Consider the following 113,208-nt stretch of genomic DNA (forward strand, 5'->3'; position numbering starts at 1 on the left):
GAAAGCCACCTTGTCGCTTGATATTATGGCCACTATAACACCAGTGGAGTGACACAAGGTGTGCAGAGCCAAAAAAAAAATCCTGCTAAACCTGACCAAATGGCTACATTAGCTCCCTTCCTCTATGTCTTTCTTGCTTCTCTGTCCATCCTTATCTCATCCCTCAGGTCAAGAACAAACAGAGGTGATGCTTAAAACAAGAGAGGAGGGAAAGGCAGTGTGGACGAGTGATTTAGAGGGATCGTGAAATGAGCAGTGCAGTCTGTAATAGAGAGAGGGGAAGGCCAGAACATGAGAAAAGGAAAGAGAGCCTTTGGAGCGAACTGTAATCCAATAACAGTAAAAGTGACGCTGACCATAAAAACTCCAGAGAGGTTATGTGGGGACTCAGCCAGATATATAGAGCATGTCCAGTTGGCAGAGGAGGATGATGGGACAGAAAAGGGAAAGAGAGAGAGAGAGCGGAGGAGAGGACAACAGGTTTGTTCATTTGTTAATCCCCTAAAGCCCCTCTACCTAGGATCTGTTCATCCCAATCTTTCGCTCCAGTAGAAAGTCTCCTCCACCCACTACACTGTGATAAGATTTCCCCGGAGAGAGTCAGATGGTACCCCTCCACCCCCTCCTCTCTTCACCTCCTTTATCTGTATCAACCCTCCTCTCTGTCACTCGGCGAGTCCCCGTTCTTCTCTTCCTCTCTTGCCATCGTATCAGTCATTCCCACGGCGCTGGTGTGTGAAGAGCACTGGGGGGAAAAAAAACCTCCACCGAGGGGCCTCTTAAGTATTCAAGGTCACTGCTTGACAAAGCGTATGCTGCAGCGTGTGGAGTGTTTCACAAGGCATGTGATGTTTTGTAATATTTGATGTGCTTCCCTGCAAATCTGATACTGTGTTCTCACACGCTCGTCTGTGTGTGTGTGTGAACAGTTTGCAAAACAGGATGACCTGTGGATAGGGTGTGTCTCAGCAATGAAAGTGTTTGCGCTCTTTTAGGTTTTCTGTTCCAACATCGTCGTCTCTCTTTCCTAAGAATGACTTGACTCATAATGGGTTTAGTTGTGGTTCATCAAACTGGCACGTTATCACATTTATCTGATGTCTAGTGAAAAACCTTCTATCTCCAAAACGATGACTCTACAGGAAGGAAACTGTCTTCAGTTTGATAGCTGCATAATATCGTGAGAGCTTAGTAGTCTCTCAGACCCAAAGATTAGAACGTGTTTCTCAACCATTGAGGGGATAGTTGTCATTTAACTGAAATTAGAACGTGAGGTGTCCTGACAGCTGAATGGCTGGCTTCCCTCCAGCTAGGGACCTTCACTGCATGTCATACCCCACAAGTCTCTCCCCTTGTTTCCTGTCTCCCTCTATACTCCCCGAAATCGAATAAAGGCAAAAATGCCCAATGAAATAATCTTTTAAATAAATAAATAAACAAACAAATAAAAAGGAACATGAAAACTTGTAAGTTCAGTTTTCAGCCCACTGCAACAATGTGAATTTTAATCTGCTCTGCTTCAGGCTTAACCTGCAACTCAGAGACAATATTTACTCAGCAACACGGAAGCCAAATATAATATGATGCAATAAAAGTAACTATCTATCACAAGTGATGGAAGTAAAAGAAGACTCACTCACACTTATGTCGACACACATTGTGATTGACAGTGATGTACGGTCTGCGGCCATCAGCCAAGCTAACATTGATCAGCACTGGCTGCCAGCGCACCACCGAATCAATCATGTCCATTGATCCAACGCCATAGGAAGAATGTGTGTGTAAATTGGGGGGGAATGTTTGTTGTTGCGTGCTATAAAGAATATGATATTACTGTAAGGTTAAAATTAGAGGAAAGTCGATACTGATTTACAAGGTTGTGAGGCTCAGGGAGTGTAAGCAAAGGGGAAAAAAAGAGGATGTTCTCCTCTTACTCAATAAAACAGCATGAGCTGTACAAGGCCTTCAGCGTGAAAGATACTTTTTTAGAACGTGAGCAGAGCAAGGCTAAGCAGAAGTCTCTGTACAGGACATAGGCTGCATTCACTTTTTGTACAAGTGCATTAGCAATGATAATAATACATTTATCATAATGTCAGTGAGCCCTGCACATGAAGTGCCTCAGTCTGCAAAGTTATAAAAAATATTTAATTAAATATAACCAACATCACTTACTCACATATTTATTACCACAAGAGAAAAGTGCCTCTGCCTTCATCAGTACTCATCTCATCTTGGTTTGTTTGTGGTCAGGGTCTTAAGAAAAATGCAGGTTTACTTCACATGTCCCTCTGTCCTTCGATCATCAGATCACAGGCAGGGGGACGGGTGTAAACCAACAGCTCCTCAATGGATCTGTCACCAATCCAAATCATTTCAGATCTGCTGCTTCTCAGAAGAGGCGATGAATGAGAGGGGAGGGGTTAGACATCCCAACAAACATGCCAGATGACAAACACTAAAAAACGAATGTGAAGATTTTATTGGAATCACTGGGAAAAAAAAGTTTTGTGCACTGTGGCTGGAGATTGAGAATACTGATCATCTTGCCTCCCACAGTGGAACCGAGATCAGACGAGATAAAGAGGAAGGAGAGAGCAAAAAGGAGTTGGAGAAAGAGAGAGTGGGAGAGACATGGCCCCAAGACCTGTGTTTTTTTTTTTTTTTTGAGACTCTCCCTCAGTATTTCTCTCCATTTCTGAAGCGTCGGCCTCAGAAGAGCTGAAGATGTTTGACACAGATGCGGTGATAAAAGGCAGGCGAATAAGGAGAAATTAATGTTACAGTGGGTGGGATGAGAGAGAGAGAGAGAGAGAGAGAGAGAGAGAGAGAGAGAGAGAGAGAGAGAGAGGGATGGAGTGAGTGCCAGAGGGAGAGAGAGGAGAAAGAGAGAGGGAGTAGGGGGAAGAAAATACAAATGATGGCATGCTGGTGGAATGGAGCATACTCCTGCTCTTCTTATTTATCTCAGGGAGGAGAGGAGACGAAAGCTTTGTATCCCAGTATCACACTGGGACTGAAACATAAAAATCAGATGGAGGGAAAAGTAGAAGGGGTGGTGGGCAAAAATCACCAGGCCCCCCTCCCTCAACAAGAAAAAGAAAAAGAAAATTGGAAAATGAAGATCCTGCCTTCATGGTTTAAGAACAATGTCCTGCATTCTTTCTCTGAACCACAAAACTGCAAGGCACTTACCCTTTTGCATACACAAAAGGATATATGCACACACACACATGCACACACACAAAGGCATTTGCACACACCTTTTCCAGAACACATAAATGCAGGCGTCTTCACACACATGTTCATGCACATAGGTGCACAGACATGGATCTTTTCTTTAACAACAACCAAAAAAAGGCACATTACACATGAAAGGATGTGGGGAGGGAGAGGGCGCAGGGCGGCTGTTCAGAGTGTGTGTCTTTTTATCAGGTGAAGGAGAAGCAGGGAGGGGCGGAGGGGTTGGGGGTGCGGTGGTGTAAGATTTATCTGCTGCCGTCGGAAAACTTTGACCCCGGAGTTGTAAATCTGTCAAAGGAGTCTAGCCAGCTCAACAGGAAACACGAAGAGGAAAAGAGGGGTGTGGGGGTGGGCGAGGGGGATGTTTTTGACGGAGGGGGGGCTTAACCATTTCAAAAGAGGCACTTTTCAGTGTTGAGGAGTAGGGTGGTGGTGGGGGAGGTGGGGGTGGTGGGACGGTGTCACAGCCATGTTTACAATCCTGAAACTGATCCCTCACAGCCGGCGAATCTCCCTCCAGTTTTGCCCCCCCACCCCGTCACTCCCCCACCCTTAAAAAAAAAAAATTAAACTCTTTACACAAACAGAAACTATGCAGGAAATTACTGTTTTGATAAATGTTTCAAATGTCTGTTTGTACTTGTAGCATACGTCGTTTGAGATGCAGCTGTCCGTGATGACGTTGAGCTGGTTTCCCGTTTTAGTGAAACGCCGGTGGAATTCAGCCCCAGAAGTATTAAGACTGTGTCTCCACAAATATTCACAAAGAATAAAAATGCATTTCTGTTTCTTTCTGTTTGGTTTCAACTGTCTGAAACTGCTGTGAAAGCGCAAAACAAGCTTTTTTAAAACACTGATGCAAGATGATCATCGCTCTTAGACTTGGTCAGCTACTTTTGTGAAAGAGCAACTAAGATGTCAGTTTTCTGTCAGCAACAACTTTCTCTTTGATCTCTCATTGTGAGCTTCAGTGCGACCGATCACACAATCCCAGTGCAGTTATTGACATGCAGCTCAGACAGTCTTGAGTATAAAATGGTTATTTGATTGAGGGTCTCAATGCAAGTTCAGAGGAAAACCTATTGGTGGTGGACTGACTGACTGACAGAGTGACACTGCCATCCCATGAGAACCATGCAGTTAAAAATACAAATCAGAGTATTCATTCAAAAACACTCTTTTCCCCTTCTAGTTGATGACACACTCCTTTTCAGTGTGGACAGCAAGGATCAAAAATATGATACCTCTGATTATCTGACATGTAAATGGCATTTTCAGACTTAGCAAAATCACTGTGGACATTACACCACTGAGACGATGGTCGGTTGACAACGAAAGGGACATGTTATTAAAGAAAAAAGGTGTGACAATGTTGCATATTAAGTATGTGGTTTAGAGCTATAGGCTAATATTCACCTGACTCAAGATAAAGTTCGTGTTGCCCAATATTTACATTCTACCAGACACTTTTGTTTTTTTGCAGGATGTGCAGCAGACCTTCATTTCCTTGATCTATGCTGAGTTAGCAGTGTACAGACATGACACCTTTACCTACTCTGTAGCAAACACAAACAACGGCGCAGGAAAGGATTGATTAAGATAATGTTGCACTGAAGCACAGTATCACTGCAACCGACCAATGTGCTGCCCCACAAGAGCCTGTTTTACTATGTCTCTTGTCTCTTTTTATACAACCAAACTCAACATTCACTAATACTAACAGTGACGGTCAGGTGTTTGAATCCACATCCGGTACATTATCAAAAGGCTCACTCGACCCAACATCTTTTCACCGGAATAAGTGTGACTGCTCCGTCCTTTCCTTGTCCTGTCCTGCGTGCCCGCTCTGTGCCAGCGGGGCAAGGCAATTGGACACACTTTATGGCGACTGAAAGCGTCTATTACTCAGCCCTGGGAAACCCCAACACCTTGGCACAGGGTGGCACGCTGTCACAGGCTGCCCTGGGAACAGCTCAATTAGCCACCTGGCCACTGTCTTCCCCATCACAAGACTGAGATTCTCAGCCCCATGGGCAGAGGTGCAATGGATCAAGAGAATGGGCTGTTTGTTTGGCAGCCAGCTGCACATATAGGCTTAAGGGAACGCCTTCCTTAGTGTTTTTTTCCCTAATCATCCATTAATGTCTCCATGACAGGAGCTGCTGGTAGAGGGAATGAGATCATCCAACAGCTATTGTTCACCACTACCAGCCCACACCTTCGCATTGCATCAGTTTAACCCAGATCCCAAGAGAAAACAGTGAGAGACAATGAGAAGGATGAGCTACTGTGTCAACAAGTTCATTCACAAATTACTATGAGAGTTTTGAAGCTACAGTGTGAATGTGTAGGAGCATATCTGGACTGCACGTAAACAAAGCCGTGAAAGCGCAGTGAATGAAACCCCATGAGCATGCAAGGCGTGTTTTTGTTGTTGATTTGACTGACTGGTTATATGCTAACATGCAGAGTGTGAGAAGACGCATGGGGCTCAGTCTATTCCTGCATATGCGAGAGTGCATATATATAGTAGGTGTGTAGGTGACAAAGAAAGAGGCGAAACAGGGGCATAGTCAGTCAGTGCCCCAGACAGACAGCAAACACGTGCATACATACAGCCACTCCCATGCGCGTGAACACACACACACACAAACACTCACACACACTTCTCACATTACTGTGGGTGAGGGATTTTTTTCATGCTTTCGTTGAGTGAAAGAGAGAAAGAGAGGTGTGAAGCCTCAGTCACGCAATGCCGCTCTGTTCAGCTCACTGTGTGTGTGTGTGTGTGCGTGTGTGTGTGTGTGTTTTGGGTGCTATGGCACCAATCGTATGCCAGTTTAGGTACGTATGTTGTGGTTAGATATAGTGAGTGCATCTCTGCATTCAAAGGTTACAATCTGACGTTGAGAGACCTGCACACAGGAAGTCATAGTTCCTGACACCGCCCTTAAATGCTCAAAAACAAATTCACACCTATATATATATATGTGTGTATAAAAAAAGAATCTCTTACAAAATGCATTCCTTTACTACAATGGACCCAAGGGACAACCTCACTAACAAACTGGCTCACTGGACTGCCACATCTGAAGCTTGGTGGCAGCAGTTTTCTATACTTATGCGAGACCGCCTGCAGGCACATGTGTTGCCATGGGGGGAGGCACAGAGGGCATTAGAGGCCACGTTTGGGGAACTTGTTGTGGTAACAGATACATGTGTGGTTTCATAGAAGGGGAAGTGAAAGCTGAGGGCCGCAGCTGTTCATGTCTAGAAGGCCTCATCTATGCTAACAATATGAGAAAGGAAGTGAAGAGCAGAAATTGCCCTTGTGCCACAGTTATCTGAGCGGTACAATCTGTCGTGCATGTGAGTCTAACTGTGTATATTCTCAGTGTCTGTCCCAAGCAAGACACCACAGTCAAATTTCTGTTTTTCTGCCCTTTTCCTCCTTTTCCTTCCTTGGTCGCTGCCAGTGAGATAGACACAGCAAACAAAAGCTGAAAAGTTGAAATCAGATTCAGGAATCTAGTGTAGAAAGCCGTCAGCTTACTAAAACTGAAGTGACTCATTCTGGTTTTGCATGCCAACAAAGTCATCTCCTTCAACTAGAAAAGGTCAAAGTAACACCACATAGAAATTGGTACCCTGAAACCCCATAGCTAGGCCATTTCCTCCATCAGGCTATGTCTCATTCATACCCACAAAGGTTTTAGATTTTAAAAGGTCACGCTAACTAGAAGTTATTTGCTTCTCTGAGGACTTCTGGAGTGACACACAATCATGGTTTTCACACAAAACTGATGAATGAAACTTTTCGTTTTTAGAATAAGAAAATACCAGGTAGGTAGGTTCCCATTTTTAATACGTTACTGAAACATATTTGCAGCTGGAATAGTCTACCCACCTACCACCACCTCCTACACTCACTAATTTACATATTATATCTTATTTAGTGTGTACAAAAACTAGTAAAAACCTGTAAAAAAAAAAAAACAGTGTAAGAATTTACAGTTTTAAGAACTACATGGCTCTGGTTTGGACCTACAGAGACAGCTGAGGGGTCAGTGAGGGAAAAAAAGAGCCATGTATAAAACTGTACTCCCGGTTTACAAATCTGTGTGCACGGTTTATAAACTGTGCTCTCTGATATGTAATCTGTGGGCACAGGTTTTGCAGTCCATGCCCACAGACTTCCATGTGTATGGATTTTTTCTACTTCTTTCTTCAGGTTTTGGGGTGAAAATACAAAATTACACAGTGAAAGCTGTGAAACGTCCAGCGCAAAACACAATATAACATTAAATCTACCTTTAAATCTAAGATAAACTGGGCTTACTTGGCGAATGCTCCTTTCCTTGTTTTCTGAAGAAAGAAGTTGTTTGCATATCTGTGCTCACGGTTTACAAATCTGTGGACACGGATTGCAAATCTGTGGGCACAGATTGTTACACATGGCTCTCAGGGGGGCTCCATAGCGACTAGGTGCCAGATAGCCAGCTGCTTTTTACCAGCAAAGAAGTAAGTACAACATGCTAATTACTGAGATTTAGAATGAGAATAGAAAATGTCAAACTTTTCTTTCAAATGCTATTTTGCCATCAGAATTAAGGTTGCACCTGTTATCCTTGATTCACGAAGCCATGAAGTGCTAAAATGCTAAAAGTATAACCAGACAATCTTAGTCATTGCAGCTTCAAAACACATGAATCCAAAACAAAACTTTAACAAATGAAAACATTACCATTACCAGTGTGAAATAAGTATAATTTTTACCTCCTTTTTATTTTTCAAATTAACTAAAGCAATGGAATTTGGTATAAAAAATAATTCAACAAGAAGATAACCCTGCTTTGCTGGAAAAATGAGTGTATGTACAGCACTTTCCTCTCCCTAAGCTATTGTTGAGGTGCTCTTGAGCAAGACACGTTATCAGCTGGCCCAGTGGAGCACGTCTTTGGCTCATATAAGACTGTACTTGTACTGTGGCCTCTCCCAGGTGTTGAGGTGTGGGGGTGTAGAGCAAGTAAAAAAAAAAAAAAAACAAACTTCTCCTAGCATGCTTACATTTTTAAAAATAAGGACAAAATAGTTGAGAGAAGTGGAGGTGAAGGTTGTTTTTGGCCTGAACCCAAATACCCCCACACTTCTCCTCCCCATGTTCCCCCCTTACCCATCTCACAGACTCCCACTCTAAGCCCTGAGCTCCAGTATGAAATCAACATTGGGCCTGCAGGAAATGAGAGATCTCCACAGGAGATAGAGGAGGGAGGGAAGGAGGAGGAGGAGACAAAAGAAAAACAGCAGAAAGAACCATAGATTTGACTTTTGGCATCCAAATGTCCACTCTCCATGTCATGGCCCTGCTCCTTTTTCCTTTATCCCCTCCTTTCCTTGTCTCTCCGTCTCTCTGTCTCAGTCCCCGTGAACATCTGCTTGCTGTGTGTGTTCGTGCATGCAGCTGTGTCTGTGTCTATATAGTGAGCTCGAAGGGCTCGCCTTATGAAAGGCTCCGGGCTTGTTGTTCTTTCCTGGCACAGTAATTCGCTGGCTAAGCCAAGAAAGTGGACAAGCAGCGAGCTATTTCAGCAGGGCCTTGTTTTTGTTGTTCCACGCTCAACGACAACATGACCTCATGTGACCCCTTCCCAGCTACTCGCGGCTAGAACACGGCGAAGTGTTCAAGGTGTGGGAGGCAAATCACGGTGCAACCACGCAGTGCACCAGAAACCACCACAGATGAGTCCGTGCTTTGCCCGTAATGTTTAACTTGAAAACCCTGTGATTCAACACGAGAGGCCACTTTAAGAGACGCTGTCTCAAACGCACTGCGCAGGGCCAAGGGGGTATTTTGACTTTCAACATGTACACACAAGTGTGCATATAAATGTGTCTTTGTATAGCGAGGCAGATAAGCAAGACAGACACACACACTCACACACTCATGCACACAAAGGGGTGGAGTAGCAATGAGGGGCTCAGTTAATGGCTTTTAAATTTCCACTGAGTGAGTGACTTACAACTGTGGAGGAGCACAGCTGTTCCTGATTTGGGGAACAAAGAGGGGGGAACGGCAGCGATCTGAGAGACTGGACTGGGCTGCTCTCATTTAATGGGCTAAAATCTCCCAGGAATGACACAGATGTGTGTGTGTGTGTGTGTGTGTGTGTGTGTGTGTGTGTGTGTGTGTGTGTCTCCACGCTTGCCTGTAAGTATCTGTGGTCATCCTTCATGTACTTACTTTGCTGTGCAAAGTCCCTTTTGTGCATAAACTGTGTGTGCCTGTTGGTGCATGTGTGTACTTGTGCGTAGGAGGCTGGGAGGGCAACAGGATCCGTCTGCGTCTACAGCCATAGATTACAGCCACAGAGCGAGCGAGAGCAGAGTTACGGCTTTACAGGGCTGAGCAATAGTGAAGGTCAACTCATTTGGGAATAAAATGGAGTTGGAGAGGAGGGGGAGAGAGGGAGAGGAGGCTCAGATGCGTGAGATTTAATGCAGGGAGAGAGGAAGGGAGATGAAGAGAGAGAGAAAAACAGAGAGGAGATTAAGGCCAGAGCTCATCTAAGCATGTCAATAAGAGTTGAAAAATCTAGCGTCAGCCAGGTGGAAAAAATCCAACTTTCTTTGATCAAAGACTTTCCATCTCAGGCAGACAACAACCTAGCACGTTTGAACGCAGCCTAGCTTGAAAACTCCACGCTTCTTTATGTCAAACTTTTTATAGTGGCGTTCCATCCCTTGAAATACTGCTTCCTGACCCCCTCCCCCCACGCCCCCACTCCACCCACCCACACACACACACGCACGCACACATGCATACACTCCCCTTCTCCCCTCCGAGTTGCGCTTTGTTTCCTGCCGCTGGTGAACGCAGCCCTTTTCCTCGGAGGCCCCCGTGCTGCACTGCAGCCTTGTAAAACATAACAGGTCAGCGTCACATGACTGAGGTCTAGGACACTGAAGGCTGGGGCCGGCCCTCTGCCGTGCCGAGCAAGAGTTGGGTGTCAAAGTACACATGGGTGGGGCAGCGCAGAGGGAAAAGGACGTGGACTGACGGAGTGAACAGCAGAAATATGGAGAGGAGGGAAAGAAAAAAGAAAGAGAGAGAAAGAAAGTAAGAGAGGCAGGAATGAATGTTAGCAGTAAACCAATAATTCTCCTGAGAAGCTGAAACCACTAAAAGAATATTATTTCCATCCATCCCTGGTTCCCCAAAGAACACCTTTCTCAGCTCTCATCTATCACCTCCTCCCAAAAACAGTAACTTCTTTTTTTCTCACCTCAGGTCTGAGATGCTCAGTCACCCATAGACTGATGTAGACATGAATGAGCCTCCTCACCCTCCCCTTTCCTCTTTCTCACCCCCCCTGTTTCACTGAGTGATTGGAGCTGACATACATATGGAGCACACTCATCCTGGTAGCACTCAAACGGGGGGTGGAAATACATGCGCACACAAATGCATAGATGCACAGGCATGTACATACGGGCCTATCAGTCTCCGTGTACATGCTTTCACACACTATCTGCATACACAGTAAATCTATTCAGGCTGTATATAATGTCATGAATTCCCTCTCCAGGTTCAGTTTCAGTGGTTTCTGTACATGTACGTAAGGACCTATTTTCTTTCTGTTCCTGTCATTTTGGTTTCTTTTACTTCCTTTAATTTTAGTCTCTTGTCTCGTCTTGTGTGTCTTCTACCCAGTCTCCCTCGCTCTCTTGTTGTTGCACTAAGCACTTGGAGTGCGTCCCCCGAGGTCTCCAGCTTTACAGGAAGCCTGTCACACTAATAGATTTCACCTTCTCTCATTTTCTCTTTGGCTGTCATTCCCTCTCTCACCCTCTTTCTCATCTGCTGCCCATTACGGACACAAGTGTCTGCTCACCACAAGCTACTGTAGCTGAGTGTACTGAGGGAGTTAAAGATTTGGAGTGAGGTGGCACATGTGTCCATGTAAAATTGAAAACTTTTTAAAATTAAGCTCAAATTACATGTCATCTCATGTCAGATATTACTGAATGGCCCAATCACAGTTGTTGCAGGCGTGGAGTCACAGTGTAGGAAACGCGGCTATGCCACACCTGCGAGTCGATTCCATCGAGAAATATAAACTGGCCTTTAGCCGCAGCTGTGCTTTGAGCTACATGCTAGCAGGTTCAACATGAACACTAACAAGCTGATGTTAATGTCTACTGGTGGAAAATGTAGTTCAACACAGTGTCTGTTTTGTGCTTAGAAGCAATATAGCAAATTTCAGTTTCAGCAAATCGACTGCAATGTAATACAACATCTGGCGAGGTGAAGAGCCTGCTGGGATTTATCAGCTTATGACAAAAATATTAACGTGTCAGAATTGTTGTATTATTATATCAGCAGTACATGTTGTTGCAGGTATTAATGCTTTGTTGTCTTTGTGCAGTCAATCCATCGTGTTCATGGAATCAAGTGCTCCGGTGTCCTGTCAACATAAAAGCTTATATCTCTGCATCTATATCGTCCTTTATTGAAAATCTGTCTTACCCTGTCTGTTTAAAGTATGCAGGAGTTTGTCAGAACGCAGCCCGTCTGTGTCTCTGTTTGACAGCCTGACTTTGTGCATCTCTCCTGACTTGTGTATTGCAGTGTCCTCTGGAATCTACCTACAACAACCTCACCTATCCCTCTTCCTCCTCCCCCTCCTCCTCCTCCTCGCCCCTCGCTCCGTCTTGCTCATCCCACATGTCACATCACATCTCCCAGACAGCCTCAGGAAAAGGGCAGAGGCCTTATGAATTGATGTGGGTCTCTTACAGGAGCATGGCTAGGACAAGGACAGGCACACACACAGGCACAGACACACACTCTCACACACACACATATATGTATAAAGGTGAACCATGAGGGTGAAATGACGCTGTGTACACATACTGTCCTTCACCTGTCACCTGCTTTCATCTGCAGCCTGGTTGTGCAGTCTCTGAACTCAGTGTCCGCGTACAAAATATTTGTTTATTCATGAACATGTTAAATTCATGCAAACATACACAGAATGATGTCTTTGTCTTTGTCACACTTACTGTGACAGAGCTATGGCAACAATGCAGCGTTACACCACATCATGCCCCAGTAGTTTTGAAAGGGAGGCTCTCTCTGCCGCCCCACTAAACACCCCAGCAACAAGCTGGGCAATGATGACACCTATTGGTGCCTGGGAGACCTGCAGTGGGAGCTGCTGCAGAGAATATATATGAGATGAATAACCAGCGATATTGAGTGCATTCATCATCCAGTGACAGTAAATTCACAGTAGAAAATTGACATTAGCTCATAAACATCTATCACAGGACTGTGTGTTCGGCAACACACATCTGAGTGTGGAATGTGCGACAGATGATTCAGATGCGATGAAGCAGGAGGGGGCTGCGTTATGATATTTTCTGTGTTTTATATTAGAGATCCACTGTTTTCACACACACTTTCTCTATGCCCCTTCCCTCCATCATCTGCTTTCCCATGGTGCTTCTCTGTGGCTCCCGTTACTCCTGATTTATTCTTGTTCCCTGCAGCCTGCATGCAGTGTTTTATATGTCCAGTTAAGCAATTCTCTCCTCTAATTGGTTAATGGACGGCAGAGGGGTTTGGTGTAAAGGGAAATCCCAGGAGCCTCTGAGGCCTGCTTCATGCCCACTGGACTGGAAGGGAGCCAAAATGTAGTCTCCACCAGCCCCCCACCCCCTACCATGCCTCTACTGGACTGGAGAAGATCCAAGATGGATGCCTCTGGGGCTGTGCTGCCGTGAAACTTACACTATTGTAGATGAAATCTGGAAGAGACTCGTTTTGTATCCACCAGTGCTCGATTTTTATAAATCAAAAGTGACTGATGCTGGAACAAATTCACATCACATGATGTTACTGCCTACCTTTGAACTACTTTAAAAACCAAACATGACTTAATAATCTGTGACTGGGATAAAGAAATCATTTTACATCAACGATCCATCAGAACCTGAACTATTTTGTGACATCGAAAAAAATAAAAAAAATAAAAAAAATAAAATTCCAAGACAGGAATTGTAGCATCATATCAAGCTGCCAGTCCTGCTCAGCGCTTTGGAAAAATGCTTTGTGGAAAAATGGAGCGATTTTTTTTTGAGATGGTGTCTTGAAGCTCAGTGATCCACAATGCTTCTGCAGCTGTCTCCCTGAGGATAGAGAAACACAGAATGGAGAGCTGGAGGAGGAGGAGAAGGGGGAGAAAAAGTGCACGTAAGCCCACAGAGAAGAGGAGGAGAGGTGAGAGGGGAGAGTGATGCAGAAAGAAAATACAAACAGGGTGTTCAGGCTTAATATAGATTCTTCTCTATGAAAGGTCAAAGTGGTGAAAGGAGGGAGTAACGCTGCCCCGTCTGAGGCTTTAATCTCCTTTCCTTCTCCTTCTGTCTGCCATCTTTACTGTCAACAGAGGTGGAGGAAGTTCTCCGATCTTTACTTAAGTAAAGGGTCAACAGTGTGAAAATACTTTGTTACAAGTCCTGCTTCGAAAACCCTACTTAAGTAACAGTATGTTCGTGTTTGCAGAAATTATCAAAAGTAAAAGTGCTCATTCTGCAGAAAAGTGTGCCCTGTGACTAAAAATGATTAAAGATTATATTGTTAGTAAATACTGATCAATACTTCAGTTATTTTCCAGATTAGGATTTTACAGTCCACATACAGTCTTAAAAAAACAAAATGCACAGCTACAGATTGAACTACCCTATTGTGTATAAGATAAACTTGAAATTCTTTCCACCTCAACCAGCTACAACAGTAAAATGCTAAATACTGGTAATAATTCAATAACATCATATATATATATAATAGTATAAAAGTCAAAGGAGCTGTTTTTTCTGAATTATCTGTACTTTACTTTTGATCCTTCAGGTACATTTAGCTGATGATACTTTCATACTTTTGCTTAAGTGACACTTTAGATGGAGGACATTTACTTGTAATATAGTTTTTCAACATTTGTCCACTTTTACTGAAGTAAAGAATCTGAATAATTCATCTTATACTGGTTTGGAATAATACTAAACTTTTCCCCAGATATACAGATCATCCACAGTTTGAACTATACAAGTCCTATATGAATGTTCAATAATACAAGAAAACATAGAGTTATGAGAAAAATTTGGTCTGAAGATGCAGAAAAAGTGCAAACATTAACTTCTGTATTTTACACCTTAAATGTGCCGACTGCAGGAGCTTGTCTACAGTGGGCTACAGTACATCTTGGACCTGAATGAGCAAATAGGGAGGGATTTTGACTTATATCTGTCCTTTTCTCAGTATGTTGTGCTGCTTGTTAATAAGTATTGTAAAAAAATTCGCTCAGAAAAACTAACTCAGCTCAAGTGAAACAGAAATGTCCTTGAGCAAGGCACTGAAAACTCAAACGCTTCAGTGGAGCAGCTTAGCGGCCAGAGATTGGGCTTTTATCCAGCAGCACCCAGGCGTGAAAATGTGTAATGGTATAAATATGAAGCAAGGTGTTGAATGACGGGTCAGCTTTCACCAGATACTGCAGCTGAAGGTTAAAGGAAAGGTGTCCTCCTCGTTCTTTGACGTCAGGACGTTGAGATGGGACGATAGTGTGGCATTTAAATTTCTCCTTGTCCTATCAGCTTGAACTCGCCAGCTGCAGAGGAACAGAGGTCAGGGTTCAAACCGTGACAATCGCAAATGTCAAATGACTCGTCCCCTGCTGCGACTGTCACCTTGGTTCATCATTTAGGAAGCCAACCAACCAGCAGGAAGATTAAAGACATTGAAATTGAAAGAAAGACAGTAAGGAAGACTGAGAAGGCAAAGTAGTGAAAAAGACGTAGTCTCGAGAGACTGGGCGGATGAACATACGAAAAGCAGCGTTGCATAATGGGCTATTGCATAATATGTCCCATTTGATACCACGTCACTCACTGATGCACATTAGGACCCCACGTAATGCTGCTGGTGAGCAGGCAAACAGGGGGAAGGTTTTTCTGGGTGAGGTGAAATGAAGGGGGAGGGAGAACATGGAGAGCTTACGGTTCTGTCTCTGAGCAGAAGACGTGGTATGGACAGGAAGTAGACAGCCAATGGGGTGGGGGCGCGGCAGAGTGGGAAGCGAGTGGGGGATGGGGAAGTGGGTGGATGGGTGGGTAGGGGGGGGAGTGATGGTGGCTGTGACGGGTGGAGTTGGTGTGTGTGGCAGTGGGTGGGCGAGAGCGCGGTCGGTACTGGTATTTCTACCCTGTCACATCGTGTTAGTGTGCAGCCGAGCACGACTGCTGAGCACACCACTCTGGACAGCTCTGCACACACAGGGTGAACCACACACACACACACACACACACACACACATACACATACACACACACACACACACACACACACACACACATATACACACATAGGTTTAAATTCACAAGGACACACAGTACCTACACTTCAGTGCACACGCACAATTTGTAATCTCCCACGAGGACCACAAGGACATCCAAAACAAGTGAGCACCGATGGAGGTTTGACAGAAACCAGGGGAGAGTGCTCAACCTCCCAACTTTACTTCCATCCATCCATTCATTTATCCATCATTACAGCACTCTATCCATCCCATCAGCCATTTGTGGGTACAGCCATCACAGAGGAATATTTATGCCCTTCACCATTTCTCAGAAAAATGTGCACACTGGACGGAAATAATGATTGTGAAAGTAGAAATCAGAGCCAAATGAAATCTGTCTGTCCTGAAACATTGTGTATGCATGCTGGGAAAATATTGCAACCTGATGTTCTTGGTTCAGCGCTTCAGCAACACACAGGCAAAGTCTTGTTTTGGAAAGAAGCACTTCAAACCCAGATGTGCAGACTTCACAAAGCTACAAATGAACCATAACAATTTACTTTTACCGCCGTCAAACACATTGCCGCACTGGGCAATGAGAACAGCCAAGACGCATCATCCTCATCAGACAAAGTTATTGTGTCAGCGGGGGCAGAGCAGTCAGCCTATCCATTTTCTGGTCACTATATGCAACATGGCTTTGTGGCCATGAGCCCAAAGGCTTTTACACAATATTTTCCTTGAGAAAAAAAAAAAAGAGAGAGAAAACGAAGGGGGAGAGAAGGGAGAGGAAGTGAGTTCAGATGACGGTGCAACCATTCACATTGCAGCTCCCCCTCAGGCAGGAAAAACAGGAAGAAGTGAAGAAAGCAGATGGAGATGGGAGAAAGGAATAAGCGGAATAGAGGAGGCTGCAAGAATATTTCACTGTAAATGCTGCATTCACACAGTGCAGCCTGTGGCAAGGGAAAGAGAAGGGGTGGGGGGTGTGGGGAAAGGGTACAGATGCATGGCTAAGGAGGTTAAAGGAGATGGAGTAGCGAGGTGTGATGCGCAGTGACCCGAGCTCTTCGGTGACGCCATAAACTTGGAGTCATGCTTGAGCGGCTTTGAGGGAAGACAGGGATATAAGCTGTCCTTGGCCACCGGGCTCTGCGGCCGGCTGCGCGACAGGCCAGAGGTCAGAAAGTACACACACAGAGATGCATATGGCACCATCAGCACTGTGGATGGTCACAGAGGATTAGCCTCTGCAGAGGTGCACTTCTGTTCACGTACAAAACATCGATACAAGTTCAGAAATTTTAAGATGGCCCCCGGCTCTTGGGATGATTCACCTCTTTGGTCTAGACTGAGACATCTCAACGCCTGTTAAATGGTTTGCTATGAAATTTTGTACAAACATTCATGGCTCGCAGAGGATGAATCCTACCAACTTCGAAGTTTTCACAAACATGTACTATGTAGATAGATTGGCACAAAATTTGCCCACATGATGAAACTCACTGACTCTGGCTATCCCCTGACTTTTCCTCCAGCACCACCACAAAGTTGATATTTATTGTTTAAAGAGAAATGTCTTGATTTCTGTTGGAAGCATTGCCATGAAAATAGGCACTGAAAGGCATTCAGGGTGATCTATTCACTTGTGCACACATTAGCTGTCAGAAATTGTAAAAAAAAAAAAAAACACAACAGAGCCCCCCTGCAGAGTGGGGCAGAAACCAGGGGTGAGTTGGGACCTACTCCTAATTTTTCCCTAGGCCCCCTAGTGGGTTAATCTGGCCTTGACTAAAAGTAAATACACCATCACATCAAAGCACAAGGCCAGAGGTTTGTAGGTACAAGGAAGTAGATGTTGACATCTGATAGCCAGCACGTATTCATGTTTGGAAAGCGAAGCAGAATGAAGGGTAACACAGCGTGGACCAGAGCTCAAATTCAACAGATTTTTTTGTAATGCTTTATTTTACATGTCCTGTAGTTTCCTGTTAATTTCCTAGAAAGAAGCTGATATGTATACTCCAATATCTTGGGACGGTTTCTATGAAAGACTATGTAATGTGTTACTAATTGTAAGGAAAATGGAAACAGTTTTCAATTGGCACACTTCTAAATCAATGATAGCATGACCTTCTTCTGCCAAATTCAGTGTAAAATTTGGTTTAAAGGTTATAGCACTGTCATACCGCAGCCGGTCAGCTGATGTGTAAATGTAAAACGTGTCTTGTATTACTTGAGTCACTTTTTCCATGAACAGTTTAGAAATTCTTTCAAGGAAACTCGTCAGGAAATCAACAGCAGCTTTTTAACTGAACTGTATCATTTGGTTTTGTGTTTTGTTTTTTATCTCAAGTAAATGAGTTGGTTCTTACCACGTGTTTTTCCTGTCAATCACAAATTAAGAAGTTATTTCCGCAAAGCCGTCTTTCAAATTACTGAGAAATGATAGCAGATGTTAAAATAAAGTGTCGTCTTTTTTCTCGTCTTCCTAAAATATGTTGTGTTTATCCTTGACTTCGAGAGAGCGGACCCGACGTTATTGGGTCACAAGTTACCAAAAACTCAGGCCTGTAAACAAGCGGCCTGATTTTCTTAGAACTGGGCACAGTGTCGTAAATAAACCAAATCAAAGGGTAATGCAACAGAGTGAGCTGTTAATGCTGTTTGTTTGGAGCAAAGGAAGCAAACTGCAAGAGTTGAGGATGTTTCTCGGAAAAAGAGAGCGTCTTGTCAAGTGTTGTCCCCACATGACTTAGCAGAAAGTGAGATGTTCAGAGACACCCCACGTGAAGCTGTCAGTCAGATAGGTGTGTATTGACAGAGCCTCCGTGGAGCAGGCCGGGGACACAGATGGAGCACAGGTAGCACCCGAAGTGTCTCATTGAAGGTGAAGGAAGAATGGAAGGAGGTAGAGAGGGAGCTGGGGGGGTGGAGTGGGACTGGAGGGGGGGTGGGGGTGAATCCAGAGAAAGATGTTATCACTTCCATCTCCTCCTCCTCCGTGTTGGTGTGAAGGGAGTCGCTGAAAACAGATGACCTACTTTTTCTTTGAGACAGACTCCAGCAGCGAGGCCTCCCCGGATTCAGAAAAGACAGTGAAGAATGGAGAGGCACTGAAAAAAAAAGAAGAAAAGAAAAAGAGAGAGAGAGAGACACACAGGCAGACTTCCAGTTTGACAAGGCAGACATGAAAAGGTAGAGACGCAGGCATACAAAAGGAAACAGGGAAAGTTTTGACGGTAATCCTCTTCGACTCTTCTTTCCTTCCCTCTCGGGCGGTTATATAAAACACATCTAGAATTCTGTTCTATGCACATCAAAGAGCCTGCACCGCTATGCAATCTGCATATATGATGTGTCCAGGGAACAGCAGGAGGGGTGTGTGTATGAATGTGTGTGTGTGTGTGTGTGTTTCTGGGAGGAATTTTTGAGTTAAAAATAAGCTTCTTTGGAGAGTATTTAGATGACTTTGTGTTTAGATGAGCCACTTGGATGTGTGACTGCTGAAGTCTTCAAAGAGATAATCACATTTTCCTCATCGGAGACTGCGAAATACAGAAGCGCTCATTAAAAACAAAAGAAGCAGTTAATGCAGTTTACACGGGGCCGTGAGCTTTTTCAAGGTGGAATGGCTGAGTGAGACATTATGTTGTTTCAATATACATGAATTAGCGGTTCCGGTGTCATGAAGTTGTCTCAAGGAAAAAAGAGAAGAAAAAAAAATCCACTCTCGCAGTAATGACTTGGGATTGTGGAGGCTGTCAAAGGAATAATGTGGCTGCAAATGAAGTCATCAGAGCTTCATAATAATTCAAGCCAGCATCGTTTCCTGTCCCACTGCCGCCACCTACTGTTGACAAAATGCACTTCCATGCAGGATTTATTGCTAAGGTGTGGCTGAATGCTGTCATGAAAGCACTTTGGCAAGTAAAGTAAGTTCATTCGTGGCATTTTATGTGTATTTTCACTCGATTTTGTGCTGTATTTTCATGTGTGGTGCAGGCACTATGATGGCTTATTCAGCTGCTGGTGCATCAAAGCCTCTCATTTGCTTTTAGAAAATAATTTGTCAAATTAATATTCAGGCTTTTAATTATCAAATGTCAAAACAGTTCCACACAGATGTGATTATGAAAAATAGCAGAAAGTAGTAACCAGCAAATTCCACTGACAGATTCCCTTCAGACATGTTTTAAGACACATGAAAATATAACTGATGATTTGGATCTGACATGGTTAACCACAGAAAAAGTTCAATTAGCAAGTTAAAAATATTTACTTTTTCTCATTCATTGAAAAATCCAGAATCTATGTATATACAGATGTTAGAAATAATAAGGCTTTAGTTGCTGGAAACAATATGTCTCCTGCTTCACTGAAAAGCCTGTCCTCAGTTTATGTGCAATGGAGGCTTCAAGTTTTCACAACAGACTTAGGAAAGTTGCATCAACAACATATCCAAAACAACAACATATCCAAAACAACAACATAACCAGCTGTGTTGTCATGTTCGTACATACGTGTTCCTGTTAAACTGAAATTAAAGGTGAGCAAAGAAAAAAACTTCTCCCTCTTCCAGTAACAAACTCTGTACATGCCCCATGTACTTGGGGCAAAAGGCTCGAGCGTAAAAGTAAAACTGAAAGCTAAATACTGCCTGTTGTTGATTTCTCAATATATTTTGATTGTGGATTAAACTGGAAGAATGTGAACTGGAGAGTAGAGAAGTTAAATGACTCAGTGTACCTGATTAATGTAGACAGCTGGATTATGGTTTGTTTCTTTTTTAGCTGACAAATCACAAGCTGTTTTAGTCATTTGTACTTGATCATCAAACATTTTAAAAAATGGGTCCTTATCCTCTGAAGCCCTTTTCCAGAAGATATGTGATCACAGGGGCTGATCTGAGGTCAAGCAAAAGATAGTTCTTTTTTCTTTTTTTAAAAACTATTAATCAAGCCATTAAATACAGCCTTTGGTAAATCAGTGAGCAAATGCTCAGTGCCTTAATAAAGAATCTTATGTATTTCCCTGTCACACTAGCTGAAGCCACTTAGAGAACCAGTTTAAGGTTTTTGTTTCATTTCATGTTTTCAGCCCTTGTGTGAAGCCAAGTTAGCCGGCTGCTGGCTGTAGCTTCATAACTGAGCGCACACACATGAAAGTGCTATTAATCCTCTCATCCAACTTTGGCAGGAAAGCAAACAAGCATTTTTTTCCCCCCTCAAAGAGCCAAACAATGTCTTTAAAGGCAAAATGCACAAATAAATGAGGTTCAGAAAGTGTTTCCCACTCTCAGACTCCACTGTCCAAAACCACTGGAACAACACAATGTTTACTAAACGCTGTTTCTTCCGTTACAGAGGGTGCGGTACAGGGATCTACAATCAGATCTCTGTCAAAAAAAGAAGCGGCCATTGTTAAACAGTTTATCAAGTGCAATCCAGAGGCTTTTCCCTCCTGAACTGTTTATGATCTGTAATGAGTCACGGCTACCAAACAAGACAACAATGTCTTGCAATCATCCATCTTATCTTCAGTCTTTTTTCACATAACTGTCCTCCGAGCACTTCCTTATCGCCCGTCTTATCTAACTCCTTGACTGATTAATAGTGAAATGATCATGAAATGAAAAAGCATGCAGGAATTACAAATATGTACATTTTTTTAAAAAAAGCATCAAAGCTGTTTCACACCATGAGCATCTTACTGCTCACATTTTTGCTACCGTTGTGTTTGTGCCCGATGCTGGAGACTCTCCTGCCAGTGCTACTCCTCAGCGATCCTCGCTTCAGCTTTGCACCACTGGACCTGCCCTCTGAAACTGTGTGTAGTTCTACTCTCTCCTCCACTTTGGCCCCCTCTTGCTCAAAGTTGTGGAGGTTTTGGCAGACGCAGGAGCGCTCCGAGGGGGAGGGCTCCTGGCGTGTGCAAAGCCACTTCTTGGACTGGTAGAGAAGCTCTACACAACTGGAAATGGCTGATATCACCCCCACAATGAAGTAGAAGCAGAGGAAGATTGTTTTCTCCGCAGGGCGGGAGGTGAAACAGTCCACTGTGTAGGGGCAAGGAAAGCGGCTACAGGGGAACTGGGCCTCCACCTTAAAGCCGTATAGCAACCACTGGCCCACTAGATAGCCAATTTCTGCCACTACTCGGAAGGCCACGTTGACAATGTAGAGCCTCTTCAAACTGAGGTCCTCTCTGTAGTCCTGGCCGCTCATTTGGCAGAGTTTGGAGCGGTTGTTCCTCTTGTTATGATGGTGCATGACGTACATGAAGAAAATCAGAGAAGGTGTGCCAATGAGGACGATGTGAAACACCCAGAATCTGTACTGGGAGATAGGGAAGGCCATGTCGTAGCACACCTGTTTGCAGCCCGGCTGGAGGGTGTTGCAGGCAAACTCCTCTTGCTCATCATCGAACAAGTCGCTGGCAACTGTTCCCAGGATCAGTATCCTAAACACAAGCATGAGTAAGAGCCAGAAACGGCCAAGCATCGGCGAGTGGACCTGGAGGTTATCCAAGAGTCCTCCGAGGAAGCCCCATTCACCCATGATTGCAGCGCGGTCTCAGGTACGGCTTCTTGGAAGTCTGGAGATTTATCCACCTCCTCCTTCAGTCAGAGCAAATTCTGTCTGTGGCTCAAAAAAGAAACTGATATGTAGATTATCTCCAGTTCATGACTCATAGTGAGACTGAACACAAGAAACTGACGGTCAAAGGTTGGCTCAGGGCTTCTGTGTCTGAACTGGTGATGGGGTTCACATTCCTGAAAGAAAAGATTAAACACGATTACACCAACTCCAATAGCTGCAATATCAACCAAGTCATAAAATAACTGGCCTATTCTAAGAGAAACAAGTTAAAATCCCACTATGGGATTTTTCAAAAAAATAAATTAATTATAGGTACAAGTTATTTAGGACCTTTCCTGCCAAAAATAAGCTTAATACTGGTTATTCTCTCCATATTTTAACTTCTTTTCAAGGTTTCAGTATTTATGAACACTCTCAATCTGCTACAAGCTGCTACTTGCAGAGGAGCACCGACTGGTTGAGTTACTTGTCTGTCCAAAACATCACCCAGATGCATTTCCCCTTTTTCTTTTTACACATGCCAATGACAACAAGATAATGAAACGGGTTCAACCTACAGTGTTTTATGTACCTTTATGTAGAGAGACAGAAAACCTAACCCCTCTGATAAGCCTTAAAGATCCTGTTTTGGGCTCTTCATTTGTCTTCTGCCGCTCAGGTATGTCCTTACATAAAGAAAGACTTGAATGAATTAAAAACAGGGAAAAAAACAAAACAAAAGATGTGTCTAGTCAAAGCGTTATGCTCGCGTCAATTCCAACTTGTATTCCTCTGACTCGCTTTCCAAATGGCCCGTGATTTGGGTTTGCCGGCGCTTATAATTGAGAGGGCGGCAACAGTTAAGGAAATTCCTGTCACATCCTAATCTGCGACCATCTAGAGTCCCGACAGAAGTCATGTTTATGCAAGAAAAAGGCTGATTCTTGATGAGCATTTCAAAGAGCTTCCTAAATGGCAGGAAGGATCTGTTCTGAGCTGTACCGGCAGTTTCCCTGGTCACAAAGGATAACATGAGAACATGCAGCATTACTCAAGCACCCCTCTCTCTGATTCATGAAGTGCTACTTCATTCAACAAAGAAACACTAGCAATCTTTTCTTGAACTGAGCATAAATCCTGGTTTTAAGCTCAGGATTTGTTCTTTTTCTAAGCAGTAAAATTGTTGTGACCGTTTCCCAGTGGAAGCAATCACCTGTGAATAAAAACCAAAGTCTTACAAACATAGTTAGTCTATAGCTTCTGATGTGAACATAAAAGTTACTTACCTGTTCCACAGCATACCTGCCCGATGTGGGGCTGATGCTCCTCCCTGCCCTTAAACATGGCACTTGAATACATGAGTGTACAGACAGATAAAAATCACTGACATATTTCACCAGATGCTTACCTTGCGTGCAGCTCATGAATATTACAAGACACTGTCCTGTCAGTACAAACAGTAAAAAAACAGCTTTATTTTTCAACATTTAAAATGAACAACCATTGAAATATTTACAGGACAAGACAAAACATTACAAAACAGGAAATTTCAACAAACGGGTAATTTTAAGGGTTAAAACTTAACCTGCTCACAGGCATAACTGGGTCCAAACACCTGACCTCTGCTCTCTTTTCTCTCTTCAATAAATCTGATTATTTTTAGGCCATAGAAACAGCAGGTCTGAGGTCCATTTAAGCCACAAGTGCAACCGCAACCATGCTTCAAGTGATAAAAGTGAAGACAATTTATTAACAAGGCACAAGCTATATGTATAACTTACTTTAAAACCTGTCTTTAATACAAAATCTAAAAAAAAAAAAGACCACATAGACTGATTTAAAGACTAAAATTTAAAAGTCTTCATCTGAGTCGGAGACCAGGTTGTAGGTCACAGGTTTACGGGCACGTGAGGGCTTGTCCCGTGGTGCCACAGCTACTGGACCTGCTGCTTCCTGGTCTGAAACCTCAAAGCTGACATCCTCTTCCCATTTCTTAGTTTTCTACACAGAGGAAAAAAAGTGTTAATAGTGACTTATGACACTTGCACTAATGCATAAATTAAAGGGTATGAGGCCTCTAAAGATCTTCCTGAAATCAGAATTCAGTGTGAAAACCGACCTTGCTGCCTGCAGTTGATTTGGCCTTGATGCGTGACATGAGGTTGTCTGAGCTGCAGTCGGAGTCGTCGCTGACAGCCTGTTTGCGTTTGAGAACGGGCTTCGCCTTCGTTACTGCGGGTTTAACTTCAGCTTCTGAGTCGCTGGAATCAAACGAAGGGACCTTCTTGGCAGCGGTGTTGGATGAAGGTTTGGGCTTAGAGAGAGCATCCAGGATGGACGGCTGCTTCACATCTAAGAGGAATTAACAGGCAAAACAAACCACACTAAATATGCAGATTAGGGAAGGATGCATTTATACATTTAAACCATCATGTACCTGAAGTGTCTAACGCACGTGTGCTTACAAGAGATGTAATTTAAATGTAACAGTTATAATTGTCACTTCTTTACTGGTTTCCTCGTAAGGTTCAGCACGCGTGTTTAAATACCTGCAGCCTTCTTCCTGGGTGCAGCTGGTTTCTTGGCAGCAGTGGCTTTCTTGGGCGCAGCCTCTTTGGTTTTACGTTGAACCGGAGCTTTGGACGCAGGCATCTGATCGTCCGACTGAGCTGCAAAGTTCCACAAAGAGCAAATGATTAAATCTTGATTACTGATTAAAGTCCAGTCAACCTACCTGAAGGTCCTTACATGGTTGACCCCGTGAAAATACTTACAGCTCGACTTGGTTTCGGCTCGTTTTACTGCTGATTTGCTCTTAGTCACTTTCTTCCTGCACAGAAATGATGAAATGTGAGGTTAATTGATTGAAAACACCTTGATGTGAAGGAAGCTTTATTCATCAAGTCTACTGTCTCGTACTCACGCAGGTTCTGGGGCTTTGGGGGGCGGGGCTGGAGAGTCCTCGGCGCTGTCAGCCGTGGCGCTGGGCTCAGAGGCAACGCTGGTGTCGCCATCGCTGATGACAGCTTTCCGTTTTGGAGCTTGCTTCTTCCCCCAGTCATCAAATTCATCTTCACTGTCGGACATGCTGTGCTTCACCACACCTTAAGAAATACAAAACAGTTTGGGGTGATTTAGCAAATCTGACATGTATGGCATGTTTTTTTTTTTTTTCTTTCAACAAAGATTAGAACGAGAAGTTTGTTTTAGCAGAGCCCTCGTCCAAATAATGGAAGACTCATTAAGCAGCTGTTGTAAAAATCAGTTGGGAGTAAACTGCGATAAGAAGAGCTAATTAGCCTCAGGAAATGCCTTCTATCAGTGTTTTAATTTAAAATCCCCCAAACATTTCTGGAGTGATTACATCTTGTCTCATGGTCTGGGTAAGGGAAGTGCTTAGAACACTAATCTGATAAGTATTCAGTGATAACAGTGGTCAGGGTCATCTAAGAAGATTCACCTTTAGTTTTGCGTTCAACTTGCTCTCTCGGGTCTGCCACTTCTTCTGTCTCCATTTCGCTGCCGGACAGAATGTCAGACTCGTCGTCCGACCAGGGGTTCTTCTTGGGCTTTTTGGCAACAGGCTTGAACTGAAGAGTGGTCTGCTTGCCCGTCTTTGACGCTGCTGGAGAGAATGTATGTTTCTTAGTCATTTTTAATAAAAATTTTATTGTCTTCCTACACAAAATCCCAAGTTTGGCTTTCTAAATACACCACGGGCTGTAGAAAAAGACAAGTTTGCAGATGATGTATTTTTACAGTGCTGTTACTAAATATTACAAACCAGCCATTTATCACTGTTTACATGACACTATATTTATTGATATAACATGTCTTTAAAGGCATATGCTCCGTGTTCACTTCTGTACTACAGACTGAACTCAATAATGGAATGTTTCCAGCTGTTATTAGAGCAGTCTACCTCACCTTTTTCCTTTGTCTGGGTTTGAGTTTTCTTGCCAAGTCGTGCAGCCAAGCCAAGCTCCTCACTTGGCTCTGCGCTATCTGCATCTTCTCCAAACTCCATCTTTATCACGACATTTTCACTCTGCAAGTACAGAAATAAGCTCAAGCTAAACTTTAACTTTGATTTGGGGATTGTGTTGTAGCAGAAAGGCTCAAGATGCAGACATATGACTTTACAAAATACAAAACAAGCTTTGTTTCTGACAGTTGGGATAATTGTAACCCCAACAAACAAATTAATAATGTACAAGATATAAAAACTACATTTGAAAAGACATACCTTGATCTTCTTTCCTTTCTTGCCCTCTCCTTTCTTAAGATCGGCTTTCTTGTTAGCTTCAGCCTTCATGGTGCTGGTAATGCGTGGAACGACGCGGCGACCCTGGGGCGTGGGCAGAGTCTCCTGCTTCACCTTCATCACTTTGCTTTTTCCAGTCCCCTTTGCAGAGGGCATGGCGGCATTCTCCTTCTCCTTTGCCTCAACGCGCTGAACACAAGAGGGAACAAGTGTGCAGATGAATGTAACCAGTGTTTTCCAGAGGCTTGGATCAACACTCAGAATGCACGAATGCTCCTGTGAGAATCTGACTGTTAATCAGGGACATTATACTGCTAATCCTTCTCTAAAACTATGGTGGACATAATGTGTCTGACCATATGTGACTGACAACGTGCAGTAATGACTGTATAGAGAAAACAAGTGTAGGAAGATAAAGAGTCAATACCACCAGTTCTTCTGAGAAAGCAGCAAGGTCTTCCTTCCACAGGTCTGATGGACTCTTCTTCTTCAGGGTGTTTAGCTCTGTCAACTATGGAACAGGAGACAGATTTCAAAAATGGACATATATTTAGGTGAAATAGACCAATTTAAAATTTGACATTTTAAGCATCAGTAAGGTTACAGCATAGCTGAACATCACACCTTAGCATCCCTCTGTTTGCACAGCTCCTCCTTCTTCTCTTTGGTCAAGAACCACATGGGCATGCTCAGCAGGTAGTTGTAGTCCGGCCCACTGGTGTCCTCCTTCTCTGCTCCTTCCTCTGCCTCTTCCTCCTCCATCTCCTCCTCATTCTAAAATCAAGAACACAAATATATAATGTTATTTCCTCAGGTGGATGCTGACTATTTAACATTCTTCACTGCTGTAGCTGAGAGCCATTGGAATCAAAGTGTCTCACCTTCTCTTGAGCCTCTTTCCAAGCCTTGACTGGGTCGGAGTCATAGCCCATCTGCTGCAGCATGCGGATCAGTTCCTTCTTTGGTTTGTTCTCTACAAGTACATGAACAATATAAAAGGTCAGAGGAAATCAGAGGATCTCCCAAATGACCATTTAATCTGACAAAAACTTGCGCTACAACTATAACTTACTTTTAGTGGGCAGGAATGCAAATATACACACTATTTATATTTCTTGTTTGTATGTCTTTCAAATGAAATTGCAGCAGTGCGTGCTTTAAAACAAAAACTGTAACAAGCTACTGACCAATGACCAAGGTGCCCTGGATCTTCTCCAGGATGAAGCGGGCCTGGTTGGTGAGTTTAGCGCTCTCTGCCCCCAGCATGCCGGTCAACCAGTCCTTTCTCAGCACGTAGTACTTCATCCTCAACTCAAAGAAGTCCTTGAGAATATCCTGCACAGACTCATACTTCTTCAGGCTGCCCACATGGTCAAACAGAACCTAAAAAAATAAATAAACAAAAAATAAGGCTCTGGAGGATTTGGAAAGAGGTGAAGCTTTTCAGGAATGTATGAGTCTTCATGGCAAGGTCCAGTAAGACTCATCCTCTGTTGTGGGATTATTACACGTGAGCATATATGTGGCAGCCATTACCATAGAATTGCAGGTGAGGGGACTCTGCAGTTTGAAGACTTTATGGAGGCCAGCAGCTTCAGCCTCCCTCAGCTTCTCGGCTGTCATCTTGACCACAAAGCGCACGGTGGTGTCGGTGTGGTAGTCCTTGTAGTCTGTGATCAGAGGAGGGACCTTCTCTGTGCCATTCAACATTGGCTCCAGCACGTTCTCCTTGTAGCTCTAGACCACAGCGAGTAACATCAAACGACACATAGAAGTCATTAAAATTAAAACATTTTGAATACAACCCCAAAGAAGAAGGATAAAGTTTTAGCCACTAACCTGTGTCCAAGTTTTGACAGGCAATTCAGAGATCTCGATGGTGGTGGAATCAATGATGGCGATCTCTCCGCTGTTCATGAACTGGTTGTCCATCACCTGGTCAATTGTGCCTCTGAAGCCTTTGAAGTTTGGAAGCTATGGGAGAAAAAAAAAACCCCAAATCACCATCATCATCTGTTTTGTACAACAGATACAAATTTCAGGAAGCAACAAGAGCCATTTCCTGTCCTCACCATGGGCAGAGGTTCCTCGCCGTTGAGCATACGGTGGATGTTGCTGATGATCTCTCGTATGTCATAGTTTGGGATCCTGCTGGCCCAGCCTGTGCCAATACCTTCGGCGCCATTCACCAGCACAGTGGGGATGATGGGCATGTACCACTCCGGTTCTACGCGCTGATTGTCGTCATAGTTGTACTTGAGCAGGTTGTCATCCACTTGTGGGAAAACAAGGCGGGCCAGAGGACTGGAAGGACAGAAAGGTGGAGGATTTTTTTGAGTGAATCATTGACTAGGTTATCCATGAAATGAATATTCCTAAACTTGTTAAATGTGTGCAGCAGGCCTGTAACTTCAGAATATTTTGTAGATTGCAAGGAGGGTGCTGACCTGAGCATGGTGAAGATGTATCGAGGGCTGGCAGAGTCCTTGCCGCCGTGCAGCCTGGTTCCAAACTGACCCAGAGGCTGCAGCAGGTTCAAGTTGTTGCTTCCCACAAAGTTCTGGGCCAAACCAATGATGGTCATCATCAGAGACACCTGTAAATTAAGTTGAGGAGATTAAATCATCAGTATCATCAAAACTGCTAAATATATATGCATGAAGAGTCAGTGTAATATAAATCTGCCCTGAGGAGCTGGTTGGCATTTATTATACTCCAAATAAAAACATTAATTTAACTAGATCAAATAAATATAAAAGTTAGAAGCAAACAGTAACCAAGCTAACAAAAACAAACTGCCATTTTTCTGCACATAAGAACAAAACAAGTAGTAAACAACAGTAATTTAACATTAAACTAACTGAGAAACCAGTTCATTCAAGTGTCAAAGGTCATCCCACCTCTCCATGGTGGTAGGCTGACATCTCAGCCACTGAACCAGCCAACTGGGCCACCTTCACCTCCCGCTTGTCATTTCTCTTGAAGCAACAGAACAACACTTTCCTCTGGCCAGGCTTTAGACCTGTCATACACACAAATGCAGACAAGCATTAGAGCACTCTCTCAGTGTTTCTTATGGTTTAAAATGTCGTTCTTGGTGGTCATAAACATTTCACGCACCATCCACCAGGCAGGGAATTGACCTCTCATTGTCAGAGTTGGAGAAAAGTACCAGCTCCTTGTTGACAAAGTCATTGTAGGAGAGGGACTTGGTGGATTGACCGTACAGATACTCCTGTGAAAAGACAGCAAAAGACAAAGTGAAACTTAACAGAAATCGGCAATAAAGGACATAATGTCCATCGATAGTTGTCTTTAGTCTTTACCTCAGGCAGGTTGTGCTCCCTGCGCTGGCGCCTGTTGATCATGAAGTTGGTCAGCCACTCTTTCCGCTCCTCCACTTTCTTCTTGCTAAAGGCCTGGCAAAAAGAAAAGAGGAAGCAAGAATAAAATATTTACCTTCTCACTACTAATTATATCCAAGTCAGAGATTTGAGATAACTTACAATGTATCCTGTAATGGGTTTTTAAGGTACACTACAAGCTCTGAAAAGTTTAAATTAAAATTTAATGTGATCCTCCCCGGGATGTAAAAACACTTTCGCTGTGGAATGAGCCAAACAGATGTGTCACATCTTACAAGGGTGATAGCTTCATCGTCTTCAGGTCCAGAGTACTTGAATGGGATACGGTGTCTCTGCATATCAGAGAAGTACTCCTTGGCTTCCTGCGACGTGCTGGTTCCCAAACCTGTGCGCACAAAGTCCACAAAGGAAGAGAGCCTATTAGATAAAGAATTATCATGACACACAAGACTATAACCGTGACATCTGTCAGGTATGAAGGCTTGCTTACTTGTCTGTTTTACTACCACACAGGGGTTTGTAACAAACCTTTGTAGTATTTGACTTTCCAAGATTTGTGGTTGGGCTGGCTCTCCTTCCATGCATTGAATTCAGGGATACTGTAGAAAGACAGCTGAGTTTTCTTGTTAGATGCCTGAAGGGAGGGGGGAAAAAAAGAAGTCTGTAATCACATCATGCCTTCAAACATCTTGTCATTTTGACGTTTTACACATTCACAATAAAAAAATATGGAACAAAACCAAAGACCAGCTCATGTTCCAGACTTTCGTCACCAGATGGCAGTCTTGTTGCAAATTCAAGCAGACTACATTTTGGATTATCAGGGCTGGAAATCAGTTTCCATTCACATTTTTCTAGCAGAGTTCCACATAATTTTCTAACACTGAACAATTTTTAAGGCAACTAAAAGAACGCACAGAATCCTGTGAGAGTACGTACCTTGATGATGGGGGTGATGAACTCTTCCAGGAAGTTATGGCGCAGCAACGACGGCCAGTTATGGTGGATGAAGTTGATCAGCAAGCCCTTGATGTGGGAGCCATCTTGATCCTGTCACGGTGACAGGAACACAGTAGAGTGCAGTCATATTAATGTAAAGTAATAAGAAAAGCTATAGAAAAATACAACTTGAACTTATAGCTCCTACAGCGGCTGTGAACAACAGACATGTCACATATCACTACATGCTGAAAACACACCTGATCAGTCATGATCATGATCTTGCCATAACGCAGAGTCTTGAGTGACTCTGGGTCACTGTAGTTCTTCTTGTACTGAAGACCGAGGATCTTAATGATGTTGTTTATCTCAGCATTCTCCATAATCTGAGAGGGAAGAGCAAACAATTCAGGATTAAACAGTAATATGTTATAAATAAATGTCTCATTCAAATGATCATACTAAATATGGTTTTCTTTTATTGAAGTTACTATGTTAGTGTCCCATGACACCATTTATGAGTCTCTATGCATCTGTTAAAAAAACAGGTGGCTACAATCTAATAACAGTGAGGGAAAATCTGTTGGGTGTAACCTGTTTGTGTGAGGCCTCCCGGACGTTGAGCATTTTTCCTCTGAGAGGGAAGACGCCATATCGGTCCCTGCCGACAACTCCCAGCCCAGACACAGCCAGTGTCTTGGCTGAGTCTCCCTCAGTGAGGATCAGTGTGCAGCCGATGGAGTTCTTCCCACCTGTGAGTAAGTGTGGATGTTTACATCACAGGACGTTGGCTGCTCACTTGCCTTTAATATTAGCCAGACTGTGTTTAAATAGGAGAAAACGAGCTTAGCACGCAGTACCTGCATCATTGGCATCATCCAGTTTAGGCACCCCTTTGATTTTTGTGTGTTTGACAGCTGAGCATTTCTTGTTGAGCTGGGACTGAGCCTTGAACTTCACCCAGTTCATGATACTCTCCACAATCCCACAGGATGTGGCCTATGGAACAGAACAGAAAATGAAGAGCAATCAGTAAAATCTGAATTAGACCTCTGTGGTTAAGAATGAAATGCCAGTGGTTCTTATTAGCACCTGCTTAATGAACTTTTCACTGAGAGAACAGGTGGACCCAAAGCTCTTCTGCTGCAGTGTCATGTTCTCTTTGGTCTGAGAGTCAAAGGTGGGGTTCTCAACCAGGCAACTGACAAACAGCCACATGTGGTTCTTCACCTGAATGGAGAGAGGGAGTGAAGCATACTCAGTTCTGTTTTGTTAACAGAATATGTGAAATATTTTCAACATCGCTACTCAGTTTTGCTCCAGCAATTATGATAATGCAATCAATAAATTCCAGCTTTATTTAAAAAATCTGTGAGTTTACATTTACGATGACTGTACCTGGAAAGGCTTGACCGCCACCCCAGCTTTGTTCTTCTTCTTCACCACTTCAATAAGCTTCCCGACCACCTGGTCAGCCACATAGTCAATGTGCCTCCCTCCCTGGGGTCCAGAGGACAAACATAAGATCCCACTTGCAGAATAAATGTCATAAGTCTTAATCACAGTGACACAAAGTGGCTGGGAGAGTAGCCAAACTTGTACTTAGCTGCCAAAGGAACCTGGTCTAGTTGTTCAGTCAGCCTTAAAATGCTTCATAGCTGCTCTAAAATGTAAATTTAAATAGGGCTGACAAAATAAGATAAAATTAAAATAGGCGTTCAGGATTCCAAAAGACTACTTTAAAAAATTCAATTATGGATTTGGCACGGAGGTCACAACCCCCAGTTATTCATAAATTGCTCTGGTACACACACATATATATATAATATCCAATAAATCCATTACAGAGTAGCTAATACACAAGACATTACCTTGGTTGTGGCAATACTGTTGACAAAGCTGACTTGCTGGAAACCTTTCTCACTCATGGTAAGGCAGACCTCCCAGCGGTCGTTGACAATCTCATGGACCACTTTGAGGGTATCACCAAGCTCATCCACCTTGTCCTTCACATACATGTCCACATAGCTACGGAAACCCGTAATCTGGAAAACAAGAGCGGCCGTCTTAGTCTTAGTCAAGATTTAAGCCATACAGGGAGGTAATAATGGTATAAAGACTTTCGTGATTATTGTTACATGTGTCATTTGAAATCCCTCCTACAATAAAGCGATGTAAAAGTTGAAGATGTAAACCAAAAAAAAAAAAATTAAAAAAAGCTTTGAGAAATGCCAAAATAATTTATAGTAGCCTAAATGCAAAGGGAAAAAAAACATTCTCAGAGTCTCTAATATTTAAAATGGTTCATTTTTTAAAACATTTCTCAGCTGAAGACAGATAAGCAGAACATGAGACACAGAAGAGTGAAGCAGTACGTTAACTTACTGGCAGCTTCTTGCCATTGAAGAACACGCGGACACCCTTTGTGGATCCAGCAATGTCGTAGGCCCTCCTGGTCATCAGGGCCACTGTGTCTTTGTCCAAGATGCTCATCTTAAACTTGGGTAGATCCGGCCTGAAGGTGATGCAGGTGTATTCCTCTCCATCAAAGGGTTTGATGCTAGCCTCCCCTGCCCTGCCCATGTTGTCACACCAAGTCTGTGGAAATCATGGACATACCATAAAATGACATTTTTCCTCTACAGGTTTAGGTGAAAAGAAAAGAGCAAATGTAGTTTGGTCTCCTTCTCACCTGCTTGAAGACCTTCTTTGACTCTTTACAGGCTGTCTCTACGGTGAACTTTGTGCTAAAGATATTGCAAAGCTTAGCACCATATCCATTACGTCCACCTAAAGAACAGGCATTGGTGCAAAGATGTGGGTTAGGTTAGGGTTAAGGATCTACTGATAAACACCAAACCTGTCTATATCAAGTTTTCACAAAACCCTATATACGGCTTTATAGTACATTTCTGCTAACTACCTGGGTCTTATGCTCATAGTTTTTCCAACCTTCCATTATACTAAAATATATTTTTAATATAGATCAGTAATTTATTAAGGAGTCTATATAATTATTAATTAATTGATTATAAATGATTGTAACAGACATTTTGACATTTTTCACTCACAAATAAATATTTCAGATATTAAACACAAGACTTGTTTAAAACATGTCTGACCATTAAACTGCGCATGCTGCTCACACTGTTACTCTGTTGCAGATGGTCAAAGCAAAAAAAATAAAATCCACATATACTCAAACATTTGCTCAAACATATACTTTTCATTAAAGAACATCAATCATATGTTGTAGGGGCACTGTAATCAAAACAAATATGTCTACATAATTCCTCAGTTTCTCTCACCAGTGACTTTCTTTTCGTCATCATCGTAGTTACTGGAGGTGAGGAGCTGTCCGAAGATGAGAGCGGGCACATAGACCTTCTCCACCTTGTGCTCCACCACAGGAATACCCTTCCCATTATTCCATACACTGATGGTGTTGTTTTCACTACAAAAGAAAAACATACACACACATTTCATTATGTTCTCCTGTGATACCAAAGAAGGCTGCTGATTTTGATATTTGACAGCTTAGAAGCCAAGGAACACTGTGGTAGGATTATAGGATACACTGAGCTCTTAACTGGCTGTACAGTATAATATATTACTTACACATCAATGTTGACTTTGATGCAGTTCATGCTCTTATCCCTCTGCTTATTGTCAGCTGCATTTACTGTAGGGGGAATTTAAAAACAATGTTTAATTATAGTAGGCCTTTCATGAGATGGCAAACATTTTGTCTGGTTAGATTGTCCACCATCTAAAATTATGAGAGCCGATTACTCACCAAGGATCTCATCAAAAATCTTGTAAAGCCCAGGCACAAATGTCACATCGCGGCAGTTCAGTCCAGCATCCTCATCATACACCCACATTTGCTAGGGAAAGAAGTCAACTAGTGACTACACAGACCACACACAAATTCTTTACTCTCCCAATCGACATCCTGCAACTTTGCAGTGGGGACAGATTTCTTCAGAAAATGTCTTTAAAAAAAGTCCACCCTCACATCATCCCCTGTGAGATTTACTGGAGGACTTAAAAAAAATCAATAAAGGTTAGTTAGACAAACTACCCATTCAAAAGACACAGGCATTACTGTGTGACTGCTTACTTGGGTGACAGGCTCAACGGAGCCTATGTAGGAGTCCGGTCGAAGTAAAATGTGCTCCAACTGCGTCTTCTTCTGATAGATCCTCTCTACCGACAGCCGCTTTGGATCTTTCTTCGTCTTTTCCACCGGCTTGTTTTCAAAGAAGGTCTGCTGCAAATGACACAGGGTCCTCTTTTATGTGAAATTGCTTGAATTGCAGTCAAGATAGAAGAAGGGTTTCTTTGTGTTACAGGTAACCTCCATCCAGTGACTAACGATCTCTGCAATGCCATTTGCTCAAACAGCCTCAAACTGTTGTTTTAATGTAGTCAAAAAATAATAATAAATAAATAAAATCTCTGGCTATTTGGCGACACGAGTATGGGACAACACGTTTCAGTGCAGTTGTAGATGTTGGCCATCCTCACATTTGATGTTTTGCCATGTGTCTGCGAGGGGATTTCTAATTTACTGAGAGGGACATATCAAGAATTGTCTTCTTTACCGTTGCATTTTGCATGTCAATTTTTTTTCTTTTTTGCATCTTAAATATCGTTGAGGACAACTACACGTTGATAGTTAACCGTTACTAAGAACTTCCTCTGTAGCTCACTCTAGAAATAACTGTTAGCTTGTTTCACAGTAAGTTAGCAGCGAATACGAATATCGAAATGACCTTAAAATTACCTTGAGCGGGTCAGCCATTCTTCTTATATTTTCCGCAGAACCTTGGTGCTTACAATAACTTCAACACTGGGTTTACAACTAACTCCTAACAACAGCCACCGCCTGCCTGCCTGGGTGCACTAGGACGTCGATGGGTGAATTAAGACTCCAGTTTGAAAATTCAAACCTTAGAGGAAACCTCTCGCGCCAACTATATCGACCAATAAAGCGAAGGGCCTTGTGACTTTTCTGTCCAATGAGGAACCGTCTCCTTTTTCCTCAAGTAAATAAACCAATCACCGACAGGACAAGAGGCATGAGCCCGCCCACGTTGTGTCTGGCGGCCAATCAACTATATAGATATAGATATATATATATATAGAAATACAGAGCTGTTTAAAGTGAAATGTGTTTAAAGATGGACCTACTTGTTTGTAGTTTATCATTCTTTAAAAGAAAAAAACAACTGTCCATTCAGTTCCGAATTGGTAATAACTTGCCAGTGCGGAAATAAACATTACATTTTGTAAAACTTTCATTACTGAATTGATTGACTTGTTTTTATTTGTTATGGTTCAGACATGTCTAACTTCATATAGACTTGTTCATGAACTACAATAAATACACCAACACTGACAAATGTGAGCTGAAACAATATCGTTGGTCTGCCAACAGGAAATGTCTAACAAAAATTAATCAAGATTAACCTTTTTCAAATAACAGCCACTATCATTACCTGCATAGGTCTTTATATAAATGCACAGCTAACACATAGAATATATTTTGTTTATAGTGTGGTCATTGAGTATATGAACAGTAATATGTTTTTATTGTTTTAGCTGTACTGCAGCACACTTAAAACAAAGTCTGTGGGATAAAAGTGCTGACTCTGGGCTTTAAAGGTGTTTGGAGATGAATATTGGGCGAGCAGTGTCAGAATCATTGTCCATTTACCCTGGGGGGTTATGTATAAAAGGGACTTCAATTTCCACACAGTATATATTGATTTGAACACCATTAAATCTGAGAGTCAGCACTATACTGTATGTACTCTACATACATATGAAGCGGCATGGCTTAGAAGGTACATTCATTGGAAAAACACACACTTTAAGCTTTTCAAGATGAAACTAACTCAGGTTCGGCCTCATCAAATTATTGACTACACTCTGCCTCAAATGGTAATTAAAAACACAAAGTCAATTGGACATATATTTTTTTAATATTCTCCAGATTTCACCATAAATACAGTCTTTCTTCCAAGTTATGACATTTACTGGTTTATGACAGATGAGATAGAGAGACAGATCTTAACAATCCACAGAGCGATCCTTCACTTGTTGTCTGGAGCAACATACAGAACAGCTCAAAGAGAGTACTGATGTATGATACAAGGTATGACTTTGAGCTTGGACCAAATATTAATAATCTATCGTCTGTTCTAAGGTCTGTCCGTACAATTTCCTTCTGTTCCATAATAAAATTGTAAATGTCTAATACGGTTGGTTACCAACTCATCGGCCTGTCTTTCTTGATAGCATATCATACAAGCTACTGGACTGCACTTTTTCAGCTTTCTCATATCTATTCTTTGAAGTCTAATATGCAAGCTGTATAATCCTGCAGGATTTACAGTGATCAGAGAAACTGTGATATTCGTGGCTGAATAATCCACTCTGGATTCATAGAGCTAAGAGATGCAATATTCAACACCTGTGCATATTTGATCTTGTTTTCATCTAGTCTTGAAGCTGCACCTGCAAAGTCAGCAAATATGGTAACACATTTCCGAAAATGTCAAGTGTTCATCTAGGTAATACCCAAGGTGTTTGTATCAGCAGTAGTACAGCAGGTGGCAGCTGCTTGTCACTCACAGAAGAAAATAAGCACTGGAGATTTTTCAAAGATGTTCATTAACAAGGACAAATTAGGCTCCAAATGCACACCTTTTGATTCACAAGAAAGTTACTTAAAGTAGTCACTGATACAGTGCAAGATACATATTTATAGAACTCAAAGTATGTTTTAAAATCTCTTACAGAACCAAACTGATGTGCAAGCTCACCACTGCTGAGATCCAGGTGCAGTTGGCTCAGTTGTAACAAAGCTGGCCAGAGATTCTGTCCTGGTTGTTGTGTCTGCGTTGTCTCTTTCCCACTTCATACTCTTGAACAGGCACTTTTCCTCCAAACTGGGAAGAAAAAGGGGAAGAAGCACACAGATTTTCTCAATATTTCCTTATGATTGTACCAGTGTATGTACCTGTTGGTCCTTTGGTGTACAAACCATCACTGTTCGTTTAAATGTACAAACACACAAAAATTGTCTTGTCAGATTAGGTTCTGTGATGTTTTCTGGGGGTGCAGAGTTCCCTTTTTCCCAGTGTTCCATTATAATTCTGCTTCATTTATCAACCCCCCACCCCCCACCCTCATTTCCTCCAATCTCTCTGTCACACATGCACACACATTGTACATGATAGCTGCCTAAAAGCTATCTCATGGTTAATGGGTTTATCTACCCAGAAGTGTGTCATTGTAGTTGACTGATAGTCCTCAGCTGATGTGTTTTTACAGCTATCTATCATCATGCAGAGCTTTGCTTCGTGTCTTACAGTTGTGCTCAGATGAAGTAAGTGTTTCAGAAGAGCACAATTTAAGAAAGCACTACAGAGAAACGACAGAAGATTTTATTCAATACTCAGCAAACATGGGCCTTTACATCTCTGGTCCTGTGGCTATCAGTCAGTGGAAATGCAGTAACTTGATTTATCTATTCTGCCATTCTTATCTGTCTTCCTCTGCTATGTTGCCCACTTATCTGACCTTGGCATGATAATAATAGGGCTGAAGAGCTTGAGCTGTATTCCAGGATGTAGTGAACTGTATGTACACAAATACACCCACAACTGCACACATGAATGAAGGTGAAACACACATTTGATTTTGAGGCCGGAAAGAATCATATATTTCTGTTGAGCATTACAAAAAAACTGCCTGCATCCTTTTTTCATGCAGAAAACACAGACAAATAAGAATGGTACTGATCTTCTCTAATTCTCAGTTAGAAAAGAAATAACAATATTTCCCTACACTATTCCATTAATGTTTCCATAATGGACAAATTAAGTAGTTTACCAAACCTATATTATGTTTGCATTTTGCATTTTAGAGATGTAGGAGACCTTACACTGACATCTGATACTTTTTTTTTCCTAAAGTGAATTATAAAAGAAATAAAAAGAGAATACAGTTTTGTTCGCAAAAGTGCCATTTCTATTCTAACCATGTAAAACACTCACACACAGACTTTCTCTTATCTAGTACTAGTGGGCAGTTTGAAAAAGGGAATACTAAGTACTTAGAATCCAAAAATAGTCACCCATCTGAAAGTGTTGAGAAACGTTAGCAAAGTAGATGGACACCAGTGCTCTCAGTGCCACCTGCTTTCCTGTTTATTTATTGATGGCTCTGTGTTTTCTGAGGCCTGATGCAGCTTGACTGTTGGGAAAGTGGGGAGGAGAGAGAAACTTGATGTGTCATAGATCTGTTGATAGCTGTCTAAAGGGGCTGTTTGGTGCAGCTTGATGCCCTGTGTCATACAAGGATAGAGCTGATTTACAGATATTAGGGTGACAGGTCCAACTGAGTACTTGACAGGTGTGTCAGAGCTTGTTGTTGGAGAGAGCTTGAGTTGTATAAAATATATGCTGGTTGACAGTCTACTGTGATTGTCAACATGCATCATTTTCTTCATTTTGGCTTTCCACCCACTTAAAAACACCAAAGATAAGCCAAAGACATATCGACTCACGATCAGAGCTGTGTGTAGTGTGGGACAGTGAAAACATCTTAAAAGAACAGTTTAACATTTTGAGAAATACCCCTATTTTTTTTTTTTAATTTATTTTTACTTAATGAAAGTTAGATGAGAAAATCAATACCACTCTCCTAATTGTCTGCCGAATATGAAGTTACCTCCTAGAAAGAGGTAGCTTAACTTAGCTCAAAAACTAGAGGGACACAGTTAGCTTAGCTCTGTTGAAAGGGGAAAAATATATACAGTTTTATATCCAAAAATACATGGATATCCAGATTTAATATACATTTTTTTATGATTGAGCTTTACAGGTGGTGGCAGGCAGATAGTTTCAGCTTTTGACAAAGCCACTTGCTGTTTCCACCTGTTTACAGTCCTTGTGCTAAGTTAAGCCAACTGTCTGTAGCTTCATATGTCTCATACAGACACAAAAGTGTCATCTTCCTAACACTACTGCACTACTTTGATTGGCCAAATGTGCCATCTTTAGCCTTCAGTGCCAATATGTTAAAAATGTCCCTTGAAAAAAGCCAGTGTTAGACTTGGAAATGTGAGTCCCCCCTGGAGTTTGCTCAATCATGAGTTTGCTTAAGTGAATTCGCTTGAGTTCATCTCAATGTTTCGGAGTAATTATTTCCTGGCAAAGACTAGTCCTAACAGGAAGTGGAGCATGAGGAGCTTAATGTGCATACTGATATGAACACTCGTCTAGAATGAAATAATGATGAAAAAGGGAAACTTCTGAAAATGAAATTACAGCTTCATGTTCTCTGCCAGTATTTAGCTCAGGCAATTTCTAGGCATGTGACAGAAGAAATGACTGGGAGCAAGCTGTTTAAGGTGGAAAAGCAAATCTCAGTAGCTCACGCTGTGCTGAATGTGTGCGGATGCTCACGGGAAAAATATAAATGATTAGAGTAACCTAGATGACAAATAAAACACACTGGTAATATTCTTCAAGATGTGACTCATAAATATTTCATACCACAACCTTTGCTGACATCCCAGCAGTGTTTAGGAAGTAAAGATCTAGAGTAAACCTCTAACATTTGCAGCACTGAAAGACAGTTTGTATCCACTCACTTTTCTTTTTGGTCCATATTTTGACCATCACATTTCCAGCAGTGTCCTTGGAGGCCCATAACATGACCTTTAAGGTGAACACCCCACCCTGGCTGTCATTGTGAATATGTCGGAGAGACACAATAAAGGCCTAAGAATTATTAATTACTTTTAAAGGGCACTGGAAAACAGTTTCACCACCTCTATCCTGTGTTGGCAGGAACTGCAGACGACTATAACAACTTAACATTTAAAATGCTGTACTTCACAATCAAGTGAGGCCACTTTGCTGATTGTTCACACTTGCTGTAAGAAATGTTGCCACAAGGTGTTTCATAAAAATAATAGCTGTAAATAGAACACTGTATATTCACACTATGCACAGTAAGTACTTTATTTTCACTTTTTAAAAACAGTTTGTCTTTAGCAAGGTCACATCTAATATGGATTCAACAAAAAAAGTAGATTGGATTAACTAGCTTCATGAGCTGGTAGAGTGAAATACAGTGACCTGAATAGTACTGACTGAGACAGAAGATGATGTATGCATAAATTGTTCCTGTGCACGTTTCAGTCAGGCTCAGACATCATTAGGTTCCCTATTAGTCTGGTCCTACCTTAGTTATTATTCCATGACCCCCTTAAATTCCTCTCATGACCCCTTTTAGGGTCCCAACCCCTAGGTTGGCAACCACTTCCCTAAAACATATTAAAATTTGCTTAGCTGCATTTTTTTGGAAACACCTCCAGTGAATTGTGAGCCACAAATAACACAAGCCATTTGGAACGAGCCGGTGGAGCATGAAGCCATTCATAATCTGCTTCAAGGCTTGCGGTTGGAAGCTTTTGACAACACTCAGTCAGCCATAGTTCTGCCAGTGGGGAATTCAACAAGGATCAATGAATGTCTACAACACTTTCATATTACTAATCCAGTGTTTTCTTAATTTCAGTGATATCGGACTTCAAAGACAAGGCTCCTCACAAGGAAGATGAGGTGAGGTGATTCCCCATGTTACTGGCGGTAAGAGGAAAATTCTTTTAATACACCTTTCTCACAGCTTTTGATTAAAAGGTTCAAGACAGGCAAGGAAATAAATAAATAAAGCAGGGTAATGTTGTATTCACAAAGACAAGGCAGGACTTTGATCTTGCTCAGGGATGAGGAGTAAGCTGGGAGCCAGAGACAGAGTGTGTGTGTGTTTTTGTGTGCTTAAGTATATACGTATTCATGTACGTGTGTTTGTGTGCGCAAGACGAAGTAAGGTAGAAAATGCGAATGAAAGGGAGAGATCTCATTAATATGAGTCCTTTTGTTCCGCTGCAACTCGGAGCACACAGAGAATGCTAGTGGCAAATCATTTCCACTCGGCTGAGGTGACATTGTACAAACTTTGGTACGAGTATTTCCTCAGCAAAATTCCCACTCGGAACTTCGGCTTCATGGATTAATGTTAGTTTGTAGGTGCCTTGCAGCACCTGCACATGTATAAAGGTAACAGAGAGGACGTGCAGTGCTGCTTTGCAATACTTGACACACTGCAGAGAAATAAATCAAGGAGGATAAAAAAAGAAAGTTTGATCCACTTGAAAGTGGACTAATGCTTGGTTGATAGTGCATACATCGCTCCATCTAGCTGCCAACCACACTGGAGCATTTGAAGTAATCAGATAAAGCTTGAGAAGACTGACTCCCAGTGCACTCTCCTCTGTTGATGAGGAAAGTAATCCCATTTTCTGCTGTTTCACTGTCATATACTCCTCCACCTATCTGATCTCCTTCTAATTGACAAGAGCAGCCCCACAACCTCAGGGCTGTAAAAGCAGTGGATACAGAAGCAACACTGAACACCATGTTTCAAACATTGATCAAACAGCTAATGCAGTCAGGGCTGGATTAAACCAACAGCGGTCCCTTGGGCAGAAACCGTGGACCCCTATTGAGCCCCTCCTCACACCTGCTCCCTCAGTCCATTTTGCCTGAAACCCCAGAAACCAATCAGCATTCGTATATTGGAATACTATCTTGTCCCATGTTTGCCGTAGGTTAGTTTGTGAAAATTTGACTCATCTCAAATTTGTTTAAGAATATGTCAGCTTAATATTAACTCAGATATTAAAGGTTTTAACACTAGGGCTGACACGGGGCCAGTCTATAAGATTAGGTAAAACTGCAGGAAGAATCTATAAGGGCTCTTTCATTTCAGTTTTTATTGACTTTTAGTGGTATAAAAAATAGTGACATGAGACACAATCAAATTGCCACAAAGGAATTGTCAACAAGTGGGATCTTAAGGGCCCTGGGGGTCTGGGGTCGCACGATCTGGTCCCTGTTACCTGCTAATCTTGCTCTGCATGCAGTGCTTACAGTTTATACTGTCCAAAACCAGAGACAAAGAATTTTACTTTTAGGGAGATTATACAGGGACACAAGAAAATTAAATTAGAGAACAGTAATATTTCACTCTAACTAGCCACAATAGGCAGTCTAAGATAGGAAAAAGAAAGAAAGAGAAAGAAAGAAAGAAAGAAAGAAGAGAGACAGACTCACAGCTGCAGTTAATCATACACAGTCTGCCTTTCTGGAGCACCAGAGAGGGAGTTTGGGTGCAGTATCCCACTTTATTGATTTTAATTCCATTAATACCTTATGACTGGCTGCTTGGCAGACTCTCCCAGGCCAGTACCCATGCACGTCTGTTTTCATAGTGGATTTGACTGGGCTCCCTTATCGGCTGGCAGCAGGCAGGAAAAGGACCTGGAGACAGCCAACGATCCACCGCCCTGGCAGCCAGGCTGCATGTCTGAAACAACAAGCTTCAGATCAAACACGATTAATGTAGGCTGCTTCAACCCAACTGTTCCATGTATCAGCATTGCACTGTGTATGAGATCACTCCTGTGTGTGTGTGTGTGTGTGTCTGTGTGTGTGTGTGTGTGTGTGTGTCTGTGTGTGTGTGTGAGAGAGAGAGAGAGAGAGAGAGAGAGAGAGAGAGGGTGTGGGTATGTGAGGGAGGGGCACTCCTTACTTTACTGGCACCTGCTGCATGCACATCAAATCCACTTCACTCACAGCAATCAACACATGCATATGAATGAATGCAATCAATCGCAGCATTACATATTTGCAATAATGCATTTGCAACACTGAGATGCTTCTAGTGTATCCAGCCATTAACGCTTTCCCCCTGTGCGTAAATGCATTGCGCACCATGTGTCTGCCATTTTAAACTTTGCATTCACATCATTATTATTATTATTATTTTTGGTCAAATCCAGGATTTGAGCAAGTGAGATACCGCCATCAGTGACAGTCTGCCTGCGCCCTTGCCAATTCGCGCTGGCTCCACCAATGTTGCCTAGTTTTCTGGTTGCGTGGAAACTAAAAAGGCTGCGCTGAGCGAGCCCTGAACTGTAGGAGCATTTCCAGTGGCGCGTTGTGGTTGCCAGAGCACAAGTTTAACGAGCTGCAAGAGGACCTGATGGACGCGAACCAAAATATTGACCGAATCGCTTGCTGGAGAGAGCTCTGATCCGCTGGAGCACTTTATTATGGGCTCTTGCTGAGAAACACATCATGAAAAGGAGAGGAAAAGACGCAAAGACGTGAGTGTGTCTCTGTGTGTGTTACTGATCAAAACGAATACGTTTTCTTTGTGGTATTGCATGCATCTACTCATTTTTAATCCACAAAAGAGCGACTGTTTTCCGGTATTAATGGGGGTTTCTAAATGTGAGTGGTGCTCAAAACAAGTTCTGGATGATGCCTGACTAAAACAGGATGAAACACAAACTTAACAAGGGTATCAGTTCCCACTGGGCATCGTCTTGTTCATTTTGAATGATGCTTGTTGCATATGTGTAGAATTTTTATTCCAGCAGGAAATGATATTTAACCCTCTGTTAGGCTTTAATTTAGCATCTTAAATGTGCTCAGATTGTGTTGTTGATTGGGATGATTTAAAGTTTGAAAGTAACTGGATCAGTACTCGAGAGGAAACTCAAGTTTATGCTGAGGATATGAATGTTATTTGCATTAATCTTTAAGAGATCTTTGCATGATTACAATGACTAAATCAAACATTTGTAATCTCTAATATACATTAAATACCATTATTATTATTACTATCAAAAGAGCTGACTGCTTTTTGGTAACAGCATGCTTCTGTATATTGTTCCCTAGCTAAACTCAAGATTATTCTGCGGGTTGGGCTGGGTGGGAATGGGATCTCAAGGTACCATGGAAATCTGCCAAGCACAGTGTTTTGCTCCAAGGAACAAAAACAGCATCTCTAGTAATTGAGATTGACACTGAGTAAAGGGATCGGGAGAGGACGATGGAGCTAAAAGCTCTGAAATATGATTACAGTTGCATTAAAAGTCTGTGCTTCAAGTTAAAGACATCAAGGATGTTTTATTTTCCTGTTTCCCTTTCTGTCATCCACACCTTCCATTGATAATTGGAAACCAGCAGCTTATTTACCGTTCATGCTTTGCTTTCAGCTGTGATGTGATGCCGTGGAAAGGTCAGATTCATACATGAAAAACACTAACATAGTAATATATTGAAGCAGTGTTGCATTTTAATGCCTCCGGTGTTTGGGTTTGAAGTCCAAATTACTGTTCCTCATATAATTTGTGCCAGGAGACTTCCGTATTCACTGACTGCAGTGAATTTATAAAGTGAGAGACTGACATTTGGCTGCTCGAGTGCTGCATTTATTGTGTAAATTAAAAACAGGAGAGTTATTTATCACAGAAGTAGCCAATGACTTTAGGAACACTGACGAAGACCTCACCTGATTTAGTGGCTATTATTTGTTGCATCTACACTATATGGCTGTGAGAGGAGTTATATTTGTTATAAGGATATTGTCCATTAGTAAAATGACTCTTTTTGGCCAGTGATGTCCTTGAGAAGCATATTTTGAATGGAAAACAGTTTTGGAAAATCTGATGTGGAATTACACTGGTGCCCCACCCAGATACTCATTAGGTTTACATACTCTCTTATGTGTTTATCTCACCCACAGGCAACACTTGTTTCCTTCCTCTCCCCTTTATTCTTTCACTGCCAGCTGTCTTAATCAGTTGTCCCTGTGACTTCCTAACGTTATATCTCATTAGTGTCACACACGATTCTCCGTGTTGTAATGTCACCCCTCTCCTTAAAACCTCTTGATATCGTTCTTTCTCTCACAACCCTGTGTTTGTGCGTCCAATTCCTCTTCTTGCCCACGTTTTCTCCTCCTCCGTCACCAGCCTTCTGCGTCTGCTCCCCCATTATCTCTCACCAAAATACCAGGCTGGCATGCTGTGTGACATGAAAAGTACAGCCTTTACAGGAACATAGTATTACCGATTCAGCTGAGGCAAGACCTTTTATTTCCTTCGGTGTTAAGCTGCATCTGTCATGCTGTTTTACTTTCTCATACACCCTGCTGACACTGTGCGCAGAAGGAAGTCCTTTGGAAGTTTCTTTGCCTGGCCTTGATGAGGATAAACATCCCATGTCTGAGAGAGGCAAACTACAGCAGTCAGATCTTAATAACAAAGGCTTCGTCTGTGCTTTGCTCTTGTGGATCAGCCTCCACCTCCCCCCCAATGGCTCATTATTGGGGTTGTCTGGCAGGCATCTCTTAAACCAGCATAACACAATGAGTGTTATTAGCTGTAGACAAATCATCTGTCCCCCTCACACACATACACACACACCACTATTGCCACTACACTCTGTCCTCTACCCCCCAACGTCATGTGATACTTAGAGGTACTTAGAGATCGATTTCATTTTTTAATCTTGGTAAGCGGATCTTGCCCAGTCTCCAGCCATTTTGAAGAAATTAAGAAGTCTGGTTGAACTCCACGGTTCCTTTTTGTCTCAAAGAAGACAGGCCATCACATTGTCTCTTTTGTTGGCCTTGGCACTGTTTATAGCATTAACATTTACCCCAACAAAAGGATTGGGTGGCCAACACTGATGCTACACTGACTTAAGGAGTTTTTCCTTAAGAGGATTAGTAACAGGATATGAGGTAGCCCTGATCAGCTATTAATGAAGTGTGTTAGGGTGGGTAGACCTGCCATTTTCAAAGGCTTGAAATATAAAGAGTAATTTACAGGATGCACAGACAAGCTTTTACCTCTGTGTTACTCAAATGTTTGAGTAAATGACCTTATGGACTGGCAACTGCACAGTTTGAGAGACGCAAACCTAAGAAAGTTATAATGGCAGCTGCAGTTATAGGAAGAACTGGAAACATGACATATACAACTCCATTAAAAATATTGTTGGTTTTATTTCTCGTTCAGAACATTTTGTTCTGTATGGTGTCACATCACTATGTTAATGCCACTCTCTGTGTACTGAAATAGCCTTGCACTGCAGGGATGTCAATTATAAAAGAGGCACAGTGACACCAAAGGATTTTCTTAGCTTGTTTATTGTGCTGGAGTGAAGGGAATGTTTGATCCTTAGACTTTCTTGGAAATACAACAGAAGTGGAGTTGTTTCTGGCCACCGACATGCTGAAATGAGCATGCAGCATTCCTGCTGCCTCCTCACTGCAATTAGACAAGCTGCTGTACCCCCCATTTCTAAGTTAAATAACAATATGGCCTCCAAAGAACATTGTTAACTAACCATGTTATCTGTGGCAAAAGTGCTTCACAGTACAATTTCTTATTCTCTCTTTTTCAAAGGGTAGTCTTCCCACTACTGCTAATGTCACTTTCTGTTGTTTTTATGTTATAGGCTCAACAGCTACTGTGGAGGTTGATGTGGACTTCACCCCATGCACCCAGGTGGTCCTTCCTGGAGCATGTCCATGTCCCACAATGTCTTTACTTGCAGACTGGCTACTGCGCCACTCAGTGGTCATGTGTTTGCTGCTGCACAGTCTGGTGCTAATGACCTTCTGCTTCCACCATGCTGCCACCAGTTGCTCCAAGAGCTGCTACTGCTCTGAGAGTGAGAGCAACGGTAAAACGGTGCGCTGTAGCAATTTGCAACTTACGGAGATCCCCCAAGACATCCCCAATGACACAAGACGCATCTACCTGGACTTCAACCTCTTCACTACAGTCCCAACAAATGCCTTTGCAGGTTTGCCCCATCTGGTTGAACTGGATCTATCACACAATGAATTAAGCCAGCTAGAACCAGGGGCGTTCCGAGGACTGGGCTCCTCGCTACAGTTCCTGGACCTTTCTTTTAACAAGCTAGTTAACTTCAACCCTGAGGCCTTCGAGGGCCTGCGGGCTCGCGCCAATCTAACAAACAATCCATGGCACTGTGACTGCAACTTACAGATGGCCATGCCTCGTGTGGATCTGGAGCCTGCGTCACTGACAGGCATTGTGTGCCAGACTTCAGATCCCGAGGAAATAGGAGTTCAAGGACTTGCCTTTCTTTTAGCACCAGACATAGACCTATGTGTCGTGATGAAGAGGACTACAGACGTGGCCATGCTGGTCGTCATGTTTGGCTGGTTCACCATGGTCATCTCCTACCTGGTCTACTATGTCAGGGCTAACCAGGAGGATGCCCGCAGACACCTGGAGTATCTCAAGTCGTTGCCCAGCAGACAGGGCAAGTCAGAGGAGTCTTCTACGATTAGTACTGTGGTATAGGGTTGATGGAGCTACACACTGGGACCTGAAGTTGTAATCTACACCTAACAGAATGGAGCTACAACCTGCTTATCCACAGTCATCCTCAGTCTCAGACAGTTTTGCCCAGTTGTTGTCACAGAGTCAAGGTGGGCAGCTAGACATATTCCTGTGCAAGAAAACCAGGCCGATGCAACCTAGCCCAGATGAATAATTCATCTTCCAGCAGCCCATTAGGAGTTTTTGTTGGCTGAGTTGATGGTCTAGCCTGCGCGCAAACGGAGTAAAAGCAGCTGCGTGTTTTTGGTGAACTCCAAATAAGGGATACAAATGGGATTTATCCAGTGGTGCATGCACCTTGATGCACCTCTTTCACACACAGACAATTCAGGAGGCAACGACAAACAGCAATATGAACAGCGGGTAAAGAAAACACTCCAATGAGGAACTTTGTGTACCGTTTTAAAATCCTTACAGTATTGACCAGTATATAACAAGTAAAATTACGTTTTCCATTTAAATTGTTGTTTTGAGTTTCTTTTTCTTACTGACTTCACTTAATTGTATCGCAGAAAAATGAAAAAAATACAAACAATATTTAGAATCTGGATCGTGGCAAATGCATGTTCATCTCACTGTGCTGATGTATCAGATCATTGTGTGACGAAGGAATTATGTTGTTCTGCGATGTTTTTGATAGTAGCTACACACCGATGAGAGCAACTCCAAGCCCCTACAAGCTGTCTCTGTGTGTTAAGAGTATTTGACAGGAAAGCCCTGCTAGCTCACCCTCATAACCAGCAGAATCCCTAAATGATTTATGTAACACGGCAACACTCTACACTGCACATGAAGAAACTATCCTGTACTTTTAATTTGCCATATTCCTGATGTTCATGTCATCCCATTAAAAGTGGGAGTCTATATAAAATTCTGTATATCAAATGCAATGCACTGACATAGAATCCAACAGGTTTGTGAGGAGGAAACAAAACAAAACTCATGGTCATCCAAGGGTGATAGAAGATAAGGGACCTGTTATCTACCTGATGGAAGCAAACTTTACATTGGCACTATATTTAATGCCTTACTGATACCAACTCTGAAATTACTCCTTGGCATAATATGTAAATGTTGACATGCCAATCTTTTGTCACAAGCCAGTAACCCAGTACCAGATATCATCTGATAGTCAGAGAAGAAGCAGATAATTAGAGGTTACTGCAGTTCAATTGTCATTCGATAAAAAGAGAGAGGGGGAGAGAGACTTCTAATCAAAACGGGGACAAGTTTTTCATATTCTGGTAGGAAAAGCCCTTTGGCAAACACTCATTAATCCCACCTCTTCACCCAGAGTAATTAAAAGAACACAGAGGAATCCTTCATGATCATACCTGGCTTTCTAGAGAGAGCCTCTGTCTCTGTGCTGTTTTTCAGTCTCTCTCATGTCTTTAATAAGCGCCCAAGGTGCCTCTGGGAGCCATATTGTCTGATGCAGTCACTCCCATGGGTTTTCCAAATAACATTTATGGGGCCATGACCTGCTGGTCCATTTAAAATAGCTTCCAGAGATGTGAATCTCCGATTTCACCAGACCGTGGCAAAGAGGAAGATGAATCTGTGTCTCTTCTGATGAAATCATCAATACAAGCTGAGACTACAAAAAGAGAAATGTATTTCAGCGGAGACGTAATTTAATCCACACCAGACTGTGCTCTAAGATGTGCGCTTGTCTTTTCCACAGAGCAAGGTAAGAATAGCCCAGTGCAGTCTTGAATAATGAAATTTGATGTTTAAGATGTGGGGAATGGTTTGTCAACAAGGGTTTCCCTCTGTCAGACACACAAATGCCTCTAGAGCAGAGCAACACCATTTAATGATTTATGATATCCATAAAAAAACACTTGAGCAGAAAGTCTGGGAATGCACCCATCATCTAGTGTGACCCATTTCTTGAGGAGAAATTAAGGGGGAATGCCACAGGGGATCAGCTGCCCTTCGCTCTGCTGCCTGTCTTACCCTTGCTCGGGAAAAGCACTTTCCAAATGTCCTTTGGCTGCTCAGTGAGGGACCAGAGGACTCTCAGTGGCAGCCAAAGTCAGTTCCACCTCATCCTCAAACTGCCTCTTTCCTAAAGGCAGCACTCAGTCTTTAAAGGAATGGTTTGACATTAAATGAGATTACCAGTCTCAAAGTTTTTATGATCAATATGTAGCTGAGGCAAATAGCCAGTTAACTAACCTTAGCATAAAAACTGGAAATGAGGAAACAGCTAGTTTGGCTCTATTGAAAGACAGCAAGACCTACCAGCACCTCTGAGGCTAAAGGACCAGTAACTTTGATTAAGCTGCATAAAAACCTGAGGTGTGAAAGCTCAGCTAGCTGTAACTTCATAGTTAGTGTACAGACATGAGACTGGTATCAATGAAAAATCATTCAGCTCTAAGCAAAAAATGCAGATCTCCCAAAATATGGAACTACTTGAGGAAAACATAAGTAAAGGAGAATCTGAGCTTTCACTATGCCCCTTAATTATTTTTTAACCTCTTTTGCTAAAAGTACAAATTCAGAAGTGGTTGTTTGTGCAAGACATGCTCTTCATGTGTAACTTTTTTTGGTTAGTCATTCCTGCTTAACAGTTTCCATGCTTCATAGTGTCTATTAACAGGCCCAGTTTGTTTTACAGAAAACAATGATATTGATCTTGACAGCATTAATCTTAAGGAAGCCATGGTACAGCCTCCTGTGACGAGCAGGAGGTTCAACAGTCCTGAAAAATAGATGGTAAGCCTCTCTCTCTGACATTTCCTGCCACACACACACACACACACACACACACACACACACACACACACACACACACACACACACACACACACACACACACACACACACACACACATATACACAGCTCCCAGATAACAGAGTCTCACGGTGGCTTTGAAACCAGCCACTGTTAAAGGGGGCCTCACGACTACAGGAGATAAACATAAAACTAGTAACAAACATGTGTGTGTCTCTGTATTTCTTTCAGCTAATGTATGTGAGTGTGCGCATTCTTTTGTTCACCTGTGTGTACTACAGGTGTGTGTGCATGCCGCGAGTGAGGGTTCTGGTAATGTAACACCTCTGTTCCCCAGCACACATAAATGTCGCTGAGGTTAATTTAAATTTCAGGCCAGCTCAGCTTGCCCTGCCTGCTACCTTAGACACGTTACACTGGTGTGAGCATTACAACTGCTGGGTAATGGGACACAAAGTGGGGGATAAGGTGACGCATCCAATCCCACAGAGCGCGGCCCTCTTTGGGATTGGGTTGCAGGTGAAAATGTTTCCAAGCTCGGAGATCACATGGGGTCTCCCAGCAAGAGCCTGTGTGGACACCTCTCGGTTTCCTTTTATAGCTTAAAAAGGTAAGTGACACCTAAGACGCTGTGTCTGAGGAGAATAGTGAGAACATCCTTTAGGTGGGTGTCTATATTCTGAGATATAGTCTTCTTTTTTTTTTTAGTGTCCTCCAGGGGGTGATCCAGAGACGAAAGACGGGGAGAAGGGGAGAAAACACTGTCACGGTCCCAGGCTCTATTTATGTTACACAGCTCCCCCTGTTGTAGTAAGTATGTAGCCTAAGTGTGATGAAAAGAAATGCGTTGATGTTTTTACATAAGATACAAGATTAACGTTTAGTCAATTTGTACATAGTAGTCAATATGTGAATATCAGAAATGTACATCAGCAAAAACATCCGGTATAGGCTAGAGGCATACAGAAGCAAAAACACACAGCGTTAGCATCAAACAGTAGTGTGTCATCCTGAGGGCTGAAAACATGATTAAAATCAAACTTGAACATGTAAGAATAATATCAACTGAAATATTAAAGGTAAAATTGACACAGAACATCAATTTTAGGTCCAATTAGATAACAATTCAGAAACCCATACCATCATCAAGGGTTCTTAACATTTCCGTTTTAGTGGTACAATAAAATTGCAGATAAGCAAATTATCACACCAACAATCTGAGGCCTTTCGGTCCCTGACAGTGTGGGGGCTCCAGGGCAGCTGCCCACTGCCCGCTGTGTTGGTAATCCAACCTGGGTTCAACATGCTAATCTACAAAAAAGTATATTCACTGAGCATGAAGAAGGAGCAGAGGAGCAGGACGAGATTACACATCACCTTAAATTGGCATTACTACACAGTAAGTGTCATATTATAATGTAATGTCAAAATGTCACACACCAATGTAAAAATGGTTGCTTAATCAGCTATTACACTGTAAATAGATGTTACAATTGTACAACAGTACAGGAGGTGAATAGTCTACTAATGTGAAAGAACTGAAATGTGATTATTGACAGACTTAGTGAACATTATATACAAGAAGGTATATGTATGTGTAACTGTTGCACAGTATCTGGATGTGTATATACAAAATTGCCATGTGATTAGAGTTTCCTACTAACCAGTATGATATAAATTCAATGTAGGTCAACACTCTTTGTGGATACACTCTCAGGGAGCTATATATATATAGATAGATAGATGGATGGATGGATGGATAGATAGATAGATAGATAGATAGATAGATAGATCTCTAAAACAGTATAAAAACAGTATAAAACTTCAAACTTCAAAAGATGAAATACAGGAGGTATACTGACAAGTGAAATTAAACTGATGACACCTTGTATCTGAGTCAGATTTTTTTGGAATGAAAAGTTATGTTTCATTATATTTATTGTGAAATCATTTCCCGAGCAACGTCATTCCTTTCTAAACATCCTTCCTCTGAGGAAGTCCTTAGTTAATTTCACCCAGAACACAGATACTCCTGACTGGGCCCAGTACATTCCAGTTAAAACACATTTTGCAATTACTGGAACAGCTCAGCATTACACTCTCACTCTGTGTGAAATCTCATGACACAATCGGTCATTAAAACCTGGTTTCAAATTAGATCTAATCTAGACGTCCTGGTGGATTAGTGGTATCAGTTTTACCTTGTTTTTGGATCTGACCCAAGAACACCAATCCATGATATCTCAAACTTTCCTGATTTTGCAAGAAGAGGAAAAACATTCTAATAAGCGGTTTTTGATATAGTTTGGTGGAAATCAATCAGTACAATTCAGTGTCAAGTGGGAACGCTTAAGGCATTTCAGAAGGCAAATGGTTTTGTTCACAGATATTGATGTTCTTCATGAATACTAATGCTTCAGTTTATTTCTTATTTTATCTTTTTTAGTTTAAAATATTAAAAGGCATTTACTTATTGCTAAGATATTGCAGTTGAATAATATTTATATGTTAAAAGCAGAAAGCATTTGATAACCTATTTGACCATTCGAAGTCCTAAGACCCAAGATTAATCCTAAAACCTTTCTTTTACTTAACATGTAGATAGATATAGATACTCTCCTTGCCTGCCATCTTAAAATCAATCACAAGCTCTTACATCCCTCCAACTTGACCTGTGGGTCCATGTTTTAAATGTGTGTTGAAGAGACAAGCATTGTTCATCCCTGCAGAACCTTATTTTAAATTCCTATTTACCGTGAGGCTTTCACAGACCACAGATATACTAAATTTAATGGTATTCATGTATCACATATCATTTCACTTGCTGCAATGGCAGCAGTGTAGCAAGGAGATACAAAGGTGACACTGTGTTATACAGTATATCAAATAAACCAAGTGGTTGGTTTCCAATTGGGTCACTGACGGGGCCATAGAGCGAGGCCTCAGCAGTGAATAATGCCCTCCTTTCATGTGGAGGATTGATTGGAGATCAGACCAGTGTGGATTTCAGGGATCAGATTTGACAGCTTCACTTCACAGTCTATCGAGCATGGCCAGATGTAACTTAGCTACTCTGACTGATCAAGGTGCCTCGTGTCAGAGCATGAAGCAAACCGATCTATGACAATGAAGGCATGTGAGTGACCTATGAGGTGATTACATAGTGTACCATAAAGGTATATGTTTGGAACTTACACTTTTGAAGTGAAGATTTAATCGGTAATTTGAAGTAAGATAATAGGTAGTTTGAAAGTTTGGGAAATGCGCATTTTCACTTTCTTGCCAAGAGATAACTTGCTTATTAGCGAGCCTTTGTGGCGCTGGTAGGCAGATTTTGACAGGCAAGCTGTTTCCCCATGTTTTCAGTCTTTATGCTAAACTAAGTTAAACTCAGATATTTAACAGGCAGATATATGAATGGTATCAATCTTTTAATTTAAGTCTAGACAAGGAAGTGAGAGCTGTTTTTCCTTGCATTTCAAATTTGAGATTTTATGAATCCATTGCACAGCTTTACTGCACAGCTGAGGTTTAGTTTGTAAAACCTAAGATTCCACCAGATGGCAGTCTCTGGTTGTTCTCTTTTCACTGCCCAAAACGACGATACAGCGATACAGCTCTGGTGAGCTCACCATCCCTGAATCAGCTGGCACCTGCACAGATCAACGACGCTCCAGGTAAGACAAAAGTCTGATCTTCCTAACAGCTGCAACAAATCAATCTTTAAGAATCAATCTAAATGTTATAATAATTTTATTTTATTTTTTTTTTCAGTAGGCTGGTGTGTGTGTTCAAGAACAGTTATTGGCAATTGTTTGTTCTCCCATTTCATCATTCATCACAAATATTTCTGTCTCATACATGTAGCTATACATAAGACTCGAATCTGTTAGTGAAAATGCAAAAACTGCAAGTCATTCTCCACTGCAGAGTCACAATGGCCCAAAACCACTCAAGATGATGCAGATCATAAGAAAGGAAAGGACCCCCCAGAAAGAAAGAAAAAAAAAAAAAAAACCCTGGATTTCAAAAAGCATTTCTATTGAAGCCTTCTAGAACTTTCAATTTCAATTTCAATTCCTTTTCTCTACAAATCTTTATGTATGACTTTGAAACAGTTTTGTACAACTCGGCAGACTCATACTTAAAGTCCTAATGTATTACATCAATGTAAAAATTCAGTAATGAAGGAATTTTAATTCTCAAAATGAAATTCTTGAATTTTGTTACGCTGGAGGCTCAAGCTGAAAAACAGGAAAGAGTACATAGAATTATACAGTTAAAGCTACTTTACACCCTTTACTTTCAATTTTCTCTTGTCTTTTTATCAGTCTGATGTGTTCATACTTACTCACCTGTTTCACTCATATCTATATTTTTAATTAATTTTAATAAGGTCATCTTTGCTTTACTATTATTATATTGAGATCCAAACTGTTAAGTGAATGAACAGAAAATGAAAAATTCAATATTAAATCAGTATTCCTTCTTTAGCAATTCTTTAATTTGGAGAGTAAATTGGGTTTCTAAAAATAAAAAATTTAGTGGATGACCAAATTATGGAAATCCCTTCCTCCTGGTGTATATATATATATGGCTGTAAACCATGGATAGTGTTGAACTGAGGTCAATACCTTAAGACATTCTCCAACAGAGGCCATGAACATTCTGATTGGTGAGTAGTGAGGTCATGCTCATATACTGCTCTCTTCCCCCTGCTGATCACCAGCAGAGACAGAGAGAGGGAGACTCAATAGGAGAAGCTGCAAGGAAACACTGAGGTGCTGTTGAGGATGCAACATTTTGAATCAGGGGACAGCTTTAAGGAACAGATTAGTGCATTTATGAGAAGTTCACATCTGCTGCTGTATTTAAGCCTGCTATGTTTAACTGCTAAAGTCACTTTTGTCTTATGTTTCACATGACTATTCTCAACTAATGCAGCTATTTAAGCCTTGAAGCTGGGCAAGGGCCAGTGCTGCAGCACAGCAGAGGGAGGGGGGTCAGCTGGGGAGAGACCCAGCTTTGTTCTGCCTGTTGTTCCTCCTCTGCCACACACGCGTTGTGCTGGACGTATAAAGAGGGATTGTTTCCATGCCTCGGCTCTAACGTTTTGATCGGTCTCCTCCCGCAGTGCTCGCTATTCCCTGCTTCATGGCTGCCGTCGCCCGCAGCGCGCCTCTGCCGGAGGGGAGCGCACTTGTTGAGGACCCGCAGTTTCAGGAGATGGTACGGAGGAGCCGCAGCTTAACACAAAAGATCCTGCTCTCCATTCCCGACACCCACAGATCCTGCATCCACACAGAGGTGAGGCTGAATGTGCTCAAGGCGTTAATGCGTGATTTAACTGTGGGTCTAAAATGGATGAGCCCATAAAAGGAGTTACTGCATGACTGAGCCCGTTTCCAGCGCTGTGCTTCTGTTACTGGTCTCAAAGGCTGTTTGATCTTAAAAGTGTCTGTTTATTCCTAACTCATCAGCTGTGCAGCCATCACTGTACTTTACACATTTGAAAAGTTATCAATAAATGTTATTAATTGTTATCAGTCAGCAACTAGCACTGGTTATAGTACTGCTGGAAGCCCTTGTTCACTGTTTGAGTTTAAGCAGTAATGAAACCAGTGAACTGCTAAAACAGGGACAGGACAGTCTATGCACTCTTTTCCCTTTCACACTAAGAACTGTACCTAAATGCAGTTCTGAGATACTTGTACTCACTTTACTAGATTCTGTCCATTTTATGCCACTTTATACAAGCACTCAAGTAACTTAATTATACAAGGCCTATAATGAAAATCATATCACTGACATTCTTCTATTCATGATACTTGAAGTGCATTTAGCAGACAGTACTTGTGCCACCGTTTTTTTTTTTCCTTCATGACGGACGTAGCATTTTTCAAGTAAACAGGCTTTTCCTGTTGAATGCCAAGCTGTAATCTATCCATAACATGTCCATGTTATTTCTCCACTACAGGCTCTACAGCTGAATTCCTCAGATAATACAAAGTTTGAGATAATGGCTTCCAACATCGGCATCCCCTCTGCTCCTGTACTCAGACCTGTGTCAGAAAACTTCTCTTTGGTAAGTATTTTCCAAGAGAGGAAGAATTCTTTGAATGAGAAAACAACAAACAAACAGAGTGACACCATGTAACACAATGACCAACTTGCTGGGTTTCTTTTCTTTTAGAAAACCTGTCTGACACAGATGTCTGAGGGTCTTCAGCTGCACCGGGCCTTACTGAGCTCCGTCTCTGAGCGGCTGTCAAACAAAAACAAAGTTATTGAGCTGATGGCTGACATCAGAGACCTCACCATTCAGATCACTAAGGTAGGAGAATGCCTCTAAATCACTGTCTTCAATAATATTTGGCTTTTTTTAAAAAATCTTTTAGCACCTTTGTAATGCCCTTTCCTGTGCCTTACAGATGCTGAAAATGGTCCAGAGAGAGGCGGTGGTGCAGCCGTCCCCGACCCCTGTTGCTTTACGTCTGCCAGGGGAATATGAGGTTCAGGTGGCAGCACACCTGATTCTGGTCCAGCTCCAGGCTTTTGGGCAGGACACGGTCCGTTGCCTCAGGAGTCTGGACTGCAGCAAAGAAGAGGAGACAGAAAGCTGACCAATAAGTGCCAGACTCTAAATGCTTTTGGCTTATGTCCAAAATGTAACTTATCCTGCCATTTTTTTAATGGCATTTATTTATCTGTTGAGTGTTTATTTATTATTATTTTTTAAATCTATGTATTTATATATTTATTTACAAAATTGGACTATGGTATATTTATTGAGGGAATTTATTTATTGATAACAAGCTTTGTATTCCTCAGCCCTCTTTTTGTTAACTGTTACTGTGGCAACTTGTTTTAACGCAGGCCTGCTGACTTCCACTAAAAGTACTTCACTGTATTTGCATGACATAACAACTCTCAGACAAAATAAACGTGTGTGTACATTATTTAACAACCCAAAAAGTTTTGCTTACAGATGGGTTTGCTTACAGAGTTTAGTAACAATAATGTATAAGAGAACTCTAAGTTTAGAGACACTATTGAAGTTCATTTTAGGTGGGTGGGCGCACATTTATGAGGTAATATTTTCTGTTTCTGTTAAATAAAACGAATTATTTTTAGATGAAACTTATTTTTCAATCTGTTTGCATTTCCTGATGTTTCAATAAAACAAACAAACCCATTTTTCTCATTCCTTATAATTTGTTCCTCACTGTCAGTGACTATCAATACTGACGCCTCAGGCTCTGGATAATGCTGACGCTTGCTGCCTCATCAATGAAATCATATTTGAAATTACAGTAAAGTCAGTATTGTAATAGTAATAGTGAAGTGCAACTAAAAGTGAAATAGATGAATGTGTGTCACTATTTCTGCCACACTGCCAGACAGATTTCCTTGAGGAAGTGTTGCAAGCGGTGGTGGTTGGGTGCCTGATGACCACGAGCTTTTGTCAGTCAGAGGATGGTCCGCATTCCCTTGTACGTACTGTCATGTGATGGCGTTGCTACCATGTGACCAATCAAGTGACTCACGGTTTGTGATCACAGTAACACTGAATCTCATGTTACTGTAACTTCCAGATGTGATGCAATCATAATATGACCTGACACCTAACCACACGATAAATAAAACTTGTGTTGAGTAAGAAACAGAGGATCTTCATTATGGGGTTTTACTCTAAATCTTATTTACACATTTCATCAAGTATGAAAAGGAACATTAAAAAAAACAAAAAAAAAACAAAATAGTAGCAAAACAACGTTTACAGATATATGATCATAGACAATTTTCCAACAAAGAAAATCCTTTTAAATGGATGATGCTGCCCAATACAGAACATCTAAATATGTTTTGTTTTTACCCCTCTGCTGTACTTTACCCACGGAAACAGTACTGGGCCAACAGGATGTTAATTTAGTACTGATGTAAATTTAAATCCACAGTTGGATTACAAGGCAGATATGGCTTTGGCAGCTACTCTCCTCCCCAGCGGCAGAGTCAGGTCTGTGATGGCCAGGACAACTTTAGGTTTGGCCAGAGCAGGCAGCTTCACCAGCTCAGAAACCTGGATGCACAAAAAGACCAATAACCATTATTTTTCAGCTTTAGTGTGTCTGAAGAAACATTTTAATCGGCATCACGTTGCTCAAGGCATGACGAAATCTTGTCATGCTTCATTAGAGGGGATGTTTTGACCCCTGACCTGCTTTTGAGATATCTTGGTTCTCTGTGAGGGCACTATTTAATTAAATTATGGTTAAAAACAACAACATTCAAACACTTATTTTTCACTACTAGAAACTGAAGTGGATGATAACCAATCCAAGTAATATTCCAGTTACCTATCTAGCTAGTGTTTTATTTTTTATTGTACTTGGCATCTCCTTCTCCTTCAAACTGAGCTTGTGTGTCCTGATCAACAAAACTTACTTCATATTCCTGCTGAGCTTCATAGTTACAGGCTCCCACAAGTCTTTTACTCATACAAATAAGCTGAACAACTCAAACACTTATATATTCAAGTCTGTTTTACAAGTGTTCAGCTTGTTCTCTTCACCTGAATAAACACAGCACCCATCATGACCCTTGGATACTCTCTCACTCTTAGATTTATCACTTTTCACCAAAGCACTAGATCCTAAAAAATGTTTTTACAACCAGTAGAACAGACACTAAATTTTAGGAGGAGGTCCAAACCCTTCCCAACAATGTCTGATGAAACAGCCACTCCTTTTCCTCCCTCCCTCGCTCCACCCATTTACCTCTCCCTCCCAGCTCATAACTCACCATTGTAAAAGGCATGAACTGCAGGATGCTCCCCCGACTTCCCTGCTCCAGGCACTCAACGCACTCCTCCATAAAGCTCTGAACAAACTGGGTGTGAGGTCCGGCCATCTTGGAGCCCAGGATGGATGAAATGAGGAGGAAAAGGTTGGCTGGGGAGAAGAGAACAGGTGGCATGCGTTGTCATGATTGAAGTAATGGCACACATTTCACATGTCACTTTCCTGAGGTGATAGATCTTTTTTTTTTTTTTTCAAAATTTAATTAAATTCAGGGGAAAAAAAAACACAACAAAGTGTCTTAGAAAGGTGTTGGGTAACAACAAGGTTCCCACATACAGTCAACAAGCCTATCCTGACCATTTCCACCAATTTTGTGTTTTGATTGTGTTATCTAACACAGCGGTCCAAAACCTCCTGACCTGTAGGTGATTAACTGGATTTGCAGAATTTGAGATCTGATGACTGTGAAGGACACAGCATATGATTCACATCATTTTATTCATTCATTCACTGACCCCTTGTGCCTTGTATGGAAGCATCTGCATTCATGTTTACCCAGTCATTTATTCTCCTTTGTCACATTCCTACTTGTCTTATTTATTCTTAAAGATAATATCAAGGCAGGCATACAGAACAGCAAGATGATGGTTCGATTCTCTGTGCAAGATGCACACGAAAGGACAGTGTGTGTGTGTCTCACCCAGGACTCGGTTCAGAGGGTCCCTCATGTTGACAGTGTGGAGCTGGGAGGCTGAGAGGGAACTGCTCATAGATCGGTCTCCTATGATATAACACGTGACATCAGAAACAGTGGAAGAATTGTTTTGTTTTCATTTTATGTGGTTATTTGAGGGGGAAAAAAAACATACACAAAAACAGAACATCAACAGGGAAGTCCAAGTTATCTGCTCTGTGTTAGCAGTTGTCATGTAATCTTAACAGTTGTGAAAGTCTAAAAGGCTTCCTTCCAACGATTTCTTACATAATCTTCTGTTGTTCCTAAAATAACCTTGTCAGACACATTTCAACTTCTTTTTAAGATATAGGACAGATTTGTCTGTTTATATAGTCAAAACAAAAACCAAATTCCCATTACACCAAGAGTAAGAGCAATTTTCTTCACTTTAATATGATGGCATACTGGTTTATTCGGTGGGAAAGGTGAAGCTCATTGGCTAAAAAAATGTTCTTAGGTAGTTTCAATCTGAATTATACCAAGAAAAGTAGCTCATGAACCTTTTTACCCCCGAGTCATGCAACACACTGATTTCTGACGCCCTCTGTGGGGATTTCTCTACGTAGGTGAACCTAAAACTGAAAAAAATGAAAAATTCCAAAGCTTGAGCAGCGCTCAAGTTAGAACTTGCTGACAGGCAAGATGCTCAGCAGATAACTTATGTTTTTATGCTTTCCTGGTTTGGCTGAAAGTGCTTACAAGAAGCAACTTGCCGGTAATGGGACCTTAGAAAGTCTATTTGCTTTTGAAAACCATCTGGCATTTGTATAATCCCCAGCTCAGACTGACAGATTAATGTCTTGAAAGGTCACAGGTTTCATAACACAACTGTTTATTAAAAACCAGACATTAATAGACTGACCTGGACTGGAAAGGGCCACGGGCTCATCCTCATTGGAGCTGAGCAGTCGCATGAGTTTAGATGGTTGAGTGTCATCCAAGGGAAAGAGGCTGTTGTAGTCCTGTGGCCAGTAATATATTTTTTTTAAGACTACAGTGTATTAAAGATCATTAAAATAACACTGCTTGTGTTCTCATGCTGAAAAAAGTATATTTATAAGTAACACAATAAGCGTATGACTGTTTCACCTCAATATCTTCTCGCTGCCTTTTGCGTTGACGAGCTGAGAACGGGCCTTTGTGGTGAGAGGAGAAAGAGCTGAGTGCACACCACACAGACAGCCTGAGGAGTCATCAAGAGAGCAATGTCAACACCAGATCCCAAAGAACCCAAACCACTGAGACCATCAACATCAAAGTATTAAACCTGTCTCACTTGGCCAATGCCTTTCCAGGTGGGTCCGCCAGGCTGTTCCAGTGGGCGGAGTCTGTAAGCAGGTTGGGCAGTATGGTACCCAGCAGGGTGAGGGTGATCTGCTGAGTGTCCAGACAGAAGATGCTGTAGAGTAACTCCACCACCCGATTTGCCCACTCTTGTCGAGTCTCTTTCAGCAGCTCCTGAAATGAGGTGCAGTGCTCTGGTTACACGCCTCAGTTATTATCCAGCTGTTTTCTCTTTTCATGTGTTTTTCATATCATATATATGCAAAGAAAATTGATCAGTGTGTGAGCAAAAGACACAGAAGAAGAAAACTGCTTCCCGGCTGGCTAATGTGGATGTAAACAATACAGCTTTCACAATATTCAAAAACAAATGGGCTTAGCAAATATTTCATAGGGAAATAAAAGCATTCAACACGCAATGCTTTTTGGTGGGAAACACTTAATATAACCATAACTGAATCAGCTTACAACAGAACCCCACCAGCGTACTTTCAAATAAACGAGTAAAGACTGCGTACATAGGGTATAAAAAGATGAAGCTGAGCAGCAGGGTGCTTGGTAATACACAAAATTAATTCCCAAACATCCAAGTTCAAGCTTACACTCACTGCAGAGTGAGTGTAAGCTGGGAAAAAACTAAGAATCATAGCATATTCCTAATAAGGTTATTCTAACACAGTCACTGTGCTGACACACACTGACCCATGACTGGTGAGAAACAGAATTCTCTGTAAATACTAGTTGAATGTTGGTCAGGCAGAGGAAGACATCTGAAGATGTCACCTGGGGCTGATGCAAACTGGGATCTGCAATTGTTTTTTGATCTTGTGCAGACCAAGAATAATCAAGAAAATAACAGGCAGATGACCTGATAATGAAAGTAATGCAGCCTGTAAATATAGCCCAAGCTGTTAATGTTGATCTGTAAGCTCTCAGCACCTTTACTTTATCCTCCTACCTTGACCAAATTGTTAGTGAACCAGAAAACCCCTCCCATGTTGAGAAGACTCTCAAACAAATGAAGGGCCCTGCTGTCCACCCAGCCTTTGCGCAGCACCGCCTGGAACTGCTTGCTGAGGGCTTTGTGGATGGGTTCTTTGGCTGGCAGCAGGTTGCGGTAAGGAATCGGCTCCTGGCCCTCCATTGGGGAGCGCAGAGTCGCGCCCGTTTGTTGGAAGACGTCAGCACACATGTGCTCCATGATGGAACTCATAATGATCACACTGGTGTGGGGAGAGGAATAATTGTTAATCCACGTAATAATGATCTGTGAATGAGGCTGATTAAGCACACTGTCATCTGCATCTTATCATGGGCTATAAAGGTATATTAGCCCATGTAAGGGTGTAGGTGTGTGATTCAGTGTTTTGTACCGTTCAATGTAAAACTGCAGAGTGTTCTCCCCATACAGTGGAGTCACAAGTTGCCTTATCATAGTCTGGGGTTTCTCCCTCTCGTCCCTCCCCAGCATCCTGACGTGGGCCACCAGCCACGCCACCGCACAAATGGCCATGCTGCAAACCTTGCCCTTGATGTTATCAGTGATTTTCTTTACTCGGATGAGAGCAGAATGAGAAATGAGGATGAGAAAAAAGAGGAAGGAAGGAGAGGATTCTGACTAAAATGGCATCCTTCTGCATTGCGTAATTCAAGTAAAGTTTGAATGGAATAAGGAAGAAATGAGTAGTCGGATACATCTATCGGACTTTGGGACGTCATTACTTTTGCAACGCTTTGGTTTCCACAGAATATGTCATGCTCACTTGAGTAATGAGTCAAACTACAAAAGTAGAGCAAAGAAAATTCTTAGATCTGTAATGTGTAATGGGAAGGGAGGTTACCGGTACTGGATGAGCAGTCAGGAAATATCAAGAATATTTTCCAGTCACAGGAGGGCAAATTAAAAAAAAAGAAGAAGGAAAGAAATATTGGACAGACCTGTACAGCCTCCACAGACAGCACACCATTCTCCCACGCATTCAGAACTTCCAAGATGGCTGCTGGAGTGCTGAGGCAAATTTCGTGCCACTTGACCTGACTGTCACGACAGAGAGATGTCAGAGGAAATTCCTTCTTCAGAGTGTGACTTGGCATGTTGAAGAAAATTCCATGACATAAACATAACCAAAATAAAAATATAAACAACATTTTAAGTCTCAGTTTCAAAACATAACTGTGAAAGCTATGCATTTCTCTCACAGTTGTTGTTACTGCATGGTAATTAAATTTAAATTAAAGCGTTCAGTGACTTCAAGAGTATGTCTGTCTGATGCGTTCATGTACTGGTAGGACATCTGAAACACACAGTCAAAAGCCAAGCAGAGCTTAATGTACAGTATTTGTCAGCTATTAGATCTTCACCCATGAAGACATATTTTATATCATAACCTTGTTTTTTTACGACAGTATATTGTCTTTTATTTTTTGTGTACACACCAGCCTCCACTTATGGGTGCCAAAATTTATTAATGTATTTTTGACAAATACATTAAAAAACATTTATACGTGCTTTTTATATGTGCTTGCAAAACTACATTATAATGTGTTATAATACACTTTAATATAATAAAATGTATTGGAAATAAGATTAATGTGCAACTCACACTAGTTTCATCTCTGAGGAATTGTTCAGCAGGGTCACCAGGCTCTCCACTTTGCCAGGCTCTGGTCTGAAGCAAGGGTGGTCTGGGTTCAGAGTCTTGCCCTCTTCAGGCATACAAGTCTGCAGCCATGTTTCAAAGAACGGTGTCTCCCCTGAAGGACTTGGGTCTGACAAGATCACCTGGAAAGGGGAAGCAAGGGGCAGCCGTGTACTGTGTGAATAAAGTCAGGCTTTTTGAACAACATGGACAGATGAAAGAGTTATTCAATCTATAATATTCTGTCCAGCAGTAATACATAACCCTCTCTGGACATCTTGTGGCCTTACACTGAAAGAGCAGGCTGATTTGCCGTGAAGACCACTCTACCCTTGATCATCAGTTGTGATCATGAATTGCCATAAACTAACCTCTGAACCGTATGTCTGCACCACATGGCAGAGCATGAGGAAGGAGATATCGAAGAGCAGGGCTCGAACTGACGCAGACTTGGCTGAGAGAGAGAGAGAGAGAGAGAGAGAGAGAGAGAGAGAGAGAGAGAGAGAGAGAGAGAGAGAGAGAGAGAGAGAGAGAGAGAAGAGGGAAAAATTCTCAGTGTTAGCATCTCATTGAAGAAACGATATGTCAGAGAAGCAAGAAAATCCCACATTGGAACATGTCACTCTTGTTTTTGAACTTACATCCTTCGCCGCTGATGTGCTTGGGAAACTCATTAAGCCTAGAACAAAAGAAAAAAAAAAGATATAATAAGATTGAAACATCCTTTTAAAAATCTTAGGCCAACTGGAGTTTCCCAACGGGGCAAACACAGCTGCATTAATAATCGTCCAAGCTCTCAAATATGGCTGTAAATTGGCATTATATCATCTGTGATCTTAGTGACTGAGGGGACAATTTGTCTTAACCTCCAACTCCACGCTGCATTTACTCACTTAATGAACTTCCGGGCAAAGGATTTGAGTTTCCCAGTGGCTGCTGCTGCTGCCAGGAGGAGATCCAGGCTCTTCCCTGACAACATGTGTCCCAGGACCCCTAGAAGGCCCTCAGGGGACTTAGAGTGGTCTGCATCTACCGTCTAATGAACAAGAAGGAAAGAGTTATGATTACTTGTTCTTTTAGCAAAGGTATAGTCTGAACACTGCTCAGTAGTATGAACAGACTATAAATTACCAACTCTACATTGACTCTACCTTAAGGATATTGGTGACAGTGGGTTCAGCTCTGAGGATAAGACCTGGGTTTGGCTGGATGTTTGCATTTTCTGCTGTCTTTAGCCTTGGGGCGAACTCCCTGTCCTCGGTCCTGAATCAAATGTGCAAGGGGAGAGGGACAGGAAGGCAGGAGCAGAAGAGAGAAAGAGAGAGAGAGAGAAAAAGAGACAGAGTGGTGGGGTTGGGGGATATGGTATGAGTGATATGGTCTGAATAATAGAATAGAATTTCAACCATGATCAATTTAACAAAAAGAGTTCACAAAATAAAGCAAAAAAACCCCAAAACAAAACAGAAAACAAGGTTTTCTGAAGGACTTCATTCTTCATACAGTTCTCTCCGCGAAATGTTCTGCATCATATACATTCCTTCCCAGACTGGAACTCATACCGTTTTGCAGTGAGGCTGGCTGTATTTGAATCTGACAGCAGACCAAGCTTGTTACACTCCTGTAGGAGCATGCCCAGGCAGTCGCAGCTATGTGAAGAAAAATGATAAAGAAAGTGTTGTAAATGTCATGGTGCTGGCTAATCAGGCATATAGGTTTCTGTGTAACCTTAACAAGTATTACAGTGATATTACAGATAGTAAGGATGCTTGTGACAAGATTCTGAAGCACTTACTTGCATCTCTGATCAGCTTTGTCCAGCAGTGGGGTGAGCTTAAGTAAGTACTGAAATGCAACATTTACGTCCTCCATAAAGTCCTGAAAAACATGTTTGCCATGTTTAAAAAGTGGCAGTGAAAAAGCATACGTTATAATTTAAACACACAACAATAGTTACTGTTGTGTTTGACTATATCTGCTTGGCAAACACTAAATGCCCATGATTGTATCAGTATGTTTATTTGTTAGAAAAACATCAGTGACTAAACTGTTTTACCTGTCCTTTATCACCTTGAGGATATTTCTTTAGTCGGAGTAAAACTTGTGGGATCTAGAACACAGAAACAAGAAATTTAAGTGTGGCTGAGTTCCCTCTGGTGGTGCCAATATTCTGACAGTGTCACCTCTAGCTCACAGAGGCAATACATAATCACATATTGGATGTAAATCAGTTGACCTGATTTTACAGTGCACACTAAACTGATTACTGCATGCAGCAGTAAACTACAGTTAACCAAAAACAGAATCAAGTTAAGACTGTTAAGTGGAAACAATATATGGACAAATATAATCAACGCTGAGACAAAGCAAAAATAAAAGGCAGAGAAATGAAGATGAAAAGCGGACAGAGGGCCCAGTCCTCGTCTCTGAAACAGATCTCACCTTCAGGAACGTGAAGGCAGTCCATTTGAGCTCTTCTGTGCCCTCTGGTGATTCAATGAGGCCAGTGAAGCAAGCTTTCCAGATCTCCAGGACAAAAAGAGGAGCAGGAATTCGCTGAGGAGGACAAACAATTTGAGGAGACCACCACTGATAAAGTGAAATATATGGAGCAACTGATTGCACCTTTTCATCTGGCGAGTACAATACAGAAACTCTGCAAGTGTACACTGTACATTAAAACTTTATGTGAAGTAGTTTTGGTGACATGCTGTGAAAACACATACAAGTGAAAATTTAGTAGGTTAAATTTAATTTCTGCAAATTTTACATCAAAATTACAGGTGTACAAGGTAACATAATATGTAAAAAATATAGCAGACAGACAAATTACTGTTTAGCCTTCATGTTAAATTAATTTCTAGGTATCAAAACCACTTTTCAAGCACTTTCCATTCTTGGCTCTACCAATTTGATCTGCTTTCTTAACAAGTTGTCTATGACAGACTTAACTTTACATTTCTCAGCATCTAAATGTTCACCTGCATTCTCTTAATCATCATCAGCTGCTCCACCAGTGGCTGTGTCTCCCCTGTCAAATTCATGGTCCCTTCCAACATGATGAACGCGTGGATGGATGGGAAAGAGGCATGGACCGGAGGGTCACACTGCACTGACAGCATCAGGGGAATGCTGATGAAAGAAAGAAGAGTTAGAATGAGGAAGACTGATGGTTATGGTCTTTGAAGCAGCGTCATGCCAAAGTTATATGGACTCATGTATTCACTAATCAGTAATGAGATGGGAGTCTTTACCCTTTCACTAGTGACAAGGTCTCCTCCAGTTTAGTCCTCAGTGTCTGGTTAGGTACGCTGCTGAGGCCATCTGTCACTTTCAGCATTGCTTGCTCTACACTGCTCCAGGATCCTGTGAAGAAATAGCAGCAGTTTACTGTTAGCTTTGGCAGGGAAAGAATCACCATCGTATTGGTAGCAAAAATTAACATTTACGCCCTAATGCTTTTTGCACAACTGTATTTATGCGCCTGCAGGAACACACACAAAATCCACACCTTGTTCTTCTAGCCGGGCAATGTGGACCAGGGCTCGGTTCTTGGTACTGTTCATCAGACTGTGGAGCCTCTCCTGGCAGGCTCTGAGACTGGCCTCTGTGCTGGCTGATGGGCCCAGTTCTCTCAGCCTCTCACAGTACCAGGCACAGCCCTGCAGCAGCCACACCACCACTCCCAGCAGGGCCCGACACAGCCCGATGCATTCCTCTGCTTTCCCGTGACAACTTCAGAATGAGATATGAGAGGAAGTCAGTTATAATGTGAAAGACGAATGAGAACAAATTTGCAGCTTTTCTGAATTATTAACAAAAAATATTTGAAGAAAATGTAAAAGATCAAGAGTGGTTAGTCTAGTTTAAGGTTAAGAACACTAAAAAACATTTTTTTTTTAAAATACACTACTTAAAAACAATACAAAGTGACTGGTGGCTGATCTCTAGCACTGATCAGACATCTAGGAAAATCAACAGAAATGGGAATTCAGTTGGGAGTCAGTTTTCCAAACAAGCCCAAAGTACAACCTTTTCATTTTAAAATAAATTCTAATAACTGCATAACCAATTTGATGTGTGTATTAACAATTAATATGCACAGTTAATATGCTAAAAAGCACATTTTTTAATTATGAAATGTCCTAAAATCATACGATTAACATTTTTGCAACTGAAACAGGTGAAGTTCTGTATTTTGGAATGATTTTGATTTAACTGTTTTGCTAGTGTAACATCGATATTAGTAGGTGCATATCACCAAGATGCAAAACACAGATTTCACAGTTGGCTACAGAGTTAAATTTGGAATGTGGGTGTTATTAAGTGTGGAAGATGTATGAGACTGATAAGATGATACACAACTGGTATTTTACATACCTGAGACGATGGCAGAACATATCCATGATCTCCAACAGGGACTTCACACACAGTTCCCGAGAAAAATCTTCAAACTAGCAAAAAAGAAGACATGTAAAATGAAAATCTTTTGTATGTTATAGTAAAATGCGTGCTGCCAAAATTTTCATCAAACATAAATTACCTTGCTTATGGCTGTAAGCACACTAGAATAAGACACCATCTAGGGAGAAAGAGAATAAGGTTAACAACTTGCAAAATAATATAATTTGATTAACATTACTGCTACGTTACACCATTTTTGGGGGGCTTACCTGGGAACTTATAGCATATTTGAGGTAAGACAGTATAAGGGGATTAGGAGAGGGACCAATCATCGCCTGCTCCATCAGGGCCTCTGGAATACACAAACAGCATTTAGAACCACCTGACCAACCAGCCTGACATTATGTCAAATGATAAGCATGATATCTGTTTTCTTTCTGCTAACCTGCAAGGTTGAGGTAGTCCCATGTTGCTCCCTTTGGAAAGTTTTTCTTGATATTAATAGCCCACTGGTAATCGCTCCAACGCTCCTTCCATGCCTGCAGGATGGCTTGCTTCAGATTGACCACCTTCATCCTGCTAGGAATGACCACGCATATGTAAATAAAAATAATACCAAACTTCCAAGGCACAGTCATTAAAGCTACACCGTGGTAACTTTTATATGCTTTTATATACCACTCATTTTAGCTTTCTTAGCGTTATTCGTTAGCTCTTGGGTCGGCTGACGTTAGCCGTTAGCTGCCGATGCCATTCACTAACGGATTTAGAAAAAAAAGTTGCCTCTCCGGCTGCAAAACACACAAATGCCGCAGTAAATGAGACAAACCATAATCACACTGTGTTACTACAAAGTCTGATACTTACTTAAATTCTTCAGTTTTTTCAAAACATTAACAATATTTGTTTGTAGCTCCTCCGCTTCACAATGAAAGGTACGTCATTGTTGATTTAAAAGACGTAAGCGTTCATTGGTTAATCTTGGAACGTGTGAGTATTCCTTCCGCTGATTGGTTAGAGAGGGGACCAACCGCTCAATGCTCAGTGGAGGCGTGATAACTCAATGGCATCACGAGATGTCGCACTTAACAAAGTTAAGAGTCAGAGCTCGGCAGGTCATGAGAAGTCAGGGAGAAAGGCAAGTCAAAACATATCCTGCTTTGAACCCAGTGGTTTTTGACCCAAACACCAAACTAACTGGAGATGTACTTACAAATTATTTGCTGTAAAGTCTGGCAATAGCCAAGCTCAGCCAACATTTAGCGTTAATAGACGATAAGGGGTTTGCTTTGCTGAGAAAACGCATTGCAACAGCTACCTAGCTGGCTCACTATAGACAAAACATATAGCCTATATGGTCGGGTCTAGTAATTAGCAAATACATGAGTTATTTCAAATGTATTGTTTCAGTGGCAACCGTGAAATGTTTTGTTGTCTTATGTAACCGCCCCATTCAGTTGTGTAATTCACTGCCTCACTGCAGTTTATTCTTTGTGTCAGCTCAGTCTTTTCAACAGGTTCTTTTGTGTCTATTATGTCACACCTTAGAGGTATAAAAGCAAAAAAATCACATTTGTCTTGAAAGCAGTCAAGACCCTCGCTATATCAGACAATCAATTAGAAACAGAGCCCAATGCGTGAGAGTAAATCCAATGCACAGTTTGTGACTGGTTTCTTTATTGAGAGGTTAAAAACTGTGGTTTATTTGTGTAAAAATTAACCTAGATATGTAAAACAGAAGGCCCCACACACCACAGCTAGTTTAAAGCAGCACTGAAGGTGTTTTTAATGACTGATTTTAAACATCAGCTCAAGCATGGTGTGCAGAGTTTTTCTAGCTGTCTAATTTCCACCTTTGCTCTCAGTCCTTCATCATATTAAAAGGGATACTGTTCTCCATATCAAAACCACCTAGCTACCCCTGCGAGTGAGGTCCCGTACGGAGTCTGCGGCAACAAAGACCCTCATTCTGCCTGACACTGGAGACGTTGTCCTGGCTAGAGCGAGGTCTGTGTCCTGGGACAGAGCAATGCCAGCCAGCAAAAGATGATCCATGCATCCTGGCATAGTCTAGGTAGACTGGGGTTGGAGGGGTGATGAGGGTGTGTGTGTGTGTGTGTGTGTGTGTGTGTGTGTGTGTGTGTGTGTGTGTGTGTGTGTGTGTGTGTGTGTGTGTGTGTGGGGGTATTTGGGGAGAAGGATCCCATCCCTGTTGCTTTATACTGAGAGCTGCATTAGAGAAGGGTGCTGACAGATTTGAGTCTACCCCTGGGGAGACCAGAGAGACTGTAGTCGCAGCTCTGTGTCTGTTCTCATGACTTCACTGCTGGGACAGACCCAGTTTTGCTGACTCTTATTTTTCTTCCGTGTGACCGTGTGATTTGCTTAAGTTTGAAGCTGTTGACTTGTCCCAGTACAACTGACCTCACGGGCATTTGGTTTGTGGTTCTTAAAGTCCCCCCCAAAATTCCTCAGTGTGAATAATTTAATTAAAGCCCACTTTGTGTAGAAATACTTAACCAGCAGTTGTCGGGACTTCATCCAGAAGGAAGACACTGTTCACAACATGTTATGTTGATTTTTATGGTTGTTATTTTGAAGGAGATCAGTTTATCTGTTGCTCAAGTGGAACTTTAAAGGGACTTTGGCAGCACAAAACACGTCTGAGCTCCACTGTAATGGGCTGAACAGCAGCTGACATCTTCAAACCTCAGCAAAAAAACACAGAAAACTATGTGAATTGTATTTATTGTATTTTTGCATAAACTATGTGTCAAATCCATGGGGGGGAAAGTGGTAACAAACTCACAAAACTGTGGATCGCTTACACAGAGAGGAGGAAGAGGATAATCAAAACCTCTTTGAAATAATAGAACCAATATTTCATAGCTTGTGCCTCTGAGCTGTTGTAGAACTATGGATCTGTTACAGTACGGTTATTTAGTTTTTTTTCCTAACCAACTCCACTGTCTTCCTCTTACTTTCTCTTTTTGTCTAAAACATACAGAGGGCCTTTGGGGCACACAGAGGTAATTACCAAGGGTTGAGAGCCAGGAAATGAGAGTGGCCCCTTCATGTCCCCTCAGGTTGTCCGTAACTGAGAAAAGATAAGGCACATGATGTGTCGCCATGTTTCATGCTGCACACCGCCCCTCTCTCAGGTTAGAGCTCCAAATTGCAGCCTTGTCAGGGGAGGACACAGTCAGTGGTGGAGCTGCTGATTATTAAAATAATAGAGATGAACAAACAATAAAAGGAGAGGCATAAACGTGTGTTTGCAAACAACTCATGTCACAGCTATAGTGAGCAACGTTGGTTGCAACAGATATCAGCTATATGTGGAGGATTTCAACATTTCTGACTTTGGTGACCTCCAGTGGTAATGCACACCAACACATATGGTCCTGTTTTAATAGCTGAAGCACATGGACCAGTTCTAAGCCATATGCGTAACTAGTGATATGTTTGATGCTTGCTTAATTTATTTTATCAGTCGTGTTTGCAACTCTGTGCATGTCAATATGTCAAAATGCCTCTTCGGTGACGTAATGTACAGAGATCTAATTAGGTGGGTACCTAATTAGTACAGCTCTCAAAATTTAGTCGTCAGCCTTTCTGATAGGGTTTTAGCTCTGTCATTTGTAATTGATTCTCATCATCAGGAAGAGACATTGATAGTCTGAGTTTTGGATGGCCAAGAACAAAAGACCATTTTCACAGCATATGCTTTGACTTTGTAGAAAAAGTTTGACATTGAAGGAAAAGCACAGGTGTTAGTTATGTCTTACTGTGAATGATGAAAATGTCGTCAGTGGAGGGTACCCCTCTGTGTTTTTAAAAATCCTGTGTGCATTTACAGTTTTTTGATGTGTACTTGGACAGCCAGTGGGCAACACCAGTGGGCTCTTGGCTTATTATACAAGACGACAAGCGTGGGTAGTTGGACAGGGCTGTCGTGTCTCTTCCATTTGGGCAACAGACTACAAAACATGTCTCAGTCATTGGATAAATTCCCATCACACTTGAGGACCTCAGAGGAATCAGTTTGTACTTTCTGTCAACTCAGCAGCGTTTTCATTTTCAGGTTTCTAACTCAGGCCTGTGCGTTGGCAAGCATTCTGCTGTGAAGTGTCTCTTAAAAAAAACACAGATAGTCTGTATCTCTTTATAGAATAAATTAATTTATAATTCAGTGTGTACCGATCTCCTAGTACAGCACTATGTATGTGTTAATTCTGAATTCTATTAATACTCCCTTGTTTGAAATGTTTGCACCAGTCTTTAGTTTCTTGCATCATTTGTCATATACATTTAATAACAATGGAGTTCTTAATCTGATTACTTCAGCTAAATAAAATATTTAACTTGTAGATAGATAGATGGATAGTATTGCATTCATTTTATTTGATTTAAATTTAATAGAATTCATACTATATTGTTCATTGGTAACATAATGGCTTATATGTTCATTTATATAAATTCCTTTGTAGTGGATAATATTCTCAAGGCAGAATAGGCATAGTTATAATAACAGAGACCTCAGAGCTCCAGTAAGTATCTTTGATTGAGTGATACTATCACAGGAACTAACAGGGAGTACTTTCACCGGTGAAAGTGTTAGCCACAGATCCACATGCGGCTTGACACTGATGAGCTTTATATAGCCCCTTCAACACGATTTCCCCTCATTTTACTGTCATCAAGCGTCCAGGCTACAGGGGAGTTTGCTCCAGCATTAATTATAACTAGTCTATATGGGCTGGCTGGCAGAGAGCCTGGCAAGGCCGCTTCCTTGGATCCCTTCACATCCTTTAAATATCTCTAGAAGTCTTTACTAGGTGCAACAGTTTTTGTTTTATATCATGCGAGCAAATGTGTGAGTCCAGGCCCCAGCTGGCTTAATCAACTGTTCCCTGGGAATCACAGAAGGGACGTTCCCAAGGGATCCTGGGTGTCAACTTTACTGTTGCATAATTTAGACAAAATATCATGAAGACATGAAAAGTCATCAATATCTTTCTAACTGTCTGTCTGTCTGTATCTCTCTATCTGTCTATCTATCAGTCTATATGTGTAAATATGATCAATAAATCTATCTATCAGGATAAAACCAAATTACAGTATCCATAATTGGAAGTGTTGGTCTCTGTTGAGGTTGTGTGTGGTTTGCTCCCCAGCTGCACACTTTTTTTTTTTTTTGGCCAGCGGGTTACGTGGCAACAGCCTCCATATGGTAATTAATAGGTTTTATTTGCAGGAGCCGTGAGTGTGAAGGGAGAGGATGGTGCACCAGTGGCATTCATAGCTCTATAGATACAAACAACTGCTAACAAACCATCACTGAATTGTACCATGTTCTGTCTGAGGAGGCCAATATGCAGAATGTGGAAAAGGTCATATTTCAGGCATTCTTGCTTTAGACTTTTGCTTATCTACCCATCCCAATAGGCTATAATGCTCATCCCATCTGTAAGGCATGTGTTTGGGATTATATAGCAACCATCTCACTTGCAGGGCAGTTTATCCTGACATGCCCTTAATTATCCAGGACCTCTTGGTGTCTAATCCTACTATGACAGTACACCAGTTTGACACCACAGCTATCAAAAGATGGCTCACTTTCAGAGTCAAGTCAAATTCTGAGTTCTACAACCCGTGTTACACTGATGAAAAATCTATAATGCTTTCGTGTATTAGGCACTCATTAACACTGTCTTCCGCTAATCCTGAAAGCCTCACTTGTATGGTACCAAGCCACACAAAGCTTGACGTACCCTGTCCATGGGCCATGTTACATAATCAAACTTGGCAAAAGCTTGCAGCATAGCCTCTGTGATCCCAGTGTCAGTTAGTGCTGAGACCCAGCGCCTGAGCTCAGCACAACCAGTGGCCAGCATGTTAATCCTACATCTGTCACTCATGGGTGACTTTATCACCCCAACCTGAATTATTTAGAGAGGACTCTGGCCACAGATCTCATGCAGAGGGTTCAGGATTATTCCTTAACAGTCAAAAATTTGTTCAGTGGTTTGGATGACTTCATTGAATTTGCGCGCTGGGGTATTTGCATAACTCTTTCCACTCTTTACGTTAAGGTGGCCCTGTATCATCATCGAGTTTTCATGTACTGCACACGCTCATGTCACGCTCATGTGTAATTTTAATTATTATTTGAAATATTATTGTTTCATTAATGTTTTTTTTTTTTTTAAAGAAAATATAGGCTGATATTTCATTCAGGTTTTACTTTCAAATACCATTGTCAGTTCAGGCCTAAAATATCTAGACTTGGTTAAAGTCATGGTTGAAAAGTGCAAGACTGTGACTTAGAAGAAAACCTAATGTGCTGCTGCTGTACAATAGGCCTTTTTCACAGTGGACAATTGACTTGTCATAGTGGGAAATACACAATGTTGATAATAACATTAACGATGGCTCCATTCTATTCAAATGTCTCAGTAAGCCATGGCTGTGTGACAGTGAGCCAACATGCACAACACCAGGGCCCTGAAGCTGAAGCAGTTAAATGTAAGTCAGACATTATTATTTTATTATTTATATCTGTGCTGTTATCAGTGTGACATATCTTCTGTGTCTGAAATGTCTTCTGAAATGTCCTCTGTGAGAAAAAATGAAATTTAATACATTAAAACACAAAGGTTTCCTCAGTTCTGAGGTAGTGAGATAATAATGATCTCTCATGTGTTACCCCCATTGATCTGAGAAAGTCAGCTGCAGGCCTCTTGCCTAGTTCAGCAGGGCCAAAAGGCCCCTGGCCCTGCTGGTTGTTTGTGTGTCACAGTGATTAATTGATGAGCCTCCTCGAATAATTGGCCCAAGACCTGGGAGTCATCTGACTATGGCGACATGAATCTTGATCTCTCATCTCAAACCACCCCTCATGGTGATGTATTACCTCCGCTACCTCTTGATTAGTGAAGCTTGAGGATGTCTGCGGTTTGTATTGGATTTTACATTTCAACACAGCCCAGACTTGTGGATCACTTTGAACAAAAGAGATAAAACCCATCATTTTTCACAGTTAGTTTTTAATTGAATAATTTAAATGACTTTGAATTAAACTCAAAAGCCCAGTAGACATTTTGCTGGACATAGGAAGACTTCTACAGAGGTCAAAGGTTTTTCCAATCATCCCTTTAAGAGAAATATCTGTTTAATCATGAGCATCTATGCTGAAATGAAAACAGAAATCGTTGAAAACTGAGACAAGAATCATGTTGTTGCCTCTCAATAGTGATTTCATTGTAATACTCTGATAAAAACAGATAAATATTGATTGCTATATTCTATCAAAAAGAACTTTGTATAAAAATAAGCAGGTTTGTTCAGCCTGGCTGCTCCTTATTATAATTTTTTTATAATGTTACTATGCTTTTTACACTATAAACTTATTTATCTAAAACTTTCATGTGTTACTTTTTAAGGGCTCAGGTGGGCAACATCAAAGCTAAAAGAATCTCCCCCAAAAAATTTGTTCAGTAGAAATTATCGAACTATGCATTTCAGTGATGCAGCATAGAAGCTGTTGACGCTTCACCATTTTTCTTTTTTCTTTTTTTTTTTTTTTTTTTTTTCACCACTGAAAATTTTGTGAGTAGGTGCAGAGGCTTCAAACATCAGTGTATAGAACCTTCCCAGAAGGCAATGAGCATGTTCAATGTTTAGGGTTGGGTAAGGAACGCTTCACTTCTTAGCCAAAAGAAAAAAAAATGCTCTTTATATTTTTCTACATCCTACAGTTTTCTAAAAAAGCAACATATAACCAAGAAATATCACAGAGTCAAGCATACTGCTAGAGTTAAATGACTATTAGGAAAATATTAGTCATTGTGACCAACATAACGACCATTTTATGGTTCTCCTCTTTGTTTTTTCACCATTTCCTGTAGGTTTTCATCTTTACACATATGTAATCTTTTATGTGTGAAAGTTAACTAAAAAATTTGTTTCACAGGGACATGACATCCACATTTTAGTGAGGTAATAGATAAACTGGACTTTATAAATAGTATTTTGTGACACAACATAAACATGTTGAGGTTTGGATGATAAATTTTGACTAGGCATCTAGAATAAGGGATCATTTTAAAATGCTATTGTCCATGCCAAAGAAAAAAAGAATTCTCATGCATCATAAATTTCTTAAACTACTGTATACAGTGATAGCAAATGATTGAATCTACAATTACAACTTAAATTTTGAGTTGATTTGGTTTTGACTTTTGATTGAACAGGGATTCGCTTTAGTTAAGGGCATATTTTTAGGAACTATTTCAATCTGTATAGAGACAATTTGCAAGCTGGAGATTTAAACACCTTTTTGGAATATGACTACCCATTTTTCAAGATCAGTCTAAACTGTTTTTGGATACAATCACTTCAAAACTTAAGTCTGAGCTACACTCCATTACTTTGGTATCAAATCGGAGTTTAACATCTGCACAGAGAAACCATATGCACACAAGTACAATAAAAACCAAAAAACATGGGTCATTCTCTTCACACCAGCGCTTGGTATCTGTGAATCAAGAATTATAAATATGCATGTTCAGTGTATTACAAGAGAAACATTAAGAATACGCTTATTAAAATTATTCCGAAAGGTGTGCTTCAGTGTTTATTGCTTCTATTCAGACCTTGATCTAGCATCTCAACTTCCGTATTAGCATATTGCTAAATGCATTTAGCTGTCTACAGTGTGTGATGTTTGTAAATGCCATAGGAATCAATATGAGGAGGGGAGAAAAAAAGGAGGAAGCTGTTTCCTCTTGGTTCTTCTGTTGCTCAAGTGTATGTTTGGACAGCAGTGACAGTAATAACAGGTTTTTAGCCAAACTTAGTCTTGCACACATTCATGTTACTCATTAAAGGATATATTTAATGTAATAATTTAATAATATTTTGTTTTGTCATCAGTCTATAGCCCAGGTAAAATCTTAAACAGAGATTGACGCTGTTAGTAACAATATAAAGAGCAGTTAAATTTACCCACTGTTAATGAAAAATAACAGAAATGTGGGTCCGGCTACTGTAATTTGGCTGATATGTTTGGACAGTTCTAACCTTATAACCATAATGCAAAATGTAGTAGACACATTTGCCCTTATGATACTTGTTCATTTAGCATTTGGAATGGATGCTTGTTGGGTGGTAAGAAACACCCAAACCTTACATTTCAGATTCAACTTGACCATAGGGCAACTCTCCAGAAAGTGCATCAGGAGAAAGTCTCATAATTTTAGATATTTATATAAGTGAAATTTTGAAATATATTTAATGTTGTCAAATAGATTAGATTTTTTTAAGAATTAGGCATTGACTAAAGCAATGTCATTACATCATTTCATCTCACACAGAACTCAATAGGATTTCTGTCCCCTGATACCCTTAACAATATGCATAGATTCATTTTTAAAGAGAACAAAAGCACATTAAGTGTGATCAAATTATTCCAGTTTGTTACAGTCTTAATTTCCATATAGAATGGAAGAAAACTTGTTAAAGACTGCCAACATAAAGATTTTATTTTAACTTAGATTACTGGATAATTTTCCAAAATGTGAAAGTAAAGGGAGGCTTTAAGGTGCATTTCTTAGTGGGGTTACAAAGTATAAATTGCTATTATTCATTTATTAATTTGATCAACACAGACCTGAATATTACAACTCATACTTTGCAAAAATTTTGTTAAAACTACAAAGTATTTATTAAAGTTGGTTGTCCACTATTTGTGCTTTAGTTGTTTTACCTGACTACTTAGCAATGTTTGTTGGACAGTGCAGCCAAATCATGGTGTTCTTGTAAGATGTTTAAGATACGATTAAAATATGAGGCATTAAGAGATTATTTAGTGTTTCTCTATATAGTTTTATTTCGGTTCAGCATGTTCCTTTATGTTCATAGTGCAATTAATTTTGCCTATTCTCCCTACGTTGGTAGATTTTGGGATCACACCAAAGTGAAGGTGTTGAATTATGTTGTTCCCAGTGGCTCACGGTCAGATGTTTATCATGGCTCATTGCATCTGAATGCTGCGCTGCATGAATTTTCAATGTGCCACTGAAAGCAGGTCCAGCAAATTACAGCAATGCAAGGAGAGCCTAAGAGAAGCCTTGTAACACTGTTTTTGTTTGTGCCCAAGAACAAGTTGAAGTAGCAACTTCTATTTTTTTTTTTAGAGGTGTTTTTGGAAACTGATACTGCACACAAAACATAACTTACCTAAGCAATGTATTTACACCTAAAATTTGATTATAAGGTTCTGTCATAAGTTTGTGATGCACTATCATTAAACACTCTTAACTCAAAATGACCATGTGAAAAAAGATTCAAGTTTCCATGAAGGAAGAAGGTCTTTCTCTAGCCTTTTCCTTGATTGTAGACATTCCTTTCCACAATTTCTAAGCTGTGTACTCTTGTTTTCCCTCATTCCTTCCAGTTAAGTCCCTTTTATTGTTGTCCTATTTCTTTTCCAATCTTTCACAGTAGTCACCTTTTCCTATGGCACTTTGCATTGTTCTGCATTATTACCCTTGGATAAAGTTATTGAAAGTTGACCCTGGGTCAATGGGCAGAGGTCATATTTCTGACTCTCTACGATATGACCTTTGATCCAGCGCCCTGGTGGCCTGTAAGCGTTCAAACTCGTGTCGGCTGTTCCGGTCTGGACTGAGGTTCGCCAGTGCCCTGCTCCCACCGCCTCCCACGTCTTCCTCCTCATCATCGCGGTTTAGGAAGGCCAGCTCGTTTTCATAGCAGAAGGAGTTAGAGCTGGGGACTAGGAACTTGTTCTCCACCATGTCCTTGGCACTGCAGCGGGGGGTGGACGGCACCTCGTAGGTTTTGTGAAAGTGAGAGTAATCCACCTTGTACAGGTTCTTCTCCTCAAACAAGACTGGCTCAAACCGGTGACCCCAAAGGATCTCAGAGGCCAAGTAGGAACTGCGAGCCTGCGTGGTCATGGCGGTTGCTTCAACCATCCCCTCCAAGATGACGACAATCTCAAAGTCCGCTGTCTCCAAGTCCTGTTTGCTGATCCCAAAAAGGGGGCTCTCCTCATCTATCTCATGGAGAATAGTGATGGGTGAAACCAAGAAAATCCTGTCCAAGCCTTTATCAAAGCCCACATTAATGTCTATCTGGTCTAGAGGAATATATTCACCCTCATCTGTGATCCGAGGTTTGATGAGCTGTGCCCTGACGTGGGCCTCTACAATGTGGCTCTTGCGAAGATTGCCTACCCTCCACATGAGGCACAGCTTTCCATCCCGCATGGCAATGACAGCATTGTGGCTAAACAACAGTGTTTGTGCTCGCTTCTTAGGTCTCGCCATCTTGGCCATGATGGCGCCAATCATGAAGCAGTCAATAATGCAGCCCACTATGGACTGGAAGACCACCATGAAGACAGCCACTGGGCACTCCTCAGTCACACAGCGGTAGCCATAACCTATGGTAGACTGTGTTTCAATGGAGAATAGAAAGGCAGCCACAAATCCATTGACCTGTAGGACACATGGAGTGAAGTTGTCATCTCCGGCTGGGTTATCCAGATCACCATGCAGCAAAGCAATGACCCAAAAAGCTAAGCCGAAGGCCAGCCAGGAGACAACAAACACCAGAGTAAAGACTACCAGCATCCATCGCCAGCGAATATCAACACATGTGGTGAAGATGTCAGCCATGTAGCGTTGTGACTTGTCGTCCATATTGGCAAACTGCACATTGCACTGGCCATTCTTTTTGACGAATCGGTTGCGACACTTGCGGCGTGTGTGGATCTTGCCATTGCCAAAGCCGTTCATGCCATGCATGGTAGTGAGGCGGAGGCCCTCTTCCTCAGATGACACAATGCTGTAGCGATTGATCCTTCCCACGCTCATGCTCCCGGCGGCGCCTCCAGCTGCAGGGTCAGAGCAGAAGGGCAGGCCTGGAGTCCCAGTGTGTGATCGTGGCCCCTCACAGCTTGATCACTGGCTAAGCTGCATTTTAGTGAGTCATAGACAGGGAGCTGGGTGGCAGCCTTGTGCTTTAATCCAATCCCTGTAGAGTGTGTCAGGAGAGGAGAACAGTGTGAGTGTCTTTCTGTGAGATAATGGTCAAATCACACCATACCTGTGTATGAAACATCAACAAAGAGCCAACCATGAAAGCTTTCAGAGACTGAATAGCAAAACATTGTTAGATAAGTAACACACAAACAGTTTTTGCTACTGGCCCCAAAAACAGGCTACTGATATTCATAGGTTATCACACTGAATGAACTGTCTGTGTGTTAGAACCCACATGACCAATTCACCATCATCACTAACATTTTTGTTTGTTTTATGTTCCTCTTATATGAGTAAAAAAAAAATTGGGCCAGAAAGAAGAGATAAATCTGCACCACATTTGCTTGATTTTGATTTTTCATATGCACGAGATCTATTTTTCTGCTGTTTCTCTCAATACCTTGTAAAATAAAGTAAAAACTATTTTACTATTTTGTGTTTCTCATGTATTTCTATAGTAATGTGACCTTTATTTATTATAAGACATTAACCGGGGTCCAGAGTGCAGCTTCTGTTAAGTTTATCCTACTGCAAATCTAACAGATAATAAATATTATAGGAAACAATTAAGATTGTCTTAATTATGTTGGCAATAACTTCGCAGTACAAGGTTTATAGTGTTAGTATTCATAATACCAGTTACTTTAATTACTTCACACTCCCTCTCCCTGCCACCTTGCTCTCTTAAAACATCACGACTCAAAATCCAATTGGCCCTCACTGAAGGGTCCTCATGTCTTTTGATGTCGGCTGGGTAAGTGAAGAGCTGGCCTCACAGCAGATCCACTTCTGTCACATGGCATTTCCTGCACTTTTCTCTTTCAGATTATAAAGAAGGTTGGCAGTGGAGACAAACTAAGTCATCATGTACCAGATGTTTATTATTATGTAATGAAAAAAAAATCGACCAGCGTGAGAGTCACTGCTTGTGTCTGGTTCGGTGCTAGCTGTCATATTTTAGGCCTACCAGTGATAGGCAGAGCTATCACATTTGTTTTCAGCACGTCTTGGTTATATTTATAGTTTGTCAGCAGTATGCCATGCAGTCATCACACATCCAACAGACAAGCTGTGCTCCTCTATCTGTTCTTTCGTGGCCTAAGTTTGCCATCGTCCTTTCAGCACAATACTTTTCTAGGGGAGTAGAGGGGGTTGTGTGTGTGTGTATTTAAACTCCTAAGGGAACTGTATGTGCGCCACTGATTGCATGGACATGGAAATCCAGATGCTGCGTACAGGGATGGAGAGAGAAGGACTATTTATTTGACCCCATTCTGTACAATTTGCAGTATTATTAATCATGTTGTGAGGATGCGGTACATTTATAACACCTTCCCATGGTGTTTCACACAAGTAGGTAGTAGATTTCTCTCCTGTGCAATGCCACGTATGACATACTCATTGTAATTACTTAGTGGAACTTAAGCTGACAAGAATATTATGAGATTAGACCTATACAACACACTTTACAATATAAAGTACATACTCAGTGTACGTGTCAAAATGTAATATGTCAGTGCGGCTGTCAAATCAGGCAGTCAAGCAGTTGATAACCTGGCCACTGCGCTGGATGTTGAGCCTCAGGGTCAAGGAGTTTTACCCGTGGGAGCTGGACTGAGGCCCCTCTGGGTGCAGACGGCTTTTATCGCCTGGCCACATCCGTTCTGTGTCTGCCTGCCTGATTTGGGCCCTGAAGACTTGACAGTTCACTCATGTGCGCTCCCAAATCCCGGGTGCCCTGCCGTCTGCCACACACTCACACTAATTCCCTCCTCACTCACACTCTTTCAGGTGGAAGTCCTCCTGATCTGGAGCCAGATTACCTCATGCACAATCTTAAATTTGTCCCTTAGGGGGTCAAACACATACCTGTATCAGTAAAACATACTGTAGCTAAATGTAATGTTCTATTTTTATACTTCCATGGCTCTTTTTGCCTTTTGACAATATCACACTACAATCCCAAAAGAGCGCAGCTGTTAGTGCTAAAAATAGTATTCCTACCACTCCTTTCAGATATGTAAACCTGTTAGTATGTAAACCAAACTGGATTGTCAGATCTTTTTTTAATTGTATCTACAGACTGATTTTTATGCAGAAAGTTTGATTAGGCAGATTTGTTTTCGTTGGCTCATCCATGTATGTGGTAGGTGGGCTTGTATGTTTGACGAGGTTAGCACACGCTGACTGTGTTATATAATTGAGATGAATCTTGAGCCTGATCATCGTCTCAGCCTTTCACGTTATACATCTTTGTCTCCACAGTGCACGCATGACCTGATCAGCTCTACACAGTGTGTGCAGTCTCCATATCATACTGTAGTCGTCTAGTGTCAGGTGTCGAGTGAATTGGTCAAATGAAAGTAAAAACCCTTGTGTCTCCTTGGAGTCATTAGATAAGTGCCTTAGAGTTTCAGCAGAAAGCTTTTGCTGTAGCTACATGGCAATCACTTTAAATCAGATTGTCCCTGTGATAGGTTGTGCAAGTAAGGTTTGAGTCTACATGGTGCTTAAAGGTTAATCTTTGTCACCAGCTCTTTGGCTTGGATTTGACAGTGGTCTTTTGCCGTGCCAAAACATTTGAGATCAGCAACTGCAAGTGACAGCTGATTGGCTATAAAGTTAAAGGGGAAATCTGTAGTTTTTTAGCCATGCCAATTACAAGTAGAGTATATTCACATGTAATTGAAGAACTGGTCATATGGACAAACAAATAAGCCTTTCTTTTTTTGGTAAATATGCATCTGCTTGGTTGGTATTTTTACCAGTGTCAAGGAACATGTCATGGCACTGTTTTTTTTTTCTTCTCAGATTTAAACAAAAGGGTAGCCACATGCCCAGAATGCAAAACACAGGATTGGAACCAGCTATTATAGTTGTCTAGTACTAGTCATTGCATTGAAAGATGTGCCAATCAGTCTGAAAGTGAGTTCCAATCCTGTGTTTTGAGTCTTGGGCAACCTTTTTTTTTTGTTCATGTTAGGATCACAGATTGTGCCTTTTAATATTGGTTGTTGATTCCTTGAGCACTGCAACACTATCATTCAAATCTTGTACTACAAGTAGCACAAAATGACATGTCAAATGGAGGCCATTAGTAGCATATTGTTGTGAAAACACTTGGAGTTTAGAATACACCCGTAACCAATGAACATGCATCTTTGATTCATAAAGCGGGGCACGGAAAGTGGTTTGCACTACAGCCAATAATTTCTTGAATAACCTTTTGTGACCTAGTCTGCTGTGTGTCTTCTTGGGGAGTTGAGAGGAGCGGCTAGGGGAGATGATAAGCTTGCAGCTGATTAGGATGAATAGAATGAATAATTGGATGTTCAAAATAATGGAAGGGATTGGGAGGAACAATGAGGTGGAGTGGGAGAGGGTACTTCATCTCAAGACAAGCATGCAGGAAACTGAGCTCAACCGCTACAATCCCGGCCCACCTCCCAAGGCCACTGTGAAGGAAGAGTCGAGGCTCAGGTGTCATTGTATTTTCCTATAGCTCACCACACAGAACTCATCTCGTCTCAAGTGACCTACAGGTATTTTCCTATAGACAGTAACACCGTTAGACTAGTTCACAGCATTTTTTTTTTGCGTTGTTGTTTTCAAATGTAATGCAATAATTTGTGACTCTTCATCATTTCAAAAGTGACTAGACAAAGAGACAAAGACAGTTTGAGTTAGAAGCACGCAGACAGTAACCAACTCTGAAGGCTGTTAGACTCGGTATGTGGGCCATCCTCTGTGCTGAGATGCCATCTCAGGTGGTTGTTGAGAGAAGTGCTAGAGAGGAGTGTTCATAAAGAACTGAGTCACCTTCTCACTTTGTTAGAACAGCTGGTATAATCTATGCAAGTAGAACAAAATCTGTAGTTCTTTGCTAGCTGCACCTGTAGCTTTTTCCACTGTTCAAACACCTGGTTCTCATTGATTGATCATTCCCACATGTGAGCTTCTCACTGGGCTTTTTTTGATCTTTATTTGTGCAGTTTTTTTAATTACTTGTACCCATTCACAAAGGCTGAATCACCCATATTAAACCCGAACTTTGTACTTTCCAATTTTAAGTGACACCTGTTGGTCAAAGCACACAAGTTTAGATACATTACTTTTAATACAGTACTGCCTGATGTTGTGTATTAAGTCAGAACTTAAGTCACACAAAAAGATATATAAACTATAGTCCATCTATTTGATATGATATTGTACCATTTTCATGAATGTGTTATATTTTGTGTTTTCACTCAGGCCTACTGCGTGCTGAATATCTCCTTTTGGATGATAAAAGTGAAGCAAACTGAACTAAGCTGAGATGAAAAGCAGAGTGAGGTCAGTGCTGGATAATATTCGTTCTCTTCGTCCTCTGTCTCTTTTGTACCCTCACATCAGTGATTTCTTTATGCACTGATAGAAATGTGCAGTACCTGAAGCAATACTTTATCCATTAATACCTGCTCATATCTCTCCTCCAGTATTATCGTGCTAAATTAGATGCTTCTGTTAGTTATCTGATATCACACCTGCATGAAATTAGGTACCTAAAAAGTCCCCAGGTGTTAACCAGTGGCTTTGTTACCAAGGTTGTTTGTTAAAGTTGAAGTGGGAAGATGTAATGTAGAAAAATGAGTGTTTGTTTACAGTGCCTGGATTTGTGATTCTGCTGGTTACACTGCTGCCTAGGCCTAAAACTCGTTTCTGTCATTAATTAGTCCATCAAATGTAAAAACTGATGACAGATTTCCATCACAGATTACCACATTTGACAGAGATATCCTAAAATTGCTTATGTTGGCTTATGTTCTCTAACCCATGGGCAAAAAAAACCTATAGCCATTCAGCTGAAGGCTGGTAAGAAACCTCCAGAAAAAGCAGCAACTCCACGTTTTAAAAGCTGTGACCAGAAAATGTTTCACTGTTTTGATTTAAAAATGGTTTTAATTATTCATTTTCAATTAATTGTCAACAATTAAATTTCTCTTAACTGAATAATTGATTATTTGATCATTTCAGCAGAACAATTGTAACACAATGGAATGCTTTTATATCTTCTCACTCTGCTTTACTGTCTTAGTGAACAGGCTGTGATATGGATCTCTAAATGCCACATTATTGTAGACTTAAGTTTCATTGGCTTCAGGTTTTGATTTTTGTTTTAGGAGATTACTTTTAATTGTTGTCTTTGTCTGCCTTCTAGCTTCCAGCTTCTTTGTTTTTTTAACCCTTTGGGAGCTGGGAGTCTGTCAATGTCAGGCCGTGTTATCGAGAGGCAAGGCCTTCTTGGCTGGTCCAAAATCTAAAGCTAAAGACTGAAGGTGATCAGGTGTGAGAGCCTTAGGTTGGGAGAAATCAGCATCAGCTCCAAAATATTATGGTTAACTGTATTCTACACAAAAGGCTATATCCAGTGAACTTTGTGTGATATTCCTTTTTTTTAGCTCTGCGTTCCAACACATTTGATTAAAAAAAAAAAAAAAGAATATAACAATTATAATTAGCTTTTAGGGGGACAACGTGCTTAGACAAAAAGGTGAGCATAAATAAAATCGTCATATTTAAATTTGGTTGCAAATCCTTTGCAATCAGTTACTAGTTTAATCTCATTTAAAGTGATATTTATGCATTGTTTCTGAACAACTGTTTAGAAAAATTATTGATAAAATTAAGATATCTGATTGAATTCCAGTAAAATGACTGTGAATGCACTCCACAGGGAATGCCTGAGAGTAGACATTGTCATTTATAACACTACAGACCAATGACATCAGACAAATATCGATGTGACAGTCAGGCTGCAAGTTTGAGGTGAAGTTTTCTGTCCTTCCCTTACCTTTATTTCTACCTGACCTCCTCCAGGCTGCAGAAGTAAAAGGTGGTATCTTGTCTCCCAGTGTCCCTGTTAACCAAACTGAGGCATTCTCTGCATCTGCCACCGCAGCTGCTCCTTCTTTGTGCGTTACTCTAATACTGGAGAAAACCACTCCATCATCTTCGGCACAAGGCACAGACCCCCTTTGAATTTCTTCATCCTTGCTTGATGTCTTGCCTCTCTCTTTTTCAGGAGCTGTTGCGAGCGCAGATGAAATGCAGTGGTGACCAGACTGAATCGAAGCCGAACCTTGGGCCAAGCCGGACGTGCAAAGCAGGTGTGAAACGTTTAACAAGGACTATCCCAGTGAAAATTCAGGTTTTTGTATCTCCATCTTCTGAGGCAGTGTCTTCAGCTGGTCTTCTGCTCAGCCCTCATCTTTACTAACATGATGTCTATCCTTCACATTTCCCATAAAACTGTACAAGACTCCCTCACTGCTTATTAACTGAACAGCTCTCTCTATCAATCTTTTGCAATCTGATCTAGTTGGACTGCTGTTCTCTCACTCTCTCTCTCTTTCTCACTCTCACACTCTCTCTCCCTCTGACTATTTCTTACTCGCTCTCTCCCTCCCTCTCTCCTCCCTCTCTCTCTCTCTCTCCCTCCCTCTCTCCTGTGGTGTCACAGAAGCTGCCATTTGCAGCCTCCCTCCTTCCCTCCCTCTCTCTCTTTTCTCCTCCCCTCTCCTTTCTCCCTCTCTCTCTCTCTCTCTCTCCTGTTGTCTCTCTCCCTCCCTCCCACATCATGGCACTACCAGTTGACAGCAACTTGATGCACAGACGTATCATTGAGAAAACACGAGCAGACAATCCACCATTGTATTTGATCACATGTTAATCAAAAGTAAATAGAAGCGACATTATGAGGATGAAAGGCTTTCACAATGACTTCCCACACAGAATTAACAACCCAGATTTTGCTGCTTTTTTGAGCCCATCTGCTCTGCTTTTACTCAGAGATAAGTCTTGTTATCCCATCATTTACCCTCATACAAAAGGGGGTGATTCATTAAGGTTCCTCACTTAGAGCAGTGCAAATTCACCTGGCCTTTGCAGCATCAGGTGAGAGTATTGACGGCTGCAGCGTGACCAGGGCAAATGTTCCTGTATCTTTCTGACCCGTAGCTGCTGTAATGAAAGACTGTGCAGGCTGTGTATCAATATATCATGCTGCTGGGTGCTGTGTCTCCGTGCAGAGTGATGCCTTTCACACTTGTCACCAACAACTAATCAACAACAATTGACCCGAGGACGTGTGTATGTGTGCCCATGTGCATGTGTGTTTGACAGTATGACAGTCTCGCCACACCAGGACTCCCGTGTCAGACGAATTGAAATTGAAGTATGTCAGTCACTCTTATTAGTTATGTTTGGTCTGTTTCTGTAACACTGTTTTAAACACAAAGTCTTCTAGGAAAGCACGGCTAACTCCAGAGGAAGAGCTGTTTTCAGTGTTGACACAGGACTATTATCTTGATATGTCACTAAGCCGGTGTCTCTGAAAAATCCTTCAGCGTCCCTGGTTTTTGCCTTCAGCTGTTTTTTGGAAGCAAGCTGTAGCTTTTTTCCCCCCGTCGCCGCCACTGTTGAGTACATTACCGTTACCCTTGACAGCTTCAAAGTGTGACATTATCCTCAGAGCTGAGTGCCTTCTCCCCTTTTCTCACGTCTTTTCAGAGAGCAGGTCATCAGTCAAACGCTAAAAGAGATGACAATTAGTAAGGGAGGGGGCTGAAAGAGTGAGAAGTTTCTAAATACAGCCGTACTGGCTCAGCCCCAGCTTTATCACTAATGATTCATCAGTGCAGGAACTCTCTCTTTTTTTTTCTCTTTCTCTCTCTGTGCTCCTATTCTTTCTCCCTCGCAGCCTCTGATTTCAGACTTCTAAGAGTGATTTGCTATAGCCTATGTGTGATCATCACCAGGCTATTGTGTTTGGCTGAGGACGTCAACTAATGGAGCTCAGAGCGTCCTTTTAAAGCGCCTCTCGGTCTGTGTCGGCAACAGGTACTGTACCGGTTCCTGCATAATGTAAGGCTTCGACGCCATGGTGCTCCAAGCCTGGAGAACAGTAGATCACAAGGTTCACACATCCAGACTGTAAACCTCGTTATGTAACTGCACCATAATCACAGGTGGCAGCTCACATATCCTTTGCATGTCTGTGTCTAAATGAAAGGGTTTTGCCTCCCAGGGAGATGGCTAAGTGGGATTTACTGCCGCTTCCATGGCTACAGGTATAACACATTTCCACTATTTTCAGTCCAATAAGAAGTGGAAGAAATGAAGCAAAGAGAGGGACAGAGAGAGACAGAGAAAGAAGAAGGGAGGGGGGGTGTTGGTTAACTAGAGGCTTTTGCTACACTAAAGCCATTGTAAACAAGACTCGCGGGAGAAAGCGTGTTTGTGAAAAATGGAGATTAGAAGCAGTTAAAGTGGAAATGTAGGAATTGAATTTATAATCTTGAAATCAAAATTAAATTTTTCTTAAATTGGTAAATTTTAAATTAGTGTATCTAACTATAAGTGACAGAATCTCTGTCTGTTTCAGTTTTCACCTGATTTACTTTACAGTCAATATGCTGTATCTGGTTTTGAATGGCCCCTGTCACTAAGCATTCACAAACATCCCTCCAGTCTGGCAATTTTGCAGCTCTTTAACTCAGATGCCTCCATGCAGTGCAGTGTTGTGACTGTTTTGTCTGTTAGGAGAACTAATTCAGTTAATACAAACTGATTAAAAAAAGAACATAGTCAGAGTTACTGAAAACTAATATGGGGCATGTAAAGGCTGAAAGTGAAAATAGAAGCGAGAAGTGACAAGCTCAGGTATTAAAACCTCCGCCGAGCAGAGAAAGTAAAGAGAAAGGAGGGTTGGAGATTTCTCCGCTCTTGCCAGTTGTATTCAGCAAGGTGTAATTTGCATTAATCAGAAGGGCCCTAAGAATAAACTTTTCACAATCTTTCTGGTGATAGTGATTGTGGCATTTCATCTTTTCCTGTGACGCTTGCCTAGGGCAGACACTGCACAGGAGCTCTATTGACTTATTGCTGCTGACAGCTCAATCTCTCTCCATCATAATCAAGAAATATCATCTACAGCATTCTGACACACAGAGTGAAATACACGTGAAATATGTGCTGCTTTAGCAATGAAATTAATGAAATCAGCATGTGAATTTTCCATATTTGAAATGAAGATTGATTTGGGGAGCGTTTGATAAAGCGATAGATTAGCCTAATAGACTGGATGTGACTTTGCAAAATGTATAAAACTCCCACTTTATGTCACATTCATTCATTTCACCTTGTTAAAAATGGTTAAATGAATTCACACTGAAGCATTTAATAAATAAACTACTCTCTGTTGTTTTGGTACTTGAAAACCACAGCTACAAACTGTCACTGAACCTTCCTCTGCCTCTTTACCCCTCATCTTAACAAATCATCTTGTCCCACACTGATGCGTCTTTATATTGTGTGGAAGCCCACAAGAGCTCTGAACTTTCCCCTTCCTTCCCTCCCCACTCAGCTTGTCACTAAGAACCCCAATTACATTATTCTCTGAGACTCCTGTCTGATGCAGCTATTTCAGGCTTTGGAGCCATTCCTGTTCATTTCATTTTTGCAACTTCATTTCTTGTCAGCAGGGATTAGGAATGTGATATTACTGTACTCACACTGGCTGGAATAGTTGTGAAAAGGCCTTCTTGTTCTTGGGCCAAGCTGGTTGTTGTTTAGCGTGGTGGTGGAGTGTGTGTGTGTGTGTGTTGGGGAGCTGATTAGTTGATTCACTGTTGGATCATGTGGAAATAATGTCTTACACAAACTTAAAAATTGCCCAGGATATAAGCATTGATTTAGTAAGTGTCTGCGTTGTCTAGGGCTGGATAAAAAAATATGGATTTTCCAATTAATTACAATTTTTACTTAATTTTTTTTGCACTTTATCTCAGTTAGCAGGTAGATCCTTTGTGGAAATCGAGTTACTACAACATAAGCACAAAAAGATCATTTCAACTTGTGAATGGTAATCATGCGCACATTTTGTTTATGTCCACATCCATACTCATGGTGTCCATGTAGATTATGCTATTGTAGTCATAGTAATTTCATACATTTAACTGCATTTAGATCGGTGGCCTGTAAACAAATTACACAAAACATTTTTTTTAATATTAGATATGTACATAAGAACATGATCAATATGTTTTAGATGGTTCATTTTCTGGTTCCGGTCTCTCTGTTTTCCTGTGGCACCTAACAGATTTTCTTTTGTTAAATGTTCTCCTATTAAGCCCATACCTTCCACTGACACTACCGTCGTCACTATTGTGTACCTGCTAGACACCGACGTCAATGCACAACCACTGCACAGTTCCTTTACCTGAAATCTACAGGAAGCAATAAGGAATAGAAAAATAAGCCTTTGTCACTCTTGTTAGCCAGACCCACACTTCACTTCAAGGCAGGTCTGATGCTGCCAAATTGGTTTTGAAACAGTATGAAGGATAAGTGAAAGAAAGCAACACCATAGTAGGACATTCCACAACACCTATTACTCTGTTACAGTCACAGGAGCCATGACTGCATGTGAGGACAGAGACAGTTAATGCGTTTACATAATGACTCCTACAGCTGCACTTAACATCCCTCTTTCTCTCCGCCTCACTCTGGACGGCTGGTGCTACTTTGAGTTGAAGAAACGGACAATGGTGGAGGTTCAGTCTGATGGACGTTCTAACTACCCTTAATAACGTTAATGTTATGCTACACTTGCATTAACTATCCACGGCCTACGCTTATTCAGCTTTTCCTCCAGTCTGCTGTGACGTAATTAAGCACCCGAGGAATAACCGCTTCAAGATTAAACATTTTTTTATTGGCTGGTAGGTGTTCATTAAAATTATATACCAGGACACCTCAAATGTACAAGAGTCAATAGTTTAACCACTGTTCCAAGTTAATTCTCAAATGACAATAAACTGCGTTTAGCCATTACAACAGTTCTTAACTCATCACCCTGAACCTGAGCAATTTAAACAGTTTTCCTTTTTTCCTGCAGTAAGTGAACATGGTTTAAGTGTTATAATGCAATCAAGGTGTGTCCTGGTAAGTATACCATTGGAACACACCTCAGCCATTTGTTGTCTTGTGTTATCGCCTTCTGGTTTTCTTCTCATAAATTCCTGTCCTGCAATGCAGTGTAATATAATTGTTTTTTCTTTTTATCTCTGTCCAGGTTTTTATCAAGACAAGGGTAACATGTTACATGTTACATGTAACGTAAGCTATACATGTTTGGATGTGATTGTCGGCTAAAAGCACAGTCATTGTAGTTTTCTTCATATGTAAAACTTTCTTGGATTTTTTAAATGTTAAAATCTGTTAATGTGAATGTCACATCAAAAGCTTAACAAAGATTTCCATATTTATTGAATGTATTTACCAGCATAAACTCAAATCCTTACCATATGAACAGTCTTTTCAGGTGTCCTGAAATCCTTATGTTTCATAACGTGTTGTCATGTGACAAAGTTTTGAGCTCCCTCTTTGCATCTCCTATAGTGACTTTCAGACAAGTGTTGGCATGTGGACTGTGATAATTTATCTTTGACTGAGGTGTAAATCTATTGTTAGTTACAGTTATATAAGCTTTTTAAGCCTCATTATACAAGACATGTTGTTTAGATCATTGGAGTTTTTTTTTACTGTCAGACTGGCTACAGTTTATTAAACAGGATGAAACTAAGCTTTCATGCGCCAACGATGGTGGTGTGTGGTGAGTGACACAGGAGTGTGTGTGACAGCAACATAAGCCCTGTTATAGCCTAGAGTCTGACGTACATTTTGCACCCACTAAGAATTGAACAAATGCAATTTTCCACTTAAGTTGCCACTCAGCACAACTCAGAAGCTTTTACTATAAATACATATAAACAGTAGCTCTTTAAGCACTGAATTTGAGAGTCAGTGTAAGACATTTTCTTCACTTTCTGATGACAGAATCATTCTGATGACTGTCAGGTAGAGAAATGTTTCCAGACTGAACCCTTCAGATACTGTTTACCTTGCCCGAAACTTGTATCCTAGCTTTTCCACAAGAGTTTCATTACCTAATGTGCTATGTGGTGCGACGCTGGGGGTTGGCAGTTGGGTGTGTATGGTTCACCATGTCCTCACCTTGACAGCACGCTGAGAAAAGCTTCTGTCTGCCTTTCCATCGATACCCTGGGGGTGAGAAAATTAATCGGCTCAGGATCCAGTGTCCCCGCAGCCACCGCTCCCTATGCTGACCCTGACCTCTGCCTCTGCCCAAACCACAGACCTTCCCTGTAGTGATCAAACACTCTTGCTCCCCCCCCCTTCCACATTGGGAGAAGCACATTTACATTTAGTACATCGGTACTTTTACTTTTCTGTACATACATGTTTCTGTCAACACGGAACACAGAACCTTTACTTGTAATGGAGTGCTTTTTAACGTGAAAGCTTCATTCACCTTTGCTCTTCACCAACACCAGGTATTAGAGGTAATACATTTGTGAAAGAAACCATTGCTCATGGATGTAAGTACCTATTGTGTGTTGATTTAAAATTTCCAGATTATATTTGCTGTAGTGTAAACAAACGTGACACTTTATTCTGAACGCTGTAACCATGTCTTCATGCTGTTTAAACCAGTGAAGTGCAAAGCAGGATTGTTTCCTCATTAGTTCATCTTAGGATTTGACCCATTCAGGTGCTCTTAATTTAGCCACATAAAACACTTCATGTCTATGGGGAAAATGAGGTTCATGGTTTTTATTTAAGTCACCGTGAGCTCCAACAAAATGTTTCTACTAAATGAGGTAATGTTTGGACAGAGAGATGGCCTCTCACCTGATGCTCCGGTTGTGCCTCTTCCTTCCCATGTGACACTGTGTCTTGGCAAGTTCATTATAACAGATGTTGTCACTCATGACACATATTAAACCTCCCTGCTGAACCGATTATGTCTTGAGGCTCTCTCAAACTCACTCTCTATAGCAGATCGTTTAGTGCTGGTTTCACACCGCAAAAAAAAGAAAGACCACCTGTATGGTGGACTGCTTGTCACTCATCCAGTAAAAGATTAATCGAGGGTGTTGTTTTTATGAATAAAGCCTTGTCCAACAAAGAAAATGGGTAAATAGGTGAATGGACATACAAACGGGACATTGAGTCCTCATTAAACTGTTTTAAATTCTTCAAAGTTCTGAAATCCCCTGCATTTATTACAAATTAGATCACTTTAAATGGCAGAACGGGGACAGGGAGAGCAGGTAAGAATCTGCCGTGACTATATCAGAGCTACTGCATGTGTTCCCTCATTTATATGTTCCTCTAACCTTGATGGTTCAGCTGCAGTGTAATTGGACAGCTCCTGTGGATCCCTCAAAGTTATTCCCATGTAGGGGACTGGTCGCAGCGTTGTGCGCAGGATGTTGGACAAAACCAAGTGAAACCAGGCCAAGAACCTGATCGCACACGGAGACTCCCTCGTGTTGTATGTGTGTTTCATTGTCCATGACATAAGAAGAAGGTTAATTAAAGCCTGCATGTATTGTCTGAAGGCTTCAGTGTAGAATATTGCATGTACTTGTTTTCAGATTTTGCCTGTGTGGGTGTGTGTGCATCTGTGTTAGAACTTGTCGTCTTAGGCTGAGCTTTTTTCATGTTAGTATGTGTTGGTGCATAGGAGTGTATGTGCACACAGAGCTATTTGTAGCAGGTCTGGCTCCCTGGGAACCCATCCTCCATCTGTCAATTCCTCACAGCCGAGCCCAGCGAAGCCCTAATTTTACCCTAAATTTACCAGCAGCTGACCTTTTTTCTAAGTGGCATCATAGACCCCATTATTTCCAAGCTTCCCTCTCTAGTACTTTCTCACTCACTGTCTGCTTTACCCTCTTCCTCTTTCTCTTTCTTTCTCTCGAACACACTCATAAAGACCTATCTTTACTCTCCGTATGCTCTTTCACACACTCAGTCACAGTCACTGTCACACCTACACACACTCATCTGCAACGTTGCTAGAATAGACACAAGACAGAAACAGCAGATATGAACTAAATGGGCTAAAGAGCTTTTGGAAGTCAGAGATTGCATCACAGGATTTAAATGCCATGCAATACTGAAGGTGAACAAAGGTTCAAAAGTGTGTTTCAGTATGACTAGTGTCTTGAGATGCTGAAAAATAAGCCCTGCGGCCTCGGAAAAATGAATTAACCAGTAGGGCATATGGTGGTTTTATGTGGGCATATGGTGGAATGCCACTTGCCCCTTTAGCTTTGGGCCTTTTTGAAGAGAGCTACAAGATGCCATTCATAAGGCAGGGCTAAGAAGCTCTCCTTTACACATGAGAGCTAGAGAATAGAAGACATGCCAGCACCAGGTACTGTTTAAAGGTGGTTTTACATCTTTCAAAATATTATTGAACATTCCATCACTGTAATTTTATTGTTAACTTTACAGTTTTTTTGTAGGGACCTTTTGAAAATTGCACCTGTTGGTGTGCACAAGGATATTCAGGCACCAAGAGTTTCAGGTTTGGGTGCCAGTCAGCAGCACCTTTGATGCACAAAACAACCAAAACCACTTTTGTTGTTTGACAACATTTATGTCTGCTAATTGTTTGTCATTATGGCTTGTTAATGTGTTGCTTTTTTGCCAGCCAGTTGCAAAAGTCTTACAGGTCGTAGAGTGTCTGTCTTTAAATGCCTCCAGATAAAATGGCTGAATTGTTCGGTGATTGTTTACTTTTGTTTAGCAAGTTTACTGAAACCAGTGGCTGTGTGGAAGTAACAAATAAATCTAAAAACATATAATACGGCTCAGAGAATGGTTTTGGTGTTTTACGTGTTTAATGATTTGAAATAATTTTGAAATGCATTCAGTGTGCTCATTAAAACCTTTGGAAAACTCAGTTCTTTGTACAACATCTATGTCAGGTTTGACTTTCACAAACCTTCTGGTGCAATTCCACCACAGTATGCACATCCATGTCTGCGTGTCTATATAAAAAAATATACCCCTCAGCGCAGGCGTGATAGTATTAGTTGTTCCCAACGCTGGAGTTTTCCAGGTTGGGCCCAGTGTTGCGTGGCAGGAGCTGATAGCATGGCCATAGCAGTGCTGTTGCGTCAGCTTTATTCTCCACTGAGGCTTTACACTAATTCACTGCATCCGATCCCGCAGCAAGGCGCTCAATGGCCCCGCTCACCGGCTCCAAAGGCCAAACATTTCTCCCATTGTTCCCTTGAGAGAGGCCGGATTTAAAGGGATGGCTGGGGAAGAGGAGGATGTTCAGCAATTTTTTTTTTTTTTTTTTTTTGGGACTGCTAGTGTTTACATGGATGAACTTTTCTAGAACTTTTTGTCAATTGTTAGTGAAGTTCTGATAGTAAAGTGCTTGTACATATATATGCGTGTGTGTTTGTTTGTGTATGTGTTTGGGTATCACCGACCCAAGGTAACCCAGTGGGATTCACTTTGGCTCTGTTCAAAATTAAGCTTTTTGAGTTGCTGTCCCTCTTTAACACCTCTCACTGTGGGCGTGTGGATGAGAAGTGAGAAATAGACTGAGGCTGTGTGAAATTATTAAAAGTCAGTCCTCATTTTAGTTGTGGGAATCGCATAGTGTTGGGAGAGAGGATACAAACCACATGGATTCATTATCAATCAGTCATCCTGAACTACTGCACTGTTTAAAAAAAAACTACTTTAATTAGACCTATAGTACAAGAGAAATCAGAATAGTACCTGCTAATTATAATAGTTTAAATGTTTACAATACCATCTGCATTTGAATCTTGGTATATAAACAGCTATGAATATCAAACATATGCATCAGAGAGCCTAAATACTCATTTGCACCTTCCAAAATGATAGTACAAAGTGCTGTAGATCAACTAAAGTAAAGCATAAAGACAGGCAGCCACCTGAGAAAAACATTTTTGACAGCTATAAACCATTTACAAGTCTTTACACTCAAATGATTAAGTAATATTTAATTAATGTTGTACTGTCATGTGTCAAAATATGACCTTATCTTGTCATACCTTGTGAAACTTTGTTGGACGGATGACTTGTTCCCATGTACGAGGGAACAGTAGTTTCATTATACCGGGGGACTTCAGAGATGGAGGACCCAAACTTATGTAACATTTAGCTTTAGTGCATCTAATCCTCTGGAATTAAAGCCTAAAGCTGAGCGCTCATAACATTATCCAACTCAGCAGACACTGGGATGGGGTGCTCTCATTACAGCAATGAGCATCCTGAGTGAGCCCTCATGTCACCATTAGGTTCAGAGCAGCAGCAGCATGAAAGAAGAGGTGCAAACTGACAGCCACCAGTCTTCTCAATTACACTGATGGGAGGGGGGGGGGGCTCTTATTAACCTGACAATGCACACATCAGTAAGACCAGGGACAGAGAACACCCTCTGAGGTTTTGTCTCACCTGTAACTCCATCTCACCTATTCTAAACTCTGTCATCCTGTTGCATATCTGACCAACTGATGTGATTTTTTTTTTTCAGCTGAGTAAGAACTGCTTTTCTACAGAACTGATCTCTACATTCTTTTTATCCGTGTAAAAGGACCATGCAACTTTTTTCAACTAAATGTTCCTATTTTCTGCTACGGTACTGTTACGTGTAACTTTCTGAGTAAAGAAATGTTATGGAAATTACCCATGTGCATATTATCATGCATTTGAGGAAAATGGTTATTTTTCCTTTTCCATTAAACAATGCCATAGGCTATGTAATCTCTATCTGGGGTGGAATTTATTATCAAAAATGGTAAAATAAGTCCAAATATTAATTTAAATCTGCCATGTTTTATGGTCACTATGATATTCCACACCACATATAATCATAATTAAGAATCTTATTAACCTTAACGTAACTATTGTCTGATAATAATACAGGATTGATACCCACAAGAGTCAAACCTTTGCCAAACTTGGATCTTTTATAGGTTTATTATGACTTTTAAACCCTAAAGTGTTATTAGATAGCAGTTATGTCAGTGAGCCTCACGACACCATACAGAATATGTGGATATAGTAAATGAATGCCTGAATAGAGTAATTACCATGAGCTTTTGAGTGTGTATTTCAGAATGACTATAGGTCAGTCCCAGCTCACGTAATACTCTTTACTCCTTGTCTGAAGCAGCTGCGTTATCCCTGAAAAAAAAAATCCCAGACCCACAGGCAGCCTTTTTTCAAACCTCCACTTTTACAGATCAATATCACTCTCCCTCAGTTTGTGATTTTCAGATATTTGCGTTAGGCTGCTGCTGAGCTGCCGCACGCTCCAACCATGGCACGAGTATCCTAACGCTGCAGGATTTTATTCACTGTGTTGCATCAGAGCTTCACAAGGCAATAACAGTAGAGGACAGGAAGATCCCAAGTGGTGATGCTTCATGCTCTCATTTTGGAGGACTTATTTTATTTTTGGCTCATTCGCCACACACAAGAGCTCAAGTAGCTGTGCCAATAGCACTGTACAGTAACCTCAGTGGCCTGGCCATTAATGCATGACAGATAGAGCTTGCTCTGCCATGAAGTATGTGTCATTGAAGTTCACATTACTATCAGTTACGTTACGTTGACTGGTAAGCAAATAGACCTTAAACAGCTAGTTCATTAAGGCATTTGCTCCGATACACGAGAAGTGCATTTTACCTTTCCAGCAGCAACAACAACAACAACATTTTTTTTGTAAAACCCAGAATAAAAACATGCTGCATGTGTTAGTGGATGTTTTGGGATTCTCACAGCTATTGCAAACTGTTTCATAACAATTTCACTTTTTATAACACTCACTGATACTGAAACATGTCCAGCTAGAGCTATCTTAGCAGCCAGGAAATTGAGCGTTTAATCTTTCAGCGACTGGAAACGATCCTCTAATTACTGTAATTGGCTGGTGAGGAAGCGGGTGTGGTGGCATGGAGGAGCCACGGTGGCACTCTGATCACCGGTCTCTGACTGTCCTCTGAGCGTCATCGCCTCGGCTGCTTTATCACCTCCGACCACTCTATCCTCCTGGATTGTGTTTCACCAGTCTGCTCTTCACCTCCACCCCCACTGACGACCTCACAGGGAGGGTCTCTGTATTTCCGGATGGGCAGGAGAGCCACAGTTTTCATTAGAAGCTTTATTCCTGGAAGCGTTGATATAATAGTAATGTGAAATAATAAAATATTGAGCATAATATTTTTAGGAGAAACATCATTTATTGCAATGTTGTACTCATTCAAGATTGGCTAAAATGTTACCTTAAGGCTAAACTCCTTAATTATTTTGAAGCTAGTCTAAATTCCACTGATGATTGATTTTGCCCATGCGCTGTGGGATTTGGAAGGTAAACACACCAAAATCAAACCCGTTAATCAATCATTTAATCAATACCAAACAAAAGCTAAGCTGTCTTCCCTTTCAGTCTAATGGAACTATTGTAATACATACGGATCAATACCGATTGAGCTTTACAGAGGAGGTGTAGAGTGAAAACACCCTTTACTGTTCCATCTGTTTCTCCATTCTTAACTCGTAATAGTTGTTTCTTGAACTGACACAATTGCTCACTTGAATTTCGCACCAGCTATTTTGATATTCAGGTTCACAACTCTTCCCATGAAGAGACCAAAGTGAAGGAATAAGGCAAAACTCCAGGCTAAAAGTGTCATTCACTCAAAACTCCCTTTGAACCTTTTTTTTTTTAACCAAGACAGGACAGTTTTGGAAGTAACTGAGGTAGGAGGAGTGCGAAGGAGAGCCGACAGTGTATGGTGCTGTCAGCCTGGCTTAGTGTCAGGGCCTGTACCGGCCGTGCTGAGCTGGTGTCACAGTGAGTCTCCAAGGCAGAGCACCAGCAGAGCGGTGACACTCCCAGGACATGCGGCCTTTTCCCAACAGTCACCCCAGACTGCTTTCTCCACTGGATGTCTCAGGAGTAGTCATCTACATTTTCCTGAAAATCTTTTTTATACATCAGCTTCAAACTGTGCATAAAGCAGTCAAGCACAGTGTCAGTGCAGTTGTTTGTTTCAATAAAATTAGCAGGGCCATTATTGTGTTAAGCCCTTATGATACTCTTACTAATATCAGAATTTCAGGATTTATTTTTTTAATCTTTTGGTTGTCATTTATATCATTGTCAAACCCACTTTTTCTCAGCCTTGTCTTCTTTGTCCTCAGTTATTGTTATCCTACATCTCCCAGAGTGTCTCTCAGAAACCTCCTGTGACAGGGTGTGAACTCACTGCATTCAGCTGAGGCTTACATATGTACAGCAGGCAGAGTGCGCAATTAAATGTACTGGAGTGAGAGATCTTTCAGTTGAGAAAAGCTGAGAGTAGCACCCCTTCCTGAACACAAAATGCCTTTTGGTTGCATTGCATCATGGTCTCTTGAGGCTTCTGTCTGTAGATGGTTTGGTAGCTTTAACACATCTGTGATGGATTTCCCCTCACACAGATGCTGAAACTGCCGCTCTCTACAGCTGCTCTTGCTCATTCATTCTGAGAGGCTGACCTTTATGGTCGATGTTTGTATGGATGAAATGGTGTCTGTTAACTAACAGGTTGTCATGCTGTTTTTGTTTGGGCCAGTAAAAGAAATATGAATGATCATAGCTATTATTGTTAGCCACGTATTTGCAGTGTGGCTCTAGGATACCTGCAATGGTCAGTCCACCACTTTGGTCCAGACTTAAATGTCTCAAGAGTCATTGGATGGATTTCTATGGTTATTCATGCTTCCCTCAGGGTGGGTTGTGAAGGGGTTTGTGATCCCTTGACTTTTTGTTTAGTAGCATCATCACATCAAAAGTTTCATTTGTCCAGTATATTGGTTTATGATCAAATACCTGCAACACTGATGGCATTCCCATCAGCCTCAGCTATCCCAACCACCAAATGTTAGCATGCTAACACACTAAACTAAGATGGTGAGCATGGTAAACCTTTTACCCGCAAAACATCTGAATCTTAGTATTGTCATTGTGGACATATTAGCTTGCTAATGGTAGTATTTAGCGACTGAGACTGTTGAGAGCTATTTGATCACAGTGTGATAACCCTAAAATAACATATGGCTACTCATTATGTCTAAATTTATTATAAATGTTGTGTTTTGGCTGGCATTTGTCTGTTTAAAATAAAAAAAAAAACCTTTCACTCAGTACCTCTATTTTCTCTCATAATAATCAGAGCCACGATTTTTTTTTTTTTTTTTTTTTTTTGGTTCATTTGTCTGTCTGGGTCCTGTGTATTCCTCCCGGCCTTTTCTACAGGGAACATCTAATCAACTCCTGTGTAATTGGAGCTGTGTTAAGATGATCTGCAGGAGTGGGACGTCGGCTCTAATCACACACACACACACACACACACACACACACACACACACACACACACACACACACACACACACACACTGAACTGTAGCACTCTGGCAAGAGCAATTATTACTTCAACACTGGTACCTTTGGTTACAATGGAGAATGGCATGTCCACAGGGAGTTGGGAACTCTAATAAGATACTGTACATTTTCTCACTTTTTCACCTTATAACCTTTACGAGAATGCATAATTATCCAGACTTTGTGGTCTTTTCATCTGTCCGATGTAAAAGGTTTGTCAGTGCCCACAGTGGAGGTTTGTGCTCTGTCCTGTCAGGCCTGGCTCTGCGTTGGATGGAACACAAAACTACTCTGCAAGTACTATAATTTATTGGTGTCAGTACCTGCTCTAAGCTTGCTTCAGTTTCTTTGCAGACTTCTTGGTGATAAAAACTGAAAAACTTGAAAATGGGTTGAACAGCTTGCCACAGTCGTCTGCCGCTGGTTGAATGAAGTCTTTGAGGAGCTTTTGGATTCATTTAGCAGCAATCGGCAATCACCAAGCTTTGTGTCTGTTGGGTCAGTTTCACTTTACTGCGTCAGACAGATGTCGTTTTCTTCCCAGTTTCCTTTTTTTTTTTTTTTTTTAAATCCAGAATTGGGTGTCACTTTGGGTTTGTTCTTGTATCCTCCCTGAGGAATGATAAAGTGCTCTGTGCTTTTATAAACCTCAGCACTGCTGAGCATGCGACTGTCCAGCAAAGTGACTACTGCACTGTCAAAGAAGTGAGAGTCCCAAAGTACAACAGGACTTTCAGTATTTTGCAGGGTCAGTGTGGAGTCCCTTCTTTTCCAGCCACTCTGGCATTGAATTAAAGCAAATGCTATTACACTACACCTCAGGATCACAGCTGTGCTTCATTTTAGTGTCATAAATGACTCAAGTGTTATGACCAACCAGGAAGGATTTATTTGAACCTTTAATGTCCTGATAGATTAAAATATATAGCCAAAACAAAGAATTATAGCTACAACAACAGCAGTATAATTGAGTAAAAGAACAAGACCTGTTCTAAAGATAAGGTAAACATTCCCAGTTCGTTCTTTTTTTGATTACAGATTGCCCACATTTGCCATCTGCTTCCTTGACGCCTGTCGTCTTTTTATGGACGCTGGTTACCTTAGCCAACGGCGAAATGCTGTTTCTAGCAGACATCTCATCAAAATGCATGTAAAGATAGGTACTGTCGCTATAACACTGATGATGTGTTTCTGTCTGCCAGTTATAAAAAGGGCGCTTCAGATCAATTTCAGTTAAAAATCCTATCTAAACGATGTATAAAGAACTGAGGGAACACTGAGATTTGCTATGACTGCTACAGCTTTGTACTTGTATTGTTATTATGGCCCAGAAATACTATTCTCGTGCTGTAGTTAATTTATTAAAATGTTCACTTCATCATATCATCAACCTTTTTTTTCTGCTGAATGAGTCGAAACTCCATGAATTCTGTGTATGGATCTGTGATTAGGCTCACAGATGCTGAACAGGATTAGTCCTCCTCCTCTACTCCAGCTCCTGTCCATTTCTTTCCAATCAAGCGATCTAATCTTATTACTTCACTAATTAACTGCAGCCAGTGATATTTTTAGTATTTAGGTCAGCCTAGTGTCCCTATGACCTGTGTGGACTGGCTGGATTTGTGAAGCCATACACTAACTAAAAGTAATAATTTGTGACATTTTGATATAAATGAATGTCTGATTTGCTCCTGTCTGTTGCAGATTAATTTCTCTCTTTAGTGTTTCAACCTATTATCAGTTAAGAGAACCCTTTCCAAAAAAAAAAAAAAACCCTCTGGGACACAGGAAGTGATGTGTTTGGCCACACTGATTGACAAGTGATCTCTGGGGGGGATGCTGTTAAAAAAAACATCCCAGCAATGAGCAACAAAGATGCCCCCAAATTTAAGATAAAACACAGTTTAAAGCTCCAGTTTGATAATTCCATTTTTTAAAAAAGAATTTGCATTATGTATTTGTTATAAACAATGTTTTAGTGCCATTTAAACAAAGCAGCGACCTTCACGAGGACATGTCTTTTAAGACAGCTAAGAGGCAGTCTTAAGAGTGATGTGAAGCGACAGGAAGGATCACCACTGACCTGCCCACACAGGCAAACATCCAGTCCAAAACTTTCCTCTGAGAAATTCTGACAGTCTATTAAAGTCACAATAAAATGGAAAAAAAAGACTACTTTATCTTTTGTTTTTTAACAACCTGCAGCCTATTCAGCAATAAGTGCCTGTGTTTTCATGGATGCTCGCTCGCAAAACAATTCAGTCCATGACAGGAGGTTTCATAATGTGGTCCAGGTTTACACCTGGTGAGTGGATTAAATTTGTTTTGAATATTGCAGAATTTTTGACAGTTTAAAATACTGTATCTTACAGATGAGCAACACCACATATTTAGTAGGCTTCAGTGCCTCTATTTGTCCTCAACCTATGTCAAATATATTTAATGACACAAGTGACGTACTGTTTCTATTTTTTCTCTGCTGTAAGCAAGTGATTTCCATGCTCTTTCACTTTATTGTGCCCTTGCATATTAAGCATAACCCACTACATTAGTGGTCGTTCACTTCTCTCTCCACAATGGCTGAAACTCCTGTTAATGACCCATGACTTGAATGCAAAGTACTTTTTAACACAGAATATGAATGAATCTATGTTGAGTTCTATATTTATTCTCCTGTCTCTAATAAATCCTACACTGCCCCTTTGCACTGTGTGGGAAGCCTTATTTTTATTCTGTGTGTTATAGGTATTGTTGGCACTATGGTCTCTGTGCCTTGTCTCTGACCTTGTTTTCACGCCACAAGCAAAATGATCAACAAGTCACTAGGATTTTTCTCCTGCCTATTGTAGATACATTACACCATAAGGGTTTAAACTATATGACCTCAACAATATGTTATTGTGTTTTAAAAAAGGCTCCTCAAAAGCATCAAAACTATATAATTTTGCTGTTCAGAATGTTGCAACATAGGTGCATTGAAGATTAATCTGTTTCTGCTTTAAATGCCGAGCTGTGAATTGTTAGTCTTCCTACTCATGGTGAGTGTTTTCTCAACCACGCTCTCTTTGTCTGCTCTCTCAGTGCTGTGCAATCACACTCCAAATGAATCATCTGCCACTCTGAGTGCATTGTTTCTGACCAGGTTACCCGCTGCACCCGCACCGGTTCTACGCCAGCCTGAACCCCGGGCGAACCTCATCTGTGTCGCCGTCGTTCTCTGCGTTTGCACCCGCTGCCCCTCACTCTGTTTATAACAGATTAATCCACGGGTGAAGAACAACAAATGAGACTCTGAGTTTCTTTCTGAAGAGACACGAAAACACAGTGATGACAGAATGACAGGCTTTTGTATATGTAACACCCGAAAAGACAAAGTTGATGAGACAAATAAGTGATGGAAGTGAGTATGCTTCAGCTGAGAATGAGTAATGAACATGTAATGCTTCCTCCACACTTGGATCCAGCTGAATGCACTGTTGATGAGGTAATGAAACGCCTTTAAGGATGTAATAGCAAATGATGTTTTCCCTGATAACTATTCCTACATTACTCCTCATTCCACCAGAATGCATTTGTGTTTTGAGCCACAAATTAGTGGTTATCATCTGCAATCCACCCAACCCTGTGAAATCTTCATTCTGATTCTACTAGGTGGAAATGCAAACGTGACAGATGATTTACCAACAGCTATTTAGATACTTTCTAAAATTAGAAAAGCACATCATTGCCTTGTCCCTCGTAACAAGGCATATGTAAAGGATGTGCAGAAGATCACACTTTGAGACCTGTGATTATTAATTTTCACTTTGAGACGCTCCTTGACACCTTGGAGGAGGAAGCATGGCTAGTTAGGAGGAACCGCAGCACTCCGAGCACGGCTGACATTAATTTAGTGTGTGAGTGCACGTAAGAACGTGTGTAGGCACTGATCTGTGTGTTCATGCACCTGGTTTCTATGCCCGATTGTGTAGCAGCAGTCTTTGCATCTGCAAGTGCATGCATTGTACCTGTCATTTCCCATTCTGGACTGACAACATATCAGACCGATCCTGACCGGAGCCCCGGACTCTTTAATCTCTGAAGGAGATTCCAGCTCTGGTTACTGCACTGACCATGCAACACTGGTCACCTGAAACCCAGCACCTACGGCCACCTACAACCAGTCGGCTTCATTTGTCACTTTCACCACATGGCTGTGCGTATAGATTCACGGTACACTCTTCTACACATATATATATATATATATCCTCCGCCTGAAGGTACGCTATGAAGCACAGTTTGCCTGCCTGAATTACATGACTTATAAATAATTGCTGCAAACAGTGGGACCACAAACATAAATTTTAGAATCACAGTCAGAGTAAATATCACAGAAAAGGCACTTTCATTTGTACATTTGGACAAAGGGGGAAAATGCACTTCACACACAGCTGAATAGACTATACATAACAGAGCATGTGACATTCAGAAATCAAAATGTGCATTAAACATGCATAATCAGGCAGCCTATCACGTTGCATGAAGCCATTCCCACCCACAGTTTTTTTTTTTCCGCCAGCTATAATGAGGAAGGTTGTGTTTCCTGTAATGGCTGCCGGTGGTCATGGTTGCCTTGCATCCCTGCAGCTTGCTGTCTGGCTGACTAACCCTTTTTCCATTTTTGCCTGATGAGGCCGGTGCTGGCTGGGCCTTTCAGTGAAGCCGTCTCCTCACTTTCACTGCACAGCGCTGAGACACTCTGGCTCTCTCCCCTGCCAGCCTCCTCCCTCTCCACCTCCTCCTCCTTCTCCTACAGCCTTACTTTGTCTTTGACCGCCCCACCTGAACCGCCCCCCCCGCCCCCCCCCGAGGAGCCACAACAGTGTTCCATCCAGTGAAGATGTAAACTAAGCTAGCCCAACACCAACACACCCTCCTCCATTATTCATCTGCCCCCTTTAATGAGTTTTCCATCCACCTTCATGCATCGACCACAATTAAAAGAAACAATTATTGTGTTTGATCGCTTTAATTTCACTTCATCAAAGTATTGCTTCGAACAAATGCACCTATCCTGCATTAATGGGTCCCCTATGTTTAAAGTATCAAGAATGAGTGGGGAGGAAATAAATAATGGACCAGAAAATACAAAATGAGGGTACATTTTTCAGCAGATAGGGCGCTCTAAAAACAACAGCAGCAACAAACACGACACAGGATCCAGCACTGAAATAATTCTTTCATGTTCTCATTTATCTCTGAAAACAAATTTACTTAGTCACCAGTTTGCTCACTTTACAGAAACCAAGCTGTGTTCTTCAAAGCGTGCCTGCAGAAGTGTAACATTCCTACTCGTCTTGATCAAATCCCTCGAAAATTAATTTGATAATTAACCCTCCTCTGTGGCCTTCCTTTCCTTTTACACTAAAGAGCTGTCTAAGCTTTCACTGTCGTGCCAGGCCAAAAGATCGCTTGTCAATCACACAGATAATATGTTTGTTTACATACCATGATCATGAAAAGGAGGCCAGCTAAATATTTGATGGCTTCTTCGAGTTACCCAGTCACCCTGTGACCCAACACTAGAGTTGGACCTGAGCACATCCAGTCATTGTTAAACACCTCTACAGAGTGCTGGCTCACATTTGTGGGCACATGACTCTGTTTGGCAAATAGTATAAAGCACTCTCAAGCTTTGTGCTCTCTCTGCTCTCTGTACTGGCCACAATTGTGGCTCTCAGCAACTAGTGGTCCTCAGTGTACCAAGTATAAACTCATTCAGTTATAGATGTTCTGCTACAGTGTGTGAGGTGTATATAAAACGAGAGCATAAGAACCCAGAGGCCAAAAGTGTGACAGCTTTTCTCTAAATCCTCTTTAAAACTTTAGAATAAGGTTGATTTCTTAGGTGCTCAGTCTTGTTCATCGTGAGCTAATCAACACCCCTGTCGCCCCTGACCTCACCTTGACTCCCCGACACACTTGCATATACTTCACACACTTTCCGTGTGCATCCCACTGGACAAAGCTTAACCAAGCGTGCATCAGCCCTCGTCTGCGCTCTCCATACTGCAGGCGTTCAGCAACAAGCGCTACGCTACTCGAGTCCACTCACACACACACACACACCTCCTCTAATCTCAGAGTAGCTACTGTGTGAGCTGAGATAATGTGAAACGTATAGTCCAAACAAAAGCCAAGAGAAAGACAGGGAGTGAGTGGGACGGGAGTGAGCACGAGAGCTGGAGATGAGACAAATGTCTGAGGCAACACGAAAGGGCAATTAACCGCTTAGTCATGAAAGAACATCTCATCCTGTTATTCCCTACATTGTGTCAGTGCAAATATAGGACTTTCAATGAAAATATAGGATCTTTTTTCTGATACATTGTGTTGTTTTGTTGCTTTTCATCAATCATTGACTTTTATAAACAGTTTCCTTTGAAAAATTTCCCTCCAGGTGTACCATAAACAAACTACTTCAAAGATGGCCCTAAGGACAAATTATCTATGTACTGAAAACTGATGTAATGAACCTAAGATGTTGCCTAATGGAGGAAAAACTGTGTGCTCAATTATCTCCCTTAGTTATGTTTTGAATGGAGGCTACTGGAGCCTGCATACAAAAGAAGCCATAGTGTGCAGAGTACGTGTGTCGTGGAACTAGCACTGACAGGACCATATAAGTGTGGTGTATTTAGGAGTGTTTCATCTGTGCAGAGTTAAGATATGAAAAGAAATAATAGAAATCATTCAATCATGGAAAAAATCCCACAAGCCCAAGCCCAAGATGTATTCAAATCTTCGAGGCTTCAGAAAATGCTTGATTGCCTTTTAAATTAATATATACCATGACTCTGATGAGGATGATTGCTTGTAATTGAATCGCTGGAGCACCAGTCTAATCAAGAACTAACAATTATTTAAATCAAATGTGCAACAAAGAGCCACAATTGTGCTTTTTACATTGGAAAGCATGACAGGCCGTGCAGGTCGTAGCTGCAGAACAGCAGGAAGTGCTGTAATGTTATGGCTGTGACATTGCTGAAAGTAATTTTCTGTACTAGACTAGAATAGAATAGAAAATAATTTAATTCATTACCTGCAGTATGTTAAGGTCAGTAAAATCTGTTTGTTTTCAACCTCATTAGAAATGACATGCCATTACAGCGGCACTATTATTTGCTTTATCTTGTACGTAGTAACTGCATTGTGAAGTGAAAACAAGCTTGATATTTTTTTAATGATGGTTCAAGTGTTGTCAGGACAGCTGATAATGTGATCTGCATCGAAGCATTAAGTCAAGTTGACCAGGTAAGATGAGGAGATGGATTTCCCATTTACAAGCATCTAATTACCTTATCGTGGCTCCTTAAGTACAACATTAGATGTCTAACTCCTGCATTATTCTTTACCCTATTCTTTTCCCTTTTTTTTCCTGCTCCCAATGTTTCTTACACCATATTTCCCCCAGGGGTCTCTCTGAAACCCCTAAATAATGCACACCGAGTGAAGGGCTTAAAGGGGCTGTATGATGGATCACTCTCCTCCTTCTGGAGCTGTTGTATTCTTCTTGCACTGAAGCTTATTTATCATTTCCATAATGACACCGCTCTCAGGTGAATCTCTAAATACCTATATTTACACCAGACAACCCTTAAAAAGAACCACTTTTTCCCTCCATGATCCAGTTTTTTTTTTTTTTTTTTTTTTTTTTTTGCAGTGACATCACAGCAAAAATGGGTCACATGCCTGCCTTGAGACTTTTATTTTGAAAGCTTATTCACGGACAGTGAAATCAACAAATTGCCGGTGGTAGTGTTTATCCAGAACTGACATTTTTACAGAAAGTCAGTCTGTAGTGAGTTAAAATGCAGATCAGAGAAAAATTCTAAAGAATAGATCATTAAAAAATGTTAACCTTTGCTCTATTTTGTATTTTTTCTAACTAAAACATCAACATCTCAAAACCGCACTTAAAGCTCCTGTTCACTCATTCATTCTATTTCATTGCTTTATGGCTGAATTATTATAAGAGAGCAAATCTCATGTTAATTGAGCAGAAACAAATAGAAAGATATAAATGTAAGGAGTTAACAGATAAACTTTCAACAAACTTTAAACATGCATCTTTATGAGAGTGTTTATTGATTGTTTTTGAATACATTTTTGGCCTGGGAAAGGAGAGAAAATGCCCCAGAGAGGAAACTTCAGTTCTCACCAGCATGAATAATGCCTGAAACAAACTGTATGTCTTCATAAAGTCTACTTTTAAGATAAAATGAAACTTTAATGATCCCCGTGGGGAAATTAGCTCATTACAGCAATAAGGAACAAAATATATAAGAGCACAACCAAAATTGAAACTATATAAATAGTTTAGGAGGTGAAATAACTCCTAAATAGCCCACCTGACTCTTTTTGAACAACACATACCATAGCCATTTTGTCTTTTCACACATACTCACATTCTCTCCTAAAGGACAGGACAGATGCCATGAGGTTTAATGTCCCTGGGGAGGATCTCAGCTACAAAGACATAGCGGTTACCAGACCCAGAACCAGAGATAAACATGGACAATAAGAGCAGCTGTAGGTCAGTCAGAGGGTACTGCAGCTTCTCTGTTTTTAACTTGCTTCATCAACGCGTGTGTCTGCAAATTTTTCATATGCATATTGGTTGTAGTATTATAAAAGGCAAAAAGCAGCAAAGTTTACTGTGGTGGGAGACAGCACTCTCCACACTCTGCTAGTGCGTTGCAGATCAAAACAGAGTCAGAGTGGCAGTAGTGAAGTATGCCATGCCATGTTTTGTATTTTCATGCATCATAATCAATAGCATAAGTAGCATCAGAATCACAGTTCACGAGCTGTCACATTTCACATTGGAATAAAACAGCAGGCTTCAACACGATGTTTAACAACCACCCCGCCGTGCTCGCTGCAGTTAAAACATGATTTCACATCTCTCTACAGAAGTAGGTGACAGTGTGTGGAAAATAACAGATTTCTGCTCATAGCTGCCACTGCAACACACACACACGCTTTGTTTTATACAGTAAGACAATGGGGAATAAGAGGGCTAGAAAGTTAAAAGTAGAAAGCATGAGTAAAAAGTAAGTGTGTTAACCCACACTAGCAGCTCTGTGAGGTTGTACATAGGGACAGTGGTGATTTGAGACAAATACTAACATCAACATTCTAACATGCACACAATGATAAAGCTAACAGGCCGATGTTTAGTATAACAATCTTTGTTTAGCATCTTAGCATTCTAACATTTGCTAATTAGCACTAAATATAAATAGTAAATAGATTACAGATATAAAATTTTACAAAAGTATTTACATGTATATTTAACACATTGTTAAACATGAATGCTTTATATGAATGCAAAGAGTGAGTCACTACTCAGCGTTAATGTTAAGACAGTCTGCTGCTGCCGCTGCTTCTGCTGCTCTCCCATCAGTGGTCAATTATAGTGAGGACAGTCATTTATCACTGGGGTAATATAGTCTCCAGAGAGAGAACAGGGAGAGCAGCAACAGCCCCACACTTCAGCCAAGAGGATCACTGTGCGTCAGACAATTATTTAAAGTCTGAAGTGGTAATAAAGGTGACACAGTCCTCAGAGAACCAAACATGTGACTTTTTGTGGAGAGTTAAATAAATAAATCTTAATTGTAGCTCGGTTTATGTTAAAAGATTTATTACTGATTTACTGTTTTTACTCCTGATAAAAAGGCATCTTTGTTAATACAGTGCATCAGGTTTCTGTCGTATTTAATATCACCTGAAAGATCTAGTTACAGAGAATCTCAAATGCAGAGCAAAGCCTGAGGTCCACTCATGCTGGTAAAGTCTAGTCATGCTTCTGGGGAGCGAACTCACTGAACTAAATAAGGCTTCAGCGCTTAGTGTGGTGTGACCCCTGGTGGATAAAGACTGTAGAGATTGTTTTCAATATCATCTTTGCTGTGATAAACCTTTGTTTGCCTACTCTCACTTTGTCATGCTACACTTGACTATTATGAGGAGCTTTCCTCTCAGCACTGTCTTTTCTAAGGTTTCAAACTGTGTGAGACAATAAAACATTGCTGTATTTTATGTGCTTATGGGGCCGGTCATGCAATCACCCAATCAGTCCACCATTCAGTCAGTAAGTGAGGCAGTTTGTGTGGCAGAAACCAGAGTTCATATCCAGAATTATTTGTGAAAGTCTGTCTTCATACTGGATTATAGGTGTACTATTTGTACACAACCTAGTTTAACTAGTCCTGGTGTTGTTGCAGGCTTGTCTTCTCACTGTGTCTCCTTGTCTGACCCCATGTCATTCAGGAGATTACTTTACAGACAGTATCCCTTGAGGATTCCTTTACAACCCCTATTTTCTGTGTGCGTCACTGATTAGGTCCTGTAGCACAGTGTGGGATCTGTGACTGAAACAGGAGCCAAGGTAGTTTTGAAGAAGCTGATCAGCACTTTTTGATTTTAGGTTCACATATTCGAGAAAGAGGTCACAGACACCCTTTCCTTTTTAACACACAATACCTTCCCTCTTCTTAATGTTTTTTATATCCATTCTTTTGCTCTGTCCCCACCAGTGGGAGGACAAACTACCATCTATATAGGACATGTTAGCTCCATGTTTAAACCAAGGCCATTTAATTCTACCAGGACTGTTCACTTCTGAAGACACCACAGCCCGCAACGCCTGAGGCTGGCGTCTGGTGTGTCAGCCCCTGGACTGACGTCAAACAGTGAAACATGCACACTTCCCTTCACTCTGTGTTCACTGGGCTCCATCATGTGTCTGCATGCAGGCCAACGTGACGCTAGAGGACAAAGAAAAAAACATCAAAAAGTCCTCAAATAGAGGAGACCGTGTTTGTCAAGGTGACTCTGTCCAGAGTGTGAAATTAAAATGATCTGATAAAGTCTACGCTCTGAGCTCTTGGGTGTTACAGCTCAGTGACACACAGCTCTGTATCACCAAAGAACAATACTGACCTGTAAATGTGTGCCCCTGTGAGATTATCAAAAGTCGTGTTTGCTGATCCACATTTTTGATTTTCCACTCTCCACTGGAAAGTGGAGCAGAAGATAAAATATACTGTAGTCCCCATAGAATACAGCAGCTACAGAGGGCTTTTCAAGTGCATTTGGGATACAGCCAACTCTCTGAAATATACCACTTAATTTAAACAGGAGCCTATGCATCATTTTAGCCGGTTTGATCTAAAAAGCACATTACCTGGCTGTTTAAGACACCTAACGTTTAATTACTGGCACTTTTTTACTGTTTCAAATTACTAATCCAGGGGAGTAGGGAAGGGGATTTGATTGAAATTAATCGGTTCTCTTTGAATATTTATTTAGATCAACATTCTTTCAAGCAGACGGGAACATTTGCACCGACATTCACTGTACATTTAACAAACACAAACACTGTACATACAGGTAAATAAGTGCCTGCTTGTAATTCAAGTGCCACTACTTGCTATTACACACCTGTACAAGCATATTTAGATGGGACAGTGGCTTGTTTTCCAAGGAAGAGTAGAAGCAGAACATTTTGTACATTTTTGTACTACATGTAATTGCTGTATATATAGTTTGTTCTGGCACTGTATTCAATAAGTTGATGATTCAGACTGAATATGAATCACCAAACCTCACCTGCAGGTCAGTGTCATTTTGGATCAATATATAATGAATCAATAGGTACATGAGAGAAAAGCTTCTTTCTGCTCTGATTTCCAAACAGAACTGAAAGCAGTGTGTGCAAACCAAGCTGACCTGTCACCATCGTTATGGAGAAACTGAAACAGACAAAAAGCTGTTGTTCTGTTTGTAATAAGATTACAGCTCCAGAAATGTTGGACAGCGTAACAGCTGAGTCTATTCATTTTAAATTAAAACAGATTTTGAGATTTAATACATAGTATAGTAATAGTATCTTTAAATATCCATCAGAAATGACTGAAAATACTGTATGGCACAATTTCATAATGATGCTTTAAATTAAATAACGCCGTCAGTCAGAAAAAGGCTTGTGGAAGACCACTCCCTAAACAACCATACTAAGCTCACTTCACGCTTCAAAAAAGAACTCCAGTTGCCTTCACATCAACCCATAGGACAAGTACAT

The 113,208-nt window shown here is 41.2% G+C and overlaps 6 protein-coding genes across 12 annotated transcripts; 2 read left to right on the plus strand and 4 right to left on the minus strand.

Annotated features, from left to right (window-relative positions):
* Nucleotides 1–19,682: 19,682 nt before the first annotated feature.
* Nucleotides 19,683–23,439, minus strand: LOC121201395 (gap junction delta-3 protein-like). Of its 2 annotated transcripts, XM_041067219.1 has the most exons (3): nucleotides 22,918–23,439; nucleotides 22,773–22,882; nucleotides 19,683–22,374 (listed from the first exon to the last, which is right to left on the minus strand). In XM_041067219.1, the coding sequence occupies exon 3, from the start codon at nucleotides 22,157–22,159 to the stop codon at nucleotides 21,293–21,295; it is 867 nt and encodes a 288-aa protein (XP_040923153.1). In that variant the 5' UTR covers nucleotides 22,160–22,374; nucleotides 22,773–22,882; nucleotides 22,918–23,439; the 3' UTR covers nucleotides 19,683–21,292. The 2 variants fall into 2 exon arrangements, with proteins under 2 accessions (XP_040923153.1, XP_040923151.1); XM_041067217.1 differs by having other exon boundaries at nucleotides 22,759–23,439.
* A 196-nt stretch (nucleotides 23,440–23,635) lies between these two features.
* top2a (DNA topoisomerase II alpha) lies at nucleotides 23,636–35,667 on the minus strand. 4 transcript variants are annotated; one of them, XM_041067215.1, is made up of 35 exons: nucleotides 35,538–35,667; nucleotides 34,872–35,021; nucleotides 34,545–34,635; nucleotides 34,367–34,430; nucleotides 34,057–34,202; nucleotides 33,441–33,538; nucleotides 33,134–33,346; nucleotides 32,620–32,793; nucleotides 32,147–32,248; nucleotides 31,841–31,978; nucleotides 31,609–31,747; nucleotides 31,343–31,500; nucleotides 31,009–31,134; nucleotides 30,749–30,859; nucleotides 30,338–30,443; nucleotides 30,085–30,194; nucleotides 29,771–29,863; nucleotides 29,565–29,679; nucleotides 29,345–29,466; nucleotides 28,892–29,040; nucleotides 28,517–28,748; nucleotides 28,284–28,418; nucleotides 27,981–28,181; nucleotides 27,632–27,827; nucleotides 27,326–27,417; nucleotides 27,069–27,218; nucleotides 26,872–26,955; nucleotides 26,427–26,633; nucleotides 26,108–26,228; nucleotides 25,641–25,802; nucleotides 25,104–25,284; nucleotides 24,955–25,010; nucleotides 24,730–24,849; nucleotides 24,300–24,532; nucleotides 23,636–24,181 (listed from the first exon to the last, which is right to left on the minus strand). In XM_041067215.1, exons 1-35 carry the CDS (start codon nucleotides 35,553–35,555, stop codon nucleotides 24,032–24,034), a joined length of 4,743 nt encoding a protein of 1,580 aa, XP_040923149.1. In that variant the 5' UTR covers nucleotides 35,556–35,667; the 3' UTR covers nucleotides 23,636–24,031. The 4 variants fall into 4 exon arrangements, with proteins under 4 accessions (XP_040923149.1, XP_040923147.1, XP_040923150.1 ...); XM_041067213.1 differs by having other exon boundaries at nucleotides 25,641–25,805; XM_041067216.1 differs by having other exon boundaries at nucleotides 34,872–35,018; nucleotides 35,538–35,666.
* Nucleotides 35,668–43,529: 7,862 nt separating this feature from the next.
* On the plus strand, nucleotides 43,530–48,486 carry lrrc3ca (leucine rich repeat containing 3Ca). The gene is made up of 2 exons (XM_041067469.1): nucleotides 43,530–44,003; nucleotides 47,152–48,486. Exon 2 carries the CDS (start codon nucleotides 47,235–47,237, stop codon nucleotides 48,027–48,029), a length of 795 nt encoding a protein of 264 aa, XP_040923403.1. The 5' UTR covers nucleotides 43,530–44,003; nucleotides 47,152–47,234; the 3' UTR covers nucleotides 48,030–48,486.
* A 7,062-nt stretch (nucleotides 48,487–55,548) lies between these two features.
* csf3a (colony stimulating factor 3 (granulocyte) a) lies at nucleotides 55,549–58,000 on the plus strand. The gene is made up of 5 exons (XM_041067058.1): nucleotides 55,549–55,592; nucleotides 55,946–56,118; nucleotides 56,789–56,896; nucleotides 57,005–57,145; nucleotides 57,243–58,000. The coding sequence occupies exons 2-5, from the start codon at nucleotides 55,966–55,968 to the stop codon at nucleotides 57,432–57,434; spliced, it is 594 nt and encodes a 197-aa protein (XP_040922992.1). The 5' UTR covers nucleotides 55,549–55,592; nucleotides 55,946–55,965; the 3' UTR covers nucleotides 57,435–58,000.
* Nucleotides 58,001–58,482: 482 nt separating this feature from the next.
* med24 (mediator complex subunit 24) lies at nucleotides 58,483–69,627 on the minus strand. 3 transcript variants are annotated; one of them, XM_041067056.1, is made up of 26 exons: nucleotides 69,543–69,627; nucleotides 69,121–69,254; nucleotides 68,945–69,027; nucleotides 68,815–68,853; nucleotides 68,652–68,725; nucleotides 67,783–68,006; nucleotides 67,526–67,637; nucleotides 67,253–67,403; nucleotides 66,714–66,827; nucleotides 66,328–66,381; nucleotides 66,067–66,149; nucleotides 65,834–65,920; nucleotides 65,423–65,522; nucleotides 65,165–65,307; nucleotides 64,913–64,950; nucleotides 64,643–64,725; nucleotides 64,236–64,414; nucleotides 63,571–63,670; nucleotides 63,006–63,181; nucleotides 62,591–62,855; nucleotides 61,625–61,806; nucleotides 61,438–61,531; nucleotides 61,211–61,310; nucleotides 60,313–60,393; nucleotides 59,614–59,762; nucleotides 58,483–58,891 (listed from the first exon to the last, which is right to left on the minus strand). In XM_041067056.1, the coding sequence occupies exons 2-26, from the start codon at nucleotides 69,248–69,250 to the stop codon at nucleotides 58,775–58,777; spliced, it is 2,958 nt and encodes a 985-aa protein (XP_040922990.1). In that variant the 5' UTR covers nucleotides 69,251–69,254; nucleotides 69,543–69,627; the 3' UTR covers nucleotides 58,483–58,774. The 3 variants fall into 3 exon arrangements, with proteins under 3 accessions (XP_040922990.1, XP_040922988.1, XP_040922989.1); XM_041067054.1 differs by having other exon boundaries at nucleotides 65,423–65,534; XM_041067055.1 differs by having other exon boundaries at nucleotides 65,423–65,534; nucleotides 69,121–69,251; nucleotides 69,543–69,615.
* A 9,646-nt stretch (nucleotides 69,628–79,273) lies between these two features.
* Nucleotides 79,274–80,581, minus strand: kcnj12a (potassium inwardly rectifying channel subfamily J member 12a). The gene has a single exon (XM_041067057.1). The coding sequence runs from the start codon at nucleotides 80,576–80,578 to the stop codon at nucleotides 79,274–79,276; it is 1,305 nt and encodes a 434-aa protein (XP_040922991.1). The 5' UTR covers nucleotides 80,579–80,581.
* Between the last annotated feature and the right edge of the window lie 32,627 nt (nucleotides 80,582–113,208).

Source organism: Toxotes jaculatrix, chromosome 21 (genome assembly GCF_017976425.1).
Source record: "Toxotes jaculatrix isolate fToxJac2 chromosome 21, fToxJac2.pri, whole genome shotgun sequence".
Classification (NCBI taxonomy): domain Eukaryota; kingdom Metazoa; phylum Chordata; class Actinopteri; family Toxotidae; genus Toxotes; species Toxotes jaculatrix.

Excerpts from the sequence above, each read along its gene's own strand:
- lrrc3ca (XM_041067469.1), top strand. The coding sequence starts at position 47,235 with ATGTCTTTACTTGCAGACTGGCTACTGCGCCACTCAGTGGTCATGTGT.
- LOC121201395 (XM_041067219.1), bottom strand. The coding sequence starts at position 22,159 with ATGGGTGAATGGGGCTTCCTCGGAGGACTCTTGGATAACCTCCAGGTC.
- csf3a (XM_041067058.1), top strand. The coding sequence starts at position 55,966 with ATGGCTGCCGTCGCCCGCAGCGCGCCTCTGCCGGAGGGGAGCGCACTT. Across the intron at positions 56,897-57,004 it reads TGTCAGAAAACTTCTCTTTG|AAAACCTGTCTGACACAGAT; the intron begins GTAAGTATTTTC and ends CTTTTCTTTTAG. Across the intron at positions 57,146-57,242 it reads TCACCATTCAGATCACTAAG|ATGCTGAAAATGGTCCAGAG; the intron begins GTAGGAGAATGC and ends TGTGCCTTACAG.
- kcnj12a (XM_041067057.1), bottom strand. The coding sequence starts at position 80,578 with ATGAGCGTGGGAAGGATCAATCGCTACAGCATTGTGTCATCTGAGGAA.
- top2a (XM_041067213.1), bottom strand. Across the intron at positions 29,680-29,770 it reads GGGAGCACAACCTGCCTGAG|GAGTATCTGTACGGTCAATC; the intron begins GTAAAGACTAAA and ends GTCTTTTCACAG. Across the intron at positions 25,011-25,103 it reads CCCAAAGCCCCAGAACCTGC|GAAGAAAGTGACTAAGAGCA; the intron begins GTGAGTACGAGA and ends ATTTCTGTGCAG.
- med24 (XM_041067054.1), bottom strand. The coding sequence starts at position 69,250 with ATGAAGGTGGTCAATCTGAAGCAAGCCATCCTGCAGGCATGGAAGGAG. Across the intron at positions 66,828-67,252 it reads TGATGATTAAGAGAATGCAG|CGAATTCCTGCTCCTCTTTT; the intron begins GTGAACATTTAG and ends TGTCCTCCTCAG. Across the intron at positions 62,856-63,005 it reads CTGCAGTTTTACATTGAACG|TGTGATCATTATGAGTTCCA; the intron begins GTACAAAACACT and ends TCCCCACACCAG.